The sequence below is a fragment of the Mirounga angustirostris genome, unplaced genomic scaffold, assembly GCF_029215605.1.
Source record: "Mirounga angustirostris isolate CCGP_5_RB_7025 unplaced genomic scaffold, mMirAng1.0.hap1 SCAF_4, whole genome shotgun sequence".
NCBI classification, from domain to species: domain Eukaryota; kingdom Metazoa; phylum Chordata; class Mammalia; order Carnivora; family Phocidae; genus Mirounga; species Mirounga angustirostris.
In genome coordinates this window covers 135416218-135555158 of record NW_026991712.1, presented here as the reverse complement: position 1 = coordinate 135555158, position 138941 = coordinate 135416218, and the positions used below count along the sequence as shown (strand labels likewise).

Here is a 138941-nt window from a genome sequence, read left to right as displayed (position 1 = left end):
CTCTTTTTCTTCTAAACAGTTGTCAACAATAAAAATTTATATTCAGATTAAATAGTTTAATTTTATTATAACAAATTGAGCAGTTAATCAAAAATTGAGATATTGCCTACTGTGTGTTTAGCACATGAACAAGCTATTTTGTTTTGTTTTGGCTTTTTTTTTTAATTAAAAAAAAAAACCCTAAAAGCAGTTGTGTTGTCATTAAGTGTCCCCATGAGGAAGATGACCATACTCCCTGGTTTATGCTGGTTTATGGTCTGTTGCCCCAGTGTTAATTATGACCAGTGCACCCTTTCACTCTTAGAAGCATCCCATCTGGAGGATAAATCATATGGTTGCTCTATCTATGAATACTTTAATGTCCAGCATATAAGCAATTTGTTATAATTCACTTTTTTTTGTATTGACAATCTTTCTTTTACTTTATATCATGTACTAAAGCCATTTGCTCCAAAATGGAACATTACTATTCACAATGTAAAAAACGTATCCCTTGCTATGAATTTCTATTCTATTTATCCTAAAATATGTGTATATTTGTTGTACTTTACATATTCTAAAAGGAGTATATTTTAAATCACTAATGAAATGCTAATATTAAGCATGACTTGTAAATGATCATATGCCTTTCCTTTATTCTTCTTCGAAGGGAGAATATAATGAAGCAAAAAGGCAGGTTGTACTTGGGATAGAAATAGGAAAAGACTGAGACAAATCTTTGATGTTTACCAACCTGATGAAGACATCAGTTAACATAGGAAGAATATTTTCATAGTGTATTTCAGCATAATTGTAATCTGCCACACATCAAAAAAGCTTTTGTCAAGCTTAAGGGACTGCAGCATTATTTGATCTACGTATGCTTCCACTGTAGTGAGCGCTTCCTTTAGAACTTATTATCCCCTGGAGTGAGAAGGAGGTTCCTTTCTCTTCCTACCGTGTCTCTTCCATACCCACATCACTTTAGCACAGAGAAGATACTTCTAGTTCCATCTCTGCCATTAGCCCTTGTTGGTCCCAATGGATTAAACACGGAGGCTATACCTATAATGGAGGCAACGTACCTGCCATTGCTCCAACTCAGGGAGAGTTTCAATTGTTTCATCACAATGCAACCTTGTCAGTAAGAAACGGTTTTCTTTCCGTGATTCTTTTATTCAACAACTATCCCCTGAAGTATTGAATGTGCAAGGCTCTTTGAGCAAAACAGATGTCAACAAAACCAGCCAAGTCCCTGCAGCCTTGAGGCTTATATTCTAGGGGCAAGAAACAGACAATATATGCCCTTCAAGGAGCTTACATTTTAGTCGGGAAGGGGATAAGGATAGGGCTGGAGAGAGGCAGAAAAAATAAAGAAGAAAAACTCCAGATAATAATAAATGTTGTGTAGAGAGGTAAAATGAGGTAAAATAGTGGAGAGTGATTTGATGGCCATTTTTTGCTGGGCAGTCAGGGAAGCTCTCTCCCAGGGAAGGACACTGACGTTGCCGTCTGAATCACAGGTAGGAGCCAGTGTGTGAGAATCAGCTTGCCACTTTAAATTCCTTCTATTGAAAAATTCTCCAGTGGCTAATATCTCTACTTCTTTGTCTCCTGTACAAGTTGGCCCTAATTCCACCCCCTTGCCACCTCTCCATTCTCAGCCAGAATCTTCTGTAGATTTGGGGGACAAATGTATATCTTTTTATCTTTCCATCTGGCTTATTATTAACTTTCTTTCTCTGAGTCTCACAATGTTTGTAAGTTGCCGCTTCCTAAATGGAGATGTCACGCTTATTGGTATGGGTTAAGGAGCAGGAGGAAGAAAGAAAGAGGCAGAAAAAGTCTCTCAACATACCACTGAAAGGGAAGGGGAGAGAAATACAAAAACAGAAAAGCAGATTAATTTTCAGTAATGCTGAAGGAAAATGGAACCCCAGTTCCAGACAATACTAAAGCTGATTAAGGGACATCCAATTTCCTCCTGTTCTAGAATCTTCCTCACACTTTACCTCCCTTTTCTTATATAGAAGCAATAGGGGGGAGGCACAAGTGAAGTATAGTTTGGGGTTGTTTTCTTGGTGTATGTGTGTGTGTGTTTTATCATTTTTTAAATTAGGAATGTGTTTTTACCAGAGTTAGATATACAATTGATGATATAAAAAGGCTTATGAGTTTTAGCATGTGGTTCTCATGTAATGTGGGTTACTGTTTGCCCTCCTGGTTCAATCAAAGCATTTTCCCAGCTTTTTTTCTTTTCTTATATTTCCAGTCATTCTCCCTTTGACATAGAGGCAGCAAGTGACCGTGGCATAGAGCAGAGGTTTTCAAAAATAAATTTTAGCAACTGATACCCTTTCTCCAAATGAAATCTGTTGCAGAAGCCCAAAATTTAAAATAGATGAAAGCAATTGCTGAAACAGATGTTGAAGGTCATGCCTGTCTCCAACAACCCTCTTCTGCATCAGCCTATGCCTGCAGGATGAAAATCCCAGGCTGGGGATTCTCTCTTCCAAACCTGCGTGACCTGGGTCCTGGCCCTCCTTGAAAAACCTATATTTGGGGATTGTACCAAACCCTCCATCTCCAGCCAGAAGACTGTCAGCCCAGGTGAAGGGGACCAGAACACCCTCAAACCTCCTTACTTCCTGAACAGCTGCATAAAAATGATCTCTCTCTCAAAGACTGCTCATAGAGGCAGTTCTATATGCAATAATTAACTTGTTTCTTTCCAATTTATCATAAATGTTTGGGTTTTGTTCAAGATTTTGCTCTTTTTGTGATCACTGAGAATAAAATATTGTGTAGTGAACATAATTAGATTTTATAAACCCAAAGATTGTCAAATTGTGTTGCGGTTTATCTTTTTACAAAGTAATTATACCAATTATAGGAGGTGATGTTTTAATGGGAAATGTTATCCACTAGGCAGACACTACTGATTTAAAATAAAAGAAGTGATTAAAAACAATTTATGAATTTCTCTTGGGTAAAAGCATGAAAAACCAATATAAAATAATTGGATTCTGATTCATAGAGTGGATTGTGTAACACATTCTTAGAAGCTACAGTTAAGGCAATATTTTTTTTTTTTTAAGATTTTATTTATTTATTTGACAGAGAGAGACACAGCGAGAGAGGGAACACAAGCAGGGGGAGTGGGAGAGGGAGAAGCAGGCTCCCCGCAGAGCTGGGAGCCCGATGCGGAACTCGATCCCAGGACCCTGGGATCATGACCTGAGCCGAAGGCAGTCGCTTAACCGACTGAGCCACCCAGGCGCCCCAGTTAAGGCAATATTACAAGGAACTCCAACAAAGGATTGATAGAATGTTATTATGTCTCTTTCCCACTGCTAAAATTATACCATTAAATCCCAATTAATGTTTCATGTTAAAACTCCTTTAGCCATTTTGCTAATTTCATTTTTCAACTTAATTTAGGATAAACACTCTGCATCTTTTATATCTAGTATTTCCATCAATTTTCTGAAGATGCATTTCCTTTATGCTTATATTCAGGAAAACAACTTATTGTCTAATTCTCATAATTAGCATTTAACGACAAATTAGGAACTTATTCTTAAATGGTCTCTTTTTATTTGGGATGGTAAGAGGATTCTGGCCTAGCTTTATGAAAAGGAAAAAAAAACAACAACACTATACTACACAAGTATTACAGAAACATAGTTCTTTCCTGAGATTATTGGTTCAAAAATTCAAGCAAAACAAAATACAGTTTCTAACCATAAAGGCATACCTAAAATTAGTGACTGTCAGAGCACAGGAAGGAAATCATAGTCAAACACAGAGCCCAAGTGTGAGATACGGAAGTCAATAAACCTGAGTGTTTTCTTTCTGTTCATATCCTCCTTGAGAATATTATTAGAAGTGAGAAAGAATACAACATTGACGTTTTTAAAGTTAATTTTTAAGCTACACACTAATTCATGAAAAAACACTTTAAAAAATCTAAGTAATACCAATGTAAATGGAGTGAAAAGTGACAGTACTCTTCACACCCCTGCTTCCTGTGCCTCACCCCCATCATCTAAAGTAGTGACTCTCAACAAGTTAATGTCTTTCTTTCCCATTTTTTTTAACCCAAATGGTTAACATATGGTATTGCTCTGTGACTTGCTATTTTCACCTAGCAATATGTGCTGGAAATCTTCATTTGTTGTTATATATAGCTTTATCTTATTCCTCTCAGCAGTTAAATAGTATTTCATAGAATAAATGTGTTTTAATATATTTTCCTATTCTGTTTACGGACATTTAGATTGTTTACAATTTTTCATTATTAAACCCATTCCTGTAATAATTCCTTTTGTATAGATGATCCTTACATACACATAAGAATGGTGGGGGTGGGGATAGATGCCTGAATGGACGCAGCAAGTATGGGAATATGAGGTACACGAGAGGAGAAAGAAGCCCGGAATGTTGGTAGGCGGTAGATGTATGGAGTAAAGAGGAGTGAGGAAAGAGCACTAGAGAACCTGCAAAGATGCACTGTTAGGTAGTGCAGGACCAGTCTTGTCCACCTAGTAAATAGCACTGACCCTCAATTCCCACCCTACTCTTGCTTGTGTTCAGGACTTCCTAGTAAACATGCAGAATTTGATATTCACTGGATACTAGATGATGTGATACTTATCCCAAACCTCTTCTTATCTGGATTTAAATGAAGTTCGGCCCTCATTTTACTTTGGTAGTCAATGTAGAAGATTTATTTTGTCTTAGTTGTTGAAATTGAAAATCACTTGTATTTCATTAAATGAGGAGATTAGGATTTTAAGAAGCTGCCAGCTTGCCACGTATTTGCAGGTTCATGTTTCCTTTTTTAGTATTCATTGCACATTCCCTTCAATGTGCTACTTTGGAGACTGCATTTGATTGAACACAGGCAGCCTATGCAGAACCCTGTGAGGGATGGGAGGGAGCGTGCTAAAGCCCAGAGCAATGCAGAAAAGCAATTGTAATGCAGAGGGGTGGGGGGGTGGGGGGGTGGAGACAAACCCAGAAGCGCTTTGGAAACCCAATACATGATAGATTCAACCTATCTTCAGCACGTCAATGAAATGTTCATTTTTAAAAACCTCTTTAAAATTCTTGTGTTTTTTTTAAATTTCCACTTTGTTTCTTTTGTTTTACTAAGCAATGGAAATCCTCATTTAGCAAAAAATTTGCAAAAACGCATGTAGAACTATAAATATACCTGCAGTTGGACTAAATCTTCTCCTTTTATTTTCCCTTTATTTTCTCCTTTTATTTTCCCTTGGATTAAGGTCAAACAGTCAGGGTTTTTGAATTTCAGATCTACCCCATGCCAACTCTGTGACTTTGGGCAATCACTGGAGTTTCAGGTGTTCTCTCCTTGTCTAATTTTCTGGGACAGGGATACTGACCTTGGTGTACCTTGCTAAAAAAGATGTGATTAGCTGACCCTCTCTGCTTCCTGCAATACTTTCTTCACTTCACTCCAAGGACACCACAAGCCCATGACCTCTTTCTCTGACTACTCATTCTCGGCCTCCTTTCTTGCCTTCCCCTAGTATCTCTGTCACATAAACATTGGAGACCCCACAGCTCAGGCCTTACTTTCTCCTTGGGTGACCTCATCAATTCCTGTGGCTTTAAGCACTATCTATCTACACATCATGACAACAGATTAGAACAGCCTCTATTCTGAATTCCAGACTCTTCAACTGTCTGTCTGACATATCCATTTGCACATCCTCGTGGCCTCACACCCATATGAGATGACCTTCCAAGCCTTCTGTTCTCACAGACATCCCCATCTCAGTAAATAGTATTGCCATTTTTCCAGTGCTCACAAATCTAGGTATTATCCTTGACTTTGTTCTCATTCTTCATGTCTATTCTGTCAGGAAATCCTATCCACCCTACCTTCAAAACATATCCAGAAATTAAATCACTTCTTACCACCTCAACTTGATCACCCTAGTTCAATCACTATTATCCCTTGCCTGGGTTATTGCAAAAGTCTTCTAAGGTCCATCTTCAATAGCACAACTGTAGGTACTTAGATGATCCTGCTGAAACAACACTTGTCTTTTTAAAACCTGCCAACAGCTTCCTATCCCATAAACAACAGCAGTCTAAGTCACTATAGTGACCTACGAGGCCCTACCTAGTTTACCTCTGTCTGTCCCACTGGCCACCTAGCAAGTACCTCAGGGCCTTTGCTCTTGCTATTCCTTCTTCCTGGAATGCTCTTCCCCAAGATTGTTGCATTGCTCATGAACACACTACCTTTAGGCATTCCCTGGTCACTTTTATCTAAAATTGCAACCCCCCACCCCCCCAGCCCATATTTCCTATTTTCCTTTGCTTTTCCTTCATCAAAGCACTCGCCACCACTTAAAATCAAGTACGCTGCACTTTTTAGACATTAATCTGTTCACTGTCACCTACAATATAAGATCCAAGAGGGCAGGAATTTTGTCTTTTTCTCCCCATAAATCTTTAATGCTTAGAACAGTGCCTGCCAAGCAGTGGGATGCTCAACAAATGTTTGTTAAAAGAATAAATAAATTAAGAATGGTCTAATCTATTAATTCCATCTGCTTCACATGAGAAGGAAATCAATATTACACAAAGGTGTCCAAGAACTTTCAGACCTCAATGTATTTTCTGAAGCTCTTCCATAACACTCTATTATTTTATCACCATCATTGTTGCTTCTCTCTAAACTGCCACTGTGTTAATTGATGAGAAAGCAATAATATGATGTAAACATAAGCATTTTTCCTTTCGACTGTGCAGTTTTCTTTTATTCCTTAGATCATTTCAACATGACAGTTTTTTCAACCACCTTTTTTACTTTTGACTGAAACTGTTATTTCAAAGAGATGTATATGGCAGAGTTAACAACACCTCAGTGAGCAAACAGTATCTTTCATTTCTTCAGGAGGAAAGGTTTCAGGCCACCACACTAATTAGACAGCTCTCTGGCTGATAATCGGGGCCAGATGAATTGCGTGATGTATTAAAGAAAATGAGCAAACAGGGGTTTCACCTTACAGAACATTAATTAAATAGCTTGCTCGTAAAAAACAACAGCTGAATTCCAAAAGACTGGGCATTCTCATAGTTGATAGGGACTTTGGCTTAAGGAAATGTCAGTAAATTCTACCTAAAATAGCCAAGTAGAGATAATGCATAGAATGTACCTATTCATTTATTTGTTGTTTCAAATGCCGTGTAATTGTGTTTCAATCTAGAAAATCTTCATTTTCTAAATGAAGCTGGGGTTGGCTTGGTGTGTGCAGGGGACAATTCTGACTTTCCTGACTCCTAGTCCAGATCTCTTTTACAACCTACAGGAAATTAGCTGTTTAGAAATGGACCAGTGGTCGGGCGCCTGGGTGGCTCAGTTGGTTGAGCGACTGCCTTCGGCTCAGGTCATGATCCTGGAGTCCCAGGATCGAGTCCCGCATCGGGCTCCCTGCTCAGCGGGGAGTCCGCTTCTCCCTCTGACCCTCCCCCATCTTGTGCTCTCTTTCATTCTCTCTCTCAAATAAATAAATAAAATCTTTAAAAAAAAAAAAAGAAATGGACCAGTGGTTCTCATTTACCTAAATATTAGAATCACCTGGAGAACTTAAAAAACAAAAATAACAACAACAACAAACTACCAAAGCGTGCTCACCATTCCATCCTCATTGATACTTTTTCATCAGGGGTATTTTATGTGCTGCCAGGGTTGAGAACCACCCACTTAATTGTTCCTTCTTATAAAAAGAACTTTTTGCATTTGTTCATTATTATTTAGCAGCGATTCTTCCATCACCTCTTCTTCTCAGACACAACAGATTGTGGATCAATCAGACACCTCACTATACACCAGCTACAAACTTGCTTTCACCCATCTTCTCTCCTTTGGTTCCATAAAACAAAAGAGGTACATAGTTCCCTGGTCAGGCTGATGTCTCCACCTAGCACTGGACTCTTCCCCTCATCTTGTGCCTCCTTAGGGACTGGCTATGGGTATAGATTTACATATCATACTCATCTTGTTCCCATTCAGCAGTATCTGTCTCATAGTAAATGTGGTAGAGACTTCGAAGTGTCTATTCAACATCCATTCTCACATTCTTACTAACAGAATTCCTCCAGTAATGAAGCAACAATGCACCCCCCTAAAAGATACATTTTCCAGCCTCCTTTGCCACTAGGTGTGGCCATGTGACTGAGTTCTGTTCAATGAAATATACATAGAAGCTGTTAGAAGGATTTCCAAGAAGGTTTTTTAAAGGGGGAGGGAGACAAATGGATAAATCTTTACCCCCCTTCTCCCTCCCCCTTTCTCCTTCCTGACTGGAAATTGGGCATAATAGCTAGAGCTCCTGCAGCCATCTGGGACCATAAGGTGACCTGGAGATAGAAGCCATGCACTGGGGATAGTGGAGCAGAAAGACGGAAGAAGGCCATGTCCCAGATGATTTTGAGGAGCTGTCCTGGAGCACTTATCTCTTACTTTTAGATCACACTAATATTTTTATTTGTTTGTTTGTTTACAGATTTATTTATTTAAGTAATCTCTACACTGACTATGGGGCTCAAACTCATGACCCCAAGGTCAAAAGTTACATGCTCCTCAGACTGAGCCAGCCAGGCACCCTGAGAATAATGTTTTTAAATAACTATTATTGTTGGTCTTGCTATCCATATCTGAATTAATCATAATGGATGCAATAGGCCATCAGAAACTATTTTTTCAAAGAATGGATGGAGTATACTCCTATGGTGATCATATATTGTCTCCCCAGTTCCTCTTTTCTGGAAACTACCCCTTTCTTTCTCCACGTGTTTCTTTGGTGTCACCCTGGTCAGCTGGCTGCAGTTGATTGGTATGAGGTATCCTCATTCAATGTGGATGAGTCCTGCCCCAGGACTTGCCTCTGGTCATAACAATTGGGCTAGAGGTGCACACTTGACCTAAGCTGGACCAATCAAAGGCTCTCCTCAGGAATTTTGGAAAAAAACAGAGAGTCTTTTAGATGCAAAGTTCAGAAGCTGTTGTCGGTCACGTTCTTCTCTGTGTGGCCAGAATAAAAGGAGGATGGTCTGCAGACAGAGCAAAAAGAATAAACCGATGAACAGAAAAGGGCAAAGAGAGATGGAATGGGAACCCTAAATGCACCTGAATCCCTGGTTTTAATTTTAATAAGGTTCAATCATCTTCATGACTTATAATATATGAGAAACATTTATCATACAGTCTTTTTGCTTAAGCTTCCTAGAGTTGTATTTCTGTTATTTATGATTGAGAGTCCTATTATAATCCCCTAGAATTCAAAAGAAAAGAGCATTGTATTTTGCTCCTAGAATCTATATCACTTTTTTTAGTGATGATTAGCAATGATGGCATTTGTTTTATCTTGAATCCTAATTTACCTGGTATTGAATAGGGACTATCACACAAAGATGTATTTGATGTTGTTTTCAGTAAATTGTTATTGGGGTTAAATCTCAAGCTATCCTGACTTCTCGCTACATCAATTTTTTTTGCAATTACAGACAGAGGAATTGGCAATAAATGCAATTCAGCTGAAAGAAAACACCATAAATTTTAAAAGCCTATGAAGGACCACTAGATTGCATTATCAATTCATTTTGCATCCTATTTGGAAGACTAAAATAGAAACCAAGTTCTAATGTTTTTGTTTTTATAAATGTATATAATTGTTATCTTTCCATCTCAATAATTATGTCTCGATAAAGATATTGCACGTTATCTGAGAAGAGGAAAATCCCTTTAAATTACATGACTAAGGGGCACCTGGGTAGCTCAGTTGGCTCAGGTCATGGTCCCTGGGTCCTGGGATTGAGCCCCATGTCGGGCTCCCTGCTCAGCTGAGAGCCTGCTTCTCCCTCTCCCTCTGCCTGCCTCTCCGCCTACTTGTGCTCTCTCTACCTCTTTTAAAGGTTTTAAAATCTTTAAAAAAAATAAAATAAATAAATAAATTACATGACTGAATTTCAGAATGTAAGTAAAGCATGGCTAACCAAAATGTTCAAGTGAAGTGATGCAAATTTCCTTTTCTATGCCGACATAAACAAAAATCTTTTGCACAGAACCAAGTTTTATGTGGTATAACATGTAAAAGAGAAAGCACTTTATCTGTGTTTGCACAGGAACCAGGTAACTTTATCATAAACTGGGGAAGAAATGACCTGTCACCTCTCACGTCTCCTAGTGTGAACAGACTTAAGGGCTACTAGTTGCCATAACACTAAATCTCAGTGCACAAACTGAAAAAAAGTATCTGCCATAAGTGAGTTCTACAAATTCATATCAGGTGCTTCCCATGCCTTATATAACTTCCCAACAAATTGTGAGGCATTATCATCACCATTTTACAGCTGAGGAGACTGAGTCAGAGAGATCCTGCATCTTGTATCTAGCTTCTGAACATAGGTCACCTCACTCCCACCATGTCCCTCTATAGCACTGTGTCCTAGTATGAATTCCTCAACATATGGGAGGTGCTGTTTAAATTGTTTCTTTAAATTAACATTTGCCATGCAAGGCTAGAATCTTCTTGGTAATAATAATGTGTACAGCACAAAGAATATAGCAGTTACACCAAGAATATATTAAAGTCAGCAGATATGTGTAGTGGAGGAATTACAAAAGGCACACCCATGAAATATTTTCAGATTCAGCAATAATAATCATTTAAAATCTAGGCTTGACCACTAAATGCATCAGATGATCCTGAATTGAATCCTATATCAAAGGCAAGTAAGAGGGGAGATTTGCTGTCAAGATTATTATTAGAACATTCAACAAAATCTTAATACAAACTGTAGATTATTTTTAAGATGCTGTATCAATGTTAAATTTCCTGCATTTGATACCTGTAATATGAATACTTAAAAATGTATCTTTATCTATATGAAAACACGCTGGAGTATAGCTAAAGGGACATAATATATGCAAACAACCTCTCTTAGATGGCTTAGGAAAGAAATTATAACAAACAGGCTTCCAGTTATGGAATGAATAAGTCATGGGAATAAAAGGCACAGCACAGGGAATATAGTCAGTGATGCTGTAATAGCGTGGTATGGTGACACATAGTAGCTACACTTGTGGTGAGCAAAGCATAGTGTACAGAGAAGGGGAATTACTATATTGTATACCTGAAACTAATGTAACATTCTGTGTCAACTATACTTGGATAACATTTTTTTTAAAAAGGGAGAAATTGCATCAAGAGAAAGAGGAGGGGACGGGGGGGAACAAAGTGACAAAATGTTAAAAATAATCCGGTAAAAGGTATATAGGAATTCTTTGTATGTATTGTTTTCATGATTTTTAAGTCCGAAATTATTTCAAAATATAAGATTAATTAAAAAAAAAAAAAAAGAGCACTAGGTTTCAACCCAGAGTCCTGGGTACAGGCTCAGGTTTCCCGTTACCCGCCTGAGTGGTACGTGTCATTTCACATAACCTCTCTGGACCATGTAAAACACAGAAGTTCTGTTTCAAATGTGGACTGGCATTCCATTATAGGAAATAGCTCATCCATTCCCCTACACTGAGTAGTTTTGACTTTTTCACGATTACTAACTGCCACAGTGAGCAGCTGTATACATGGTTCCTTGTGCTCATATACAAGCTTGTTCTAGAGTTAATCCACATGTATCAACAGGGATAAACTCAAGAATATAAGAATGAGTGGGGAAAGAAAGCACACTGCAAAAGGATCCATTAATATGATTCCATTTATAAAAATTTTCAGACATTAAAATACATCATAAAGGTATAAAAACAGACTGGGTTGATAGACACCAACTTTACCATACAGCTTACCTAGAGGGAAGGGCAGAGGGAGGGAATACTAGTGTGGGCTTTAGTTGTATCTATAACGTTTTATTTCTCAGAGACAGACAGACCGAGAGAGGGAGGGAGGAAGGAAGGGAGAGGGAAAAATAGAGGGAGAGGGAGGGAGGGAAAGAGGGAGAAAGGGAGAGACAGAGGGAGACGGAGGGAGAGACAGAGAGTGTAATAAAAGGGTTCAGCTAAAGAATCTCTCAGTCCCTTCCAGCTCTAATGATCTATATTCAAGTTAGATTTGTTACCTTAACAAACCTTATAAACTTTAGCCTGCTTATGAGGGTGTGTAGATTTAATTTAACAGAAATCAATAAGCACATATTGAGAAAATACTTTATGCAAGGCATTGAGCTACCTACCAGGTAGTCAGAGATAAATAAAATTTAGTTTGGAATACTTTGAAGGAAAAAAAGCTCTGATATTGTATTAAAGAAAAAATGTTGGTTAATCATTTCCTTGAGATAATAGAACTCAAGCTACAATTAAAGGTGAAAAAGAATAGGCGTGGGGGGAAGGGCAGGCATTGGAGAAAAGCTTTTAGCCATGTATTCCTGATGTAAAAACAGGAGCTTTTCATTCTCAGCATTGTTGGCTTAGCTAACTGCCCAAGGAAGTTACAGCCCAAAAGAAAACATGTTATTACACACTAAAATTGACTGGTCATTTATTAATAGCTACAATTGAAAGGCATGTTTTGAAACAGTAGGAAAACACAAGAAAAAGTATTTTTGATCCAGGACTGGTATCACTTAAAGTAAAATGAAGGGGAAATTTGGTAATTATCCACTGAATTTCTGCAACTTGATAACCAAAACTGGATGGTTCAAGCACAAAATGCACCTATTGGTGTACACACATGATTACAGCAAAACATATTTCTCTACCTCTGAGAGTCCCCTTAGGTAGAAATGAACAGGAGTTTATCCATCCTGTCTCTTTCGGTACTAAAGAGTAGAAAATCTGACTCAACTGAACTTAAAATGGAAATTTAATGGATCAAGTAACTCAAAAGTTCAGGGTAGATTTAACTTCAACTACACTTTGATCCAGGTGTTAAGGCAACAGCATCAAGACTCAGTTTCTCCCCATCTCTTAGATTGTCTTTCTATAATGTTGGTTTTATTTTCAGTCTTCGTGTGGTGGCCACAACAACTCCAGACTCAGGTCACTCTTACTGTTAGCAATCCCAGGGAAAAAGAGATGGTCTCAGCTGAGTAGTTCCTACATAAATTCCAATAGTGTGTTTGGCATAACATGCATCACATGCATATGTCTAGACGAATCAATCACTGTTGTCAGGAATGCAATGCTCTTGTTGGTCAGGCCAAGTCTCATGCCCACCAGAGGAGCTGGGGGGTTAGCTTCACTCTCAGCACATATGGGGGATGAGGTGTTCTCAATGAATACTTCTCATACTTTAATGTGCATTAAATTGCCAGGGTAACTTTTAAAATACAGATTCTAATTCAGCAGGTCTGTACTAGGCCCAGAGAATCTGCATCTACAACAATCCTGGCATATGAAACTCCCAAGGAGTGTGCTGAACAGCTGTTTAAGGATTGCAAGTGTAGTTAGTTGCAGGCTGGACCAGCTACATAAATTAAGGGGCCTGTACAAAATGAAAATGTGGCGCCCCTTATTCAAAAATTATTAAAAATTTCGAGAGCAGAAAATTAAACTAAGCACAGGTTTTCTCAGTGTGTGGCCTGTGCAACAGCCCAGGTCACACACCCACAAAGCTAGCCTTATTTGCAGACTTCTGTTTTGATGAGTTTGAGGCTAGAGTGAGATGGCTGTGAATAATAGGGGAGGGGTTGAAGTAGACCTTGTGATCTTCTCTGCTCTTCTTCCAAACAGATGTAGCCTCATCTCTGTACAAATGTTGAGCAGTTATTTGAAAACCATCTCCCTGAAGGAACATCAGTTGTTAGCCTGCTTGTGGAACCCACATATCTCAGTTCATCTCCATGTCCTTAATCGCCACTGAACTTACTCCCACATTAGGCTAGGTAGTCTTACTGTGTATCCCCAAAGCATCTTACACCTTCAAGATCACAGCACTTAGTACATATTATTTCTGTTAACTAGTTTAGTTATCTATCTTCCCTCTTGGACTATAAGTTCAAGGAACGTAAGGATAGTATCTGTCTTGTTTATCTTTGTGGCTCCTTTCTCTAACACAGTACCTGGGATAATGTTTTATAAATATCTATTAACTGGGTCAATAAATGTAGTAACACTTAACATTTGGCACTATCAGACATTTAAATTTTTAGCTATTCTGATGGGTGAGTGGTGATATCCCACCATGGTTTTAATTTGCTTTTCTCTGGTGACTAATGAGGTAGAACACCTTTTTGTGTATTTTTTGGCCTTATGAATACTTTCTATATTAGTTGGCTGGGGCCGTTATAAACAAAGTACTACAGACTGGGTGGCTTAAACAACAGAAATTTATTTTCTCATAATTCTAGAGGCTGGAAGTGCAAGATCAAGGTGTCAATAGAGTTGGTTTCTTCTGAGGCCTCTCTATGATTTGTAGATGTCTGGTTCTCCCTGTTTTTACATGGTCTTCCCTCTGTGTGTGTCTGTGTTCTGATCTCCTCTTCTTATAAGAACACCAGCATAATGGACCAGGGCCCATCCTAATGACCTCATTTGAACTTAATTACTTCTTTAAAGATCCTGTCTCCAAATACAGTCATATTCTGTGGTAATAGAGATTAAGAATTCAACATATCAATGGGAGGGCACAATTCAGCCCATAACACCCTTTTGTAGAAGTATCTTTCAAGTCTCTTCCCCATTTTTCTTTTGAGTTGTTTGCTGCTAGGAGCTCTTTATACATCCTGGATTCTGTCCTATTAGCCTCTTTTCTCTCTAGACTCTAGCTAGATGTATGTTAAAACTCTTTATTGTGTCTCATATGTCCTTTACATCTTTTATCTATCCCCACTTTGGTCTGGATATTTTATTCTGACCTACATTCCAATTTGCTTATTTTCTCTTTAGCTGTATCTAATCTACTATTAAATCATTCATTTAGTTCTTTGTATTTTTCAGTTCTAGAACTTCCATTTAATTTTTACTGTTTATAGCTCTCAGGCAAAATTCTCCATCTTGTCATTTAATTTCTTAAACATTCTCCTAGTTATTTTAAAATCATGTCTAAAAATGCCAATATTTAAAAAATTAAAATTAAAACTCCAATATTTGTGTCTCCTATGGCTCTATTTTCTTTCTGGTTTGGGTCGATTATTATTTCCATAGGCTTCATTATTCTTTATTGAGTTATAGACATTGTACATTAAGAATTACAAAGGCAGTTTGAAGCTCTGGTTGACCTTTACTTCTGGCAGGAAGTTTGGCCAGAGGGGACTCATCTTAATGTAATCTGGGATTAAGATAGTGCAAAGCTAGGCTGCAGTTTTTTGAAGCCCATCTCCCATTTACATTTACTCTTAGGATGAAGCCCTTCAGAATCTCAACTAAATGTCTGGAGTGTTTGCCAGGTAAATTTTTCTGAGCTTCATGTTTTTGTCCCTCCATTTTTTCATCCCACTTCTCATGGAGCTTCTCTGTCACCATTTTTGTCCCAAATCTCTAAAAAAGAAAGAGAGTCAAAATGCTGAACTCACATATCTAGGTTTTCTTTTTCTTCCTAGTCTTGGTCTTGCAAGTTCTCATTGTCTTCCTTGGCCTCTTGCCAGCTAGGTTTGGATGGGAAAAGAAGTAAACAGAATCACCTTTTTGGAAGCTGACTTTCTCAAAGGGTTCCACTGTCAGGACATACTGGTTGGTTGGCTGAGCTGGCTGTGCTCAGATTCTCACGGAACCACTGCTATTGCCTCAAGAACAAGGAGCCCCATCACCAATCTTGGCTTTCTCTAACAGACTGGAGTACACACACTTGGAGTCAATTAACCTTAAAAATATTTTGGGAGCAACCTGGGTGGCTCAGTCAGTTAAGTGTCTGACTTCAGGTCATGATCTCAGGGTCCTGGGATAGGCCAGCTTTGGGCTCCCTGCTCGGCAGGGAGCCTGCTTTTCCCTTTCCCTTTGCCCCTACCTCTGGTCGTGCTGGCACTTTCTCGGAAATAAATAAATAAAAACTTTAAAACAAAAAATGCATTCTCTAGAGAATTACTGCTTTAAAGACATTCATTTTCCACAACACCTCAGCCGAATCTGTATATATTTTAAATTAGATAATAAACTTCATCTTGAAGTTGGGCTTTGGATGTAGGCATAGCCAGCAGCATGAGCACTCTTTGTGAGCAGCCTGATGTGACAACTAGTTCTAATGGCAGTTTGGAGAGTGTACCATGTTGAATAATGTCCCCCAAATATTCATGTCTCCACAGAACCTCAGAATGTGACCTTATTGGGGAAAAGGGTCTTTACAGATATAACTAGTTAAAATAGAGTCATACTGGGTTAGGGTGGGCCCTAAATCTAACAACTGGTGTCCTCATAAGGAGGTCATGTGAAGACACAGGCAGAGATCAGATGCTGGCAGAGCTGAGGACTGCTGGGAGCCACCAAAAGCTGGGAAAGGGCAAAGAAGGATTCTTCCCAACAGGCTTCAGCCTTCAGAGGCCCACCTTGATTTCAGACTTCTAGCCTCCAGAACTGTGAGAGGATAAATTTCTGTTGTTTAAATCACTGAGTTTGTGGCAATTTGTTATAGCAGCCCTGAGGAACTAACACAATGACTAAGAAAATTAATCATAACTTCTCTTATTAGTATTAAGTCTGTGGCATTGTTTTGATTGTGTACTCAGGATTTCATTTATAGAAGCAATAGAGTGATGACATGGAGAGGTTAATGCCATTGAAAAAAAGCTTTATTACTCACAATTCCCAAGAGAAAGGGGCATATCACACTGGGCAGGACCACATAGGGAAGTTTCAGGATTGGCCAGGAGGCAGAAGGAACAAGGGGATAGCATGATCTAGAGACTTTTTTGTGGTGTGTGTGTGTGTGAAGAAATGGGCAAGGCAGGGTAGGCAAGTTTGAGCAAGTTTAGAATTGAGATAGTTGGAATAATTTCAGTGGGCTCTGGACTATAGGGGTAGTCTTTAGTTGTCTGGTACTGGGACATGGGATGGTTTAAGGCAGGGGAAATACTGACTTAATGTGTGGGAATTAGATAAAATTATATGTTTGGAGATATGGGCTTTGGATTAATTGGTGTTATGGACTGAATATTTTTTCCTTCCCCACTCCAAATGTGTATGTTGAAGCCCTAATCCCCAATGTGATGGTGTTTGGAGGTAGGGGCTTTGGCAAGTAATTAGATTAAGTCAGAAAGGTGGGGTCTTCATGATGGAATGAGTGCCCTCATAAGAAGAGGAAGAGAGAGAGATTTCTCTCCACACACACGCTCTGAGGAAAGCCATGTGAGCACACAGTGAGAATGTAGCCATAAACAAGCCAGGAAGAGCATTCCCACCCAGGACCGGAATCTGTTGGCACCTTGATCTTAAACTTCCAATCCTCCAGAACTCTGAGAAAGAGATGTCTGTTTTTTAAGCCATCCAGCCTGTGGTATTTTGTTATAGCAGCCTGAGCTGACAAAGATAGTTGGTTTGTACATGAAAGGAGTGTTTTTAGGCAAGTTGTTTACTATCTCAGAAATCAGTAAGTTCTGGGAGGGTCAGTCTCTCCCTGGATCCTCAGGCCCCCAAAATCAAAGCATTGTAAAATACAGAAAATGAAAAACATGATTAATACATACTGACAGAAGTTCGCAGAAGCTGAAGCAGTAGAGAGAAGTTGGGAGAGAAGGAGACAGAATCTCAAATTTCTTCTTTCTTTTCAGAACTAAATTTATTGAAAGAATAACTTACATTTCTTGATTATTCCTCATTTACTCCTCACCAACTACAATTTGACTTTTTCCCTTACCTAAAATCTAAAAAATTCCTCTTATGCAGATAACTGACTTCCTTGATGCCAAATCCAATTGAAACTTTCGTTTATGTCACCTTCTGCGTGAATCCTTTCCTTTCCCCCTGCCTTCCACAGGTAGAATTGGTTTTGCTTGCATTGGTGCTCTTTTTGTACCTTATGGAAATTTTGATCAAGCACCTTAAATACTTCATCACACATGTTTCCTTATGTATATACTCTCTCTTTTAGAATGTAAGCTGTCAAACTTTGAGTTTCTATTCTTAATGTAAACATAACAACTACTTCTATTCTTAATGTTTAGAACCTAACACAGACTAAGTTCCCAATTAATCTTTTACAAATGAATTTAATGACTAAAGGTATTCCTTTGAAATAGAACTTAGCAGTTTGGACTGTTTCTTCCCTTCTTAAGCTCACTCCTTCCTCAGTTTCCATGGCCTCATTCTCTGCCCCTACCTCTTACTGCTTCTTGTCTATATATTTTCACATCTTTCACTTTAAAAAAAAAATACATTTATTTATTTTAGAGAGAGAGAGAGAGCAGGGGGAGGGGCAGAGGAGAGGGAAAGAATCCTCAAGCAGACTCCGGACTGAGCAGAGCCCAATGCTGGGCTGGATCCCAGAACCCCGAAATCATGACCTGAGCTGAAATCGAGAGTCAGACAATTAACCAACTCAGCCACCCAGGTATCCCACATCTCCACATCCTTTAAAGGCTGGTGTTCCTAAGGGTCCCAAGAACTTTATAAAATCTTCCTGGATGATCTCATGTACTTTCATGTTTTCAATTACCACCTTCATGATGATGACTTTAATATCTTAAATCTTAGCTAGATCTCTCTTTAAAGTTTCAGACTTGTATAGCCAGCTGCCTACTAAACATCCCCCATCATATGCCCAAACTGTCTCAAACTCATCATGTACAAAGCTGAACTCATTATCCTCTTAGCCAGACCTGATGATCCTCAGGTTTCTTAATCTCCCAAGCCATCTTAGACTCATTCTTTTCTGACATTCCATGATCTCCTGTTCAAGTCTTAGAGTATATTCCTAAATGTCTCTTGTCCACTGGCAGAGTACTCATTCTCTCCTTCCTCCAAGTCATTCTCCTCTCTATTTATCTTTAGCTATCTCTATACTTCAGGATAATTATCCTTCCCTAAACATAACATACCCTTCCTTCATCCTCTCCCTGAAAGACCCTTCCCATCTTATCAGCCTGCCAGTCTCTTGTGCATGTAATCATTCAATTATCTTTGATGAGTGCTTTTCATGTGCAAAACACTGGGATCTGTCTCCCCCATTTCACAAGATGGCCACTTTCATAGAATTTATCAGAAGTTATTATGATTACTTATTTATTGGTCCTTTTTTTCCCTCAGTTTTACTGAGGTATAACTGAGAAATAAAATTATAAGATATTTAAAGTATACAACATGATGATTTGATATAAATATGCATTGTAAAAGGATCCCCCCCACCATCAAGTTAATTAATACATATATCATCTTACATATTTATCTTTGTGTGTATGTGTGGAAACATTTAAGTTTACTATCCAAGCAAATTTCAACATGTGTCTCTTATCTCTTTCCTGTGGGTTTATCATCTTCAACCTATACTAGGCATTTAACAAATTGTTACTAATGGAATGGATGGCTGAATCTTTCATGGGTCCTCATAAAGGACAAATGAGTATCTTCCCAATCGGACTCACCTTATATTTCAGCTCATTTACCACCACTCTACCCCATGAATCTTATTTCACAGAAATTACTCAAAACTTCCCAAGCTCAACCTGCACTTTAACTCCTTATTCTAACTGTACTAGTCCAGCTCTGTGGATTGTTGCTCCACACTCCATGGGCCTGCAAAATTCCTATTCATCCTTCCAGACCCACCTCAAGTATTACAACCTGTGCAACTCCATTTTTGATCCCTTCAGAATGAGTTAGATACTCTTCTGATTATTCCCATAGCAATGCATACATTCTAAAACTTACTCTTGCACATATGTTGTGGGGTCTTTTTAAAATATATCTTTATATCTGTTTTCTTCACCAAAATATGAAAAGACTGAGGACATGAAATGTCTACATATCTTGGTGTTCTCAGCCATTGGCACTGTAAACCAAAAGAATGGTTGCATGGCTAAACAAATGTTCAAATATAGGCTTTGGGAAGACTAAATTGGCAAAAGAGTAATTAGGAGTAAAATACAAAGACAATGGGGGCACTTTGGTGGCACAGTCATTTAAGCATCAGACTCTTGGTTTCAGCTCAGGCTGTGATCTCAGGGTTGTGAGATCAAGCCCCACATCGAGCTCTGCACTGAGCTCAGAGCCTTCTTAAGATTCTCTCTCCTTCTCCCTCTGCCCCTCCCACTCATTCTCTCTCTCAAGTAAATAAATAAATCTTTAAAAAAATACAAAGACAATGAAGACCTGAATTAGGATGCTGCTAGTATTGATAGAAATACTAAGAATATCAAGGTGGCAAGGTTAAAAGGATTTGACAATCAAGCAAAAGTTAAGGAGAAAGAACAAACAAAATTAATTGTAGGTCAATTTTATTCAGTTCGGCACCTCTGAAAATCTGAAGAAAGCTAAGGGCATTCATACCTTTAAAAAAATGCACATATGCTCATTCACAAACCTTTTTGCACATTAAATCAGGAGATTCTTTTCCTAAACATGCCCCACTCAAATTCACACACCACTACTTTAAAGTTGTGAGATTAGATGTTTTGGAGGATGGTGACACAATTAACCAACCTACAAAGAACTTGAAAAATAGCTGGTTTAGAGGAGTGGAGGGAAGTTGGGTTTTGAGAAAACAGAAGACCTTAGAGTGTGCATGGTTTTGACACCCTTGGGGAGACCCTTGGGGAGGGTGTAATTTCTAAGAATGCTGAAGCATATTGGAATCCTGAGGCACTGCTATATAACAGCAAGTCACTTAGAAGTTAGCCCAACAGAGCACCTTGCAAATAAAACTTGTTTATACACCTTCCCTAACGAAGTGAAAAAGATCAGCTTGTGGAATGGGTATATGCAAAAGAAAATCGTTACTTTAAAGGCTAATTTAAATTATGAATCCAAACAAGCATTTCTTTATGAGAGAATTAGCAGATGTTCCTTCATCTTGAATATCAAGGTTTACTGTGTTGAGTTTAAAATGCTAATGGGCTGCAGAGGCAGGGATGCTCATTAGATAGTTGAAATAATTATTAGAAAAGAAACTGAAATTGAGATACAGATTTGAGAGTCATTCCTGCTGAGGAATGAATTTCACATACCTACTTATGAGATTACCAAGTGTGATAGGCAGAATTCTACAATGGCCCCAAAGTTCCTGCTCCCTTGTATTCACACTTTTGTGTAATCCTCTCTCCTTGGCTGGAGCCTGTGACCTATTTCTAATCAATAAAACATGCTAGAGGGGATACGTTATCATTCCTATAGTTATGTTACCTTATATGGCAAGTGTGAAAATATTTTGCAGATGTAATTAAGGTCCCAAATCAGTTAACTTTGAGTTAACCAAAAGGGAGATTATTTTGGATAGACCTAACCTAAGTAGATAAGCCCTTTCAATGAGGGTCTGAAGCCCTTCCTGAGTTCAAAAAAATACTCTCCTGCTGGCCTTGAAGAAGCATGAGTTCTACAGCTGCATGGAAATGAATTCCACCAACAACTCTGTAAACTTGGAAGACTCAGATTATACCACAGCCCTGGTCAACCCTTTGGCTGCAGCCTGTGAACCCTTGAGCAGAGAACCCAGCTGAGCTGTACCTAGACTACTCATTCACCACAACTGTAAGGCAATAAATATCTATTGTTTTAAACTGTTACATCGGTGGCAATTTGTGATGCAACAGTAGAATACTAACACACCAAGGGAAGAAGAATATGGAGAGAACCAAAGAGGGTAAAAAAAAAAATTCTGTCAAATATACCTACATTTGAGTGACTGGGAAAAGAAACAGGTTAAAGTAATGGCTATTAAAATGGGGTGGTTGTCTTAATTTGGGCAGCTATAACAAGAATATCAAAGACTGGGTGGCTTAAACAACATTTATTTCTCACAATTTTAAGGCTAGAAGTTTGATATCAGGGTACCAGCCTAGTCAGATGCTAGTAAGAGTCTTTTTCTTGGTTTCATCACAGTGTGAGAGAGCTTGGTCTCTTCAACCCTTTAAAAGGACCAATCCCATCCTGGAAGCTCCACCACAACAGCCTCATCCAAACCTAATTACTTTTCAAAGGCCCCACCTCCAAATATGATCACATTGGGAATTAAAGCTTCCACATATGAATCTGGGGTGGGGAAACACAAACATTCCATTCACAGCAGGTGGAGACTTCCAGATAAGAATATAGCAGCTGACACAAGAAGCTGTCTCTAACTCCAAACACACAGAAATTCTAAATATATTTTTTAATTGTTTAAAATACAGAACTAGGGGCACCTGGGTGGCTCAGTCGTTAAGCGTCTGCCTTCAGCTCAGGTCATGATCCCAGGGTCCTCGGATCGAGCCCTGCATCGGGCTCCCTGCTCGGCGGAGAGCCTGCTTCTCCCTCTCCCACTCCCCCTGCTTGTGTTCCCTCCCTCTCTGTGTCTCTATCTGTCAAATAAATAAATAAAAATATTTTTAAATAAATAAATAAATAAATAAATAAATAAATAAATAAATAAATAAATAAAATACAGAACCAAGGGCACCTGGGTGGCTCAGTTGGTTAAATGCCTGGCTCTTGATTTCAGCTCAGGTCATGATCTCAGGGTTATGGGACTGAGCCCTGTGACAGGCTCCATGCTCAGCAGGGAGCCTGCTTAGGATGCTCTCTCTCCCTCTCTGTGCCATGCCCACTCCTGCCCCGACACCCCCACTCACCCACAAATGCCCTCTCTCTTTCTCTCTGAAGGAAAATAAAATAAAACAAAGTAAAATAAAATAAAATACAGAGCCAAGCCAAAAGCAGGAAAGCACAACCCCACTGGTGAGAAATGAAGTGAGGCCAAAAGTAAAAGCATCAAGTAAGGGCTAAAACTGAACAGCTCACAGGGTAAAGATACTTATAAGACCTTTGGGACTAGAGTTTTACTACCTCTGAGGAGAATAAGCAGACAGCCTCAGACCTGTGCTTGATGGAAAGCCTGAATAATCCTGTGAAAGACAGGCTGTCCTGTTAGTGAAAATGGGACAAGGAAAACTCTACCAAACCAACAAATTAAGACAATGAAAACAAATAAGTAGAAGAATTAGAAGTGAAGAGACAAAAGGTTTCATTATTTTTAGGTGATAAACTATAAAAAAAAAAAAACCAAGACAAATTATGATAGCTAATAAGATAAACTATGATAAAAGGTTATTATAATACTTTGTCAAAACAAGATCAGCACAAATAAATCACTAGTGTCCCTTGATCCCAGCAATATCCAATTGGAAAACATAGCCAAAAGATTTCATTTATAATAGCAAGAAACAATACAGTAATTTGGAATCAGTATAATAAGTAACACCAGGCCTTTATGTAGAAAATTTTAAGTAAAAATTATCTATAAAATAACCACAGGATACATATAGTTTGAAATTTTAAAATACAGAAAGAATGAAATATTATTTAAAAATTCCCTCCCACCCTTCCCTAGCCACTCAATTCCCTTCTCCAGGGGCAACCACTCTTAGTTTCTTATGCATTCTTTCAGAGATATCCTAGGCATACACAGGCAAATATATATTTTTCCTATTTTTTTTTGCAAAATGACAGCACAGTAGAATGCTTGGCACCCCACTTTTCTTCACTTATCAATATATTTGGAGATAATTTCATATCCAGACCTATGAAATTGCCTCATTCTTTTGAAGTGTACCATTGTATTCCATTTACACAATCCATTCCATATAAATGAAAATTGGCCCAAACAATGTTGTTGTGAAAATCTCTGTACCTGAATTATTTTCCACAATTTCATGTGTAAGAATATTTCAAGTTCAAATTGCTAGAAGAGGAATTGTTAAATCAAAGGGTATGTGCATTTAAAATTTTGATAAATAAGCTAAATAGTCCTCCACAGAAGTTGCACTAATTCACATTCCCACCAGTGCTTGTTTTCTCTCCATATATTCTCTACCTCGGTGTTTTTTAAAAAATTTTATCTTTGTCAATATGACAGGTGAAAATGGTCTCATGCAAATGGCAACCACAAAGAGATACCAACCACTTCATATACACTAGGATCTAGGCTATAATCAAACAGGCAGATAGTAAGTTCCGGCCAAGAACCATCATACACTGCTGATGGTAAAAATTTTAAATGATGCAGCCACCTTAGAAAACACTTTGGCAGTTTCTCAAAAATTTAAACATAGAGTTACTATTTGATCCAGCAATTTTATCCCTAGGAATATGCCCAAGAAAAGTGAAAACATATATCCACACAAAAATTTGTATATGAATGCTCATAGCAGCATCATTCCACCAAAAAACATAAACAACCAGAATGTCCATCAGCTGATGAATGGATAAACAAAATGTAGTATATCAATACAAGAAAATAGTATTATTCAACCATAAAAAGGAGTAAAGAAATACTACATGCTACAACACAGAGGAACTTTAAAAACATTATGCTAAGTAAAAGAGGCCAGCCACAAAAGACCACATTTGATTCCATTTACACGAAATGTCCAAAATAGGCAAATCCAGAGATATAGACAGTAGATAAGTGGTTACTAAGGGTCAGGAGGGATGGAGGGGTTGGAGGGGATAGCTAAAGGTTACAGTGTTTCTTTTGGGGGTGAACAGTTTAACATTGATTGTGGTGATGGTTGCACAACTCTGTAAATATACTAAAACCACTGAATTGTACACTTTAAATGACTAAGTTATATGGTACATGAACTATATCTGAATGTATCTCAAATTGTTACAAAAAATGGTCTCACATAGTTTTAATTTGCATTGCTATTATTAAGTGTGAAGTTGAGCATCTCTCCATATATTTATTTGCTTTTCAGTTATTCTGTAAATTGTTTACTTATATCCATTACTAGTTTTCTATTCATTTTTTTCCTTACCAATTTATAGTTCTTTGTACATCTTAGCTACATTGAGATGCTTTACAGACTGGCGAAAATTAGAAAGGTGCTGTGGTAGGCGGGAAAATGCCTTCCCTACACACACAAAATCTACATTCTAATCCTCAGAACCTGTGACTAGATTAGGTTAATGGCAAAAGAGAATTAAGGCTGCAGGTGGAATTAAAGTTGTTAATGAGTTGACCTTGAGAGGGGGAGATTATCCAGGCAGGCCCGATGTAATCACAGTGTCCTTAAATGTGAAAGAGGAAGACGTAAGAGGGAGCACCAGAGTGATACAATGTGAAAAACACTTGACCAGCCATTGCTTTCTTTAAAGATGGAACGGAGCCATGAGCCAAGGAAAGCAAGTAGACTGTAGAAGCTGGGAAAGGCAAGAAAATGGATTCCCCCTTAGAGTCTCCAGAAAAGAATGCAGCCCTGCCAACACATCGGTTTTAGCTCAGTAAGACCCATTTTGGACTTTTGACCTCCAGAGCTATAAAAATTTTTGTTGTTTTAAGCCACCAAACTTGTAGTAATTTGTTGCAAAGCAATAGGAAAGTAATCCAATTGAATAATATAAATCCTGAAAAGGATGAGAAGAAACAGATATCCTCAAGTATCACTCATGTGAATGGCAACTGCCACAGCCAATTCTGGAGAGCAGTATTGTAGGACTTAGTGCAATTGAAGTGTGTACATCACTTATGACCCAGCACTTCTACTTCTGGGTATACACCTCAGAGAAACATCCACATGCATGTACAAGAGGCATACACAAGGATGTTTATTCATCAGGGTATTAATTGGGGTAGCAAAGAGTTGGAGGCAAACTAGAAGCCCATTAGTATGAGTATGGATGGGGAAATGTGGGTTAAGCTTTTGATGGAATACCATGCAGCAAGCTGAAACAATGAACCAAAGCTACTTGTAACAACATGGATTGATCATAATTATATTTCTCTTTAAAACATGTTTAAAGAGGAATAAAATTCTCTTTAAAGATGTTTAAGGATAAAATTAAAAACAGTATAAATTTATAAAATAATACCATTCATTTAAATTTTAAAATATAAAAATGTTACATATTTATCACAGATTCATATGTATATAAATAAGCGTAGGAATATGGATTGCAAAGACATTATGTAAATAAGAACATCAATGGGTGGGAGAGAGAATAGGACTGGAGATGGAGGAGAAGAGAGGAAAAAGGACAACAAAATGGGGGCACCCGGGTGGCTCAGTCAGTTAAGCGTCTGCCTTCAACCCAGGTCATGATCCCAGAGTCCTGGGATTGAGCCCCACATCAGGCTCCATGCTCAGTGGGGAGTCTGCTTCTCTCTCTCCCTTGGCCCTTCCACCCACTCATGCTCTCTCTCTCTCAAATGAATAAATAAAATCTTTTAAAAAAAGACAAAACAAAAAATTAAAAGGGGATATGAACCAGTCTCATCAAAAAAAGAGGACGCAAACAAAATCAGAATGAAAGAGTAGATGTTACAGCTGATCACCAAGGAAATATCATGAGAAATCATGAGACTACTATGACCAATTATACGCCAAAAATTAGACAACTTTAAAAAAATGGATGAATTCCTAGAAACATTCAACCTCCCAATACTGAATCATGAACAAATAGAAAATCTGAACAGACTGATTACTTGTAAGGAGAGCGCATCAGTAATCAAAAACCTGCCAACAAAGTCCGGGACCAGCTGGCTTTGCTGGTGAATTTTAACAATATTTAAAGAACTAATGGCAGTCTTCAAAGTCTTCCAGAAAACAGAAGGGGAAGCAACACTGCCAAACTCATTCTATGAGGCTAGCATTACCCTGATACCAAAATCAGACAAGGCCACTATAAGAAAAGAAAATAACAAGCCCATATCCCTGATAAACATAAATGTAAAAATCCTCAAAATACTAGCAAACCAAATTCAACAATACATTAAAAGGATCATAGACATAATCAAGTTGGATTTATTCCAGGGATACAAGGATGGTTCAACATTTACAAATGTAATACACCACATTAACAAATGAAGGATAAAAATCATATCATATCTCAATAGATTCAGGGAAAACATTTGACAAAATTCAAGATCCATTCATGATAAAAAAAAAAAAAAAAAACAACCTCTCAACAAAATGAGTATAGAGGGAACATACCTCAACATAATAAAGGCAATATATGACAAGCCCACAACTATAATCATACTCAGTGGTGAAAAGCTAGAAGCTATGCTCTAAGATCAGGAACCCAACAGGAAGGCCCATCATCACCACTTTTATTCAGCATAGTATTGGGAGTCCGAGTCAGAGCAATTACGCAAGAAAAAGAAACAAAAAACATCCAGATTGGAAAGAAGTAAAACTGTCTGTACTTGCAGATATATTATATACATAAAACCCTAAAGACTCCACCACAAAACTGTTGGAAATAATTAATGAATTCAGTAAATTTGCAAGATACAAAATCAATATACAAAATTCAGTTAGGTTTCTATACACTAAGAGACTCTAAGAAAATGGTCCCATTTACAGGTGCATCAAAAAGAATAAAATACCTAGGAGTAAATTTAACCAAAGAAGTAAAAGACCTGTACATTGAAAATTATGACATTGATGAAAAAAATTAAAGAGGACATAAATAAGTGTAAAGATATTCTATGCACATAGATTGGAAGAATTAATATTGTTAAAATGTCCATACTAACCAAAGCAATCTACAGATTCAATGCAATCCCTAACAAAATTCCAGTGGCGGGCGCCTGGGTGGCTTAGTTGGTTAAGTGACTGCCTTCGGCTCGGGTCGTGATCCTGGAGTCCCGGGATCGAGTCCCGCATCGGGCTCCCTGCTCGGCGGGGAGTCTGCTTCTCCCTCTGACCCTCCCCCCTCTCATGTGCTCTCTGTCTCTCTCATTCTCTCTGTCTCAGATAAATAAATAAAATCTTAAAAAAAAAAAAAATTCCAGTGGCATTTTTCACAGTAATAGAACAAATAATCCTAAAATTCTTAAATTTGTATGGAACCACAAAAGACACCAAATAGGAAAGCAATCTTGAGAAAGAAGAACAAAGCTGAAGATATCACACTTCCTAATTTCAAACTATATTTACGAAGTTATAGTAATCAAACATAAATGGACAGCCACATGCAAAAAAAAAATGAAACAAGACTATTATCTTACTACATGCACAAAAATTAACTCAAAATGGATTAAAAACTTGGACATGAGACCTGAAATCATAAAATTCCTAGAAGAAAACATAAGTAGCAATTTCCTTGATATCAGTCTTGGCAATGATTTTTTGGATTTGACACCAAAAGCAAAGGCAACAAACGCAAAAATAAGTAAATGGGACCACATCAAACTAAAAGGCTTCTACAAAGGAAATCCTCAAAATAATGAAAAGGCAACATACTGAATGGGAGAAAATATTTGAAAGTCATATAGCTTATAATGGGTTAACGTCCATAATATATGAAGAACTTATATAACTCAATAGCAAAAAAACCCATAATCTGATTAAAAATTGGGAGAGGATCTGAATAGACAATTTTCCAAAGAAGATAGAGATAGCCAATAGGCACATGAAAAGGTGCTGAACATCACTAATCATCAGGTAAATGCAAGTCAAACCCATAATGAGATATCACCTCACACACCTATTAGAATGGCTATTACCAAAAAGACAAGAAATAACAAGTGTTGGTGAGAATTGGAGAAAAGGGAACCCTTGTGCACTGTTGGTAGGGATGTAAATTTCTATACTGTGGAAAATAGTATAGAGTTTCCTCAAAAAATTAAAAGTAGAACTAACACATGATCCAGCAATTTTACTTCTGGGTACTTACCTGAAGGAAACAAAGACACTAACTCAAAAAGATACCTGCACCCCCATGTTCACTGCAGCATTATTTATAATAGCCAAGATACAGAATAGCTAAGATACGGAAGCAAACTAAATGTCCATTGATGGATAAATGGATAAAGAAGTTGTGGTACACACATATATCCCAGAATATTATTAAGCCACTTGCAACAGCATGGATGGACCTTGAGGGCATTATGCTAAGTGAAATAAGTCAGACAGAAAGACAAATACTGTATGATCTCACTTATATGTGAAATCTAAAAAACAAACAAATACTGAACTCATAGCTACAGAGAACAGATTGATGGTTGCCAGAGGCAGGGAGTGGGTGGTGGGTGAAATGGGTGAAGGGGGTCAAAGGTACAAACTTCCAGTTATAAAATAAATATGTCCTGGGTATATAATGTACAGCATGTTGACTATAGCTAATAATACTGTATTGTATATTTGAATGTTGCTAAGATAGTGAATCTTAAAAGTTCTCATCACAATAAAAACAAATTTGTAACTATATGTGGTAATGGATATTAACTAGACGTACTATGGTGATCATTTTGCAATATTTGCATATATTTAAGCATTATCTTATACATCTAAAATGAATATAATGTTATATGTCAATTATATCTGAATAAAAAATTATAAACATGCACTTTCCTTGATGCTGAAATTCTATTTCCAAAATCCTATGAAATAGCCACACATGTTCATAAACATATATGTAAGCTATATAGTGTTTCTTGCAATATCATGTGTAATAATAGAAAACTACAAATAAAATGTCCATGAGAATGGAAATAGTTCATGAATTGTGGCTTATTTGTACTATAGATGTAATGAAATTGCTTAAGAAAAGTGTGAGGTAGACTTACATACCTTGACATGGTAAGAACTCCAAGATGAATAATGTTAATAAAGGAACAATACATAGTCTATGGTCCCAAATACACTCATACAAATAAAGGTGTATCTTTGATAATACAATGAATAGAAGATGGTGGAGAGATTAGAAACTGTTAACAGTAGACCCAGGTCAAAGTTGTGTTTGTTTAAAACTTCGCATAAATTGAAAAAACAGAAAGTGTCACTCTCAAAAATATGGTGTAGAAGGACTGATGGAGGTGATGAGAGAACTCAAATCTCCCTAAACCAAAGGTTGACAGTTGTTGAGTTTGTGATTGGGGTGGGGAACAAAGGGATTGTTCATATTGTCTTTCACTCTTTTGTATTCTTGAATCTTGACCAAAAAAAGGGGGGGGGCTGATGTATTAATTATCATAAAAGGGGAGAGTAGGACTTTAAAAGACAATTGCATGCTGTGTACTTCATATACTAACAATTATACTCAGTACAATTCTATACATCTAGGGCAGGGTCACCAAATGTTTTCTATAAAGGGCCAGATAGCAAATATTTCAGCCTTTGTAGATCACATAACTTTTACAATCTCTAGGTTTCGGTAAACTAAAATATTAAATGGGCAAAGAAGCACAATTAATGTGACTCATAAGTAGGAGAAAAATCAGACAATAGAAATAAACCAAGAAATAGCAGAAGTGATAGAAACAGAAGACAAGAACTTTACACAACTATTATAAATGTAATCAAGGATTTAAATAATAAGAGATTTGGAAGCTATAAAAAACAATCAAATAGAACTTGTAGAGCTGATAAATATTTTAATATCTTATGTGAAACTAATTGGATGCATTTAACAGATTTGAGGGGCGCCTGGGTGGCTCAGTTGGTTAAGCATTTAACAGATTTGACACTGAAGATAAAAGAGTAATAAACTTGAAGACAGCAATAGAAACTATCCAAACTAAAGAGAAGAGAGGGGAAAAAAGCTGGAAAAAAAAAAAAGAACAAATTTCAGTGTACACTATAAAGCACTCAAAAATTATGTAATTGGAATCTAGGAGCAGGGACAGAAGAAATATTTGAAGAAACAATGTCAGAAAAAATTTCTAAATCAATAAAAACTAAAAATACTAATGCAACAAACAACCCCCCCCCCCCCGATCTAACAAGCTCAACAAACACTAAGCAGAATAAACACCAAGGAAACCACACAGGGGCACATCAAAATATAATACTGAAAATCAGTGCTAAGAAGATCTCGAAGGGGTTGAGAGAAAGAAAGACATTACATACAACAGAACGAGATGAGAATTCCACTTACTTCTCATCAGAAACAATGCAAGCCAGAAGACTGTGGAATAATATCTTTAATGTGCTAGGGAGAAGAAACCTGTCATTTCATATACACTAAAAAATTTCTGGGGCGCCTGGGTGGCTCAGGCACTAAGTGTCTGCCTTCGCCTCAGGTCATGATCCCAGAGTCCTGGGATCTGGGATCGAGCACCGCATCGGGCTCCCTGCTCAGCGGAAAGCCTGTTTCTCCCTCTCCCACTCCCCCTGCTTGTGTTCCCTCGCTTGCTATATCTCTCTCTGCCAAATAAATAAATTTTAAAAATCTTAAAAAAAAATTTCTTCAGAAATGAAGGTGAAATAAAAACATTTTTAGACAAACAAAAACTGAGAAAATTCGTCACTAACATATCTGCACTATAGGAAATGTTAAAGGAATTTCTTTACAAGTGAAACATTACCTCATGGAAACTTTGATCTATACAAAGGAATGAAGGGTGCTGGTAATCTTAGATATGTGGGAAAAAAACTTTTGTTTTCTATTCTTAAATTTCTTTTTAAAAGATAAATAGTTAAAACAAAAGTAGTAACAATGTATTGTGGGTTTGTATTATATATGAAAGTAAAATGTACAGTGAAATAGCACAGAAAGTATGAAGATAGAAGTATATTGTAAAGTTATTAAATTATATGCTATTTGAAGATACACTGAGATAAATTGATAATACATATTTGTAAAAACTATCAGACATATAAAAAGATGTTTGTAGTTTAAAATGAGATACCATTTCTCATCTGTTAAATTGATAAAAATTACAGAAGATAGATATCATTCACTGTTAGTGATAATGTTGTATGCTAGTAGGAGTGTGAATTACTACAATTTGGATAAAAATCTGGCATAATCCATTAAAGTGAAAAAGCTCATACTCTTTGATTCAACAAAACATATGTGATTTCTATTACAAACAGAATTCTATTACAAACAGAATCTAGTCTATCACAAACATGTAAAAGTTCCATATACCTGTATATGTATAAAATATTTTTATTTCGGTGAATATATTATATTTTTGTTTGGGGGAAAAGTAAAACACAAACAAATCCTGAAGACCTATAAATAAGAGAATAGCTAAATTTTAGTACATACACAGCATGGAAAATTGTAGCTATTGAAAACAGAATTAGATCAATTATGTATGTTTTGGAATGAAGTTTATGCCATGTGGTAAAGAAAAACGAACAAAGATAGATGGATAGATAGATACATGAATAATAGCATGGCTCAATTTTTGTTTGAATGTAGGGGGAAAAAGCACATCATGCTTTTATACACCTATAAAGGCATGAAGAAAAATGTGGAAAGAGTCTCACAAAACTATTACTTTTAGAGAAGAGATTGGAGGGGAGAGGACAAATTATTAAAATTTGGTATTACTCTATTGTGTTTGACTTGCAGAAAAGGACGCTTGAGATTCTTCCTGTCTCAGTTTTAACAGAGATCCTATAGGCCAAAACCAAAAACCCTAACAGATCACCCAGCAGATCAGACCAGTGACTTCTGGCATCTCGCATGTTTCTTCTTTCCAAAGGGAAGCATTCTCTGTTCCTGTTCCAGCACTTTAAGTTGTGGGAGGCGTGTGGGGTATAGGTAAAATGTGTTTTTGGATTACAATCAGAGGAGTCATATCCCACTAGGCAGGCACGGCTGCTCACTTCCCACAGAGCTTGGCTCTGAGCTGGATGCAGCGACAGGACAGGATTTTGGTTGTCTCACTTAGGAAATCAGGGACTATTTCCTATGTATGGGAAGCATGCGCAAAGGCGTATTTGGAGCCTCAAGTAATGAAATACAGAATAGAATGTTAATGCTCACCAAGCATCCATGTTCCAGAGTGTTCTTTGTTAGGCTTTCATTGAGGAGTTATATAACTAACTAACTAGCTAAAGGAAAATATGTGTGGTTTTGTGTAGAAATATTTGTGAGAAATTTGTCCTTTATGTGAAACACTCTCATCTTTATAAGAATCTAGAAAACACGTTCTCTTGGACCACCGAAGTTCTGCCTCTGAGGACAGGGTTACAAGCCATTATATTATGGAATCTGTGAATCCTATAATTCCTGTGTCTCTTAGATTTAGCGATTGAGAATAGCAGAGCCAGACTGAATCAAGTTTATATTGTGTGGGACCCTGTGGTTGTCAGTGTTTTAAATTTGCCTCATGTTTCACTTTACTCCTTAACCTTTATTTTCATTTAATAAGGCCTATGGCAACCTTGAAACCTCTTGAATATACATTACTCTTATCCAAGACATGGCATTTTCCATGTGGTTTTTTCATCTGTAAACAACATCTGTGCTTGCTAAATGTCAGTTGTAGAAAAGTTACAGCTCTGCATTTTAAGACTCTTTGGAGATTACTAATAATCTAAGAATCTTGCACTACAGTATTTTATTTAAGCCTTTCAACATATGATACTACAAATATGTTTAGGAGCTATATTGGTGTCCTATAAGTGTAACATTTTAGACAGATGAGTAAGTGAAAACTTTTAGAAATGAAACTTTTGCAAAGTGAAGCAGCAAGGGTGAATAATTAATCTTAGATTCTGATCTCCTTATTAAACTAAAACGTTAAAATATATGTCAAAACTTTCTTATCAAGTTTAACTGATGCCAGCATTTGTCTGATGCCCTAAATCACTCTGCTCCAGCCATCTCTTAGTACTTATTTTGACAAATGACACACAATTGTCATAGCACTGTGTGAGTTAAGTAATTTTAGAACTTTTGGTATCAACAATGAAACAAAATAGACATGTAAAGGAATGGAAAAGTACCAGAAATGGAAACTGAACTAGTATTTCCTAGAAAAGTCTTTGTCATTGTCACTGTGGTTATTCACTTAATTGAGCTTCTGATTTGCAAGTACAATCATCTAGCTATAGCTTTACAGAAGGCCATTTCACACCCGTAGACTTACTAATCATATTAGGTGGATATTTTGGTTTGTATGTTAGGCTCTTGCTTCATTAGGTTTTCTCCACTACTTAGGCTTATTCTCAGAAACACAGAAGCAAGATTTTTTTTTCTAACTATACAAGTAGCCCCTCATAACAAACATGCATCTACTAGGGAAACTCCCAAATATTAAAAGAAAGGAGGAGGAAAAGGAAGAGAAAGGAAGAAAGAAAATATAAAGGTCTCTATAGTCTATCAAAGAACAGTTAAAAAAAAAAAAAGAATGGTTAGATTCTATATGGAAGGGTCACTGGCTTGCTAAGAAAAACTACCTATAATTTTCCAATTACTTTTCTTTTAACTTGAAAGTTTTGAAGATTCAACACCACCTATAAATTTGGTTGACCAAAGAGAGTGAGATCTCTCTGGAACAAGTCAATTCAGCTCAATAAACATTTGTTGAGTACCTGTCACGTGCCACTCATTGTGCGAGGTACTGAAGATAAAAGAACAAGCAAGACAGATGTGGTCCTTGTACTAATGGAGCTTACAACACAGGGAGGGAGCATGAAGGATGAGAGAACTGCTGTTATCAGAAACTATTAGCACATGTCTTCCCTCAGCATTTAATCCTAATTGGATGATATACTGATGGATTTAGATGATAACTTCTCTAATAATATTTATGTAAGACTCGTCATCTTGTTTATTTGCATCTAGGGAAAAGAAGAGAATAACGAAGGCCATCATTGTTGCCTGCATCTTATTGTATTCTTATAATTTGTTTTGTTTGCTTAACAATCAGATTCAAGTCCTTTTTCCAATACCTTTATCTATTCTCTTAAAGAAAATGGCTCAGGTGCATTTGGAACACCATCCTGTATCTGACTTAGCAATTTTATAACATGCTGCAATTAGAATGTTTTAGATTGTGCACTCCTTTAAAAAAAAAAATTATTTATTTATTTGACAGAGAGAGAGAGAAGAAAAACAGGGGGAGCGGCAGGCAGAGGAGAGGAAGAAGGCTTCCCACTGAGCAAGGAGCCCAACACAGGGCTCAATCCCAGGACCCCGGAATCATGACCTGAGCCAAAGGCAGAGGCTTAACAGACTGAACCACCCAGGCACCCCTAGATTGTGCACTCCTTAAGCAAAAAAGGGATTGAGAATATACTGCTAATATATGTTTAGCTGTTTTTTTTGCTTCCTTATAAATTTTATATATACATAAATATGTATTGCAAATATATGTTTACTATATGTAGTAAAATGTACACAAAATATAAACTTTAAAATGAGATAAAGAGTAAAATACATTTTGGAATAATTTATTAACTAAATAAAAGCCTTTCTTTTTACCAAAAAAAATTTTGAAAAAATAAGCCAATCCATGAATTGTACAAGCTTATTATTAACATTTGGTTACCATAATTTTATTATCTCTGCTATTGATTAGTTGTCCTTCAGAAGCTGCAGCATTTTCCTATTTTTTTAACAAATGGGTTTAAAATTTGCTGAACTACTCAACTGAAACATTGAAATAGGATAGCGAATTGTTTCCAGGGTTTTTTAAGCACTTATTTTTGTAGGTGACAAACATATAATTTTACCAACCCACCCCCTGGCACACCCAATAATGGTAACATTTTGAAGTATTTGTTTTCAAATGTTCTCTTCATAGTACCTTCTCACTCAGTGTTAAAATGTTATCTTTACCTTGAAGGAACTGATTTTTTTCAGAAATATCTATTCGGTAACATACTGCTCTGCCTCTCCCCTCTCATGCTCTCTCTATCACTATCTCAATAAATAAATAAAAATCTTAAAAAAAAAAAAAGAACATTTTAACCAATTTATTCTATTTCCTTTTATGAATGAACAAGAGTGTTAGATAATAAACATATATTTCTAAATAAGTCTAAAAGGGACCTTTCAATAACATTTTAATCGAAAGTATATTAAGTGATAAGAACCCACGTGTCATAGTTCATGTGACAGTTCTTACTTCTTACCGGTACACAAAAAAATGGTCTGTCGTATAGTTGATGAATTCCTGGCTTCAATAAATATTGTCATAATTGAAGGGCACTGTTGTCATCTCCTCTGCCTTCGGTGCAGCGTTCCCTCTTCCCTCAGAACCCCACTTACAACACCTGGAACGTGGGACCATTGAGCGTTGGTGTCATGCCATCTATGAAATGTTCACTTCTTCATTTTTTAGACAGCAGACCCAAATAAAAGCTCTAGCACTTCGGCACGGCCCACGGGGCAGAGCCGGGCACCAGTGTGTGGTGAGCGGGCAGCCCAGCGCGCGCGGGGAGGAACCTCCCCGAGGAAAGTTCTCACTCTAGTAAGCGTCTCCAGAGTGACTCCTCTGTGGGTGCAAGCCGAGGACATGGTTTTGTCGTGCTTGTCCCACCCTGCACATAATTCACCGCAGCAGTTCAGGCAGTCCTCGCTCAACCGTACGCGAAGGCTTTACCGTCCGCATTTCGCGTAGGGGGAGGAAGGTGCGGAGCGATGAGCACCTTGCTCAAGGCGACCGTGGGAGCCCACCGTGGCAGCCCCGGCCCCGGCCGCCCGGCAGCGCGGCGCGGAAACCGCAGCGCCCGCGGGGCCGGGCGTCCGGCAGCTGAACTTGCGGCCGCGTTGCCCGCGCGCCACCACCTCCGCCAGCCGCCGCGCCGCCGCGCCCACCCCCGGGGGCTACGAGCCGCGCGCCGCGGGCACCGCGTCCGGAGGGCGCGCGCTGCGGCGGGAAGCTCGTAGGGCCGGGGGCTGGCGCGACACGGGCGCCGGCGGCGCCGGCAGCGCCGGGTGGGCGCCGGCCTGAGCAGCCCCTCGCAGACCCACGACGCGCGGTGAGTGACCGGTGGCTCGAGTGGGGTGGGGCACCGGGACCCCGGGACGCGGACCTAGCGGGGGGTCTGAACGCTTGGGGCTTCTGTGCCTCGCTTTCCCCTGGAGGCTTGGCCCGGAGGGCGGCGGGAGGCTCTCCTCATCGAGGTGCTCGCTCTCTGGGTGCTGATGTGCACGTGAAGGTGCCAGGTTGGAGTGCGGCCGATTGGAGGCGAGAGGGCGCTCATACTGAGCCTCCCAGGTGCTCCCTGGGGCAGGACGCAGAATGGTGGGTGCGTGGGGCAGGGAGGGCTGGCGTCGGGGGAAGGGCTGGGGGCACCAGTCAGAGTCCAGTCTCGGCCCGGGCCCTCAGGCGTGACTCAGGCTAGAAAATAGGCCTCTGACTAGGTTACTGAGGAGTCTTAGCCTCTTACGGGGCGTGTACTGTCCCATTATGGGCAGCACTTTCCTGTGGCCTCTGTAGACAGACCGAGAGTCCCTACCTGGCCAGTTAGTTACTGGAGGAATGGTCTGGGGCAAGCCGACTGGCAAGCCACTGGCCAGACTCAGTTTTCTCATCTGTGAAATGTCTTTCGGAAGTCCCTTCTCGCTTGGTGAAGGGGCACTAAATATAAGCATTCTAAGAGATCAGTATCTGCATTAGATTAGATGGACATCTTAAGCATCTTAGTAACCCAGAAGCCTACAAAGAGATTTTCCCAGGTATGTCTAGAGAACAGGACAAAATTAGTCTTTATCCCTTAACTCTGGATAATTGTCATAATCCCTTACATGTATATCCTGTGTGAATAAAAGTCTTTGTTGAGCCCCTACGATGTACCTGGCCTTTGGGTATATATTGTTTACCCTATATAATTCTTTAAAAAGCCAGTGAAGTTGTTATTAGTATTCTCATTTTACAGATATGGAAACTTGCACACTTTCACAGAGATGGTAAGTTACGGGTTTCTGGCTCCAAACTCTGTGCTTCTTGCCTTTGCATCTCTGGCTCATAACATTATATCCACTTCCACTTGGACAAACAAACATTATATTCTCATTTCCCATTAACTAAAAATGGTACTATTTCTCTGTCCAACGAAAGGACTTTAGTGGCTAAGAGCTAACACTCTCTTCCCGCCGGTAATGTAAAATCCTCAATCATTACCAGCACTTTGTTAGGCATGAAAGGCACTGTAAGAGCCTGCAGTATTCCTTTTTGATGTGTCTTGTTTCTTGAATGTCATGATGATTACATGGGATGGTCAGTTCCCAAAATTTGGCAAGCTCTGAATCCTGTGTTAGAATGAGTTCTAGGGTGAAAAAATTCTAAAGCATATGTAAGATTTTTATGGGAGAAGAATCCTCTCAGTAGATGTTGCACATCATTTCTCCAGCATGGACTTATTTTTGTATTACTATGGTATAGTAATGCTTTGTTTTCTGGTTATCTGTCATCTTTGTAATAACACTCGAGTGTAATAACACTCAAGTTGAGGGCACTGCTCTCAACTTCTACATGTAAATTTGTGCAGACCAACCTAAAAAAGCAAGCCAAATCCCAAAGAAGGCTTGTCCAGTGCTCTTTGCTCTTGGAATCATGGTGCTCTTTGCTAATGGTAACAATGATTTTTTTTTTTAAATACAAATATGTATTGCATAGCTATTATGTTCAAGACATTGTACTGGTCACTGTAGTGAATATAAAGAAATGTAAGATGCAGTTCCTGTCCTCAAGATGTTAAAACTATTTGGGAAGACAATAATTATGAGAACACTTACTATGTCAAGGATGATAGGTGGCATAAATTCACCTATTATAAAGGAGGTATGGGATCTAGTTTTAATCAAATTAATCTTCAGTGATGAGCCAGAAAAATAGGCAAAGAGAGAGGTCAAAAAGCAAGGCTGTCCTTGAAAAGTAAGTGATATTATCCATTTTCTTATAATAATAATAGCAGATAATAATATTTATTGAGCTCTTGCTATGTACCAGGCACTGTAATAAGAGCTTCTTATTTAACCCTCACAATAATCCTGTGAGGGAGGTGCTATTTTTATTCTCATTTTACATGAGAGGAAACTCAAGTATGGAAGGTGGTTCTAATTTATCTAATTCTGAATTTGCTTCTGGTTTTTCTGTATTATCTTGGTCAATGTGCAGATTTCCCCACTTATAGAATTGAGATACCAGTAGTTACTTTGTGTAGCAGATGACCAAATATTAACAACTCAATTATATGCTCTGCATTGTGATAAATTGCTAAGTAAATGCCTGTAAAAGATGATTAAGCTTAGAATCTTAATTTACATCTCTTTACAGTGGTATGCAGAGGAAGAGGTAAACATTGAGTACAACATCAGACAGAGATGTTGAGACATGGGGTTTGTATAGAGACTTCAGCTGAATCCATTTATATAAGAAAACTTGAGGAAAATTGTGGGATGATGATCAATAGTCTTAGCTCACACCACACCCTGTTAGTATGCCTCCAATTATCTTCAGTTGTGAAATTCCTAGAAAATTCCCAAAAACAAAGTAATTGTAATGTGCTTTAATATTTTTGATGCCTCGTAGCACTTTATGAAACCACTAGGTGATTGATGTTACAAGGTGAAGCAAAACTTGCCAGGATTTCATAATACCCAAGATCCAAAAATAAACCTCACACCTCATGCCACTGTCCTCAAATAGAGACTTCAAGATGGAGGGAGACTCTTCCAGTTAACCAAGGAAGAAAATTTAAGTGAAAGAGATTTAATTTCCTCAATAAAGGTAAATTGCCATTTTTCAAACAAGGAAAAGTGGCTTTAAAGTGTGAAGTTACTTGTGATGGTGACACAGATAAAAGTGGAGGAACCAGGATGGCACCCAGTTCCTCAGGCCCTAGACACTGTGCTCTTTCCAGTACATCATCCTTCCCAAAAGTAAATGGCTTATTTTATTTATAGCTCTAGAAGAATGCAGAGAGTGAAAATAGAGAAGGTTGGATTGTTAGAACTTAATTGAACAAGTGCTATGAAAATTGTTGGCTTTTGGAGCTAATTCAAGAAAGAAAAAAGGAAACAAAACACCACCAGTTGATTTGAAAGTAACTAGTTTCTTCAACACTCCATCCATGTCTTGTTTCTCCTTTCTTTATTTCTTTTTTTGTAGTTCTCTTGTGGGAATGTTGTTCAGTTTACAAGATAGTTCACACTACAAATGATTTGAGGGTTGGGATGGGATATGATTCCCTAATGCATTTTAAATGTAATTTGTTTACATACAACATTTCAAGAGCCTGTCTGTTATGTTCAGGGTGATATATCTGAAATGGAAATAAAGGCAAATAAAATTGACAGAAGAACATTTCAGAAAAATATAAAAGAAGGGGTAAAAGTGTAAGGGAACTTTTCTTATGAAAAATGATAAAGTAGGGCACCTGGATGGCTCAGTTGGTTGACCGTCTGACTTTTGATCTTGGTTCCAGGTCTTGATTTCAGGGTCAAGAGTTCAAGCCCCATATTGGGCTCTGCACTGGGCATGGAGCCTACTTTAAAAAAAGAAAGAAAGAAAAAGAAAAATAAGGCACCTGGGTGGCTCAGTCGTTAAGCATCTGCCTTAGGCTCAGGTCATGATCCCAGGGTCCTGGGATCGAGCCCCGCATTGGACTTTGTGGAAAGCCTGCTTCTCCCTCTCCCACGCCCCCTGCTTGTGTTCCTGCTCTCACTCTCTCTCTCTCTGTCAAATAAATAAATAAAATCTTTAAGAAAAAGAAAGATAATGAAGAGGTTATTAAGAGGGAAAGGAGAAAACCCTCCAACAGAAATTTAAAAAAAAAGGACGAAAATTTCAGAAGTCTCATGATTTCAAGCAAGAAGAGAATGCTCCTATGCATAGGTAAATTTAGGACTACAAATGCTTACCAGTGAGATGAAAGAAAATTCAAGAGAGCCTCAGCAGGTGTGTATGAAAGAAAAACAGATGTCTGTCCTGTCCAGCTTCGCTCATGTAAAGGGTATTGGGATTATTGTGGAGAAAGAAGAAAAAGCAGAAAGGGTTGAAGTGATGTTACTTTCCTTGCCTGTCATACCACCTAACATGACATCATGAAGAGGCTGATTTGATGATCAGGGCCTGACAGGCCAGCATTTGTCCATGTTACGGCTTGTGACATTTTTCACCAAATGGTAGACTCAGAAGAAAAAAGGAAATAATGCTTCAGTCAGGAGACCGTTCTTTTTCATGACTTAGCTCATGAAAAGTCATGGAGAAGAAGGTTGGCTCCAACGGCTAAGTTGCAAGTTACCTACTTGGTGGATAGGATTATCCTTTTCCATCCTCATAGTGGAATAGATCATTAGAGGTGGTTACATACATCATATATACAGTTCTTGTGTTTGTTTCATCCTCTTTTGAGAGAGGGAGGAGGGTATCAGAAATAGTGATTCACACTGAACTCTACCTCTGAAACTAATAATACACTATATGTTAATTAATTGAATTTAAATTTAAAAAAGAATGAGTAGTTAAACTGATTATGAGTGGTATTTGTTGACTAATGGCTTCATCTTAGGGTAAATTTATAAGGAGCCACAAGTTTTAACATTGGAATTTTTTGGCAGAATAGGTTTTGAACAATTTACCAGGTTGCCCTTAATCATCAAAATGCCACTTTTTGGTAGAAGTGTTCTTTTCCATAACCATATTCTGTTATATATCCATGAAGCAAAGCTACGGTATATTCAGTAAGAATACAGTCTTTCTTTGACTCCAGTTTGATATTTTCTAAGTCTCTTACCTCTTATTTGAAGGTGGTTCTGTGCTCTATAATAAATCATATAATCTCAGCAAAAAGAAAAGAAAAGAAATAATGATTCAAGCTTCTGAAGATTAAAGTATCAGGCATCATAATTGCTTTACTAGTGGGTATCATAAAGATTGTACGTAAACTGCATTGTACCTGGAATATCGTAAGAGATCAACAAACTATAGCATTAGTATTAATGGTAGAGTTAGCATTAGCACTATTTTTAATGTTATGCTGCTATTGTTGCTACTGATCAGGAGCAGTCTCACATGCTAGAGGTAATGTTGGGTTAGAAATCAGGAAACCTATGTTCTGATCTGGATTCTGCTATTAATGACCTTTGGCAAGTCCCCTCTTTTCTCTAAGCCTCAGTTTATCTATCTGTAAAATGGGGAAGGTAAAAGAGATGGCCTCCAAAGTGTTGTCTTTATACTGAGCTGCCACCAGTAAGACATGTCTGTAACTAGCTTTGCCAGCAGAAGGGAAAGATTTTGTACTCTGCCTCATTGAGTGAACTGGGTAATTAAGGGCATTCATTTGTTTTTTTAAAAAAGATTTCATTTATTTATTTGACAGAGAGAGAGAGAGCAAGAGCAGGAATACAAGCAGGGGGAGTTGGAGAGGGAGAAGCAGGCTTTCCTCGGAGCAGGGAGCCCGATGGGGGCTCGATCTCAGGACCCTGGGATCATGACCTGAGCCGAAGGCAGACACTCAATGACTGAGCCACCCGGGCGCCCCAAGGGCATTCATTTGTAAGACAGCCAGCCTTGACGCACATCTAGAACAATCACTTGGTTGTTCTACAGTGGCCCAGACTCAAATGTCAGCGGTTGGGAGGGGAAGAAAGCAGCAGGACCATGGGAATTAATAGCTAACCTTTGAGGTTCCTTCCTCCTCTGACTTATTAAAGTATTTGATAGCTAGGGTTAAGAATAAAGATAGACTAACATACGATTTTTTTTTTACCTAGTTTAACAAAACATATAATTCCAGTACAGTGAAAGTCATAAGTGATTTAAAAAAAAAAAAATACAAAAGCAGGACCCAGAAGAGAAAATGGGAGCTAGCCTCAATGGAGTGCCTACTTCATTCTAGGTATTCTCATGGGTCCATGACACCAGCAGATTAATCTTCCCGATAACTTTGTCTAGGTCCATATTACTGTACCCACTGTAAGAAATGGCACTCTTACTGTTAAAAGCACACAGTGGGACTGAGATTCACTAGCCTTTTTCTTTTCCATAATACCGTGCTGTCCCTTGAACTTAACATGGTGCCACAGAAGAAAAGTAATGTGGAAGTAGAACGTGCTCCTGCCTACATGAAATTATCACCTGTGGTAAGGGTTTTTCCTGGCCTAGTAAAATATGATTTTGCAGTAGTTCATATTTTGTGCTTCTTCCTGGAGCAGTGGGGAAAGAGACTCACTGAGGGGGTAATAGATGCCCCTGCCTTCCTGCCAGTTGCTATATTTCTGGCTGGTCCTTGTCCCCCTCACTGAGACATTGTTTTCACTATCTGGAAACTGTCGCAATTTGAATGATGAGTCAATGACATAGCATACTCTTTGATTTTCTGATTCAAGATAGAGTTGTAGTTTTAATATCAACCGTACAGGCAGGCTGTCTGAAAGATGTTTACAGTTGGTAGGAGGTTTCATTTTATTGGAAGATACCTCATTTACTTGAAGGTCTTTGAGGTTCTGAGTTTCTTATAAAAGGAGAAAGTATTTTACTGGGTATTCAAAGAGAATGAGCAAGTTCATGTTTGGATAAATATACTATATAAACTGAACTTTATCCTCTCTTTTGCTTATTTCATATATAGGTGTGTAGGGGTGTGTTTCATATATATGCATATTTCATATATATTTCTTATATACATATTTCATATGCATTTTATATTTACATATTTCATATTTATACATTTAAAAATTCTTATAATAACTAATCAAATATTTTGATATTAAATATTTTACTTATTTGGAGACTATCATAGCTCCATAAATTGCAGTGCATATTGAAAGATACCCTGTAGATACCCCTTGTAGTCAGGAAGCAGAAACTTATTAATCCATGTGTTACTATTCCTTCATGATTCAGTTATCTTCTAGTTCAATTCATAATTTCCTTTATGCCAGATTATTCCAAATTTTAATGAAGCAACTAAGGTAGTGGTAATAAAGAAAAACTTATTATTAATTATGTCAACCACAATGTGGCAGAATCAGATTTAATGTAGTTGTAATGTCATTACATTAATAGATGAACACAAAAAATCCATTTAAGTTTTGTTCAGTTCAGCACATGCCCACTATGTGCCATATATTGTGCCCTCTGCTCATGAGTTTGTAAACAAACGGAAGAGCCAGATAACTAAATAAAGTAGTTCTACTTAATATGGCAGGTGCTAAGATATGAGGATGCCAGGATGCTATGTAGGAGGCGTCAGTCTGATCTAAAGACATAGGTAAGGCTTCCTAAGATTTGACAACTTCTTTCCCTCTCTACTACTGTAAGTGTGGTCCACATCATCATTTCTTACTGGGTACCTGCGATTGCTTCCTAACTGGTCTGCTTGCTTCCACTCTGGCCCCGTACATGAAGCCAAGACTAACTTTTTTGTTTGTTTTTTGCCTTTGCCTGTGTATATTTAATATAATTCATATCTTGTAACACCCTCAATTAAAACTCAGTTAAATAAATAAATAAAACCTTTAATTAAACATCAGTGATCTCCTATAGATTTGAGAGTAAAATCAGGCTCCTTTCCATGGCAAACAAGTCCATGGTAGATCTGGCTCCTGGATTCTTCTCCATTTCATGTCCTACCATTCTCTGATGACAGTCACCTCCCCTGCCACCCTGACCTTTTTTCTGTGCTTCACTCATAGCCAGCTCATTCCTCTGCCTCTAGGCTTCATCCTGAGTCTTCATTTGTCCCCTGCCAATCTCAGCTCAAGCTTCACTTCCTAGAAATGCCTTCATTGACCAACTTCTCTCCTCCCCAGGCTTCTTTCCCCTTAGCTTCTCTTATGTTTTTCTTTTATCATTGTCTGAATCTGTTTGTTATTTATTTCTTTGTTTTCTGTCTCCCTATTCTAGAATGTTGGTTCCATGAGTGCTGAAATCCTGTCTACTCTATCCCTAGCCCCTGACACATAGCAACTGCTTAATACATATTTGTTGAATGAATGGCTGAATAAAAGTTTTCTGAACTGGGTTGGGATGGATGAATATAGCCATTCTAAGAATAGTGGAAAAGTAAGAGAATAGAATCGGCAAAGATACAGAAGCATGCATTGGCATGAGATGTGCAGGGAAATAATGCAGCTCAGTGTTAGTAGACAGTAGAATGCCAGCAGGGAGTAGAGGTAGATGTGCTTGGTAATAAAGGCAGGAATTAGCCGACAGAGGCCATTGTATGCCATGACCTTGGACTGTGTGGTTTAGACGAAGGGAAACGGTCAGATTTCAATTTAGATCAGTGTTTCTCAAACATTTTTAACCAAGACCCATAAGAAATACATTTTAGGGGCACGTGGGTGGCTCAGTCAGTTAAGTGTCTGCCTTCGGCTTAGGTGATGATCTCAGGGTCCTGGGATCGAGCCCCATTTCGGGCTCTCTGCTCAGTGGGGAGCCTGCTTCTCCCTCTGCCTGCCCTCTCTCCCTGCTTGTGCTCTCTCTGTCAAATAAATAAATAAAATCTAAAAAAAAAAAAATACATTTTATATTTTCTGTAAACAGAGCCACCCTCAGATTTTAGAGGCCACCACATTCCTTAGCTCATGGCCCCTTTCTTCAATCTTCAAAGCCAGCAGTGGAAGATCTAGGCCTTCTCATATCACAGCTCTCTGACAGACCTTTTTTCCTCCCTCACCCACTTTTAAGGACTCCCTTAATTAGATTGGGCCCATTTGGATAATATAGAATCCTCCCCATTTCAGATCCTTAGCTATAATGGCATCTCCAAAGTCCCTTTGTCATGTAATGTAATATACTCACAGGTACTTAGGGCATGGACATCTTTGGTGGGCCATTATTCTGCCTACTACAGGGATGTTTACAGGGAGTTTTTTATAGCTCATCTTCCTTCCCCCTTCCTCACTTTTTTCTTTCTTTTAATAAACATTTATTAAGTACTCTTTCCTAGTGCTGACATACAGCAGTGAGCAAGACAGCCAATGTTCCTGCTCTCATGGTGACTTATTCTAGCACAAAGATAGATAGACAAGTAGTCAAGTAAATAAACACAGTAGTTACCAACTGTACCATGAAGGCAATAAATAAGGTGATGAGTAGAAAGTAGCTGGGCAAGACCACTTTGGCTAGGTGGTCAGGGAGGGGCTCTCTGAGGAAGTGACACATGATCTGAGATCTGAAGTATGTAAGTCAGCCAGCTGCGAAGAAACAGAGGAGGAGGATTCTAGCAGAGGAAATGGAAAATGCAGAGTCTCCGGGCAGCAAAAGACATGTCTTATTTAAGGAACAATCTGAAAGCCAGTGCAAATGGAGTGGAGTGAGCAAGGCTAAAAAAGTTGAGCAAATGATGGTGGCAAGACAGGAGAAGTGAGGCCATGCGGTGCCTGAAAGATCATGTGCGGTAAGGATTTTCGATTTTATTCTAACAGCAATGGACGTATTGAAGGGTTTTAAGTAGTGGTGGTATGTAACAGGTAATGTAATCTTATTTATTCTTCTAAAAGGTAGTCGCTATGTAAAAATGACTTAGAAAGGGGTAAGGATGGATTCGAGAGACACACTGAGGGCCTACTGAAGTCACCTTGGGGAGAGATGACAGTCTTTTGGACTAGAGTGAGGACAGTAGGAATGGAGAGAAGCAGATTGATCTGTGATATATTTTGGAGGTAAAATTGATGGGACTTAGTGATGGTTTGGTTGTAGGGGATGAGAAAGAGGGTGGAATCAAGGATGACTTCTAGGTTTTTGAGCAACTTCAGTTATTTACTGAAATCAAAAAGGCTAGGGAAAGAACCAATTTGTGGAAGGGAGACCAAGGATTCCAACTGATCATGTTAATATTGAGCACTTTATTAGAGGTCCAAGAGGTGATGCAAGGAGACAGATTGGAGCACTGAGAGATGTCTGAGTTGAAGATATGCACCTGAGAGTCATTAGCATACAAATAATTTCTAGAGCCAGGTGACCAGATGAGATCCCCTGGGAAGGGAGTAGAACTAGAGAAAAAATGTTTTGAATGAGCTGAGGTCCTCCCAGAGTTGAAATTCAGGAGGAGGAAGAGCAACCAGCAAAGACTACTGAAAAGGTGCTAAATTTTTTGGAGCTGTCCTGATTGATGGCGAGGCTAGAGGTAGAAAAGTCAAAGGAGCAAGTGAGCACATTTCTATATACCCATTAGAGCAGTACTGTTGTATCGCTAGCACTTAACGATGTGCCTGGCACATGAAAGGTGGCCTATTGAATGAATAAGTGAGTTTTTTTGAAAATGGCCAATATGTTCTGGCATATCTCTAGGTATGGGAGTAAGAGGTGAACATTTGCATTTGCTGGTTCCCAGTGGCCTAACATCACAGAACTTTCCAGCCTACTTTATGGATTTGGGGCCCACCTTTAATTTCCTAGTGAATAGTAGAACCATTCCTTAGGTTTAAATTGGGAAACAATCAGAAATCACCAGTTTGCATTTTCTGAAACATTCAAGATAGAAATACATAGTAAAATAAACAAGTAATGAATAAACAAGCAAACAAGTAAACTTGAACTTCTGTAGAAGACTCCAACAACTCCCTTTCTTATGACCAAAGAGATCAGTCTTTTACTAAGTTCCAGGAGAGGGGTATGAGCTACTTTTTAATTTCCTGTTACTTCTAAAAGAAGTTCAGAAATTCTCATCTGTCTTGAGATTTAACACCACTATGTTTGACTATGATAATGCAGCCCTATTTGGAAGAAAAAAAATTTTGTATGCGACTGAAGCTCAGAAGGTTAAGTAACTCGCCCACAGCCTCAAAGTTTTTTTTTATTTTTTTATTTTATTATTATTTGGGGGGGCAGAGGGAGAGGAAGAGAGAGAATCTTAAGTAGGCTTCACACCCAGCACAGAGCCCAATGTGGGGCTCAATCTCACAACCCTAAGACCATGACCTGAGCCAAAATCTAGAGTCAGATGCTTAACCTTAACTGACTGAGCCACCCAGGTGCCCCACAGTCTCAAAGTTCTTAAGCCCAGTTCTAAAGGACTCCAATGTCTCTTCTCCCATCCTTTGCCAACGCCAAGGAGCTTAAGTGAATGGGGGTTAGAGGTGGCTAAGATTTTTAATTTACTAGTTTTAAAAGTATACTGCTTAAAAAAATCTTAACAATATAGAGAAGTTAAAGGAGCATTCTAAGTCCTTCTGAATGATTTTGGTTCTGGTATTTTCTGAATGTATTTAACATGAATGAATTTGTCTTCTTTTGCAAGGAAAATTACAGAGGTGTATTCCAGAATTGACTGTTCATGGCACATACAGTTGGAGGGTGCTCACTGGCACTTATTTTTATCATTGTGTTGTTGTTGGTTAAAGCAAACATAGGTAAGATATTTCTATAATTGAATCTGTAGAAGGATTTGTGGTTTAAACTCTCAGTTACAGATGAAATATGTATTTGTGAGAATTGTTCTGGTATTTGGTCTTTTGTAGTCTGTCTTCTCTCATTTTAAATGGGTAAGTCTGGTTCCATATCTAGAACTAATATGCATTTTATTTAATTTATGCTGATTAATGTATTAGTCCAATCATATAATTTCTCTTTAAAAAGTGGTTAGGTAACCACAAAGCTGGCATTGTGAATTTTACTAAAATGAGAAATGATAGTGCATTTTAACAGAGGGTATGCATGGGTGAATTCAACTATGCTAAAAAAAAATAATAGCTGACATTTTCCTTCCCTTTTCTTTATTGGGAGCTTACTTTTTTACTTTCTAGCTCATTACAACCAATGGAAACCAAAGAAGCAGAGAACAGACATATAAGTAGGATGGGAGGGGAGAGAGAGAGAGAGACTTAGTTTTAGTTCTGAAAATAAAAAAGAATGTTTTATTTAAGTATTTCCTTTATTTGATTTAAGTAACTTTTTTACAAATTCCTGTTTAGGGTAATTAAAGCAATCTTACAATTACAAAAAAAAAAAGTACTTTCAGTGGAGGCTTTCCATCACATCTGAAAATTCAGGGCAAATCTATAATTCTGAGGTTCTTTCATTGGCGGGACCACCAAAAACTGTTCCATTTCTGAATAGTTGTCATATTTATTTACACAAAAACTTCTAGAGAGTAAGAATGACCTCTCTTTTAATGAGTTTAATATGGTATCTGGCAATAAATAAATAAATAAATACACTCTTTTAAAAAGAAGAATACATTCATGTAATGCCATATTAGCTGTACTGGGTTATGGTTCATTTAGCCCAGTGTCTTTCATCTTGAAGGAATACCAAAGTGTGGCATGGAGGACCTAGTTTTCATCCTTGATGCCAACCACAAACATACCAGAGCCACTGAATATTTTCTTTTGTTATAAAATAATGTTTTAGATTATATATATTTTATACCACTACAGCAAGAGAAAGTATTATTCCTGAATCTACCCCTTAAAGTTTGTAATAGCCTTTTAAATGGTCATTTTGTTTGTTTGTTTGTTTTGCTTTTTGCTCTGAGTATTGAAGTAAGCCTTATAAATCAGAAATGAGGATGGAAGCAAATGTGATTTACTGTGGGAAGTATTTTCCAGTAATCTGGTGGATAATTTGCATATAAGAGAGATTGGTTTTTCCTCGTCCTCTGTTCCAACCCTATTCTCTCAGCACTTTTAGTCTTACTGTTTTGAGAACAATGCATCTTTTAATTAAAATAAAGTTAGACTTTAATGTGGTTGCCTTCTGTTCTCATTGTGCATCAACAATACAGCCAGAGTAATGTGGGTTATTTCTATTTCCATGATTTGATGGGATTAATTTTACCCTGCTCTTGAGAATCACACAAACCCACCATTTTGAAATGGGTTTCTTATGTGCTGACTTGTGTCTTATTGCAGATGCATGCAGGAGAGGAGATGTGACTGTGGAGCCTTCCCATGTAATTTCACTTGGATCAGCTGTCAATATTTCATGCTCTTTGAAGCCCAAACAAGGCTGCTCACAATATCCTGGTTTTAATATGTTAATCCTCTACAAGTTTAACAGAAGAATCAATTTTCTGCATGGTCACTTCCTCAGTTCTCAAGTCACAGGTCTTCCTCTGGGTACAACAGTGTTTCTCTGTAAACTGGCCTGTAGCAAAAACAAGGAATTACGAATATGTGGGGCAGAGATCTCAGTTGGTGGTGAGCATTCCATTCTGAATTCTTAAAAACTAGTCATCTTTTGGTATTTGTCATGTGTTAGACAGAAATCCAAATATAGGGCAGTGTTCTTTCTTTTCCTGCCACATGGGTATATTTTATCTTGATAGCAATATGAGTACCTCAATATGAGAAATCCAGAAAGAAATAGAATTTGGACTTCATGTAGTAGTGTTCTCTCTCTCTCTCCCAACCCTCCCTCCCCACCAGTTATTTTGCCCATTAAGACTAAGGACCTGTTGTCCTTGGACTCCAGTGGCAGGAAAGAGAATCTCTGCAGCTGAATCTTCATGCCTTCTTGATTTATGAGAATTTGTTCAAAGCTACAACCTCCTAAAAAGAAGAAAGAGATACCGTTTTTGACTTATGAAGCCCAGGTTGAGTACCCAAAGCTGAGCAATTCTCCTTTCCCTAACTTAATAGTCCTTATATCCACATTCACTCCTGACAACTGGTTATCATACTTAGCAGAGGTTAAAGGAGAACTGTTGTCACACTCTTTTCTGTTTTTTTTTTTTTTTTAAAGATTTTGTTTATTAATTTGACAGAGAGAGACAGCGTGAGAGGGAACACAAGCGGGGGAGTGGGAGAGGGAGAAGCAGGCTTCCCGCTGAACAGGGAGCCCGATGCGGGGCTCGATCCCAGGACCCCGGGATCATGACCCGAGCCAAAGGCAGCCGCTTAACCGACTGAGCCACCCAGGTGCCCCGTTTTCTGGGTTTTCTAGAAATCTCCATGAGCCAGAACTGATAGGCTCATGCTTTGTCAGGAGAGTTGACTTATATAGTCTCAAAGAAGCAAGAGTGAGGGAATGAGCCAGGAAAGGACCAAAGCAAACACAAGGAGGTCAGATTACTGAGCTGGCCACAGCACCAACAGAAAATACAGCTGGTTGCTTGCTCACTAGGGACATTCCCAGAAAAAACATATGGGAGTACAATGACAGAGAAAGAGAAGAATTTAACTCTCATTGGTCAAAATTTACCCATAGGGTATCAACTCCCCTACATGCTGGCTTGCACTGCTGGTCCCTCCAGGAAGCTGCTGGGAGTAAGAACTAAGACCTCAGAGCTGGCATCTATAGCATGAGCCACAGTGCCCAGGTGAGCCCGCAGTATACCTGCCTAAAGCTTGTAGACTGCAGCCCGCACCCTTAGCCTCAAAGGCCCAGCCAGGCAAGCCAGTGAGTATGCATGGGCTCTGAGTCATCCCAGGAAACTGTGCCTCCGTGGTTCCAGAGAAGGTCAGGAGTGGACAGTAAGAGGGGTGGGGAGAGTAGGAGGACTGCAGGCTGACTGACCAAGATGCAAGGACAGAGCCCCTGACATGAAGACAGTGAAGCAAAGCTCAATGAAACTCTTTTCAGGAAAAATGGAAACCACTTTTCTGTAACCTATAAGGATATGGTTGGGGCCAAGCAATCTTGCTGGAGAGCCACCAGAAGCACCGAGCGGAACACCAAGCACACAGCCAAATGAATCACTGGAGGCTAAGGAGACATAAACCAGGTCCAGGCCTCTTCTTCCCATTTGTGGCCTCCTATTCACACCACTTACGGGTCATGTACTCTCAGCTCCGACCGCCTGTGGTGTCCTAAAAGGAGCATGGGCTCTGAAGCCCAGCCCTGTCACTAACAGTATACTGATAGGCAGTTTCAATTCTCTGAGCCCCAGTTTCTCTGTCTGTGTTATCAAGATATTAACACCTACTTCATGAGATGGTTGTAGTGATTAGATGACATCTGGTATGCAAAGTGTTTAATCTAGTACCAGGCGCAGAGAAGGCACTGAGGTGATAAGCTCTAGGGTGGAGGTTTCAGCTGGCTTGACTCTTCTTCCTGTGTGCCACATGGTAGATACGAGTCCATTCCCCTTAAAAGAAAGTACAAGAAAGTGATAGACAAATGAAAATTCCTCTAAAAAACACCATTGGTCCTCACCTCTTTTGTCCTCAGAACACCTGAATGTTTCACCCAGGTAACTCGCCGTCTTAGTAGACCAATATTACGTATTTGTATTAGATGTTCTCAGGCCTATGACGTCAGTTGCTGCTGTTTTTCTTCATATTTATTAGGCTAACAGTAGCCTTGGAGGTCAGTGTTCTTGCACATGTCCTTAGCCATCCAGTCCATTTCCTACTTTGCTCAGATGTGTTAGAGTGCTGCGACCCCTTTCCATTTTTAGAGTTTTCCACCCAGTGGTGTGCCTGGGTGGCTCACTCGGTTAAGTGTTGACTCTTGTTATCAGCTCAGGTCTTGAACTCAGGGTCGTGAGTTCAAGCCCCGCATTGGGCTCTGCACTGGGCATGGAGTCTACTTAATTTTTTTTTCATCCAGAGTATGCAGATGTATTTGTGACAGTTTGCAGCCTCAGAAGACCTAGGGAGATGGTTAAGAGGATCTGTCATAGTGCAGCTCAGTTAGGTGGTACTGCTGGAATGTTGCTTGTCCAGTGTGCTTAAATGGTAACCACACCATCAGTGGCTGCTCTTTGAGCAAGTTTAGCACCTTTGAGGTGAAGGACTGACTGGAAGCAACAGCTTTTTCTGAGTATGGCTAATCATTCCAAGAAAAGACGCAATGAATTTTGGTTTCACCTAGTATGGTAAGCTTAATCTTATCTAGTGAGGGAGTAAACAGCCTCTTTTCTTTTTTGTGGTAAGTGGTATCCTTTTTTGTAGGGCCATTGTATATCCTGAGAATGTGGTCATAAAGTTGGCTGGTTTTTCAGAACTGGGAATGGGTAATTTAACCTTTTTTTCCCAGCCTCTCCTTGGGCTTGGGTGGTTCTACTACCAAGAGTTCATTCAAGTTGTGTGGTTACTAAGCAGTCCGTGCTCTAGCTTAACCTCACAGGGTTGATCCACAAACTACTTAGAAAATCAAGGTAATAAATGAAAGACAATGGATCCTTGCTTGGTTGTTTTCAATATATGCTTGACTGGTGGTATTTCTGAAAGCTGTTTTTCTAAGCCATTTAGTTTCCCATAGTAAGTAGGGCTTTTAAATACAGTAACAACCGTGGGATGCCTGGGTTGAGTCATGATCTCGGGGTTGTGGGATTGAGCCCCACGTCGGGCTCCATGTGGAGCCTCCTTGGGAGTCTCTCTTTCCCTCTCCTTTTGCCCCTCACCCTGTTGCAATCTCTCCCTAAAAAAAACAAAAATGATAACAACCATAATACTCATAGAAATTTATTATATTGCAAGCTATTTTAATTTTCAGAGGCTTTGATTTCTGTCCTTTTTGGGGGGGTGTCAGCTATTATACACTTGTATTGAAGAGAATGAGATCTGGGTTCCCCTGGGACAGATAATCTCTGCCAAAACCAAGTCCTGGGCTGAAGTAGACACCTTGATTTCATGGTGTGGGGACCTCATGTTGGGAAAGTTGACTTGATTTTTCAGTAAAAGCTGTGCTCTTTAAAATGAGAGTCTCTGCAAACTTTTAGGAGTAAAGGTACGATTAGAATTGTTTCATTACTTAAAGGTGCCACATGCTTTATATCTCATTTGGTCACCATTACCTATGAAGGGTTAAGGTAATGATGGTGGTTTGAACACATATATTTACATTGATCCCCCCGAAATTAAGCCAAGATGCAGTAAAGAAAATTTTCTAGAGGCACAAATCCTAAAGGACAAAAGAGATGGGAGGGGAGACATATCAACAAACTTTTGGAAGCTGGAATACAGGTAGATCAGTGATAATTGGCTTAGCCAGCAGTGAGAAACATCTTGATGCAACATGAGTGAATGCAGAATCTCCCGCCCCAGAAAGACTCAGAAATTGGTGGTACCATGTCCTTCTGGGAGTGAGGGTAAGAATGGGACTAAAAATGAGAGGTTTGATTGAAAAATCTATTTGAAAAACAGATTCTCAGATCTCTTTCCCAATTCCATGTAGCTAGACATTCACTGCTCTCCTACTCTGGCATAAGACTGAAGGCTTGGCATTAAAGGGCTGCTAAACTTGCTCCAGCCAGTCCAGCTGAGATTGGTAGTACCATGCTGGAAAACAAAGGGGATTAAAGGAACATTTGCATACAGCTCTCTTGAGCCCTGTACCCTCCTCCACTCAAGTTAGAATATCCTTTTCTGGGAAATCTGGTAAGTCCGAGAGGAAATACCTAAAATTATTTACAACATAGGTTCCCAAGGAAACCTCGCCAGATCACCTTGGAGTGAAACTCAGAGTCAGCAAACACCCCTCAGCTGACACACATGCAGAGCTCCAATCTGTAATTAGTGCCTCACTCCTACACATGAGTAGAAATATAACGATCTGGGGAAAATGTCTACTATGAAAGATAGAAACCAGAACAAACGTATGGAACAAAGCATATAAGCAAAGTGGAAGAAATAGAGGGTATTCAGGGAGAAGAAATGTTAAAAAACAAAAACTATCCTTGATACCCTCAGAGAATTACAAGAAACTAGTGCATACAGAATAAAAATAGGATGCTGTGTGGAAAGGAAATACTCAGAGAAAACATTGCCCCCAAAGATAAACAAATGAAAAACTTAATAGGAGGGTGGATGTATACACTGAGGAGGCTTTTCCTTGATAGTAGAACAGAAAGACCAAGAGCTTAAAAATATAGAAGATAAGGTATAAAATTAGAGGAAAACTCAAACTTTAAAAACTAGGGATTTTTAGAAAGGAAAAAATAGGAGAATCGACGGAGAAATAATTCAAGACTATTACCCAAACTGAAAGATATAAGTTCCCAGAATGTATGAACTCTGAGAAACCAGAAGAGAATAGACCCTCCTTAAGCATATCTTTGTGAAAATTCAGAAAAGTGGGGACAAAGAAAAGATTCTACAATTTTCTGAAAATTAAAAACAGTGGTTCAAGAATCAAAATGGCTTCAGACATCTTTTTTTTTTTTTTAAGATTTTATTTATTTGTCAGAGAGAAAGAGAGCACAAGCTGGGAGAGCGGCAGGCAGAGCAGACAGAGGGAGAAGCAGGCTCCCCGCTGAGCAAGGAGCCCTTCCCAATGTGGGACTGAATCCCAGGATCCAGGACCTGAGCCGAAAGCAGACGCTCAACCGACTGAGCCACCCAGGCGTCCCTGGCTTCAGGCTTCTTAACAGCACCCTAGAATATAGAAGACAACAGAGCATTGCTTCCAAAATCCTGGATTTTGAAAATTCTTTTCAACTTAGAATTCAATACTCAGCCAAAGTATCAGTCGAGTGTGAGGGTAGAATAAAGACATTTTTAATCGTGCTCAAAATATTTCCTCCCTGTACCGTTTCCCAGGAATTACTGGAGGATGTACCCCACCATCACAAAAAATTAAATCAGGGGAGAAGAAAGAATTGGATTTAAGAAACAGGAGGTCAAACACTGGAAAATGAAGGAATTTCCATTATACTAAGGACTGGCAATATCAAAATAGCAGCTGTGTACCAGGCACAGAGGCAAACCTGTCTTGTTGGATAGTTCCCAGGGACCCTAGAAAGAGGTCTTCAGGCAAACGAAACAGCATTTGAATATGTTGAACAGTGGTTCAGATAATTGGCTTGAGAGTTTGGAATTATATTAAGAATAAGAAAACTAATGGAAGAACAGGACGATTTTTTACGGGCTCCAAGGTAAACAAAAAGTTGTACAGAAAATGAGAAGTTAATGTAGTAGTCTAAGTGGATCAAGTGGATCATAAGTAGTTATGTATACAGATATATACAGTGTATATATACATTTAACCATGCTCAAAATATTTCCTTCCCAGCACCCTTTGCCAGGGAACTATATATGGTATATACAGAGTGTGTGTGTGCGTGTGTGTATATATATATGTGTGTGTGTGTATAGTTCATATATATTCAGTATAAGATATACGTATTTCATATATATGTGAAAGAGTCTGTTCTTTCAGGAAAAGAAAGTTTATTATTCCATTAAACAAAACTATATGAGCTACATATTAACATACCCATTTTATAAATGAAGAAACTGAACTTCTGAGAAGTTAACCTGTCCACTATCACCCAGTGGATAATTATTGTGCCCAGGTCTGTGGTGTTTGCTAAGGACAAAAAAAAAAAAAAAAAAAAAAAGTCATTTATTCCATCAATTACAGGCTTTTTTTTTTTTTTTTTTTTGGTACAGACAATATCTAGGGCTTCAGTGGTATATTTGTTTTATCTCACCCAAAGGAAACATCTCTCACATGTGGGTCTCAGTATTAGAGTGGAATGAGATCAATGAGTAACAGAATTTTCTCTTACCTCCACTAAATCTGAGAAACTCCTAGCTTTGGGTTTACCTTTGACTATAAAATGGCTTAATTTACAAATACACACCTTTGATAGAAGTGACCTTGTCTGCCTTGTACACCTTTATATGTCTATAGCTAGCACAATGCCCAGCCCATAGAAGGTACTCAGTGTCCACATACATAAAGAATCAGTTTACAAATGTTTATAAAGTGTTCCAAGTGATGCTGCAGAAATTAGATTAGCTGGTACAGCCCAGAAGAACATGCCTAGGGCTAGTGGGTGGAAGTGTCATGGCAGCAAATACCAGGTCTATGGAGAGAAAGAGGCCTGTAATCTTTAGAGGCTTCTAATATTTGAATGGACTTCACCAGTGGTAATGGACGTAGCACTGAATGTTCACCTGTCAGGGAGAATGGGGGAATGTGGTGGTAAAAGGCTTGGACTCAAGTCCGCTACTCCTACTCTGCCACTTCGCAGTTTTGTAATTTGGGACAAGATAGTTAACCTCTAAGTCTTAGTTTCCTCTTCGATAAATTGAGGATGATAACAATAAATACTTGATAGAGCTACTGTGATGTCTAATTGAGAAAAACCTCATATAACGCATAGGACTTGGCATGTAGTGTTTGATCCATATTCACTATTGTTATTAGAAGATGTTCATGCCTTGGAAGCAAATTTGAACTTGGTGGAATCTAGACATAGGGAAAGTATTGTTATCTTATTGCCAAATAATAACAATGTGATAGAGATATCAACTGTGTGCTGTTTACAATATGAGGCTTTGCACTTTGTTTTTAAAGTTGTTCCGGAACAGCCTCAGAACGTATCTTGTATACAGAAGGGAGAACGTGGGACTGTGACCTGCACCTGGGACAGAGGACGTGACACCCATCTATATACTGCATATACTTTACAGTGAGTGAGAGACTGTATTTTTGCAACTGTTTTGTAGATGTTATCTTAGACTACATTTAGAAATATCTAATACTTTTATTTTTGCCAGAGAGAAGAAGCAATAGACACCTCTAGGTAATTAGGTACTTAAAAAAAAATGTCTAGGGTTCATCAATTAAAACTGGTTCATCTAAAGTGTGAGAACTAAGGTCTTGAATCTGAGATCTAACTCGGGAGTTCTCAGAGCATCCGAGGTCCACGTTATGGATGTTTCTCCCTGCTCTAATAGGGTTAAACTGGCTACATTATATCCCTTCCCTGTTTTGCCATTGTAGACTCTTGGGGTCATAATATATAAATAGACTCATCCTTGTGGTAGCTTTCTTTCCATTAGCTTTGGACGAGTTTCTTTTTAAAGCACCTTTGCCTGACCTGGAAGGAAGTCCACACAAAGGAGAGTCTGGGAGAGTCTGTTCCCTGGAGTTGATCCCATAATCCCATCCAAAGATCCAGCTGGTTTGCCCTATGCCTAAGTGAGCAGGAAATGGGGGAAAGGAAGTGGAGCCCAGGGTTCCAGTCTATACCAGAAGCTGGCACTTCTGTGCAGAAAATGCCTATGTGGCCATGGATCCTTTGTATAACAATTATATCTGCCCTGAGGAGCCAGGATGCCAGTCAGGGTTTTGGGAATTTAGGTGGTGTAGGTATGGTTACTTATCTACATGAACATCAAAAAGTCTCAGTCCTATCAAAAAAGGGGAGAGGAGAGGAAAATATGGTCCTATTTATGACCATAGAATATAAATATTCCCGTAATGTATCCCCTAGTAATAAGACTGACCTTAACAAAATGTCTAGAATTTTAAATACTTAAATATTCTATTCCTTTGTACTAGAGGGAGCCAGTAGCTCATAAAGTATCTTGCTAAACACGATTGTCTTTTATTTATAGGTTAAATGGACCAAAAAATTTAACTTGGCAGAAGCAATGTAATGGTCATTATTGTGACCATCTGGACCTTGGAGTCAACCTAACCCCTGAATTGCCTGAATCCAGCTACACAGCCAAGGTTACTGCTATCAATAGCCTTGGAACTGCTTCTTCATTTCCATCCACATTTACATTCTTGGACATAGGTACATTTTATTTCACTTTTTGTAGGTATCATTCATTGGTATATGAACATTATTTTAAAAATCACTCGGATGTTCTATATGTGATTGTTTCAAAAGGGACAGTGTCACAAAGGATAGATATTACTTTGATGCAAGTAAAAGGGTGCATGATCCTAGAACTTTATAGAGATGGTCGTACAAAATGGAATATTCAACATTATTCTCTCTGTTGGAGAAAAAAGAGACCAGTTGTATGGAGGCACTAGCTGCCAGTGATACCATTCGACTGAGGAGAGGGTCCTGCAAGGTTATTCATGAAGCTCAGAGTGGGCACTTCTCGGCAGAGGTGTCTTTTTACCCCATGGTTACTCCACTGTTCTGAGATAGGCTACCTGTGGGCCTGCTGGGCCAGAGCAGAGGTGCCTACTATCAATAAAATGTATCAAGTTACAAATGCATCTTACTCTGAGAATACCTACTTCCATTCCTCTCATCACCTTAGGAGCTGGAGTGAGCCAATCCCAGCACGTTTCTGAGCAAATATAATTAGCCCAGTTGAATCAGAGGCCAATCTCAAGCATCCTCAAATTCTGACCATCCCAAATAGGACTGGGCTTCTGGCCTCCCTTAAGTTCTGGCCTTACACTGGGCGTGTCTCTTCTCTCTTCCCACAGCACCTCTTTGCACGCATACTGCTATGAGCCTTGACATAGGCATTTACTATACATTTTCCTATCATACTTCTCCCCATCTTACCTTTCATTTCTTCCCATTGACTATTCCTCTGTAAGGCCCCTTCTTTCCCCTCTTACTCTATTCCTGTGTTCTCTGTTCCTCTGTCCCTTCCATATGACTACCAACATTTCTTCCCTTTCTGAGAGGTGATCACCACTAGCCACCTCTCCCTTCTCAGCCATTGGAACTCTCAGGTTTGGCACATTGGTTTTCTTGGTACGTTGGATTAAATGTAGTTGACACTATCACTAATGTTGGAGGTAGTTTATTTGGTAAAAATAAGGGTAGATTAAGGAGAATTATTTTAATGATTCCGTAGTGAATGAAACTTTTTCTTCTCTGAAAAGCCAGGGGTTTCTCTCTATCTATTTCACCAGCTTTGGTGGTCCTGTATCTTAGAAATGAGTTTTGTTCAGTTCTTTCTAACTCATGTCAAAACAAAGGTTATTTCCAATTGTAGAGCCCGAATCACACTTTTTTGTTTGTTCTGATTACCAGTGAGGCCTCTTCCTCCATGGGACATCAGAATCAAATGTGTAAACGCTTCTGTGAGCAGATGTATCCTTCAGTGGAACGATGAGGGGCTGGTGCTGCTTAATCGACTCAGATATCGGCCCAACAGCAGTGGGGCCTGGAAAATGGTAATGGTTTTAGAGTAAAGGGGAAAATCAGGGAAGGGCTTTTAATATCACTGCACAGATCTCTGTCTTTTCATGCCAGCAAAATACTGGGTTTAAGAATATTTAGCCCTAAAGTACACACTTGAGATAGATCAGATAGTCATATACACCTCTATTTGTTAAGAAATAAGATTTTATTTATTTATCTGAGAGAGACAGAGCGTGAACAGGCAGGCCGGGGTGGGGGGATGGGGGTAGAGGCAGAGGCAGAGGGAGAAGCAGGCTCCCCGCGGAGCAAGGAGCCTGAGGCGGGGCTCCATCCCAGGACCCTGGGGTAATGACCTGAGCCGAAGGCAGATGCCCAAACGACTGAGTCACCCAGGCGTCCTTGATTCTGAAATTTATTTAGCCACAGGCTTCTGTAAACCAATATTAATTTTCTGTGATTTATTTCTCATAAAGGACTCATTTCACCTTGTTATGCTACAACTCCCTCTGTATTACTTTTTAGTAATTTTTTTTAACATATTAGGAAATGTCCATAGAGACTTATATGGAATTGAATATTCCAAAGATAAAGACCCATACTTTGATCTAATATTAGACATTAATTTTTTTACAGTTAAATTTTAAGATTATAATTCCTCCTGGTATTTTTGTAAAATATAATGACTTATAAAAATAACAGAAGGTAAGTTCCACATATAGCTGAAACTCAGGAGAAACATAGTAATTAATTTTTTAATATAATTAAAGTTTTCTTTTTGAAGCCAGTTCTATGTCTGTGTTAAAACCTGGGTGGTTCAGTCGGTTAAGCATCTGCCTTCAGCTCAGGTCATGATCTCAGGGTCCTGGGATCTAGAGCTCTGATCTCTGCTCCGCAGGGAGTTGCCTGTCCCTCTCCCTCTGCTTCTATCCCTGCTCATGCTTGCTCTATCTTGCTCTCTCTTGCTCTCTCAAATAAATAAAATCTTTTTAAAAGAAACATTTATCACATTGTAATTGCGACCAAATAAAAAATAATCTCTAGAAAATTCTCCAAGACTTTTCTGAGAATTGGTATTTTTCAGCTTGTTTCAGGGTCCCCCTTGGGGCCTTATAGATGGGTTCTTAGACCCCAGAGTTTGTTTTTATTGAGAAGCTACTTTAGATTAACATCATTTGTATTCAATAACCCTGTCATTGTCTTCTCAATGAATGACAGATCTAAAAAAATAGAAAAGATTATCTACTCAAGTTTCTTACCTATGTGTGTCAAAATTCTTTCATTTAATTTTAATAGACCCCTTTAAAAAAATCTTGTCTGATTCAAGGTCAGTGCTACAAATACCAAAGGAAGACATGATTTGCTGGATCTGAAACCATTTACAGAGTATGAATTTCAGATTTCCGCTAAGCTACATCTATATAAAGGTAGTTGGAGTGACTGGAGTGAATCGTTGAGAACACAAACCCCAGAAGAAGGTATGTGTTTTAAACAGGGGAGTGGAAGGAGAGGGAGGAGAGACAGGAGGGGGAGAGGAAGATATAAGGATTTCCTTGGAATAGGATCTCTAAGTACTGGTACTAAACCAACAAGTTAATTTAATGCATTAATTAACAAGTAAATGAGTACATTAATTAACAACTTAATTTTGACATTAGCTTAAGTACTGTAACTATCCAGGGCTATATGTTTATATTGCTAGGAAATTTTTAACATTCGGTAAGTCCTACTCTTTCTTGCCACATGTTGTCATGTTGGTTACAAGCTGATGCTTCAGTAATGTTTGGTTATAACTCTATTTCTATTTCACTTCTTATCTCAGCAACTCTCTCATTCCACAAAACCATAACTGGTAATTTCATTCCTTTATAAAATTTAAAACTTGATACATTTTACCTTTTGGATTCTATGAAAATTAAAAGCTTGAAAGAAGGTAGACTCTGGAGACATAACATTTTTTTTTCATCATTAGTTTTTGATGTAGTGATCCATGATTCGTTGTTTGCGTATAACACCCAGTGCTCCATTCAATACGTGCCCTCCTTAATACCCATCATCAGCTAACCCATCCCCCCACCCCCTCCCCTCTAAAACCCTCAGTTTGTTTCAGAGTTCATAGTTTCTCATGGTTCGTGGAGACATAACATTTTAAATAAAGTTTAACATCCAGCAATCCTCTCTCCTCCAAATATTATGGCACTGCCCTTCATCATGCCTTTGATACTCACTGCTCAAATGAGGGCCACCAGACTGCCCATAGCTATGGAAAGGATATCAATATAATTCTCAGTCTGATGGAATTTTCTTTTTGGCAATTATAGGGAAGACAAATTACGAAGGTGTAATCAAACATTTTATTGGAGCAAAATTACCTGTATGAGCTTTATGTCAATATTAGCAAATCTTTGGATACACAGAAGTAGCCATCTGAATATTAGGTTTTTTTGTTTTTTTTTATTATGTTCAGTTAGCCACTGTATAGTACATCATCAGTTTTTGATGTAATGTTCAGCGATTCATCAGTTATGCATAACACCCAGTGCTCATCACAACACGTGCCCTCCTTAATACCCATCACCCTGTTACCTTACCCCCCAACCCCCTGCCCACTGAAATCCTCAGTTTGTTTCCCAGGGTCCATAGTCTCTCATGGTTCATCTCCCTCTCTGATTTCTCCCCCTACAGATTTCCCTCCCTTCCCCTATGGTCCTCTGTGCTATTGTTTATGTTCCACATATGAGTGAAACCATATGATAATTGTCTTTCTCTGCTTGACTTACTTCACTTAGCATAATCCCCTCCAGTTCCATCCATGTCGATGCAAATGGTGGGTATTCATCCTTTCTGATGGCTGAGTAATATTCCATTGTATAAATGTACCACATCTTCTTTATCCATTCATCTGTTGAAGGGCATCTCGGCTCCTTCCACAGTTTGGCTATTGTGGACATTGCTGCTGTGAACATTGGGGTGCATGTGCCCCTTCTTTTCACTACATCTGTATCTTTGGGGTAAATACCTAGCAGTGCAATTGCTGGGTCGTAGGGTAGCTCTATTTTTTTTTTTTAAAGATTTTATTTATTTATTTAACAGAGAGAGAGACAGAGAGAGAGCACAAGTAGGCAGAGTGACAGGCAGATGGAGAGGGAGAAACAGGCTCTCCGCTGAGCAGGGAGCCCGATGTTGGGCTCGATCCCAAGACCCCAGGATCATGACCTGAGCCGAAAGCAGCCGCTTAACGGATTGAGCCACCCAGGCGCCCCGGGTAGCTCTATTCTTAACATCTTGAGGAACCTCTATATTTTTTTTTCCAGAGTGGTTGTACCAGCTTGCATTCCCATCAACAGTGTAAGAGGGCTCCCCTTTCTCCGCATCCTTGCCAACACTTGTTGTTTCCTGTTTTGTTAATTTTTTCCATTCTAATTGGTGTAAGGTGGTATCTCGTTGTAGTTTTGATTTGTATTTCCCTGATGGCTAGTGATGTTGAGCATTTTTTCATGTGTCTGTTGGCCATTTGTATGTCTTCTTTGGATAAGTGTCTGTTCATGTCTTCTGCTCATTTTTTGACTGGGCTATTTGTTTTTTGAGTGTTGAGTTTGAGAAGTTCCTTATATAAGTTTTTAAAGGCTCTCATTTAGTGACATACTATATGACTTCTCTCAATCTATAAATCCGGTTCAGAAGAAAAATTATTATCATATAATTCATTACTTTATTATGTGGAGATTTTGAAGTATTAATTTGAGAAAGCCTAAGTGCTTATTTGTAAAATTTATGGATATGTGTGCCTGTAAGTTAGTCTCATGATACAAGTTACATTCATTTTCTGTGAGCTGCTAATGGCCTTTGAGAGTTGATGACACTTATCAGTGATAGCCCAGTGACTTTCAAGGACCCAAAGGGTCTACTGATAAGATAAAATACCTAATATATAAATTGTAGAATAATTGTGTATTCTTCCTTTCTTCTTATATTAATTGCATTTCTGTATTTTTTAAAAATATTTTAACATAAATCCACCCAACAAATTATAATTTATTCCTTCTCATTTTATGATACAAATCTCTTAATGTTGAGACACTTGCTCTCCATTTAAATGTTTGTCATTTTTATAATCCAGAGCTTACTCTTTTTATCCTTTTATTACACATAGTCAAAGTAATGTATTTTTTTAAATACCTCATGGATTAGACTTTGTTTATATGCCCTACAGATAAAATTTTTGAAAATGGGCCATATTTTATGTCCAAGGCCAAGGTAGTAAAAAGGCTGAGAAGCTTTTAAGTTCTATCACATTAGGCTTAACTATAAACCAGGGGAACTCTGGGCTTGTGAATTCTTGTCATTCTTACTGACATTTAATAATTACCTTTTTGGAGACGTGTGAAAAGGGTTTTTTTTGTTTTTTTTTTTTTGTTTTAAGTGTCTATCTATTGAATTAAAAACACTTCAAGGTAGGACAGTGAATTTCCCATATCCCCTAAAATAAACCACTATCATAACAATGAGTACAGCTGCTTGTTATGGTTCTGAACTCGTGGACAGTTATGAATTGAACCAAAGAACTGGCTTGTTCAGAGTAATCACAGGCATTTGTGAAGAAACCCATCCTCTGAGATACCATGTTTACCAAGCTCTGCTGGCTTTCTTTCAGTGTCTGCATTTCCCTTGTCTGTGTTTGATCTTTCTGTGGGTTGATGCAAGATCTCTTCCCTCTTACTCGGAGCCGCATGGTTTTCACCCCTTACCACTGTTTCTGTCATCAGTTTCTTTATGAAACACCAACTGATATCACCTAAAAGGTGTGAATTTTTTTTAGCACTTCTTCCTTTTCAACCTTTGACTGTGTACTCAAATGTAACTTGGCATTTAAAAAAATTACTAGTAAGCTTTTTAAAAATTTTTTTCTTCCTTTTTTTTTTTTTTATAGTTTTTAAAACTGTGAATGACCTTACAAGAGAGCTCTTTGCAGCCTTTGCTGCTCAAAACTGAGAGCAATGTTATCTTCTGATGGATTGGGCACAGTTATTTAGATCATGTAAGCAGACAATGAGGGCTTTATTTACTCCATTATGGCCCTTTCCTATGTCATTAAATTCAACTCCTGACATGGTCCTCCACGAAAAACACTTTTTTTTTTTTAAGGATTTATTTATTTATTTGACAGAGAGAGATAGCGAGAGCAGGAACACAAGCAGGGGGAGTGGGAGAGCGAGAAGCAGGCTTCCTGCCGAGCAGGGAGCCCGATGTGGGCTCGATCCCAGGACCCTGGGATCATGACCTGAGCCGAAGGCAGACGCTTAACAACTGAGCCACCCAGGCGCCCGAAAAACACTTTTTAAGTGGCCACTAAGTAAGGAGTAGGAGGAAAGAACTTGCTTTCCTCTGTTGAGGAAGACAGTCCCTCAGTCGGTATCTATCAAAAGCAGGCCTGATACTGGGAACTGAGCAATCATATTTCGACTGTAGTGAGTTTGGGCTGCACGGCCTCCAGACATGCCTGAGAATACACTCAGGTGTTGGGGGAAGGTGATTCCCTCACCACTCAGAACACCCAGGAGGAGACTCCAAGATAAAGATGAACAGGCCATTCCTTAGAGCTGTAGTATCAGTTAGGTGTTTCTGTCTGCTCATTCACCATTTTCTAAAGTCTTGTTTACATGTTTTATAATTTATAGTCTACTACGGACAATTAATAAAGGAAACGCTACATGCTCAAACTCATGCCAGAGCAGTAAGGGAGTAGCCCTCCCCCAGCATAGGTGATGGGATGGGTGATTGATGAGAGACCCCCACAGAGGAGAGAATGTAGGGTTACCAGTTGCAACCACCTCTTCTCAAGTTGAGACGCCAGGCAATTCGTTCATTTATTTGTAATTCTGAAATATTGCCAAGATGGGTTAATTTAAATGAAGAGAAGAGCCCTGACCCCTGGTAAGCATTTAGTAAATTTAGCTGTTGTTCTCTTCATTTAGAAAGGAGCTTGTTCAAGGTTCCAGAACTAATAAACAGAGAAGCCAGGTTTCAAACACTGGTCTGTTCATTGCATAACCCAAGCTCTTTGCTCTGCACCCCTCAGTTACCTAGCTCTGAGAAGGCCAATTAAATACTAGAGGTTATTTTATTATTTTGGTTAGCAAGCACTACATTAACAGTCTAGCTTAGGGGTCAGCAAACATTTTCTGTAAATGTCCAGACAGTAAATATTGTCTGCTTTGCAGACCATATCTCTGTCACAAGTACTAAAATTTGACATTACAGTGTGTAAGCAGCCATTGACAGTATATAAATATGTAGACAAAGCTATGTTCCAATATTTATGGACACTGAAATTTGAATTTTATATAATTATCATATGTCACAAAAAATTATTCTTCTATTTGTTTGCAACCATTTAAAAATGTAAAAACAAAACAAAACAAAACAAGTAAAAACCATTGTTAGTCCACAGGCTGTACCAAAACAGGGAGCAGATTTGGCCCACAGGCCATAATTTGCTGACTCCTGAACTAGCTAAACTTGAATATATCATATTTGTGTCTTTCTGCCTAAGGCTTGAGAAAATGAGAATGAAAGGTTCTTAGCTTTTGAAAGAGACTTACATGCAAACATTTTCATTAGAAGGAAAATGTTATGTTTTGGATCTAATGAGAGTCCCTGCCCTCCTTTCTTCTTTTGGTCCCTCTAAACCCAACACCTATCCTGGAAGAAATCAATGTCTGGGCTCAATTATTTGATAAGGTGGTGATTATCCCAAAGGAAGAAATGCTTTCCCTGTAGCCTTCCAAACAGAAACCAATGAAAAATATATGCTGCTCTGGATGATCTGTGACGATGTTTGTGTATCAGGAACTATGCCAGGTGCTGGGATACAGTGATAACTAGTCAGAGCCTCAGACTCAAGGGCATATAGTCTATTTTGGAATATTAGGGAAAGATTCCTGGAGGATATGACACCAAGAAGAAATGCAAGTTCCAAGGGAATCTTGTGGCCTTCCCTCACCTGAAACATATGGCTTCCAAGGTCATTGCAGTAGGAGAAGGGAGCTAGTTTCTCCTTGAAGTACTAGATTCTTTTGAATTCTGTGAAATCTCATTTTCCTGGATTTTATTCTGCTTTATTGACCAGTTATTCTTGGTCTCTTGCTGGTCATTTTTCTCTTCTCAGTATCAATCCCTATGGCTCCCTTCTTTTCCCAGGTGACTTTATCCAGTCCCATGGCTCTAAAACTAGACAGATGATAGATAGAAGATTAGATAGGTAGATAGATAGATAGATAGATAGATAGATAGATAGATAGATAGTTAGATAGTATATAGTTTTAGTCTTGGACTGCCTCCGAAACTTCAGATTTGTGCTCTAATAGCCTATTCCATATCTCACCTAGACATCAATAGACATTCTGAACCCTACATAGCCTAGACAAAACATTTTTCTTCAAAACAAAATGTTTCTAAAATACTTGCTTTAATATTTTCTCTTTGAGTAAACAACACCACCATCTTCCTAGTTCCTGAAGTCAAAAATCAAGAAATTATTCTTAAATTCTCCTTTTAAAAAAATTCTCCTTTGGGGCGCCTGGGTGGTTCAGTCGTTAAGCGTCTGCCTTCGGCTCCGGTCATGATCCCAGGGTCCTGGGATTGAGCCCCGCATCGGGCTCCCTGCTCGGCAGGAAGCCTGCTTCTCCCTCTCCCACTCCCCCTGCTTGTGTTCCTTCTCTCGCTGTCTCTCTCTGTCAAATAAATAAATAAAATCTTTAAAAAAAAAAAATTCTCCTTTATCAGCACTTGACTCTTGTAAACATTCAAAATCTGTTCATTCCTTCTGTTGCCACCATGATTATCCTAGTTTAATCTACTTTCTCCTTACAAAGGTTAACAACAAAATGAACAGTTATTAACCTACCATTCAACTTAAATACTATAAAATTACCAATATATTCTTACCCCTGTCATGCCTCCCCAGAGGTAACTCTTATCCTGTACATTTATCAGTACTTTTCTCATAGCCTTCAGAAATGTATCTCTAAACAATAATTAGTTTTGCTTGTTTCTGAGCTTAATCAAAATTATATAGTGTAATGCAACTTGCTTTGTTTCCCATCAGCAGTCTGGCACAATGCCTCCATTAGTTTAGTATGGATGAAACCTCCCTGCTTCTATCAAGAAACAAGCTCTTCACTTGTAATCCGGATGTTAAAAATGTTAAAAGAAGCTTGGGGTGCCTGGGTGGCTCAGTTAAGCATCCAATGCTTGATTTCAGCTCAGGTCATGATCTCATGGTCATGGTCTCAGGGTCATGAGATTGAGCCCTGCATCATGCTCCGCAGTCAGCGGAGAGTCCGCTTGGGACTCTCTACCTCTCTCTCTGTCCCTCCCCTGGCACACACTCTCTCTCTCAAATAAATAAATCTTTTAAAAAAATGTTGGAAGTTTATGTTTCTAAGGAAAAAAAAAAAGAAAGTGCCCAACTATGTCAAATGCTGCTGAGAAGTCCAATGACATAAGAACAAAGAAGTGACTATTAGATTTGGCAACACAGATTCACTGCCAACCAGAGGCAGTGTCAGTAGAATGATGAGGAGACAATCTCAGTTGCTGTAGGTTGAGAGTGTGAGGTGAGGGACTAAAGATGACAATTCACAGCTCTTCAGGAAGTTCTATAAAGGAGAGCAGAGATACAGGGCAGTAGCTGGAGCAGGATGAGGTATCAGGAAATGCTTTGCCTGGTTTTGTTTTTAGGATCAGAGAAAATATAGTGTATTTTCAAGGAAATGATAAGTTCCAGCAGAGAGGGAGAAATTAATGATACAAGAGAAGTGGGGGAGAGGTCCTTGATAAAGCAAGAGAGGATGGGATCCAGCACTCAGGTTAAGGGGTTGAACTTTGATGGAAGTAGGGGTGCTATGTCAGGGAATCGATGGTGAAGTTTGGAGGTTTCCATGGTGGAAAAATGAGGGAATCCCTGCCTGATTACTTCCTTTTGCTCAGTGAAGTATGAAACAAAAGCATCAGCTGGGAGAAACATATCATTAGAAGTGGGCAGGTGGAAGGGATGACGGCACCAGCTACTGGGAAGGAACAACCTGTGAATGGTGGCCCTTCACAACTAGTAAAAGAGGTGACAGGTGAAAAGAGAGAGTGAACCAAGTGTTAAACATCATTAATCAAGAAGGAAGAGGAATGGGGGAGCCTGTATAGGACTTCCCGTGCAGACATAGCAGGTGATAACATCTGAAAGTAAAACTTGTTTAATCAAGTGGATACTTGTAAGATCTGTTTGAATCTAATTGTTTAAAACTAGATCTTAGATAAATGTGTCATCCCCAAAAAGTGCACATCAAGGAACCAGGGCAGCGAATAACTTATCTCTGCCTTGCCCTGCCTGGAGCATGACTTGGACCAAAAACTTCTCATGTGCTGCATTTAGTCCACTACCTGAAACCTCCCAAGATAATGCCTTTTCCATATTCTCTTTGTGTTAAATTCTCCCAAGATAATGTCTTTTCCATATTCTCTTTGTGGTAAATTCTCCATTTTCACTGTTCTTGGAAATTTTTATACTCCTCCTCACTGTGTGAAAACCTCTGTCGAGGGATTGCTTTCCACCTGCAGTTCAGTTGCTCTTGTCCACGTTCCTGCACTTGCCTTAGCTTTAGATATGGATGCTCATCTCAGAAGCACAAGGATTGACTCTGATTTGTTTGCCACACATACTTTTTCGTAGAAACCCAGAATCTTGGGATTTTAGAGTTGAAAGCACCCTCAAGGTCATTTAGGCCAATCTCCTGCTTAATTTAGGATCTTTGCTTTTTTTTTCCATGCTGGTGACTCTATGCAACCCTGTAGTTTCCCCATTTATTATATAGGAGGTAGTTTCATCTCAGGAGAACTTTCATTTCTCAATATTTGTATTTTTAATAATTTGTGCCCATTTGTTTTGTAATCACTTGGACATTGGCCTTTGACTTTCCTTTTCTGGCCTGCCTATAATAGTTTTATCTGCCTTTGTTAGATAACACTGAGGTTAGAACTTCAAGTGATTTTGCGTCCGTTGAATGTCAGAGATTCTCTTTAATATCAACTCTTATTTGCTTTACGCAGCAGTGGTTTAACACCCCCGGTCATGAAATTTTACGCTTTGAAACTCACACAGATTCAACTAATGATTTCTCTCCCATAGAGGCTAACACAGCAGGTGGGCACCATTAAAATTTCAGTTTCACTTGCAATTTTTCCTTTGAAGAGAATGTGATTCTAGAATTCAATTCTTAGCCCCGTAGTAATCTGGTAGGTTGTAGACCTTTAATGAGGCAATGAGTGTTCATTTAAATATCTTACCAATATGTAATTAACTAGGGACATTAGCACTAACGAGTCAGCTGGCTTTGACATTGAGCACACCCAAGTTTCCAAATCCTGATTATGTAGTCAATGTCTGGATTACCTAGTTTGCTCACGTCTTTGCTCAATGTAGTGAACTGTAATGGAAGAGTAGCGTCCTTGGAAACAGTGAAACCTGGGCTCAGCTCCTGGCTTTGCCATTTACCAGCCCCAAGTGTTCTGTAGATCATTTAACCTTTGTAAGGCTCCTTGTCCTCGGCTCTAAAAGAGGTGTAGCTGCATGCACCCCCTGCATTGTGTGAGGATTAAATGAGATAATGTACAGTATATAAAGTGTCCAAGTATTTCCTGGAACATAGTAGGTGGTTGATAACTGTCAGGTCCCCTTTCCTTCTGTTGCCTGTGCTTTTTTCCTTTTTGCATCTGGACTAGTAGAAAAAAAGTCCTAGGCTTGATTTCTGGGTCTCTGTTCATAATCCTGAAGGATGGAGAGCATTTTCAGAATGTCTTAGGTAAGCATTTCTTATCTCTAGGTCCTCATTGCAAGGGTAGAAGTTACCACTAGTGGGAAGTGAGGGGAAGAAAATAAGTGAATATTTAGAAAAAAAACAGAAAGGGAAGAGGGTGAGAGAGTCAGGAAAAGGAAGTGACAAAGGAAGACAGTAAAACATGAAAGAGCACCTATTAGGGGTGGAAGTATTGAAGAGAAATTGTAAGCCTTCTCAGAGCCAGGTAACTGCAGGGTGCAGAGCAAAAAGCTTGGGCTATGTGATGAAACAGACCAGTGTCCAAAACCTGGCCTCACTTACTAGTTCTGGGACCTTGAACAAGCTCCTTTGGCTCTCAGCACTTCATTTTCCAAAACAGCAACAGCTAAATTTACTGAGTGCTTACCACAGGTCGGGATTCTTCTATTCATTTAATTCTCACAACAGCCCCATGTGACGTATAGAACTACGACACTCATTCAACAGATGAGGAAACTGGCTTAAGGACGTGGTTAACATTCATTCAAGATCGCAGAGCTGGGAATTGCGCATAGGTAGTCTAGCTCTGGAGCTCACACTTTAACCACTGTTCTAGAGCTGTGTACATCATGGGGGTGAGGAGGACATGGGAGGTAACTGTGAGTGGGGCCCCCACAGGACCTGCCCAGATTATGTGCAGGTGCATGTGCTCCCTACTTTCCCCTCTTTCTCTTCTCCTCTCCCTGGCTGCTTGTCCTCTGTTTTCCTGGTGGGACTTAATGTTCTGGAAACTTCCATCTGGTTAAATGGAACTTGCCACTCGAGAAGGAACCCCTGTGTAGCTTCATCTCAATACAGTCTAAGTGTCATTGCTAAACAAGTTAGACTGGTGCAGCTGACGACTGTTTTCTGGGGCTCCTTCTGTGGATTCCACCCCTGACTATAAATCAAGACAAATCTGATAATGGGAGAAATAAAACTATTTCACCCACTCACATGCGTGCACACACACTCTCTCTCTTATAGACACAGGAGTTTGTTATTCAGTTTCTTTTCTAATCTGTTTGATTGACTTTTTCAAATTAAATTAGGTCATATTTGACCATAATCTTATGGATTGGTGGTTATTCCTTCTATCAGTTCAGCCTGTGTTTTAGCATCAGGTAGCTAATATTGCCTGGATTGTCCATTTGCTCATTCATCACCTAAAAAAAAGAGTTATTGGGAGCATATTACATTCTAAGCATTGCATAGGTATGAGGGATATTAAGACGAATGAGATAGGCCTTCCTTTCAAGTAGATCATTGCCTAATAATCATAAAACCAAATAATTATGCCACAACATGGTAAGATCAGGAATGGAAGTGAACACAGTTTATCATTTGTATTTTACATTTTTACAGGATCAAAAAATATGTTCCTTATGATTTATGGTTTTATTTTTCTGCTTAGAATTCTTTTTGCATTCCAACAAAAAAGAAAGAACCACACATACTTTCTTTGAGTTATTTTATCAATACATATTTTAAGAGTAAATAGGAATCTAATTTCCTCACCACCATTTTTTAAAATTTGTTTTTAAGGTAACCTTGTGTTTTCTATGGCCAATGATATACATGTTCATTGTTTAACAAAAGGAAAGCAATACTGGGGCACAAAGAAAATTGAATGTCTTATAATCCTATTCTCCCCGAGTTATTTATTAAATAAGTAATTGCCTTTGAAAGATTTTATATTGTGTATCTGTGGATATGTGTATGTGTGTGTGTGTGTGTGTGTGTGTGTGTATATAAAATATGTTTTTTCCCCTTCAAAACAGAACCTACAGGGACATTGGATGTCTGGTACATGAAACAGCACATTGACTACAGTAGACAACAGATTTCTCTTTTCTGGAAGGTAAGTTTTCAGTGTCAATGTAAAATTCAAGAGAATTATATATTTAATTGTTTTTTGTCTTTGTTTTTGTTGAGATATAATTGTTACACAAAAAGAATTATATATTTGAACAATGTTTAAGGCCAAAAAATAAGTTTTATTTCTGTAATGGCTTTATACGAGGCTTCAGACTTAGTTGGAGCTCATTTTCTCAACAATATCATCAGGACCCTTGACTCAGTGTCATTAACTTTTGCCAGAGAAGGGTGAGAGCTCTGGCTGAGTTCTCTCCTCCACACACCGCATCGTTTCCTCATCTTCTTGAATCCCTTCCCATGCCCAGGCATGTCCATCCTCTGACTCTACTCCAGCATTTCTTCTGACTCTTGCCCCTCCCAGTCACCCTATCTCCCCTACAGACAACATCCCCAGCAGTGACCATGTCACCTTACTTATGCACTTTTTTGGGAAATTAAAGATGGGAAGTGTGTGGATATGGGTATTCAGGAATATATTTTCTTTTTTTTTTTTTTTTTAAAGATTTTATTTATTTATTTGAGAGAGAGAGAATGAGAGACAGAGAACATGAGAGGGAGGAGGGTCAGAGGGAGAAGCAGACTCCCTGCCGAGCAGGGAGCCCGATGCGGGACTCGATCCCGGGACTCCAGGATCATGACCTGAGCCGAAGGCAGTCGCTTAACCAACTGAGCCAACCAGGCGCCCCTGGGAATATATTTTCTATGGTCACCAAAAAGAGAGAGGGTGGAAAGAAGGCTGCTCTACCTCAAAAACTCAAGCAATAGTAGAAAATAGTGTGAACAGGAACGGAAAGCAGCTCTTCCTCAGGAATCATAGTAAAACAGTAGTGATTTGAACAACCTTCCTGAAAACAGGGAGGCCTAATGTTATTACAGGATGTGAGAGTTTCACAAAGTGCTGAAATCTAGGGCGGTTATTTCACGTAATCCTTCAAAAACCCTGTGAGGCAGGTACCAGGTATCCCCACTTAACAAATGGAAAAACTGAGAGAGAGAGGATGTTCTTCCTACAGTTACCCAGCTACTAAGTGCAGAATTGAGACCGAAACCCCATCCAGACCTCTTTCTGCTACATCATGACTCATCTTCATGAAAAGAAAATACTATTTGAGTTGAGCTCCTGATTGGATGCTCAAAAGAGGTTTTCAGGTGAGCTATACTCCTCTTTACTTCCCCAAGCCTGCATCCCTCTCACTACACCTCTTCCAGTTAAGGGTAAATCAACAGTTTTGGAATTATGAAGCTAATGAGCACGAAACCCCGAATAGTCAGAGAAATGAATATAAAGTCCTCTGATGGGGTTAGCATGATAGATTTTGATAATTGCAATCTTCTTCAGTTTTAAGAAATGAGCCAGGCAAGAAATGAGCTCTTTCTCCCTCTTTTCCTTTCTCTCTCACACGCACACAAAATGTCTGGTATGAGACTACTATAAATAGCTTGGTGAGTCATAATCAAGCTCTTCACTTTGAAACTAAAACTGCAGCTTAAAATTTATTTTAAAATAAAGCCATGTTTAAGAGCAAGACAATTCTCAATGCAAGACATTTAGAGCAGCCATAATTTGTGAATATTATAGAAGAAACTAGCTTAGTTCTTGGCTGTTGGTTTTCATTTTCACAAGTAAGCAACTGGTTAAAACAAAATTCCTCCTTCCATAAAGATTCCTTCTCCCTAAATGTCCTTAGCAGTGATCTGAAAAGATACACTGTTTTAGTTCCAGTAAACATACTTTAGCCACAGGTAAGGCTCAGCCAATGTGCATATGCAAATTCTTCTCTGCTTCTCATTTTAATCTTGTCCCTAATCCTTGAAAAGCCTAAATTCTAAAGTGAGGTCTTGGAATTCAAGAAGACTTCAATTCTCTTCTAGTCCACCCTTGCTGTCATAAACATTGCTCCCACTCCAGCCAGGACAGATAGATACCTCTGTTGGGACCATCTGGGACAGGTAGAATTCCACTTTCTAAGCAGTCCATGCTGTGGTGGGCATCTCTTATTGTTAGAAAATTTTCCCTTTTGGGGGTTCTGGGTGGCTCTGTTAAGCAGCTGACTCTTGATTTCAGCTCAGGTCCTGGGATCAAGCCCTGCGTTGGGCTCCATGCTCAGTGGGGAGTCTGCTTGAGGATTCTCTCTCTCCTTTACCTCTGCTCCTCCCTTAACTCATGTGCACATTCTCCCTCTCACTCTCTCTAAAATAAATAAATAAAACTTTAAAAAAATTTTCCCCTTTTGTGGAGCCAGAATTGTGGGTACTGGACTGGAACTGGCTTGAATAAGAAGCCAAAAATGTAAATACTAGAAATTTCTACAACTTGACACCTGATGGTGATCAAGACAGGGCACCTTCAAAACCTTCAGTGACTATCCAGTCTGAGAGGCTCCTTAAGGAATATTGGATCTAGTCCTCAGTTTTGCAGGACCATTACAGGATTAAGTCCTTTTCTGCAAAATCCTGGGCTTCTTCAGGGGCCCCAAGTAGGCCACTTACCTGGGAGTGGGAGTAAAAGACTGACCAGAGTTACTGAGATGAGCGGGCCTGCTTCGGACCACAGAACTACAGAGCCCGAAACCCAGAGGGAATGTAAGCAGTGTGCAGTCCCACCACTCATGTTACAAACACAGAAACAGGTCTAGGGAGATGAAGTGATTCCAAAGAGGTTTTCAGGTATTGTGGTGCTTGCTGCTGGGAGACTTTCCTGGGCAGAAATCACTGCCCCTTCTGTCTAAAACCCCTGCTGTCCCGCTCATCCAACTGTGGATTCCTTATGCTCCTCTTAGGCAGGCTTGGGAATTTGATGGGATGGTGCCATGACATAGGGACTTGTCTAAATGACAGACTAGAAGGAAACGCTGCAGCCAGATCAGGTGCCTTGTGGTGGGGCCCAAATCAGACCTCACTGGGGAAAGGAAGCAAAGACGTATGTGTGGTGGCTTTTTTTTTTTTTTTTTTTCACTTTGATCGGTACTGGGAAACCCAATGAGAGGGACACCCTGCCACTGCGGAGAGGGGGATTTCGGGTCTTAGCACCAAAGGAAGCCCCAGGTAAAACCCCATTAGTCTATGAACAAAGTAAGAACATGTTTCTCTTGCGACTGGGGAAATGTGAGATGACCTTTCATTTTTGTAGGATGTTTACATCAGAAGAGAGCTTGGTGCTGAATGAGTATAGCCCATGTGTGTGAGGGCGTGAAGTATGAATATAGGTGAGTGTGAGTATGTGTGAGTGTTCATCTAAGTGAGTGATATGTGTGTATGTGTGTTGTAGATGTATGTGAGTGCAAAGGGTAAGTGTGAATGTGTGTGTGTGAATGGGTGTGAGTTTTTTATATGTATGTGGGTTGTGAGTGTGGGTATGTATATATGAGTGTATGTGTCAGTGTGGATGCATGTAGGTGAGTGTCTTAGTCCATGTGGGTGTTATAACAAAATACCATAGACTAGGTGGCTTATAAACAACAGAAATCTATTCCTCATGATTATGAAGGCTGGAAGTCCAAGATCAGGTGTCATTATGGTCAGGTGAGGGGCCTCTTCTGGGTTGCAGACTTCTCATTGTATCCTCACATGGCAGAAAGGGCTAGTGAGGGGTGTCTGGGTGGCTCAGTGGGTTAAGCGTCTGCCTTCAGCTCAGGTCATGATCCCAGGGTCCTGGGATCGAGCCCCACATCAGGCTCCCTGCTCAGTGAGCAAGGAGTCTGCTTCTCCCTCTGCCCTTACCCCTGCTCATGCTTGTGCTCTCTCTCTCTGAAATAAATAAAATCTTAAAAAAAAAAAAAGAAGAAGAAGAAGAAGAAGAAGAAGAAGAAGAAGAAGAAGAAGAAGAAGAAGAAAAGAAGAAGAAGAAGAAGAAGAAGAAGAAGAAGAAGAAGAAGAAGAAAAGAAGAAGAAGAAGAAGAAGAAGAAGAAGAAGAAGAAGAAGAAGAAGAAGAAGAGGAAGAAGAAGAAGAAGAAGAAGAAGAAGAAGAAGAAGAAGAAGAGGCTAGTGAGCTCTGTGGGTTCTCTCTCTGTCTTTTTTTTTAATATTTATTTATTTGACAGAGAGAGACAGCGGGAGAGGGAACACAAGCAGAGGGAGTGGGAGAGGGAGAAGCAGGCTTCCCGCAAAACAGGGAGCCAGATGCGGGGCTTGATCCCAGGACCCTGGGACCATGACCTGAGCCGAGGGCAGACGCTTAACAACTGAGCCACCCAGGTGCCCCTGTGGGTTCTCTTTAATAAGGGCACTAATCCCATTCACGAAGCCTCCACCTTCATGACCTGATCACCTCCCAGAGGACTTACCTCCCAATACCATCACACTGGGCATTAGGGTTCCTACATATACGTGAACCTTGGGGACACACAAACATTCAGACTTACGGCAGTGAGTATGAGTGTGTGGAGGGAGTGTGTGGGGGTATGAGTGTGGATGTGTGTGTATATGAATGTGAGTGTGGGAGTGTGTTGAGGGTAAAGGAGACCTTTGCTTTGTTGTTCTGGTTCTTACCTATTTACTCTGGGTTTCTCCTAAAGGGTTTCTTCTGAATGTTCTATTTCCTCAAAATGATCTTATACTTTTTTTTTTTTTTGCCATAGCTATTTTTAAGGCAAGAATTTCTCCTGTATTGAAGCCAGAAAGTACAACTTAATCTATGAAATAAAACAAAAATACCTAGGTATTGGTAAAACAATAAATGCAAAAACAAGTAGAAAGTGTTACTCTGTCAGAAATAGCCCCAGTGTCATGTCAGAGTCCTTCACAGGACTCCTCTCCCTCAGATTCCCCAAGTTTTATATTGTTTCCTTTGCTTAAGCATTTCAATCCATGATTCCAATACACCTTTCTTCCAGTTAGCACAACATGTATTCTTTAAAAAGAAAATCACCTTGTAGATAGATAGACAGGTAGGTAGGTAGGTAGATAGATAGATAATACATGAAAAGATATGACAATGGGTTTAAACCACATTAACTTTTCCGGTTTCTTCTGTTAATTTCTTAATCATGGCAGGTCATAAACTTTCTGAAATTGTGGTTGAGGCCATGGATTTGGAAGAGAAAAATGTGGTTATAAATGAAGCCAACTTCACTTTATTTATCATCCACTCACTCACTCAAACAAACATATGAAAGCCTCTCTTTAGTACTGGACAATGTTGCATGCCAGTGATGTGGAAGTGAGTAAGACAAATGCCATCCTCAGGTGCTTGAGCTCACAGACCAGCAGAAGGCCAGAAATGGGGATGATGAGAGCACTCAGGTGTAAAGGAGGAGTTCAAGATTCAGCTGGGGGTAGGGACACCTTGGTGGCTCAGTCGGTTAAGCCTCTGCCTTCGGCTCAGGTCATGATCCCAGGGTCCTGGGATCGAGTCCCACATCGGGCTCCCTGCTCCACAGGGAGCCTGCTTCTCCCTCTGCCTCTGCATCTCTCTGTCTCTCATGAATGGATAAATAAAATCTTAAAAAAAAAAAAAAAGATTCAGCTGGGGGGATGATGATCAGGGTCAGCCAGTAGAGCAGGGGAATGGGTGAGGAGTCGCTGAAGACCTCTCGCAAGGTAATACTGGAACTGACCCCAGAAGAACACATTAGCTGGGATAAAGGTGGGAGGACATTTGGTAGGATGTAAAGGATGCCTCCTCTAATTATATAAAGGCCTCAGGCTCCCAACAACCAATCTCCCCTGTGGATTTATGACAGACCTTCATTCTACATCAATATAAATCAGATTACAAGTAATACTTTCCTACATTTACTGGATTTCTTTCATATGAGGGGCCAAAGAACACATCCCCTCCAGGCAATGTGATATGAATTGGAATATATGTAGCGAAGGACCATCCCATAGAAATATAACTGTAGCGAAGCACCATCCCACAGGATAACTGTAGCGAAGCACCATCCCATAGAAACATAAAGCAAGCTGCAAATGAGAGCCACATGTATCATTTAAAATTTTCTTGTAGCCACATTTAAAAAATTAAAAGGTGGAATTAATTTTATTTTTTTAAGATTTTATTTATTTATTTATTTGACAGAGACAGCGAGAGAGGGAACACAAGCAGGGGGAGTGGGAGAGGGAGAAGCAGGCTCCCCACCGAGCAAGGAGCCTGATGCGGGGCTCGATCCCCAGGACCCTAGGACCACGACCTGAGCCGAAGGCAGTTGCTCAACCAACTGAGCCACCCAGGCGCCCCAAGGTGGAATTAATTTTAACAATATATTTTACTTAGCCCAAGTACGTATGGAATATTATCACTTCAACATATTTAAAAATTATTGATTAGCTATTTTACATTCTCCTTATCCAACTAAGTCTTTGAAAACTGGCGTGCCTACTAAGTGCCCATGGGTGCAGTGGCTAAGAGCTCCCCCTCCAGAGAGCAGCATATCTCAGTCATGCTTCAAGAGCTCCGTGGCCGCGTGCGGCCAGCGGCTCCGTCCTGTAATGAACAGGGCCCTTCACAAGCAGTAGAGAAGAGAGTTAGGCAAACTCGGTTCCAAAAGTGGGGGAAAGATTTGGTGGGTTTTACTCACTTGCTAAATGAAGTAACTCATTTGGATAAACAGCTACCCTCAAACCACAGAAGGCGAGAAGAAAGAGAAAGTAACAAGCCCCATACCCCAGCTCACAGCGGAGCCTCAGAATCGCTGCTGTGGCCGGAGGCAGCCTCGTTGCTACATTTCCTTTGTCTCTTTCTCCCTGTATCTCTCTGTGTTGTATGAAGAATATTCCAATCCATATCACATTGCCTGGAGGCGATGTGTTCTTTGGCCTCCTCATATGAAAGAAATCCAGTAAATGTAGGAAAGTATTACTTGTAATCTGATTTATATTGATGTAGAATGAAAGTCTGTCATAAATCCACAGGGAAGATTGGTTGTCGGGAGCCTGAGGCCTTTATATAATTAGAGGAGGCATCCAATCTCAGAATCGATATTTAAATGCAAAAGCAGCAAATAGGAAGATTTTGATAGTTTTGTTGTAATATTCAACTCTGTCTCCTTCCCTTTCCCAGCAGGCTGGCACAGCATTTCTGAAGGTATTTTTGGAAAGAACAGGTTGTTTTGCCTTGCTTACTAGTCATACATATCATACTAGCAGCTGTTATGTAGGGAATTTCAGTTGGATGACAGAATGTGGTCAATGACGAAGATAAGAAACTGGGTACCAGAGAATTAACAGAAGATGGAAAACAGAGATGGAAGGGGAGTTCAGGTTTTGCTCTGACAAAGTTTCTATTATTTTGCTGTTTTTTTGCTGCAAAATAAGGTAGAAATCACTATGTCAGGGTAACTAGCATGAGGTATTAGTATCAATTTCATAAGTTCAAGGTAACGAAACACCTGGGGCTATCGTGCTAACATGACAGCAGTTAAGAGTTCATCCTCTAGGTAGAGCTGTGCTACCTGGGTTCAAGTGGAGGCTTCACCACTTACTGTCTGTGTGTTCTTCAGCAAGGTGCTTATCCTCTCTGTGTCTTCCTTTCCTTCAAGTCAAGTGCAGATAGTAGTAGTATATACCACATGAGGTGGTTGTGAAGATCAATGAGAGAATCATGAAAAGTGTTTGCTAAGTCACTAGAAGGCAAACATGGTGCAGGACGCCAAGGACGCAAAGATGGGCTCATAGGCTAGTGGGAAGACAGATCCACAGATAGATCACCTCAATACAGTGACTTTTTAAAACTTCCAGATCAGGTTGTCTTTTGAGTTGCTCCTTCAGTTTGGACTGGGGTTGCTGAAAGCAGTCATGAGTCCTGAGATCAAGGTACCCGGGCTTAAACCCACAAATTATATGTACTTTGTAATCAACTGTATGACATTGGTGAGACTTTCATAGAGAGCTGTGGTGGGAGCCAAGTCAAGATGGCCTGGCTTTCCATTGATTGGTGGAAGAGTCATATAACTACAATGGGAAAAGTGCCAATTATGATGATTTTTATATTAGAGTGAGAGCAGGGAACTCACCAGGTGGCTGACATCTGGGCCAAGCACTCTTTGAAACTGTTTGCCTCCCTCAACCCATTGCATCCTCCAGTAAGCTTAAGCTGTACATAGAATTATCCTTATTTTATAGATAAGTAAATTGAGCCTCAGAGAGGTAAAATAATTTGCTCAAGGTCACATGGCTGCTGTGTGGTGGAGCAGGGAAGTGAACAATCTGTCTTAATAAGAAAAACCAACCTCACCCCCCAAAAAGTCTTCATAGACAAAACTGATGTATTAGAATTCCCCAGATTTCTAAAAGGTCTTGATTACAGACTCCCTTCTTTGATGTAGGCTTAGCTCTGACAGATTTTTGTATTTGTTTGTTTGTTTGTTTGCATTAGGGGAATTTCAGAATAAAATATCACTTTATGACAAGTACAGTAATTTTTTTCTTCAAGTCCTAATAAGAAATGATTTATCAATTCACAGAAATACCCCTCCTCCCATATACTTAAAAACAAAACAGGGGTGCCAGCCTGGCTCAGTCAGTGGAGCATGCGATTCTTGATCTCAGGGTTGTGAGTTTGAGCCCCATGTTGGGTGTAGAGATTACTTAAAAACATTTAAAAACAAAACACAGAGGCCTTGCATTTTGACATGGACCAGATTTTGTCCTATCATGTCCTATATTCATCACGTTATTTTTGATGCTGAAAGCCTTTTCAGCCAACAGAACTCTCATAATAATTTTATAAGGGAGCTGCTCACTCTGCTTCTCAGACAAACCTAAGTCAGAAAAGCTGAGTTTACTAAGTTTAGATCATTTCTCACACACAGAGCAGAAAGAAAACTGAAGGAAGCCATAAGACAGCTTTTCCTGTTTAGCACACCGTTACCAGTAGGAGAGGATGACAGTGACAGGAACACTGGCTTGACACCCCTTTCAGCACTGCCCATAAAGGTACAAGAAGTACGAGGGACACCAGACACATTTGGGACATCTCTTTCCTCCCTCATGCCCACCAGGGGGCGCACTAAAATCTCACCTTTTCTGTGGCGACTGCTTTAGTCTTAACCTCAGGACAAGGAAATATGAGGACTAAATGTGACAGTAGATGTAAGGCTTCTGACTCATGGTATGGCCCAATAAATGATAGCTTCTCCCGATCACTCACCCAAATAGATTAACATTAGAGTAAAAGTAAGTTCATCTGGAAAGACCCAGCTGGCTCCTCAGGTGGCAGTTCTGGGTTCACAGCTAGTCTCCTTGTGACCTAAGGCCTGTTGACTCCAGGAAAAAAGAACTCTGGATCTCCACTTTCCCCAAAATTGCTGACCTGATGTCTGCTGTTGATGCTCCACATCAGAATGTACCACAACCTCCCAATTAGACAAGCTACTTTTCAACTTTGGGCCAGGAGGGTGACTGGGGATTCCAAATATGAAACATAGTGCTCTGTGGTGACAACGTAAGGAGCAGCACGTCAGAGTAGAGGGATCGCTAGCCTAAAAATCAGGAGCCCTGGGTTCCACTCTCAGCTCCTCCATCTGTTCCTTGAGTGGCCTTAAGCAAGTCATTTCATGTCCTGGACTTATTTCCCTATTGATAAAATGAAATGTTGAATTAATTGTTAAGCTATAGAATCCTTCCTGGTTCTGTAGTTCTGTGATGATGTTCCATTACATCAGGGCCAATATAATTCAGAGGTGATGGATTAACATGCATTATTTGCAAACTTTATGTTGCTATTTTTTTAAAACCAAATTAAACTGTTTTCAGTTGCTTCAGGAAACTACATCCAGCTGGATAAATACCTGCTTTCCTATTAGCTGATTGGGTTTTTTGTTCCATGGACCATATTGGACAAGTTAGGCCCATTTTCAAATTGGTGAAGGAGGCCAATTGCCTGAGAGATGTTAGCCTTTATCCCAAAACTTGAGCTTGACATTTTATACAAGCATAACTCATGGGATACCATATTTATTTCTCTAACTACCTTAATTCTACCTTTACCTTCTCAATGATATTTTCAAATCTAAAATATGAGATGTGGAGGAGAAAATGCGAGGGTTTGGGTCCAGGCCCTTCACTACCCTCTAGGAACCTTTACTCATCTTTCAGATCCACATCTCTTACTAGATCACTGTAGTGTGTGGTGTGTGGAAATCAGCTAGATTTCCACAGCTGTCACGAGGCAGGTTCATTGGATCCAAGATGACTTGACATTTCCCCTTCTTCCAATGCTCTGTCATAGGACTGATAGGGATTACTGAGGTGTCTATTAAGGAGAATGAGAGGAAAGTAATAAGGACTGATTTACAAGGTGTTTTTGTTTTTTGTTTTTTGTTTTTTAATTAGGGCTCTCGTTCCTCAGTTGTCAGAGTAAGACTGAAGCCCCTTGGGTTCCTGGCAAGAATGGGGAGCTTAGTGAGCTCAGTTAACTCTTGAGCAGTACCTTAAGGAGAGGGTGCATGGTGTGGGGGTGAAATAATAGTCCTATCTCTGGACCTACAGAGGAGACAGAAAAGGATGCATTGAGAAAGAGCTGAGGGAATGGTCTTCCCCGCCTGCTTTTGCTTTAATTTATTCTGTTTTTCTCCTGTGACAAAGGGCATTAATAACAGTTTAGGATACCACAATTTCAAAAGCAGACATTTACTTTAATCCACACAACAGGTCTGTAAGATTGACTGTGATGGACAATTAAAATGCTAACTTTCTTGGTTCCTGCCAGAACACAAAGATGTCTTCTAGGGAAAGGCTGAATGTGCACCCAAAAGAGCCCTCAGCAACATGGCATTCCCCTGGTGCATTGACCATGGTTTAAGATACAGTCCTGGACTTTGAGAATCCAGAAGGGCAGCTGGGATAGGACCTGCATTAATCAAGTTCCCAGAGACTGAAGTATAAAAAGCTAGATGTTCATGGATTAATTTACAGTGAGGAATGCAGCTGTTGGGCTACCCAGAAGGCTTGAGTCAGCAGATAGGAACATTCTCTCTCAGCATGCTAATTATTTCAGAAGCCAAATTATCATCAGAAGGCCAATTTATTCACTTAAAGTGAAAAATACAAATTTTAAGTGAACCAGATGTTCATGTTACCCCAGTCTCTCCTGACAGATAAATACACAGGAAACCAAATTATTAGAAGATTGTTTAAGGGGTAGGGAATCAGAGAAAGGGGCATTTGCCAGTCCAATGTGTGTCTTTCAGCACCCGAACCCATAGAAGGAATAGCCTTGCCAAGAAAACCATCACACTTGGGATGCCTGGGTGGCTCAGTTGGTTAAGTGTCTGCTTTCAGCTCAGGTCATGATCCCAGGGTCCCGGGATCGAGTCCCACATTGGTCTCTCTGCTCAGCGGAGAGCCCTGCTTCTCCCTCTCCCTCTGCTGCTCCCCCTGCTTGTGCTCTCTCTCTCTTTCTCTCTGATAAATAAATAAATAAAATATTTATTAAAAAAAAAAACATCATGCTTTAGTCTGGCGAGCTAATCTTCCTCTCCCCGCACTAGGCAAGGACAGGCACTGCCAGGGCTGCCCTTGGCCGCTCTCCATTTTCATTGCTTCTGTTTCCCATGGTTCTTATCCGAACAGGGTTACAATACAAATAATTAGTTTTCTGCTTACTTTCTGGGATTGCTCCCAAATGATCTCAATTGGAATTTTTGCAATTCCAAAACTCATTAGTCACACATTTATAAACAGTGTCTTACTTTTCTAGTGCAGATGGCTAATCCAGCTCACTAAGTGTGGATTTTACGAGTTTAGCTCTTGAAAATCTCATTTTTGACTTAATGAGCAGCATTACACTTTCATATGAAAAGTGTGTGTGTGTGTGTGTGTGTGTTTCACAGATTGAGAACTGGAGATTCAGAGCGGCTGAGTGCCTTGCTCTGGGTCACACAGCTAGTAGTGATTGGTAGCGATGGAACAGAAACCCAGATCATCTGAGTTCAGATTCCACTCTTGTTCCATTGGATATAATTGAGGTTTCTACTATTAGGAAGTTTCATTTTGAAGCAAGAAAGGAAAATCAATTGTGTTCTTAAGAATTAGCTTTGAAAAATGTCAACTGAATTTTTTTTCCCTAAATGGAGGGCTTGGGCGGAGGCATAAAAATATGCAGTGGAGGAGATGAGAAGGGGTAAATAAAAGGGTCACTCATATGTCTCCTCCTGCTTGGGGAGCCATCAGGTCCAGCCACAGAGCGTCCAGCGACCTTGTCTGGGAGTACACAAGTAAGTGGATGTGTTTCGTTGCAGAATATGAGTATATCTGAGACAAGAGGAAAAATCCTCCACTATCGCGTGACCTTGCAGGAGGTGGCAGGGGGGAAAGTCACACTACAGAACATCACAGAACACACCTCCTGGACCTGGGTCGTTCCCAGAACTGGGAACTGGGTTGTGACTGTGTCTGCAGCTAACTCAAAAGGCAGTTCCCTGCCCACTCGTATTAACATAACGGACCTGTGTGGGGCAGGTAAGTACCAACTTTCCTTTAATATCGCCTATGGGAAACTGTGTCTTACTTATGTCTTATCTCCCACAGGCTCAGCCCAGGGCCTGGCATGAGTAACACAGGAGTTTAGACTTTGGAGCCAACAGCCTTCAGAGGTTCTTTTGCACTTAGCCTATGAGTGGCATTGGACAAGTGAATTAACACCTCTGAGCTTCAATTTCCCCCTCTGTAAAGTAAGGATTATATTATCTGTCTTGCAGGTCATTGTGAGATTAAATACAAAAACTAATACATAGCAGGTGCTTAACAAATGTTAGTTAAGGAAATGTTAGTTACATTAAATTGAACACTAATATCTGGCTAATTTTTCTGGACACAAGAAGAGTATGTGTTGTCAAATTCTAGGAAAAAACATTCTACACTTATAGTCAAAACATATTTTAAAACCAATAGTATTAAAATGAAATCCTGGCTGTAATGAAACTGCAGTAAAGTTTTTCTATATTGCAGCTCTTTATTACACAAATTTAGATATTTATCCAATTATCTACATTGAAATCTCCCAACTATACACATTTTATAGTTGCATGCTCTGAAAACTCATTTCTTAAGATAAAAGCCTATGATTAGTCAATAAAGTGGATATGAGTGCTATTTCTCAATGTCAAGATCATTGGCCTAACTTTTCCAAAAATGCCTAATAAAACTATAATTAAATCCTTTCTTAAAATTCAGTTGAACAATTTTATCTACATATGAGTCTAACAATCATCGCTTGAAAGAAGCTTCTACCCAAACATTATTTTATATACACTGTTAAATCTTAGTTATATATCCTTTCAGTCATATATCCATAAACTTAGGGATGATAGAGTAGATAAAAATAACTAGAAGAAAATACAAGTAAATATTGATGTAACTTGAAGTTGGTATATGAGTTAGGAATTGCTTTTAGGAGTAAGGGTTGCTCGTACCAGAGGTCTGGTGACATCATTAAGATTCCAGGCTCCTTCCTTCTGTTTCCTCTGCCAAGTTGGCTTCCAACCTCAAGATGGAAAAGGACCAAGATGGCTGCCAGAGCGCTATCTACTTTCTTCTAGGAAAAGAAGGAAGAGAGGAGGGCCTACACCTCACCCTCAAGGAGCTTTGCTCCAGGTCACACAACACACTTGTAGTCATTGGCTCTAACTGGTCACCTGGTCACACCCAGCTGCAGAGGAGGCTTAGAAATATATTTCAGGCAGCAGTGTTCCCTTGCTAAAGAGGAGAGAATGTTTGGGAGGCAACTGGTAATCTGTGCCTATGTGGGTGGGTACCTAAGGCACAAACCTGAGAAGATGAATTAACTGTGGGGGAATAAAGCTCAAACTTTATGCACAGTAAAATAAAAATTTTAAAAACATCATAAACAAAGCTTTAAAAATGTAAATAACAGTTTAAGAAAAGCATATATCACATTTTTGGCAAAAAGAGATTGATTATCTACCTATCTATCTATCTATCTATCTATCTATCTATCTATCTATCTATCTATCTATCTATCTGTCTATCTATCTACTTTTTCAAATAAATAAGAGATTGGGGATATGAACAGGCAACTCAAAAAATAAATAGAAAAGTAGCAGTAAAGATACGAAAATATGTTCAGCCTAACCAGCAATCAATGAGGTGCAAATTTTGAGAAAACATGAGAAACCAAATCAGACTGAGAAAGAGTAAGTAGAATTAGTTTAACCCATGTGGGTGAGTGTCTGGGGAAAAGATATGCTGTACCCTGCTGGTGGGTATGTAAATTGGTACAACTTTCTGAAGACAGTTTGGCCATATATAACTTTAAATACTAATGTATCTTTGACCAAAAAATTTTACCATTAGAGATGTATCCTCAGAAAATGATAAGTGCTTAAAAGTGTAAGCACAAAGATGTTTGTTGAAAAATTTTTGAAATAGTGAAACACCACAAACAACCTAAATGTAAAATAATAGAGAAGGGGCTGGTTTAATATATCATGACTTTCACCTGCCTTAACCCCACACTAGGGTTAAAGTGACATTGTAGCTATGTTTTTATTGGCAAGGAAAGATGCACATAATTAGTAAAACGTTAGGCTTTCAATAGTATATATGGGATGATGCCATTTAAAATATGTGTTTACATGAGTACACATTTTTTGCATTGTAAAAAATCTAGTAGAATGTATGTGGAAATATTAATAGAGGTCACGACTGTATCATGGGACTACAGGTGATTTTCCTTCCCTTTTGCTTTTTATATTTTAAAATTTTTTCTTCTTTGGGTAAGTACTGCATATATAGTTTTTAAAGTGAATTCTGTAGGGGAAATTGAACTCACATCACTATTTAGTATCCTGCTATTGTTAAAATGTAGTATGTCAGAATACCTTACTTCTTCAAATGTCACTGCAGATGGGTCTTGAAGCTAAAAACTTCATGAATTTTCTGGGTTTGTTCCAGGTGCTTTATTTAGATTTGGTAACAACTTCTCAAAATGACACATTCATTATATTAGAGCTGGCCTCTGCTTCATTCATTCAACAGTCATTTCCTGAGCATATACTACATAAGGGAGCTAGAATCCAATAATAGGTTAAAAATACTGTTGAAGTCCTCCAGTTATATTCAGTCATGTGGGAGGGACAGACATAAACAAGGAAACTGTGGTGCAGTATAATAAGTGTGAGATTAGAGGGATGGCCAGGTAACTCTAGGAACAGAGGAAAGATGAAGCATGGGCTTGGAGAGGATGCCCGGGAAGGAAGAACATGTGACTGGAGTATGGAGAGACAAGTTGGTGGGAGCCAGGTGAGGAAGTGGAGGTATGTGGGCATGAGGGTTTGCTTTAAAGTGAGATCTGAGCAAATGTGGAAGTTGAGGAAGAGAATTGGGTTGGGAAGAGTTTGGAGATAAAGGGGAGAGAGGAGCTAATTAAAGGAATGAGGTTCATGGGGAGTGGGAAGATGATGGAAACCAGGTGTTGCATAAGGATGAGGCTCAATAAGGATGAACATGTAGAGGAGGTATGATAGGACAGTACTTGAACTGAGCTGTAACTAAGAGGATCCTGGTCCTGGAAATCTTGAATTCTCAAGGGTTTATTGTCTCTCCTAAGATCACATCTTAACCACCCAATAAAACCACCCAATACTCTGTGTATCTCAGAATGACGTGGAGGACACATTGGCAAATTACACCATCCCATCCTTGAGTGCTCTTGTCTCACACATATTCTGAATGATCTGTAGGAATGGCATACCATGATTTTGTCTCCCTCTCTTTCAGTATCTGTTCACACCACTCACATATATAACTTTCCTCTTAGGAAAGGAAAAATAATGTGCCCCCCACCCAGGCAGAATTATGTTGACTTTGAGAAAGTAGGGACAACTTTGTTGTAAAAAGCACCTGCCAGAGCATTGCCTATAAAGAATCATTAGACTGATTTTGTTGGTTTACAGTGAAGATTGAATGTGTGCTAAACCCTGCAGTCAACAAGTAAAAACGTATTTAATATTTCAGACCAGTCCCTGTGCTCAAGACTTCTTGAAACTACAGGAAGAGTCAGAAGCCAGTACAGTCATAAACAGAGACCCACACAGATGTCAGAGACTGAGGCCCCAAGAGGTGAAGGAACCTAGCCAAGACCATACATCCAGTTAGTGGCAGAGCTGGACTGAAAAACCAGGCCACCTGCCTTTTAGGTGGGCACGTATTCCAAATACCTTATGAATTGCATAATTCTGTTCAGAGGCTCTCAGGGAAAAAGGAGATGGGAAGTTGAATGATTGAGGCTAAAGAAAAAATTTTGAAAGGTGATAGAAAGAAGGTGAGTTGTTAGCAGAGTTCTGAAAGAGAGAATGTGCCCTGGGAAACATCATGGGAAGGAAATTCAGGCTGTGTTCCTGGTAAATATGATGACTCAGACAGGGCAATGCCAAGTTGCTTTGCTTAGCTCATTCCAAAGAAGCAGTGGTCAGAAGGGCTCTTTGGCTATTTTAGCCCATCACCTGCCAAAGGGTAACTGGAACCTATAGGTGCTCAATAAATACTTACTAAATGAATGCATTTCATTCTCAAAAAAAAAAAAAAAAATCTTGTGGCATAGCCAGGACATCCAATACCAAGGCAGATGAATATAAGGAACCCCTACTGGGGAATTCCAGTCCCTGGCAAAATAGCCAATGCCCAGGTTACAGGTTCTCACCACCAAGCACAGTTCTGAGGATGCTACACAAGGGACAGGATGGATGGCTGAATGCAGTGGGATAGTGATAAGGGGGAGCCCTGAGGTAAGCACTTTCTGGTTTTACTCCTTCTTCTTGCTCCTGTTACCCTGATATGATCATTGCTTGGACATTTCAGCTATGGAGCAGGGAAGTCCAGAGAGCAGAACAGAGTAACTTCAAGGAAGCCCTGATACCTAACTGTAGAGGGGGTCTGAGAGCAAAGAGTACCTGTGAGCTGGCTGGCTTTTGAGATTTCTCCTGCCATCCACCCCATGTGCCTGGCAATTACAAAAGAGAATAACAGCCTTGATTCCCCATGAAGAGCAGTGTCAGCCATAGAGGCATGGGTAGGTTCTGGAGGTACCAGGTATACCTCGGGGGAACCTGGGGACAGGTGGAGCTCAGGCTGCATCACTGTAGGCTCTCAGGCCTGGAGCTTTCCACCCTGAACAGCTCCTCCTCCCCACCTGAACTTGCCTGGGGAAGCACAAGCTAGGGGAAACCTTTCACTCTCCTCCCATAGAAAGATAAAGGCCAAGGCTGCTGAGCAGCCCAAGAAAAAAAACACAAGATCCCAAAGGAGAAAATCAGGAGAAATCTGAGGGGCACATGTTCTGGGAAAGGCGGCCTGTACCATAGGAAATCTCACTAATGCAACAGAAAGAACGAAAGTTTAGAATAAGCATAACAAGTATCCTTAGAAAGATTAGAGAGGATGCTAGAAACATGACTCAGTCAGAATTAGGTGGTTATAAAGAAGCCCCAAATAAAGAGATTCAGTATGGAAAGTTAGTTTTGAAATCAAGAACACAGCCAATGGGTTGGATAGCAGAAGGGACTCATCTGAAGACTGAATGAGTGAGCAGAAGATTGGGTGAGAGACTTTTGCTAAAGGCATCCAAAACGGGGAAAGAAGTCAAAACATGAGAAAACTTAAAATTAACATCGAGAGAATAGAAAGAGAAGTTATGAACTACTTAAAAGGATTTCCAGTAACAGGAAAAACTAAATGAAGGGGGAAAATACTTGAAAATGTTTATAAGAAAATCCTTTGGTGGCGTATAACATGCTGGTGTACGGCGCTGGGGCGGGCCTTTGGCAGCGGGGCAGAGGCTGTGTGCATGTGGGGGTGGGGGGGATACGGAAAACCTCAGCACCTTCCACTGATGCTGCTGCGAACTTAACACTCCTCTAAAACATAAACTCTGTTTTTGAAAAGTCTCTGCAAAAAAAAAAAGAAAAAATCAGCAGGGGGAGGGGGGTGGGGAGAGGAAAACAAATTAGTGCAGAATGAGCAACAGGATTGACCCCAAGAATACAAAGATGGATCAATATCAGAAAAATGTATTAATGTAATTCATCACAATAATAAAAAAAGAGAAAAGGGGTATGTTTCTAATGGATGTAGAGAAGTATTTGGTGAGAATTTTTTTTTTTTTAAGATTTTATTTATTTATTTGAGACAGAGAGAATGAGAGACAGAGAGCATGAGAGGGAGGAGGGTCAGAGGGAGAAGCAGACTCCCTGCCGAGCAGGGAGCCCGATGCGGGACTCGATCCCGGGACTCCAGGATCATGACCTGAGCTGAAGGCAGTCGCTTAACCAACTGAGCCACCCAGGCGCCCTGGTGAAAAAGAATTTTTTAGTAAAGAGGATTTTATAAAAATAAACCTATTTGAAAACTATGAAGAAAAAAGAAAACTTTTTAGTTTTTTAGAGACTTTCTACCAAAAACCTACAGCAAGTATCACGCTAATGAATATAGGTAGGCATATTCTCTTTAAAATTTGCAACAAGATAAAAACAAAAAAATAAGAGATTTAAAGATTGGAAGGAGAAGATATTTTACGTGTGCAGCTAATAAGATTACTACATGGAAAATTCAACAAGGGCAATAAATTATTAGAACAATTAGAAATTCTAGCAGGTTTGCCAGAAATAAGAATAACACACACAAATTAATGCTATAATAAATGGTAGAAAATAAGATGCCAGTTAAATAGCAAACTCAAAGTATAAAGTGTCTAGGAATTAGCCTGTAACAAAGAATGCATAAAAGCCTTACCTCCATTAAGGAGGAGCTGGGGCTTTTAAAGAGGAACTGAAAAATTTCAACGAAACAGCATATTTATGAATGGAACAATTTAACTTAATTCCAATAAAAAATACCAGCTGGAATTTCTGGGGACTCTGATAAACTGATTCTTAAAGCTATATGGAAGAATAAAGTGTCATGAATATCCAGGACCACTTTGAAAAATGATGGGCAAAATGAGGAAGGGACTTTACCAAGTAAATAATCAGATATCACAATGCCTAATAATGTGAACAGTGTGTTCTGGCAAAGAAGTTGACCCCAGACACAGACCCATGAATATATGGAACTTGGTGTATATGTTAGGGATGGTATCACATTTGGAAAAATTGACTCACAGTATGGAAAAATATAAAAAATTTATTCCCTTAAGAAAAAAGGTTTCTAGCTAGATTTGGATTAAAAACTTAAATGGAGAAGGTAAAACCAAAAGCCAATAGGAGAAAATGTAGTTGAGTATCTTTGTGCCCCCAGGATGAAGAATTTCATAAACAAGACTCAAAATGCACAAGCAAATAGATAAATTTACCTACATCAAAGTAAATATGTGCAACAAACACTTCATAAAGTTATCAGAGAGTTGAAAGACTGGAGTATATTTCTAGTGTTGAAAACTAACAAATGACTGATAGCCAGAATATAAAACCTATTTCTGTAAATCAGAGAAAAGACAGGAAACTCAAGAGAAAACATGAGTTAAGTATATGAGCAGGGAGTTTACCGAGGGAGAAGTCAGATTACTAGTAATATATAAAGAAGAGCTCAGCTTCATAAGAAATTGGAAAATGATTTATTAAAAAAAAATCAGAAAACCAAAATAAAACCACAGTTAAATTAGCCCCTTTACATGTACCAGATTGGCAAAAATTTGAAAGTCAGAGAATGCCAAGTGTTGGTGGGGAAATAAGAATCCTCATGCTTTTCTTGTTGGAGTGTCAACTGATTAGCTATTTTAGAGATCACTCTGGCTGTGTTTAATGAAATAATGTGTGGATTTGCTCTATAATTGAGCAGCTCTGTGAAGATATATCCAGAGACACTCTTGCACACATGAGGACATGCCAGAGAATGTTCACTGCATCCTTGTTTGTGTTAGCAAAGAGTTGGAAAGAACCTCCTGATTGTCACTTGGAGACTGGACAGAAAGAGGTTTGAGGTAGCAGTTGGAAGGAATGAGCTGGATTTACATATAGCAGCAGGGTGGACATATTCCAGAAATATAATATTGAGTGGGAAGGAAAAAGTAAGAAAAAGCATTAAATGTACTCCCAGCACGTTTCATGAAAATACAGAACACTAGCACAAAGCCACATTAACTTTCAAGGATACATAGATACCTAAATAAACATCTGAGAGGTAGATTAGAAGGATGCATATATCACTACAGCAGGTACCTTTGGGAACACAGAAGTGGAAGATGAAGGGGAAAATAATTCTACAAATATCCCTGCACAGGATCCTTGCACTAATAAGAACAAATCTGAAGTTCTTAACAAGAAATTGGTTCTTCCTAAAGCTTTGCTGGGATGAATTGTTTTTACATCTTTATCCATCTGTGATTTTGCTTTTGTGCTTCCCCCCTTTTCCCCAAAAAGAGTTGCTGGCTCCTCGCCAGGTCTCTGCCAACTCGAAGGGTGTGGACAACATTATGGTGACATGGGAGCCTCCCGGGAAAGCTGCACCTGCTGTCCAGGAGTATGTGGTGGAGTGGAAGGAGCTCCATCCCAGGGGTGGCACGCAGCCCCCTCTAAACTGGCTGCGGAGTACCCCCTCCAATGTGTCTGCTCTGATTTCAGGTATTTTATTGTTCACCTTCCTCTTCAAATGCTACTGAGTTTCACTTTTTATTTTTAAGAAATCACAGGTGAGAACCCAGAACCTTCCTCAATTACAGGCAGCTGAATAAGAGGGACAGTGATGACCTAGAGTCCTTCAAGACAGCACCTCAGAATACAGCACTACAGTCATAGAAGACCAACTGATTGACCAAAAACTCTAGTATTTATGGAAAATTCGTGTGCCTGGCACAGAGCCATATAAAACAAATGCATCATTGAACCACACAAGCATGGCTGATAGCTAAGTAGTAACCAGTCAGTGTGATGGGCACCTTTCACTTGGGAGTTTATGTAATTCTCAGAACAATCATGTGCAGCAAGTGTTTAATTATATCCGTTGTACAGATGAGGAAACCAGGAGATCTTTCATTCCCAATTCTCCTGAATATTATTTGTGTGATAATAAATCCAGAATTATCTATATGATAATCAGCATCTCAGTCCTCAAGTCCAAATCTGTCAGTGGTTTCTATCAAGTGATAGCATCTGAAAAGATGTTAAAACGATCGGACAGAACTTCGTTAATGTCACTTTTAGGAATAAGCTCAGCATAGTAAAAAGTGCAGGTTCTACAGCCAGACTATCTGGGGTTAAGCCCTGGCCCTCTCACTTACTAGGTTGTGTGACCTACAGCAAATTACTTAACTTCTCTCTGCCTCAGTTTCCTTATCTGTCAAATGAGGAAAATAATAATACCTACCTCATTGGGAATTAATGTAGAGAAAACATTGTGAACAGAGCCTCACGCATTTTAAGTACTTGGTAATTTAGCTGTCACTGTTATTATTATACATGACAGGGCTAAGATTCTCATAGTTTTTCAAACTCTAAATTCTATAGTATTTTTATTACGCCATGCCATCATTACACCTGCCCAAGAGGATATGCACACCCTGCCTATGGAGACAAGACAAATGAAATAAGCAGAGCACACCACCAAACAATACGTGAGCTAGTCCTTAACTGTGGGCCTCTTTTACAGTTTAGCTGTTAGACTTCTAGTGGATTGTGTTCAGTTATAATCACTACACCTAAAGATGGTGTTGTCTAGATAACCCAGTGAACATCAGAGGAAGACGAACAAGTCATTGGGGGTCTGGAACTTTTAATGTGAGAACCATTTAAGGGCACCTGGGTGGCTCAGTTGATTAAGCATCTGACTCTTGATCTCAGCTCAGGTCTTGCTCTCAGGGTTGTGAGTTCAAGCCCCGCACTGGGCTCCATTCTGGGTGTGGAGTCTACTTTAAAATAATAATAATAATAATAATAATAATAATAATAATAATAATAATAATAATAGTAATAATGTGGGAACCATTTAGCCCATAGAAGAGAATTCTAGATGTGTGTGGGCGATTTGATGGCTGTTGCTGGCTTTGATGTATATGTGAGAAAGAGTATGTGTCCTTTGTTGCTCTGGAGAACAAAACTAAGTCCTCTACATGGAAATTATAAGGCGGATATCAGCTCAATTTTGAGACAGAAATTGCCTTACATGTGATAGTCTCTAATAGGACAATTGAGTAGCCCTCGGGGCAATGCATTCCCTGTCCCTAGAATTGTTGCTGTAGAACCAACTTCCCTTTAGGGCTGTTATGCCCATCAGATCAAATGAAATAGTGGATAGAAAAGGCATTTACTGAACGCCAAACTGCTACAAAATTGTAAATGCTTATTATAAACTATACTAGGATTGACCTCTGTGGGATAGTTTGGACCCTGTGGTCCTTATAGTTTCTTCCTTTTAGAAAATCTGTAATACTACCCAAATACCAGAAAAGAGATGACAAGAGAGAATGTTTTGCCTATTTAGGGAACTAAAATATTTTTAAGCATTTTAGAAATACTCATTTGAATGAAATCAGTATAATACTGGGTAAAATAACTTTATGAATTAAAGTTGTTCCCCTGCTTGAAAACACTTGGTTAGCTATTAGTGTTGAAGCTACATTCTGGAAATAAACACTTAGAAAATTAAGTAATTCGTACTTATGAATTCAGTATGGCACTCTCCAGACAGTAAGGTGACTCCTTGCCACCGGATCCTTATCAGCCTTTTTCCAGCATCTGGCTGGGGCAGCATTGGGTGTTTTGGAGTATATTCTGGAGGCCAGAATATAATCCAGCTCTTGGGTGATGGGTTTATGGGGCCTAGGCTGGGAGACCATCAGTACTGTCTTTTGTGGGTAAAAATGGTTCTGACCATATAGAACCACTCCTTTTACAAATATGTAGAAATCTGTAGGTGTCTAGAAATGCCTTCCCCAATGCCTAGGCTATTTGTGTCCCTCTTCTGCATGCTCCCATTGTATTTCCTCTGTGATCACTCCTCATTACTGATCATTTAATGTTTGTCTTCTCCCATACTTAATAGGTGAAAGTAGCTTTCTGCAAAAAATCCACCAAAGAGGTAGTTTATATACATGGCGTCAGAGGCTTTGCCCAAGGATGCCAGGTATATATGTATGCGCAGGAGTAGTGGGAAATGAGCTGGAAGTTGGGGCCAGGTTGTAGAAAGAAATAAAAATCTTAGGAATGTGGATGTTGCGCACTGGACAGCAAAGCTAAGGAAGTTTTGAGGTGAATTTTTGAAAGCTAATGATGAGGGCGTGTTTGTGTAAGAATTAGCCAATAAAACAAGAGTCCCTAAGGTCTGAACCAGGGAACAAGCTTGTGAGGGTTCTCTTCTTCATGCAAAAGGAAATGTCAGCTAAGTTATAGAGCCAGACTTTCTTCCCTCCTCCATTAAGGGTAGGCTGTTCACAAGAAGCCCACAGCTTCTTATGCAGCAGTCCCAAGGCCTTTGCCCTGAACTCATGTTTTGCATGGCAAAATGCAATGATACTATTTGCTTAATGAGCTCATCTGGAATTCCCACACCTGCTCATGGCACAGTGGTTGGTTGGCTGCTTCCAGGACTAGAGACGGCAGCCAGGCCCAACCCTCTCCCAAATGAAATATGATTCCATATTCCGTGTTGCCCTTTCGGCTTCTGGGTCTGCATGCCCCTGAGAAGAATCTTTGGATGACTGGACTAAGCTGACTGTGTCTTTTTATCCATATCACTTGGTTCATGAATACAACTCACCATGGCATGAGTTTGGATCTCCTCGTGGTCTCTTCTGACAGTACTGGTTGCACATCTGAGCTTTTTGTAGGGTACTTGCTGGAATATTTAAGGGACAATGGATTTTCATATAAAACACACATCATTTAGTAAATTATTCTGTGATGTAAAATTCCTCTTCCTCAAAAATAAAATGTTAAACCCTAATCAGTTGTCAGTGGAGGGGACCAGATCTGCCCATGGCAGGGCATTAAACACTATGGGAGAGAGTCCTTACTCTGACCATGTGACCCTGTCATTGCCTGGTAGGGATTCTCTCTCATTTCCCTTTAAATTTCCTTGGGAATTGAAAGTTCCGCCATGGGCAGTATCTATGAAAAGGGCCTTTTCTTTACAGGAAGTAGAATCTGAAATTCATGGAAATAAGGAATTTTGACAGGAAAGAGCAGCTTGCCAGCCAACTTCATGACTGACAGAAAATTGCCAAGTGTGGCATTTTAAAAGCTAGGAAGTAGCCTTCACAGTCCCAGGTATCCTCCTAATCTCCAGGCTGTGAAGCAGGTGAAATCTGACTGGAGCACAGGGGGGAGCGAGGGGGAGGAGGTTAGCAGGAGAGGTTGGATTGCCCTGAGCCGCCCCAGTTAGTCCCAGCTGCGTGGGGCAGATCCCGATAAACATCTCCGGAGTTAGAAGGGCTGTCCAGGTTCTGTAGCTGCAAAACACCAGCCACACTTCTCTGTAAATAGCAAATGATTTGTTTGTAGAAGTCCATGGGCTTTTTTTTTCCTTGAAAGTGAGTTCTGTTTCAAATGCAGTCTGTGTGGTTATATTTAAGTCTTTGCTGAAAGTGGAATAGCTTTTGTCTCCTTGATCGTGTGACCCTGCGAAGACACTGAGGTGAACTTGGGAGGTGGGAGCCGGGGCTTCCAGAAGCCATCGACGTGGCAAACAGGATGCCGAGATTTCGTGACTTAGGTCATCCCTTCACCCTCAGTCCAGACTGTACTTGAACTATCTTTGAAGTAAGGAGAGCAAAGAAGCGCCTTGAATGCATCCATATCAGACACTTAAATGTCTCCCTTTAGTGACTCACATGTGATGCCAAACCTGTTATAAGAACTCCCTTTTCCCTTCAGAGAACATAAAACCCTACAGCTGTTATGAAATCAGTGTGTATGCGCTGTCGGGGCACCAGAGAGGATGCAGCTCCATCTGGGGTGACTCTCAGCACAAAGGTGAGTCTTGGGACCTTTTGCCAAATTTTGCTTTAGTTCAACAGTTTGGATTTGGAGGGTGACAAAAGCTTCCTGTGTTCTACTTTGCAGCACCACGGAGTGGCCCCCACATTAATGCCATCTCAGAGGAAAAAGGGAGCGTGTTAATTTCATGGACCGAAATTCCAGCCCAGGAGAAAATGGGCTGCCTCCTCCATTACAGGATATACTGGAAGGAACGGGACTCCAATACGCAGCCTCAACTTTATGGTATGTGTGAGAAACAAACGCAGTGGGACCTTTCTTATTTAGGTGTCAGGGACATATAACTATGTGCACGTGCATAAGTGGCACATAGTAGGTGCTCAGTAAATACTTGTGAAATTAATTGAAGAAAAATAAAAGATCTAAACACACACATGCACGCAGAGTTCCTGAATATGTTATGCGCCAAGCAAATTGAAGAAGCAAAGGTAATGGACTAGGCTCTCAGGAACTGCTCAGACAGGGAGACAGCATTTCAAAAAGCAGTAACAGCACTTACATAGACCCCTGAGGTTTGCGAGGGAGGAGTTGGAAGAAATTTTGAATCCCCACATTTGCAAACACTATCATAGAGTATTATTTTCTCCTTAAAATGGGTAAAATACAATACAGTTTAAGTCACTTCTTATCACCCATAATTATTCTATAACTTTAAAACGAAAGCAATTAAATTCTGGCTGGGACATTATCTCAAGTGATTTCATCTCTCATTTATGTAGCAGCTCCAAGTCACTTGCCAGATTTGATGTTCAAATCTTTGATTTATTCAGAGTCGTGTTTGTTTGTTTGTTTTTTTTCCTGGCTTGACCTTCTTTTTATTTCACAAGCATCTGGCTTTCTTTCAGGAGCATTTATCATAAAGAAGCAATATTTTTATTCCTTCATGAGAGCTGTTAGGTCCAGGAAGAATGCAGCAAAGCCACCCTGAGTTGTGGGTGCCAGCAGAGAGCTGCCTGCAAGAGTGACTTTTACCTGGGAAATTATACAGGATGGTCCTTTCTCTTGACCTTAGAAGGTCTTCAGTATTGATTTTCTGAAAGTTATGACTCTTAATGCTAGTTAATTTTTATTATGTAAATAACACTTGCACATGGTAAAAAACATTCAAATAGTTCAGAAAGCTATACAATGGAAATTATCTCTTTCTCCATTCTTAAGTTATAGCAGTTCTTCACATGGTGTTCCAGAAAAAAACTTAATGCAGATAAAAGCATATATTTGGGATCATCATCTGTATTCTGATCTACATCTTGATTTTACCTCTCAATAATATATCAGTCCACATCAGTCCGTATGGATTTGCATCACTTTTTTTTTTTTTTTGAGTTTTAGAATGAGTTTATTCAAGGATGTTCTTAGGAAGGTAACAGTGTTTGTTATTAAAAAAAACTTCTGTTTCTTCATGCTGAAAAGGTAATGTAAGAGGCTAGAGTTATAAGCTTCTTTCTATTGGAATTCTGATAGTATATATAGCTCAGTGTAGTCATTTCTGCGATGCCAGAATAAATAAAAAAAAGTCTCTTCTATGCTTCTCTTCAAAAAAGCGATGAATAATAACAGAAGATGGCATTAAAAAAGCCATTTTTTTTCTATTCATTCTGTAGTATTGGAGCCAGTATTTTTACCATCACAGGCTACAATTTTCACTTTATCCACTTGAATAAGTTCTTTCACCTCTCTGAATTCAACATCATTCAGTACAAAAGTCCACACATTATCGCAGAATCTGTATGTATTTAGAGAGCCCCTGAAATTGACTCTGTTCCTGACCCTCTGCTCCAATGCTGAATTTATAGCTTTATCAAACTGAAGTAGAACTTGAAGGGCAAGTTGGGGGGTGATCTGTTGAGACTGTATGAGCCCATCAAGGCTCTCCTGGAGACTGTTTCCCAAAGTGGTATTTCTGTATAACTGATATGCCGTGGCTTAGGAGGAAGAAATTGTTTTTCTTATTGAGGCTTGCATTGATGTCCTGGCTAAAAATACCGTGCTGGGCTGAGGACCTCCCCAGTACCGTTCGGCTGGCGCCCTGTGGACCACAAACCTCCCGCCCTGCATCATTCTTTTTTAACAGTTCTGTAGAATTCTATTGTAAGGCCTTGCAAGCAGTCACTTAACTAATCCACCATTGCTAAGTAGAATCTATCATTGTACAGAGCTGCTTCCTACTGGGCCTGTCAGGGTAAGTCAGTTCAGAAATGCACCCCAGAACCTGATGACTTCATTGACCTCTTTGTGGGCCATTTGGAATTCTCCATGTGAAATGTGCTCCTTCCTCCCACCCCCAATTGTCATTTTAGCAGAATTTAAACCATGATGGCTATTAACAATCAACACGGTCAGTTGGTTCTTAAAGCTACTCTTGTACATGTTGAAGAAAATTTCTACCTTATTTTACCACAAATCTGATGAATCTGAAATCTATGTAAGAGCATTTTAAGTTTTATTTATTTATTTATTTATTTAGTAATCTCTATACCCAACTCAAGACCTGGAGATCAAGAGTTGCACACTCCACGGACTGAGCCAGCCCGGCGCCCCCTCTGTGAGGGCATTTTAAAAGAAGTTGAGGGGCACCTGGGTGGCTCAGTCGTTAAGCATCTGCCTTCAGCTCAGATCATGATCCCAGGGTCCTGGGATCGAGCCCTGCATCGGGCTCCCTGCTCTGCAGGAAGCCTGCTTCTCCCTCTCCCACGCCCCCTGCTTGTGTTCCCTCTCTCGCTGTGTCTCTCTCTGTCAAGTAAATAAATAAAACCTTAAAAAAAAAAAAAAAAAAGCTGAAAGGAGGTGCAGATTCAAAGTCCTATTTCACACCAGTTTAAATTAAGTTTTCCTTTTGTTTAGTAAGCACTCAGTGATGAATTAGACCTGTCCCCTATCTTCAGAGAGCTCGCAGTCTACCGAGGGAGATGGAAAAGTCCACAGAAGTGATATAACTGCTGTGATCAAGGACTGACAATTCCCTATGGTATTTGGCAACCAGAAATCATTGGCAAATCCACAAGTACAGTTTCTAGAGAGTAATAGAGGGCAGTAGGTTAAGGACGAGGGAAAAAGACGCCCAAGAGAGCGGCATCACAAACGGAGAGCCAAGGAAGAAGGGGCCCTGTCCTCTTCTTCCCTGGGGGGCAGCAGCGTGAAGGGCACATGGGGAGTGCAGTTGTCCTGCCTGAGCAGAAGGGAGGCGTGCAGCTGGGGTGGGGCATCTGCGTTACAGGGGATTCTCTGGAAACGTGCCCGTACCGCTGTGTGCACCGAGAGTGCATGTCTCCACGGGCGCGTACATTGTGCTTTGTTACTCCTGGGCTGCTTGTGTCCACAGACTCTTTCACATCCTGAAAGAGGAAGCTGTGGCAATTTGCTCACCGTTGTCTCCCCGGACCTACAATACAGCTAGGCATACAGGAGGTGCTTTGTAAAAACAGTATTTGTTGACGGACACATGAGTGAATATTGCCCCACACTTTGTTAAACCAATGTAGATTGTTAGGTTAGAGCTAGTTTGCAGTAACAGCAGCTGTTTTGTCTGGTAGCACTTGACCTTCCTGCCTGCAGCCTTTCAAATGATTGGCAACTACCCCATCTTCCTAAACTGGTGCCTCCTCAGTTCACCACCCACCATGGGAGCCTAAAGTTTCAGACCCCCCCCATTGAATGCCCCCCTTTCTCTCTGCTGGAGATCGCAGTCCAGACCAGGCAGCAGAACCAGTATTTCTGGCATGACTTCCTTGTCCCATTACTCAACACAACCTCTTCTGCTAGCCAAACTGCTGGTGCCATCACCCGCCTCACTGCTCCCTCCACGCAGTTACTGTTTTTGTTCTTCAAATATACGTGTGTGTGTGTGTGTGTGTGTGTGTGTTTGCATGCAAACCTCTTTGGCCCAGCAAACCGTTCAAATCCCTGCCCCTCTGTTTTGAGCTCTCATTTCACTCTCAGAGCTGAAAATGCCTCCACACAGTCGGGATAGTTGACTCTGATGCTCACTGATGCTTTGCTGCAGCAAAAGTCTCTCCAAAATTAATTTTTTCATCCCCTGCCTTAGGAATAAGGAAAAAGATTTTTGAGTTTAATCATACTGCTTAAGTCTGTGCAAGCAATTTCACCAGGTTAGAGTTGGCTTGCAGTTTTCCACGTGGTACTTTTTTCTCAACAGGATGTTGAATATAGAAATTGCTCTGATAGTCATAGCTGTCAAGTGATCTGCTCAGGCCTCAGCCCTGTTGGGTGGAGTGGCCCTGATATTAAAGGACTCCTTCTTGCTGGTTGCCCATAGTAAGCAGGGGTGTGGGAGTATAAGAGGTCTGTTTTCCCCACTAGATGGTGAACTCTTCGAGGCGGATTCTGTGCCTTTGAATACTTGGTGACTTGTCCAGAGCACAAGCTCAATAAATATTTGTGACTGTTGAAATAAATTTAGCAAACAGGAGCATTGTCTGACCTGCCCGGGGGTTTGTGAGCTGGTAACTGATGTTGCGGCTCAAAGTGCTGAGTTCTAGTTTCCACTTTGATCACCAGCACAGGCGCATCTGCTGAATGAGCCAGCAGGCTACTCCTGCCAAGGTTCTGCCCTTGATCTTGTAGTCCCCCTGCCCCTGCATCCCCAGCTTTTCAGAAGTCACTCCAAAACTCACACCCGGCAGATCTCTGGAGAAGATTGCCTATGTACTACAGGAGGAGAAAAACAACATCAGTGCATTGCCCAAAAAACCCAACATCTTCCCTGCTGAGACTCTGCAGGAGTGTTGAGAGCAAAAGGGACTGATAATCTAGGCTTAAACTGCCAAGTAAATCTAATCTAAGTACCATTGCTCCCACGTTTAGATTTTATGTCAAAGCGGATCATCGTATTAAACCCATTAAGACCAGTATCCAGAACCTACCCCAAAAAAAGCAGAAAATCAAAATTAATGTTGTCTATTTCATTAACTGCTAAACTTAGCTTGCTTAAAAATTCCATTGAAAACATTTTGTGTATTTAATTTCCTCCCCAAAAGTTCTCAAAGAGATCTAAAAATGTTGGAAACATTATAGTCATAGGAAATAAAAGGAGTTACTACAGCTAAATAATTTCAGAAGCAAAATGATAGGGGCACCTGGGTGGCTTAGTTGGTTAAGCGTCTGCCTTTGGCTCAGGTCATGATCCCCTGGGATGGAGCCCCACCTGGGTCTTCCTGCTCAGCGGGGAGCCTGCTTCCCCCTGCTTGTGCTCCTGCATGCACACTGTCTCTCAAATAAATAAAATCTTAAAAAAAAAAATCAGAATGATAGAAGTTCTTTCAGAGGATTTTACCACAGAAAATATATTTCGTTATTTCGGTATGCTGTGAAGTAGGACCTCCATAAATGACAGTATCTAGGGCCTATTAAAATATTAAGTACTAATGAATTAGGACTGTTTTAAAACAACAATGTGCTTTTCTCTTTCAAATTAAACAGAGCATTAACAACAACAAAAATAAGTAAAAGCTCACATTCAAATACTTCCTTTAATATGTGCCTTTCTTGTTTTATCTTTATCCTCCTTTCAGAAATTCCCTATAGGGTATCCCCAAATTCACATTCAGTAGACAACCTGCAGCCCAGTGTGACATATGTCCTGTGGATGACAGCTCTGACAGCTGCTGGTGAAAGCCCCCCAGGAAACGAGAGGGAATTTTGTCTGCAAGGTAAGAAACAACTTTAAATATGGTGTGTCCACCCTGGATTCCTACATGGGCATACAGTCCCATTATGTCTGGCATAGAGATGATCAGAGTTTCTCTAATTCATTAATTACGTTCTTGCTGCTACACCTTTGCACTTGCTGTTTCCTTTAACTGGAGTACGCTACCACTTCATGGTCTGCTTGGAGATAGTACCTACTTATTTTTCAAAACTCAGCCTAAATGTTTCCTCCTCCAGGAAGCCTTCCCAGATGCACCTCCATAATTCCTTCATAATGCATTACATTTGACCCCTATTCAAAACTCTGAATCCAATAGGCAGGAACTGATATCTGCTTATCTTCAAGGTCTAGTACGGTGCCCAGCACATGGTACTTGTTCACTAAATATCTGTTCCAATGACCAATGAGAATAATCTCAATAATAATAATAGCAGCCATTGCATATCAGATAGTTACTATGCACCGGTCATTGTGTTAAGAGCTTTGCATACTGTATTTGTTTGCTGGGGCTCTTCTAACAAAGTGCCACAAACTGAGTAGCTTAAACAATAGAAATTTATTTTCTCACACTTGGGGAAGGTGGAAGTCTTGAGTTCAAGGTGTCAGCAGAGTTGTTTCTTCTGAGGACTATGAGAGAATCAGCTCCCTGCTTCTCCCCTCAAGTTGAGTGGCAGTCTTTGGTGTTCCTTGGCTTATAGATCTCTGCCTTCATCTTCACATAGAATTCTCCTTGGGTGGTCTTTGTTCAAATTTCCTCTTTTTATAAGGACACCGATCATACTGGATTGGGGCCACCCTCCTCCAGTCTGACCTTATCTTAACTAATTACCTCTGCAATGATCCCATTTCCAAATACGGTTACTTTCTGAGGTACTGGAGGTTTAGAACTTCAACATATGGATTTTTGGGGTGAGAGGACACAATTCAACCTGCATAACACATACTTTTACTTATTTAATCCTGACCATAGCCATGTAAAGTGTCTGCTTTACACGAGTGTACCTGGCCACAGTACCAAGAGGCACTCAATTGAAAATGAATAAAGGAATAGGGATGAGGATGCCTTTTTATAAGGCCCAGAAGGTACAGAAAGATTACCCAAAGTCATAGAAGTGGCAAGTGGCCGAACTACAATTCAAACTCCGATTTTAGTGACTTCAGTTAAATTGGAGTATATAAAGAAGTGACCTAGCTAACATGGGCCTCCCTCCGCAGGCTAAATTGTGCTGTTCTCTTTGGTAGCACCTGTCTGCATCTGGTCCAAGCATGAAACAAGCTGTTTTGCTTTGCAACATGGGGTATCAAGTTAATCATTCAGGACTTTGTTGTTCTATGCCAGGTACTTCTCCACTGGGAAAGCTGAAACCCCATCTCCTAGTACTCCCATGAAAGCTAACTTTTGAGCAATTAATTGGATTAACGACTCAGCATCTTTCTACTTGTGATACTCCAGACTTGTCCCATCTGCCCAGGAAGGACAGTAGATGCTAAAGAAATGTCAGATCATGCAGATTCTGGGTGGGTGGGTCGGTGGGGAGTAGCAAAGCTGCTTGTGTCAACTCCCTCTTTCAGCCCTGGTGACACACCTCTCTCAGGGCTGGCAGGTCTGTGGCCTCTAGTCCCTCCCTGCTCACCCTCCCTCCCTCCACCCCAACCCCCGCCCCCACCTCCCCCTCTCCTGCACTCCATCAGAAGAATCTTTCTGCAAGACACCCTGCTCCATGCTGATATTCCACCTCCTGTGGCACCCATCAGTAGTTCCCCAAGGGCCTTCAAGCCGGAATTCAAACTGGTCCATTCCCAAGCCCTGCATGATCTGCTGCTCCTGTTCACCCGTCTAGCTTCATCCTCTGCCACATGCTCATCATTTATACTTGAAAGCAAGACCAGACTACCTGTGGTTGCCCGAAAGTGCCGCACTGTTTGCTCTTCCCATGCCTTTGCCTGGTTCTGTCTAGTCTGCTTCCCTAACTTGTCTGCTTTGCTCGCTCCATCCTTCAAATCTGTCACTTTTCACATCGTGCCTTTGGGAGAACAACCTGAGCTGCCCTTGATGTCATTTCCCATGCTGATCCCTGCTACACTGTCTTGTACATGCCTTTTTTTTTTTTTTTTGTATACCCCATGGCATCATGGTTTGTTTACATGTTTACACATCTGTCTCCTGGACTAGATTCATGACTTAAGGCAGCAGAGCCCATGTCCTAGTGATCTCAGCATCCTAGCACCTAAGAGGGCCTGATGCATTAATACTCAATAACTGGATGATGTAATGAAGAATGCTGACACACAGCAAAATACATATTCATAGCAAGGAATCAAAACAATTTCAAAGACCCTAGTTAGACAGAAGGCTTTTCCAATAGCTTAGTAAAATCAGTAATACCATTTCTCAAGGGCTGCTTATGTTCAGAAAAAGCACCATGTGCTTTATATGCACCATCTCTAATCTTCACAGCAACCTGCAAGGTAGACATCATCATTCACCTTTTATAGATCAAGAATATAGATCAGTCTACTGATCACATAGCAGTCAGTGGCAAAGCCAGGACTAGAATTCAGGGCTCCCAGTTCACAGCCAGTGCTTTGTGTACCATATCCCCTTCTCCTTCTGCCCCTGTTAGAGGAAGGAGCCCTTGTAGGGCTGGAGTCCCTTCCTTAGAACCACAGAGCTGACCCCCTTAGGGCCCCTTCTCCCTAACTGAAGGGACAAAAACAAGTTGGCCTTGTTCCTGAGCCCAGCTTCCCAGTAGCTGTGGGTAGGTGCCAGAGGGTTCACGAAACAGTATTTTTAGATGTTCATTGCAGGTAACTCAGTCACAAGGTTTGCTAACTTTTCAGGTAAAGCCAATTGGAGTGTGTTTGTGGCACCAAGCATTTGCGTTGCTGTCGTCATAGTGGGCATTTTCTCAGTGCGTTACTTCCGGCAAAAGTGAGTTGGTTACATTTTCCAATTTCAGTAAATTTATTTTTTTTTTAATGATAATAGCTGTTGCCACTATGTGTCAAAGAAATGGGCTTTCTCAAACATTGCTGGTAGCAGACTAAATTTATCCAACTTTCTTGGACAACAGTATATGTTAAATATTTTGAAAAAAATTAAAACTTATCTATGACCTAGCAATTCCTAAGTAGAGATTTACTCTAATTATATCATAAGTATCTGCAGATATTTAGTGGCAGATATGTTCACTGAATTATTGTTCATTAAAGGAGAACAATTTGAAACAACCTAAATGCTCAATGATGTGGGATTGGTTTCTACGTCATACTATATCTCATGCTGTATGGCATATTATATCCGTTAAAGAGGTATAAGAAAATTAAATGGTATATTTGCAATATTACATGTTAAAAAGGTTGCAAAGAATTACATACTTTTTTTTTTTTTTTTTAATTTATTTGACAGAGAGACACAGCGAGAGAGGGAACACAAGCAGGGGGAGTGGGAGAGGGAGAAGCAGGCCTCCCGCCGAGCAGGGAGCCCAATGCGGGGCTCGATCCCAGGACCCTGGGATCATGACCTGAGCCGAAGGCAGACGCTTAACGACTGAGCCACCCAGGCGCCCCCATACTTTCACTTTTTAAAAAGTACATACACACACACATACCCATATGCAAGATATATCAGCTAGCATTAAATTTGGTTCTATATAACATAAAAAGCCAATTATAGGACTTAAACTAGGTGACAGTTTCTCACCCAAGTTAAGGAAGTATACTTAGGTCAAGGACTGGTGTAGTAGCTCTGTAGTCATCAGGGATCTAGACTCCTTCTTTTTGTGCCACTATCCTCTGTGGGCTTCCATCCTCAAGCTCACTTCATGGTCCGATGACCGCAGGAACTACACCCGTCATGCTTGCATTCTACAACTTACAGGCAGAAGGAAGGAAGGTGCCCACACCTCCCTATGCAGGAGCCTTTACATGAGTAAGTCAGGACACTTTTGGTTACACCTCATTGGCCAGAACTTGGTGGGGCAAGGGAGACTTAAAATTGTGGTCTGACATCTGGGCTCATTGTCATCCCAGTAAATCAAGGTCCTCTTCCTAAGGAAGAGGGTAAAGGAGTATTGAGTAGTGATTAACACACTTTACCCCAAAGATATGCACCAAAATATTAATGGTGGCTATATCAGGGGGTAGAATAACAGGTGATTATAGTTCTGTTTAACTATTTTCTACAGTTTCTTTAAACAAGTATTTTGTAAAGAGAATTTTTTAATGAGTTATTCAACACAGTTTTCTTCAAATGTGTAAAGTTAAGAGAAGAGGTCAGAATAAAACTAGCTCAAAGTCATTCTGCTAGCCATTGAACTTGTCTGAAAGGCTTTACATTTATTGAAGCTCCCATGTGTGACAGATACTTCAAAGCAGGGCTCTCTTTAGGCAGACTTTGAAAAGGTTTAATTCAAATAGAGTCAAGCAGGATCACAATTCATCTTCAGGGAAATATTATCAGGGTGAAGGCTTTTTTGTTAAAAAAAAAAAAAAAGTCCCCAGATATGTGGCTTTAATAAAATAGTTTATTTCTCTCCCATAGAACAGTCCTGAGGTGAGTCATCCAGGTCGGTTGGCAGCTGTGCTCCACACAGTCATTAGGGACCCAGTTTTCTTCCACTTGATTGGCCCACCATCCCTTGGGCACTGTCCTCATCTGCATGATCTACTCACACTTGTTTGGAGAAAAACCAGTCACATGGGCACATCTCTTGCTTCAAAGGGCTAAACATCCTGGAAGCTTTCCATTCTTATTAAACATCAAAGCTGATTTATTAAAGCCAATTCTTCAAAAATGTTTCATATTACTTTCGAATTTTTAAAAAATAAAACATTTAAGTCACATGCATTTATAAGAAACATTTTTAGGACTTTTTTCTTTCCATGTCACAAAAGTAATATAAACACATTTTAAAATACTTTCAAAAACCCAGAAATGATAGAAAAAAAAAGACCCATATTTCTTCTGATTATCAAATACAACTACTGTTGGGGCGCCTGGGTGGCTCAGTCGGTTAAGTGGCTGCCTTCGGCTCAGTTCATGATCCCAGGATCCTGGGATCGAGCCCCCCGCATTGGGCTCCCTGCTCGGCAGAGAGCCTGCTTCTCCCTTTCCCTCTGCCTGCCGCTCTGCCTACTTGTGCTATCTGTCAAATAAATAAATAAAAAATGTCCTTAAAAAAAAAAAAAGAATCCAACTACTGTTAACAGTTTGGGTTATTTCTCTATTTTTTTTCTAGGTATTTTTTTTTAAACATGGTTATGTTCAAGCTACTTATGCCCTTTGTATCCTGTTTTGTTCTTTAAGGTTTTTTTTTTTTTACTTTATCCGTAATAGTTTACCTGTTATTACACTAATATTAAACTAAATATTAAGTTCTCCACAGATAAGAACCATTCTTCTTGCTTGCTATTCCATGCCCAGTATGTGGCATGTGCTCATCACACATTAGGGGTTTAGTCAGTGTTTGTGGAATAGAATGTATGGCTGGATAGGACAGCTAAACATTACATTGAGTAAAAGTTTCACAGTTTATTTAGTAAACCCCAAATGGCTGCATCATGACTCTATCATCTGTCCAGACTTCTCAGAAAACGAGTCTAGCCTTGCATGATGCATCTTCTTTCTCCTTCAGGGTTTTTATTGTATTCACTTGCATATCCCTATCCTGAACCACCTCTACAGTGAAATCAGTGCACGAAGAATCAATGCTTCCATGCCACCATGAGCACATTTAACCAGACGTCATTGTTTTATCTATAGGGCATTTGTTCTCCTTTTGGCCCTCAGACCGCAGTGGTGTAGTAAAGAAATTCCAGACCCAGCGAACAGCACCTGGGCCAAGAAATACCCCATCGTGGAGGTAAGGTTATAAAGCCTTACTGGTGAGTTGATTGGATTCCAGTGATGTAAGTTTCCCACTCTAGTTACAAGGTGCTTAGTTCCTATGGACAGGTGGAGCCCCCTGTGCTAGGTTACTGAGTCATCACTCCCATGCACAGGAATTTTCTGAAGCTTATGACCAAAAGACTAAAAGACCCATTGCTTTTCACTCTTCTCTCTGCCTTATATTCCTGTCCTCACCTCAACAACTTCAAAAGAAATAAAAAAGCAAGTATTTTTGCCATTTGCTGAGCACTAGCCTGACTCATCCAAATTCAAGAGAATTGGAGCTTTACCGTGACATTTCCTGTCCTGAGCATGGAACAGATAAATAGAGCTCAGACTATTTTGGTGTTGGCAGGAAGCCAGTAAGTCATTCCATTGTGTAAGGAAAAGGTTTCAAAGAAGGAGAGGCTGCTCGGCTGGCAGATGGGAGAGACTAAAGGATGAGAAGGGCACTGCCGCACAGCCCGAGGAGGTGAGAATAGCTCACGGTGGATCTCAGGTGGGGGTTCTGGGAGTTGGAGGCATCTGAATATGGAGCAAGACTGTGCATTTCAGGGGAGCAAAGAGGAGGAAGGCGGTATGCCGATAGTCTTCCCATTGCCCAGGACCCTGGCAGCCCCACACTTTTCCTCACACCTCGTAGCCATTCTCCTCCAAGATTCTTCTCCTCAGTTACATAGCACATTCTCTCATCCACACCCTTTCTCAGGCCAGAAGCCAGTGGTACCAGCTCCTGCTCAGGAAGAGAGGTTTCAGCCATGTCTGGCTCAGTGGGAACTGAAGTCACTGCTGTCAGGGCCTTTGAAATAAAGTTTGGGTGCAAACCCCACCTCTGCCACTTACTATGGTGCATGGCCCTTGGGCAATTTGCCTCATGATCTGAGCCCTAGTTTCACCCTGTGTAAAACAGGAATTGACAGTATCTTCCATGTAAACCAGTGTGAGGATTAAGATGCCATGTAAGGCACGTGGGTCATACAAGGCAAAGGTGGTTCACTTTCTTCCCAGGAATACTCACACTTGACATATTTCACTATTGAGGGATTTTGGCCCTGTTAAGTTACAATAGCAAGAACAATAATAGCAACAGTAGCTTTTATATATGTAGACATATATTTAATTATATGTATTATATGTCATATACATGATAATTATACATAATAGTATATAATTGTATTATTAAATAATATATTCATATGTTTATATATACATATATACAGGCATACCTCAGATTTATTGGTTTGGTTTTAAACCACTGCAATAAAGCAAATATTGTAATAAAGTCAAAAGAATTTTTAGGTTTCCCATAAAAGTTATGTTTATACTATACTACAGTCTATTAAGTGTGCAGTGCATTGTCTAAAAACACAATATACATACCTTAATTTAAAAATACTTTATTACTAAAAAATGCTAATCCTCATTTGTGCTTTCTGCGAGTCATAATCACTGATCATAAATCACCATAACAAATATAATAATGAAAGAGTTTGAAATGTTGCAAGAATTACCAAAATGTAACACAGGGACACAAAGTGAACAAGTGCTGTTGGAAACATGATGCCAGCAGACTTGTTTGAAGCAGGGCTGCCAGAAACCTTCACTTTGTAAAAAAACACAGTATCTGCAAAGTGCAATAAAGCCAAGCATGATAAAATGAAGTATATCTATAGCCATATATAGATAGATAGGTAGATAGACAGATAAATAGATATAGAGGTAGATCTACAGCTATATAGCTTTTCTGTGCCAGGCACTTTAAAAAAACCTCTTTGATGCATTAAAATCTAATCCATACAACAGCTTTATGAGGTTATACTATTGTTATCCTCATTTCTCAGATGAGAAAACTGAGGCACAGAGGAACTAAATAACTTGCCCAACACTAGTTGGCTAGTAAATGGTGGATCCTGGATTCACATACAAGTAGGATGTGCTATCTGCCATTATATTCTCTAAAAGATCTTTAAGCATAGGGTGAGGGCAATGTTTCTAGCAGTCAACACCTCTGAGCTGAACAGGCTAACTGAAAAGGTATTCCCACGCTGGGCTCTCACTTGGGCATGCACTCGATAAGGATGCTACTGCTGGTGTCAGGGAGGATTCAAGTACCAGAAGCTGCATCAGCTGAGCTTCAAGATCTCTTCCAATGCTGAGATTCCACAGTCCCATGTCCTAAGAGCCTGAAATAGCATGGTGGGAAGCATCTCTGGGTCAGTCCTGGACACCTGGCTTCCAAACCTGTAGCTTTGGCGTCATGGTCTCTGTTTGCCTCTGCTTGGGCATGAGGAGAAACAGAGGTATGCAGGGCTTATGAAGGCTGTAAAAACCTAGAAGAAATGCTAAGACACACACACAAGGGTTAGGACAGTAACACAGGGAAAAGATAACAGAAATTGCCATCCATTTGTCCAGAGTTGTATAGTGTATGTTCATTGTAGCATTATAAATAGAAGCCAAAAAATTGGGCATAATATAGCCTTCCACCAGGGGAGCAGATTAAACGTGGGTACATCCATATTAAGCAACTACTAAAAAAAGAGAGAGATCTACATGTCTAGAAATCCCTAAGATATTTGAAGGTGAAAAAAAACAGTTTGTAACAGTTGTCTGAAATGGGTTCTCATTTGTATAAAAAGGAGATTTTATATACACACACACAACTGCAGCCTGTGTACAGGATATTTCTGGAAGCCTACATATGAAACTGATAATGTTGGTTGCCTTTGGGTAGCAGGTTGGAGGTAAGAGGGTCACTTAATTTTCATTACAAAGTCTATTTAAACTTTTAAATTTTTTTACAAAACTATGTGCATACATATCTTTTGCAAAAATAACCAGTAAGTTAGAAAATAAAATTTAGCTTAAATATGGCATCTCTGATGATGGCCTTGAGGTAGCCTCAGAACACCATGTCACTTGACCCCTGACGTGGGTGGACTGTTTTGTTAAAGACCCAAACTGCTCTCCTGGTCATAGGCTGAGGCAAACACAGTGTTCTTTCACCTCCAACAAAATTCTCAGAATTCTTTTGAGTTTCCAGGCCTTAGATCCCCCTTTACTTTTTAAGATGTGGCTAAAATATAACAGGTCTTCAAGCTCTAGAGAAAAGGCCAAATCATAAAGGGGATCACTGGGACATTCTCCATTTTGAGCTTGTAGAAACTAAACCATGTCCACGAGGTACCTGAACGAATAGTGGTTCCAGGTCTTGTTAGCCAGAGGGCCTACTTTGTACAACTCTGAGGAGCAGGCTCTATCAATACTGTCAAAGCCTTCAAGAAGGCATAGCAAATGCCTCACCTTAAGAAAAAAACAAACCATTTCTGCATCCTATATAGTCTCTCTAACAGTGCTTTGTCAGCTCTGCTTCCCAGAGCTGAAGGCCATCTACCAAGCCAGACCATTGTGCCACTGCCAGTTTTGGGTAATGATCAGAAAGGAGCACACTCCCAAGAAGGAAACACACACTTACCCTCTAGCTTGTCAGTGGCCTTTGCGGAAGTCTGTCCTGAGACAGCACCATCATTCACTTGTTGGATGCATGCCATGCTCAAGGAAAGAAGGGGACATGAGAGGCCGATCCAGGCCTAAGCACTCTTAACACAACTTGGCATCTGACAGATGAGGGAACCAAAGGCCGGAGAGGTTGATGGAATTTGCCCAAGCTGTAGAGTGTCAGAGTTGGGACTAGTCCTCACGGTTTCCCCTGTCCCAAGGCTATTTTTTGTCCTCCTCCTCCACTCTTAAGGCATGAATGATCCCTGTTTTTAGATGGTTTATGGGCATGTTAAAAAAGAAGAAAAAGTGACAGTATAAAACATCATGTGCCAAGAACCTGACGGTGATTTCTTTGCTGTTGTAGGAGTCCAGTGCAGGAAACAATCAGGAGGGGCTTCATGAGAGAGGAAGGGCATCAAGCAGGAAATGGTGCAGCAAACAAAAGCAGGGTAGCAGCTGGCAGTGGAAGCACCAGCGTGGGGGTGGCACTGAGAAAAATGGTTTTAAAAAGACCAGGATGGTGTGCCTGACGTAGTTTCTGAATGGACAAAGGGGGAGGTAGAAGAAGGTGCAGGAACCTGACTACCCCACTAAGGGCTAGAAGCTTCACTGCAGATACTAAGTCTGAGTTGATGAAGGCTTTGGAACTCTGCTTTAGAAAGATCAAGCAGTCAGTGTGAAAGATAGTTTTGAGGGGTAGGTAGAGCCCAATAAAACCTAGAAAGAAAAATAACAAAGTGCTTGGACTTGGGACTCAGGAATTCATAATTTGGGAAAGGAAGAATTAGGACATTGAAGAGCTAGTAACTGATGTGATATTGACAAAGAGAAGGCAGAGAAGTAACAGACAAAATTAGCCATAGGGGAAAAAAGAAATGAACATTTTTCCAAGTTACTCCAGTTTCCAGTTTACCCTGCACCTTTAATCAAAGCCCAAACTCATTAGCATCCCTTAAAAACCTCTTCATCATATGGCCTCAGATTTCTGAAACCTCAGTTCACCTGGCAAAAGAAAGAACTAGCAGGTTCCAGAACAGACCAGTCCTCCTGGCCCATTACCTCCTTACTTGGAAAGCATCTCTTTCAAGATTCAGCTCCAGTGTGACATTTTGAGTCTTCCCTGCCTCTTCCCCCAGACAGGAGCAAGCCCAGCCTTCCCTTTGAACCTACTGTGCCCTCTATCCTAGAGAAATAGCTAGTGCAGTTGGACCCATCAGAAACAGTCTGGTTGAAGGTTGGGCTGGGTAGTGAGTCACTCACTGGCTAGGGGGTTCAGGAGTCCTTGGCTCCTGTCTTCTTCCCTGACGATGTTAACTGCTTCACTCCTGTCACAAAGTCAAGGGCCCACAGTGTCCCACCTTGAGCCAACTGGGCAGCGTAGGCTGCGAGGCCTTTCATAACCCCAGAGAAGTCCGTTGTCAAGGGCTACTTACGTAACATAGCTGTATGAGCCTCTTCCTCCCCTTTCTCAGGAGAAGACGCAGCTGGCCTCGGACAGGCTCCTGACAGACTGGCCCAATCCTGAAGAACCTGAGACCCTGGTCATCACCGAAGTCCTTCATCAAGTGACCCCAGCCTTCAGACATCCCTATCACCCCAACTGGCCAGACAAGGGACAAGGAGTCCAAGGTCACTATACCTCTGAGGAAGACACAGGGTACAGTGCCTCAAGCCTACCACCTTCAAAAGCTCTTATAGCAGAGACAGGACAACTAGTGGATCTGTACAAGATGCTGGGGAGCAGGGGCCCTGACTCAAAGCCAGGACACCTAGCCAACCCCTTGACAGTCCTTCCAGTGGACTACCTTCCCACCCATGAGGGATACTTACCCTCCAACATACAGTATCTCCCTTCACATGAGGTTCCTGTAACTGACCCTCTGGAAGAACTAGAGACTCAGCACATCTCTCTTTCTGTTTTCCCTTCAAGTTCCCTTCACCCGCTCACCTTCTCCTGTGATAAGAAGCTGACTCTGGATCGGTTAAAGATGGGGTGCAGCTCCCTCATGCTGTAAGTGGTAAAGCTTGGAAAGTCAATGTGTCCCCAGTCCCCAATGTGTCCCACCTCCCCAGCCTCCTGCTCCAGTGGTCAATACTTCTGGGTGCTGCCATCAGGTTTGCTACTAGAGGGCAGACAAGCAGTTCAGGGTCAATCTTGGGAACTGAGAATTGGCCTTAACCCAGATACCTCGTCTTGCCTTCTCCAGAGCCTTAGGATTATGGTTAACCCTTGAACAGTGTGAGGGTTAGCGGCACAGGCTTAAATCAGTATATATATATATTTTTTTTACTCTCCAGAAAGTTAACTGTTGGCCTGGTGACCACTCTTATTGATAACATATTTTGTGTATTATATACTATATTCTTACAATAAAGCTAGAGAAAATGTTAAGAAAATCATATGGAAAATGTATTTATAGTACTGTATTCACTGAAGAAAATCCACCTAAATAGACCCACACAGTTCAAATTCATGTTGTCCAATGGTCACCTGTACACCATGTGTACCTAGACTGCAATCTGGGTTCCTGCAACTTTCTTGGCTCTGTTGGCCAGTAAAGCAAAAGGGTAGAGTAGAAACCAAAGCTCTTACTAGCAATCACTAATAGTCCAGGGGACTATTCGTGCAGGTCATACACCTAGGTCAGTAGCATTCAATAGGCCTAAGGTAGAAATGTTTATATATCTTCACTGTTCAGTGCAGTAGATATGAACCACATTGGCTACTGACCACTTTGGAATGTGTGTAGTAGGACTGAGGGAGTAAATGGATTTTAATTGTAATTAGTCACACATGGCTAGTAGCTACTGTATTGGAGGGCACAGATCTAAATGACGGATACACTAGTAAGCATTATAGAGTTTTCAAAACAGATCAACCCAGTTTTACAGAGAAGACATAGAAGACCCTGGTGAACACCAATATAAAAGCCCCCCGCCCTCCTCGATGGTCATGACTGTCCTTGTGAAAGCCTACACAAATGTACCTTTTTCCTATTGTTTTATTTTATCTTCACCCTCTTTCAGTGAATCAAGAGCAGCTTGATGGTGGAAAGTTACCATAAACCTGCCATTAAGACCCTGGGCCAAGCTTCCCCTCTCTGCAATCCAGTATCTTGGAAAGTAGTGGGCCAAAGGCTGACACCTTGTTTCTTCTTCCTTCTGCTGCAGCAGCTGTTGCCTTCAGGATCAGGGATGTCTCAGGGTCTAAGACCCAAATCATTAAGGTTACACTTGTGTCATCCCCTTCTCCCCAGGGCATCCTGTTTTTCCTTCCTCAGGAAGACTCTGAGCTGGTCCTCAGACAGCTCAAGTTGAGCCTAAAAGATACTTCTCTTTTCCTCAGCATGAGAACTTGGAACATGATACATGTTTTACTCATTTAAAGCTGTGGCCCCTGGCTTATCACCTTCCCCTACCCCATCACTGCCTCTATCCCTTCACTATAGGCCCTTCTGCAAAGCTGGTAGGGAAGTCTTCAAAATGCGTAGTGCCCTTCCCAAATAACAGGATGAAAGGTCCAAGAACCTTCTTCTTAAATCCCTGTCAAGCCCCAGGCCTACCCCCTACCCTGACCCCAACCCAAACACTGGCACCAAGACAGTGTTTGTTTACCAGATGTCCCTCAGAGCTCTAGAAATTGAAATCATGAACATTTGCTCCGCTTATTCATGTTTAATTCTTTATCTATGCTCCCTGTTCTTCGAACATACTTAGTTTCTTCAGGCTTTCTTTGAAAAGCTTAAGTTCCTTCCTTACATCTCTATTCTACTCTATTTAGGTGCTAAGCAGCACCCTCGCACATGGTTTCTTGCATCTCAGCAGATTCAGTGTTAGCTTGTCTATACCCAGGATGTGGTGTCCCATGTTTGACTGTTTACAATGGGTCGTAAAAGACAAGGCCACCTCCTCAGAAGCTGGCTAACTTATCGCCTCTTGACAATGGGAGCCAACTTCTCTTCTTGAAATACCTGCATTGCCTATCTCTGATTTTCTTTTGATTGCCTGATATCCATCTTAAGTCATTCATCCCCTCCCCACTTGGACCCAACACCCAGCTCCAATCTCCTTATTACCCCCTAGACCCTTTCCTGTCTCCAGGTGATAACTGCATTTGTTTTCCTAAAAAGTAAAAAAAAATTAAGAGAGACTTCCTTGACCTCTAAAGGCTCCTTCTAAGACCACAGAGGTCTCACCCTCTCAATGCTTCCCTAAGCATGATGCCCATACCACTTACTTCCTCTACTGGACTGTAAATAACATGAAAGCAGGAACGATGGTAATCTGCTTCCTCAGCACCATGCCTCGTTCATAGTAGGCTATCAATAAAAAGTAAGAACGATCACCTGCCACTGCTTTCACTTGTTCCTTCTGTTCCAGAAGCCAGTCTAGTTGTGCCTGCTTCCTCTTTATTGGGACAACTGAGTATTTGTTTTTCATTCCCAACTCCTACCCTACTGTCACTAACAACATTGCTATATAATACATGTAGCAGTAGCTCTTATTTTAAAGACCTCTTTGGGCATTAGTTACTCCACTCTGCCACATAAAATATCCTCTTTTCATGAAGAACAGAGGACGGGTAACCTTGTTCTGCCCTTGCCAAGTAGTTTTCACAATCCCCTCATCCTGCAGATGCAGTCAAAATACCGAATCAGGTTGCCTCCTTTAACCAGGACTAGATGAGGCTCATGAATATTCATATGCCCAGTTTTTATTACTCAGGATACTTAGCTATGATTTTAATCCTCACTCCTTCTGTACATCCCAAAGTCAACCCAGAAATTTCTGTTCTATTGAAACACATCAAATTCCTTATTCTCTGAGACCTAGATACTACAAATAGAGTCCAAGTTCACTCTTAGTGGATTCATGGGACTCTCCACCACTAACTCTTGTGTAGAGATCCGTATCTTAAATTGCCTCTTGAAAGGGTCCCCTTTCTCAGAAGCCAGAGATTTTATTTCCTGGGCCTCTGTCTTCTTTTTTGGCAATAAAGTCTAACTAGTGTTATCTAGTTCTTTCCCTTTACTGACTTTTCCCTTCCATTCTGTCCTAATTTCTCAGCTTCCATTAATAGCCCACAGCTGCAACTCACCAAGGCCGAGGCCAGTGAAAGACATGCCAAGCTAGGCACATTCTATTCTAGTCAATCCCTTATGTTTGATTCTTGGTTTTTCTCCATTAGCCTCTTTTTCCTTCATCTGATACAGTTGTGATCTGTTCCAATATTGCAGCTCAAACCCTCCAAAAGAACCCCATTTTTCTCTTCCCAATGTGAAGGACTCCTGGACATTCATATTATCCACCCTATGAAAGGCTAAGTGAACTCTGAAGTCACTTCTCTAGCATAACTAGAGATCAGAAAGATCTCCTTTCCACTAATAAAAGATACACAATCAATTGGCTGTCAACGGAAAAGAGATCTTTACATCACAGCCTAAATGAGAATAAATCTCCAATAATAAACTTTGCAAAACACATACACTAAGTTAGATAAAAATATTTGCAATATATGCCCAAAATAACTAACTTAGGTGCCCTTAAGAGATCAGTATGATAAAAGCCAACACTAAAGAAAAATGGACTGGACCAACTCACAATACATGTAACTGCCCAAGAAACATGAAAGAAACAATCACCTGTAATCAAAGAAATGAAAGTTAAATACCATTTTTCACTTACCAAATTAGCAAAATCAAGGGAAAAATTAGCCAGTATTAATCAGAGAAACTGGTGCTCACAACCAGGAATGTTAGCTGGCTCCTTTCTGGAGGCAGTTGGATAAGTAACTCCACTGGATAAAGGACTGATCACAGCATAGATTAAAATGGAGAGGGGGCCTAAATGCCCTTCAGTAGAGACCTGGTTATAGCATAATCCATATAATGAAACACTCAAGTTTCATGGAATCTGATTCCACCAGTTTTAGGACACACCATTACTTTATGTTCTGAGCAGGAAAATTAAACTGTAATATTCCATCAATTTCTATGATGAACGTCCCCCCCCACCACCACCATTTTAACATGCCTGAAATTGGAATGGATTTTAGAATTGCTGAAAAGCATACTATACAGTCTTTATAAAAGTATAACAATATTTGACATGGAAATGGTCAGTTACAAAAGGCTGAATAGAATCATCTCACTTTTATAAAATCAATGCAAAAACAAAAACAAAAAACAATCCTGGAAGAATATACACCAAACTGCTAATGGTTATCTCCAGCCATAGGTTTTTAAATTACATTTTTGCATCCTTTTCACCAAATACTCATTACTTTTATAATTGGATAAAGTCAATAAAATATGAAGTATTACCAATTTCTTTCCGAAGACTTGAAACAGTGGATCTAGAGACAGACCCTACTGAGCTGAGCACTTTCTTTAAGCCCATGCCGCTTTCATCCTCCACCGTGTCTGGCACTTTCACTGACCAATAGTACTCCTGTCAGAGGGTATAGCAGAAAAGTAAAAAAGGCAAAGTATATGACACACTTGGTGAGGGTGGGGGTTGCAGATTTTAGGGTAATAACTTAAACGATGGATCTTGAAAATACAAAGTTTGTATCACAAGCCTATTTTTCCCAAATCCCCCATTTTAACAGGAATAATGATCAATAACACATAATACAGTCCTTAGTACATGCAGTTTTGAAGGGTGTAATGCAGTGCTGACTACAGAGGTGGGGAAACAGATACAAACTAAGTCACGTAACTAGTACGTAATACTGGGCAGTCTTGTTTCAGAGCATAAACTTTAATTCCTTCCTATGCAAGACTGCTCTACTAATTTACATCAACTGGGGTTCTGACTGTAGTTGACTGTTAATTCCATAAAAATCTTCGATGCCTATTTTTACTAGGTAACCAAAAAATGGCATTTCTATACTTTTGAAGTTCTAGATTATTGGTTCTTGAGAAATCTACCTAAAACCATGGTAAAGCTTTAATGACCAGAAAAAATCTGGCACTCCTGAATTTGCAAATCTACCCACCCAGCTAATCTAAATCCTATAATAGAAGGCACAGGTAGGCCACAGAAAGTAACACTCCCAGTAAAGTCCATTATTTTAAAGAATTGATAAATTGAGTATTTAAAGCTGTAAGAACATTATGCCTTCTAAATAGAAAAACAACCAGAGCAATGTGTTTTCTCTTTAATTAAAAAACAGCTATTACCCCACCCAACTTATCTATTTTTTTTTCCATATATGAAGGCTTTCTTGGGGTTGCATTTGACTTAATTTTGTTGTGAATGTGAATTATTGAAACATAAATGCCCTTCCTCCATTCTGTGGTAATTGGTTCCACATTTTGCTACTGATCATTTATTTATAGCAGCAAAACTAGTGTTAATTGGATCTGCTGAGATTTCAATCACATTTGTAAGAGACATACAAACTTATGTGCTGTCATGGGTTCCCTTTAAGTCAATTCATGCCTTTTTTTAATTTCCACAAATTTAAATAATTCTTCCGTAAGAGACCCTGGCCTTGCCCTAGGCAAAAGAATGTGAGGTGAGGCTCAAAATACCCTTCCTTGTCAATTTGACTACCTATAAGTTAATAATAGGACCCCAAAGAAATACTCTAACAACTATTAGGGAGTTCCTCAGAGAATAAACTGTTCTCAAAAGCCCTGAATTGTCACTGAAAAGGCCTGAACGCCCCATAGCAGAATACTTTTACTAGTTCAAAAAACTGCAAAAACATTCTTTCAAAATCAGATGAAAACCAGAAACATAAGACACTTATTCTTTATGAAAGAAAATCTCAATTCACCTGCTAAAATGGCAATCATAGCAGACAATGTGGCCTATGTTAGGCTGAGGGCACATTTCTTGTGCCACCTAAGCCAAGGAGCCTGGAGACCCCCATCCCCAATCTTCCCCAAACAAAAACTCTCAAGGTTGAAAATAGGGTGTTGCAAGATTTCATTTAGAAACAGAAATCTTCCATTATTCCATCACAGAGAGTAAAATGATCACTTGCCATCTTTCCACAACACTGCGTAAAATACTTTTAAATAAAAGGCTTTCTCCTACTTGTACTACAACGTCATTATGACTAGATTACTTTGCATTCCTATACACCCCCTTTACTTTACCCCTCCTGGTCTATGGCAGGGTAGATTTCAAAGCAGCTGCAAAGAGAGTTTTTAGAAAACACCTTTGACCTGCTTGCAACAGACTAAAATAACTTGCAAGGATAATTAAGTCAGTAAGTCGTTTCTCCAGCTACAGATGCAATCTTCAAATCAATTCAGATTTCTTTCCTCTAAAAATCTGCAGTTATTTTTAAAGTCTAATAACTCTTAAGTAACAAGACTGATGATCCTGGAAAAAAGGGGAACATCCATGCCCTCCTTAACTGGAGGTGCTTGTTATTACAGTTATTCCAACAATATACTGGCAATTTTCTCTTGATAAATCCTGCCCATTTTCTCCCGAAGGGAACGTCTTCTCAGATTAATTCACTTAGCTTTACACAGCATCCAAAGCCCTTCTCTACTTAAGTCAACATGACTTCCAGAGTTCTACCATGACCCAAGTGTCTGTGTGTAGGCCTCCGGAGGGGTCAGTCTAATTGTTAAAAACTTCGATTTACTGGGTTTTCTTAATACAGTGACTAAATGCCACTCAATCTTGAAGGAATACCATTATGAATAAAATATACCTGCTAAATTATGCTGATTTCCTTCCTAGTGACCAGTTAACAGGTCTTAAAAGTACCTTTATCCAATCCATTCTTCTCATGCACTCTTCAGCTCTTTAGATGTTAGCACTTAGGTAAAACCTTGGTAACTATGTACATAAAATCATGCTGAAACAAAATTATCTGTCATTTTGGAAAAGTTCTTCCTTTACTGGGGGGAAAAAAAAAAGTGTGGAACCCTCACTGGAAACTCAGAATTTCTAGATAAAAGACAAACTCTCTCTAGACAGCAAAGTTTTAGTTCGATTCACCAATGAAAGCCTAAACATTTTCAGCCATGAAACTGGAAGTTGGCGGGGGGTGGTGACAACTACCATCTTCTTTGCTCTGTTTTACCCAACTACTTCTGGCAGTCTGAGCACTCTGAGTGTGGCTGCCAAACAAAGCAACATTTCACTATGGATTATTACACCCAAGGTGTTAAAGAATTCAATTAAGTTCCCAAAAAGTTTTTGACGTTATTCATCAGCTAATAAATTTTAGGCTCAAGGTAACAAAACTCTATGCAGTCAAACGTCAAGAACCACGTTCAGGTGGACCACTTTTTAAATAATCTTCACGCTAGGCAGATGAAAACCAGGGCCATTTCTTCAAACTAAGACAACTCTTTAAGTCCTAAAATCTTTAAGAGATAAATGATCAGCTACAACTGCAATTGAAGGTACATAGGGTAATCGATACTGTCCATTTTCAGTACTCATTTCACCAAATATCAAAACTCTGAATATTAACTAGCCCTCTGCTCTCCACATTTCCATACCAGTGATACTTTATGCAGCTCTTTAAGAAATAAAGCCAGGATCAGGTAAGAGCAACTCTCTCAACACCTGGTATCCAAAGTAGGCTTAAGAAATCCATAATTAATCAGAATTATCAGATACTAGTTATCACCAGTTATTTTATAGATCTTCCAAGCACAAAGCTTAACATACATATAAGCACAGTAGGAACTATTATACCCTGCCAAATAGGCAGCAAAAGGGACGTTAACTAATTTAAAACACTCAAGTACCTACATAATTGACACCTCAAACAAAAACATAATTTGGTAATTTCCTAACCTGTATGGGTCATTTTTCATCTTTTCTTTCCATTTAGAAATGCACAATCGACTATTTATGAGGTAATCAATGGCACAAAATCTAAATTCTGCCCAAATGAGTGTTTTCCTGAGTAAGCTCTGAGAAAGGCAGTCATCAAGAAGCCAGTGATTCACACCCCAGCTCAACCTATGGAGTTAATTAAAAGACGTTTGTTTTCTCACCTATACAAAATGTTCACAACTCTCACCTCATGGGAAAAATCAATTAGAACAGTTTAGCACTGACAAAAACTAGCACTAAACATAAAACTGTAATCATGGCATTAAGCTTACTCTTACAGTAAATTTATACTCTCCTAAAGTTTTCAGGAGATATATTTAAGTTACAAGTTATATGATCTTTTTTAAAACATGACCATCTTTACTAGAGGCTACCAGGTAAGATATCTTGCCTTTTGATTGTAGAAGAGGTAACTTGCTTTAATATACTTCTAACTTCACAATTTCTCATGGGGTAGGATGATTTAATTTGTACCTAGAACTAAACCTTCACTTAAAAGAACTCATTATATGTTGACCTGGGAATGATAGATCAGGAGTCAGCAAATATTTTCTACAAAGGGACAGATTTTTAAGATTTGTGGGCTACACAAATAGCTTTTAACCCTTTAAAAATGTGTAAGTATTCTTAACTCATAAAGTGTACAAAAGCAGGCCAAAGGCTGAAGTTTGGGGACTTCTAGCTTAGATATAGAACTTATTTAAACAATATTCATTTCCAATATTATTCTTCCTGAGGCCAAAATCTTGATAGCTTCAATAATGTATCTCTATATCCTAATCATTTTCTGAAATTAAGCCTCTCATCCTTTAGTTATAATTGTTTAGATTCTTCGATTTAGTGAATTCCTCTCAGACTGAAACAAGCTTTTAGTCCTCGTACATCTCTATTTATCTAACCTAAAAATCAAGTGGGATTTTTCAATAAGAACACTTCCAAGGTAAACCTTGGCTGAGCAAAAAGAAACCACCCAAATTTCTTAAAGCTGCCAGTCAATATAATCTTAATGCTAAAACTTTGACAATTTTGCCAATCACATCAATAATTAGTTCACTATTTACTAGGTCTGAAAATCTGGTTAAGAGATCATTTTACAACTTGTCACTAAATATTCTGTAAAGTGTACCACTAATCACACTCTGGGCTTTCTCCCGTTAATGTGATGTGGCAGCTTTAGACTTGCTAAACACAGGTTAACTTCAAAATTACAAATGTATGGGTTAAAATCTAAGTACTAATCTACTTTCTTTAGAAAGTACAACTTAAATGTACCTGACAGCCCTAGAATTTGCATACGTTACTTCAAAGTTGGGACAGATGGCCATTAATATACCTGATATAATCTTACCTTGAAGTCAGTATCATTCAGGATCCAGCAGCTTCACACTTCTGTTTTAACCTTTTAATACTTGTTGGTTCCTTCCACATAATACTAGTGCTCTTAAAGATGTGTTTTAAATATCCAATACATAATATTTAGAATTTGTATGCAACTCCCTAATGGCACAATAAAATTTTTCTATTTTAGTGCAGTGACCTCTAGCATTTAGAAAAATAATAAAAGCAGAATGAGTACTTAATATTCTCCCTCCAAACCCATATCTAGAAATAAGCCCCAAATATATTTACAACCCTGGAAATGATGTGTCTTGTTTCCATGTTTTAAATAAAACTGAGTAAATTAACTAGATATATAATACCTACTGCACATTTTAAAATCTTTCCTAATTCCACATAGGTCTCCAAAAACTATTTCACTAAAAAAGAAACTAGATTCCCATTATTTCAATGCAAGCTGAAAATGCCATCAACTCTGGCATTACTCCCTTGTAAAAGCATCAAGATAAATGTTCACTAAAACATTAAATCAGCCACCACTATTATTTAGAGATCTGTATTAAGGGATTTTTTTAGTATTATATCATTGGTTTAAAAAAAGAGTGGCATTCAGTATGATTAACCTTCAGGCTCAAAATGTGATTGGCTAAGAGAAATGCCAATTGCCATGTCAGTCCTTAAAATTCATTTTATAAGTTAAAAATTCAACTTTCTAATTGTAGTAGGTTTCATCCCTTCCAAATGTGATCCAACGTCCTGATTTAACAAAAAACCCACATACACAAAATCTAAATCTAAGGGGGAAAAATGAAATATGAACATTATCTTCGGGGTGCACACACAGGTCAGAAAACACGTGACGATAAATGGGCTCCTATTTGATTGTTTTCATTACTTTTAAGAAGTGAGCATGAAAATAAAATCTTTATTTTCAGTTATTACCCACCAATAAGAGAAAGTTAGGTTCACAGTTTTAGCTCTTGACACAAAAGTGAACTAGGAGGCAAATTTACATCCATCAGATACAACTAATGGACCAACTTTTTAAAGTTCAGGCTATCTTGAAAGCTTGCAACATACCAGATATTGCTGTATTCTCTAGTGACAGAATGCCAGCAATGGCTGACACTAAGTAGAACTTGTGTTTTTTAATAGGAGGTGTTTTCTCTATGTTGCTAAAAATCAAGGTTTATAAACATGTTACATGTCCAGAAACAAGTTATGATACTTGAAAGTCTAACCACAATGATTTCGGAGCATGTATGTTGCAATCTCAAGAGGGGTCAATAGTCCATATGGACTAAATTAATACTTGCCTCTGGGTAGCAGGTATGTTCGTAAATATAAAATTGTATTAGACATTAGCACCAGTGCAGAACATGCTCAGCATCATAAGATCCAAAACACCAGCACAAAAGTTTATCCATCATTAAAAACCAATTACCTCCTTACTAAGATGTCAAACTAGCAGGTAACTAGATTAATAAATCTAACCCAAATGAATAACTCTTGTACTGTACAATTTCTCTTTTAGAAGTATATGGGAGAATGATTCAGCTAAATAGAAGACATTTTATGATTTAAGATCTTCAATATTTCAAAACTGGACATTACCATACACAGGTAGAAAATACTGAGTGAAAAAAGATCTTTGAAACTATACATGAAAATTCCTTTCCTATTTACTAATAAATGTGGCCTAAGATTTAAAAAAAAAAAAAAATCCTAGAAAATCTGTGTTGACAATTCTCTCCATGTATGTTTTAGTAAGTGGTGATGCTCCCATTCAAGGAATCCATTAACCTAATTTTCTAATGGAGGAAGAAGTAAAAGATACTTATCACTTTCTGTGGAACAGTCATCGATCAAAATTAACAGCAATATAGGAAATTCGGAAACAGTAAGATTTTTTGGTTTATATTTCATGGACGGTGCTGCTGTTCCAACCTTATAAAGTAAAGCTGTCTGCTTTCCAAATTCCAAAAATTAACATACTCCCCCATCTTACCATACAAACCAGTGCCCTTTGGTTTCTTTAGAAAAAGGAAGGATTAAAGGGTTGTTGATTACGGAAGAACAATTTTGATTTGGGACCTTCCATACACACAAATCATACTGAGTGGCCAGACGCTTATTTTACACAACTAATATTCCGCAGTAGCCAAATCAACTTGTTCCACCCACCCTTTGGGGGGGAAAAACCCAACACCCATAAAACTACTTCACTTGTTATGATGTTATCAACAATAAAGTAGCTTAAACTTCCACCAGTAAGGTGTCTAGTCTGGTTTTTAAAATGGGAAAGTCACACATTTTAAAAGTAAATATACTTGAAATTGTGAGTCAATTATAAATTTGAACCTAATGAACCATGCAGGAGCAAGGGTTAATAAACCAATGTGCTTTGAATTTGTTCAAGTACTGATATTTCTGTATATAAAGATTTAGCATATATAACAGCTATCATGAGAAGTGAAAAAAGGTTTTCCCCAGAAATGAAAATATTAAAACTAAGTTAAAATACATATAGTATTAGTATTCCACACAGCATAAAATTTGACAAATCAAAGTTTACATGACCCAGTTGACCATGTGTGAAAATGCAAAGCAGGTATTAAAACTGATATCATGTCCAATATTTAAAACCAGTTTGTAATTGGGAGAACATCTAAATCCTTAATTAAAAAACACAAATGAAGTGAAAGCTTTAAACTGGTACACACTGTTCACACCTATATTTCAAGTTTGGAAATGCATATTTGCAAGCAGCAATACAAAAGTATTCATGAAGAATGCATAATCTCTGAAAATTATGAAAACATCCCTGCTACCAATACATTTCTAAATACAAAACTGACTACCATATTGTTACTTCTGTGTAGCGAGAGAAGTTCATTTTCAAAACAGATAAAATTCAGTCTTTAGGTGTGAATGGTATGAATGACAGTCTTTTTTTTTTTTTTTTTTTAAATTCTTAAGTCGTTTGGGATCCTTAAGCATGCAAAACCTCAGATGGGAGGGTCCACAAAGGAACCAGGGTTGTCTTAGGGCATCCAGTTAAGCCAGAGCTGGGAATGCCTCAGGGTCATCTACATCAGGAGCAGAAGCACTTGACTGAAAAAGAAACAAATCGAAATTAACAATTCTCAAATCTTGGACTGCCAGTGTCTGCATTTACACACATAACTCTAAGATACTAAGTAAAAACGTGTCAAAGCTTTACTGTTATGGATCAGAACAGGACTATAATTATTTGCAATGAGGCTTGTCCTGAGTGTCTATCAAGACCTATTCCTTAATAACATCATGGGTTTAGTTTTCTAATAAATCACATAAATAGATGCACATGGGATATGTATGTGGATTCTTTGTTTACTATTATTCTCCTCACTTGCAAATAAAAATGGCATCAATTTGAGAGCCGGCTAAGAAACCTATTACGTGATTCATTCATCAATGCTAGAAAGGGACCCAACTGCTATTTACACTCAAAGAATAACAACAAAAACATATTGAAAGATCCATATACACAACATTGACCTTTTAAAAAACCTGATGTTCAGAGGAAGAAAAAGAAATCATCACCCCATTATTATCAACTATAAAAATCTATATTAAGCTACCACTAAAATCAAACATTGACAGACTCAATCAAGCAGGTAGGTCCCCAATTTGCATATCAGGTGTTGAGAATTCAGGAGGACATCATTGTTCCCTAGCCAGACCACAAGAGACAATGAACTAACCTAACCCAAAGGTTACTGCTAATACTTAAATAATATCTAGTCATTAACAGCATATACTTGGGCATCAAAAAGATCATAGTGCAAATTTATCAATTACCAGGGCTGCTATAAAAATATTTAAGAACCGGTTTTGTGTCATACACATTGTACAAGGCATTAAATTATAAAAGTAGGACAAAAATGAACTCAGCTCTCACTATGTAGTAAAAAAGAAAAAAAAGTCAAGAATAAAAAAGTGCCAATCATCATCCAGTTAGTGGCACACAATTATGGACACAAATGCTATACTGAGACCTACAAAAGTAGCAAAGAGTCAAAGCAAAGGAAGTAGACCTCAGCCAAAGCCAAGAGTTAACTTGGTTCCCTGTACCTAAATTTCCTCCCCTATAAAATGGGGATGTCAATGTAGTAACAAGGAATAAATGTCATAGTACATAAAATACTTAGCACAGCACTATGACCAGCACCTGTAAGTACTCAATAAACAGTGATAACTTTACTAGCACTGCTATTCAGTTAAGTGCTTTAAACAAAAATACAGCCTAAAATGTAATTCAAGTTCTTGAAAGTATACCTACTTTTTTTCCCTTCTAATCCTACCCCCAAAAGGACCTAGGATATTGATTTACCAAAAGAGGTCCTCAAATTACTTGAAAAAGTAAAAGAATTCTTAAAATTACCTTGTCAGTTCTGCTGCCACGGTTTGGACGTCCACCACGCCCACGGCCACCTCGTCCTCCCCTGCCACCACGTCCTGGGCGGCCAAGGTCTCCAAAATTGATCTCCAGCTGAGACGTTATATCATTTGCTGGCTTCCGGAAATGATGATCCATAACCGAATCTTCAGCATGAGCCTAAAAATTTAAGAGCAGGCCATGGGGTGATTAATAGGAAAGCAACACTGCAAATTTCTAAATATTGAACTTTCTCTTAAAAAGACCAAAAATCTAATCTGCACTTCATGTGAACAAATATATCAATAATAAAAACTGCCAATCTAATACATAAGGCTTGTGATCAGCTATAGTGATCTTAGATGAAGAACCCCTTTCACTTTTCTCTTAACTTTATTAACTACAGTTGATACTGGCAAGTCTTAATTAAAGGTATATAATCAAACAACTCAAGTGGCTGGGCCCCATTTGAAATCTACCAAATCATAATCTTTAGGAATGAAGTCTGGTAAGTATATTTTAAATATGTCCTTCAGATTAGATTCCAATATGAACCCCTGATGAAGACTTTTGGATAGGTGGCATGTGAGGTCTCTATTGGTGATAAATAATGAATCACTTTTTAAGTTATAAAGAACACCCTGGCTCTGTACTCTTATAACAAGTATTACTTGGGAAAATAAATCATGTGTAGGGGCACTTGGATAGCTCAGTCGTTAAGCATTTGCCTTCCACTCAGGTCATGAACCCTAGGGTCCTGGTATCAGGCCCCGCGTCAGGCTCCCTGCTCCGCGGGAAGCCTGCTTCTCCCTCTCCCACTCTCCCTGCTTGTGTTCCCTCTCTTGCTGTGTCTCTGTCAAATAAATAAATCTTTAAAAAATAAAAAAAAATCATGTATTAACTTCTCATAATGCTTTTCTGTTCATATGCAACTATTCTGTGTTCTTCCCTATATACTGGAGAAGTACAGATTCAAATGAAACAAAACTTTACATCAGGGAACCTTGAAAAGCCAAACACAAATAAATCCAAGCCTTAATTATAGACCAGTAACCTTAAAGTTAACATGTTTGTGAAATCCAGATCCTCCTTTGTATTTATATATAAGGTACACCACCCCACTCTGAACAAAACAAAACCCAGTTTTATACTGCTTAATTCCTAATTTCTTCCTGTATGTTTGCGACGAATAAATTTTAAAATCTTCTAGTTGATAACTTTTCTTATACTAAAGTATGTTTTAGTTTTTCTAAATACAGGTATAATCCTTTTCTGAAGGAATAAAGATTTTGTTCTTTCTAAATCTTGTAACGCTACATACTGTTAATGACTATCCCTGAAAGTACCAATAAATTTTGTACTTATGTACTTATGTTTTCACCCTTTAATCATCTAATACCCAAACTGTCATTCCTCAGTGCTAGGCCAACCTAACTTAAAGGCAGAAGGTTCTTCTTAAAATAGCAATTTTAAATTAATGTTTAAATGTAAATCCACAAAACCACTAGCAAATTAAAATCAATTACATATACTAATTGTTTAATTTTTAAACGTTTGCTATTGCAAGGCAACAATACCAATTCATTAATTAGAAGCGTTTTCTAAGTTTCTAGAGCACAGAAGCAAAAAAACCTAATCGATATACTACTGAAACACCTCAAAGGTTTTACTACAGTAATATAGAGGAAGTCTGGATGTTCAGGGAACATCCCTTTAAAGGCAGCAAATAAATCTGCAAAGTTTTTTTTTTCTTTTTTCCTAGAGCAGTGAAATGATCATCAGGAAATAAGAGCTCTGGCTTCAGCCCTGTCATTTAACACCTTAATTTGGTTTTCCGTTTCTAAAGTTTCTTATTTCCGCTAACTACTACTTACTTGTTTTGAGGATTAGGATACATAAAAAGAAAGAGCGCTTAAATATACAACAAACTTGAAGACCTATACATATTCAAAGACAAGACCATATATGCCAATAAGATCAGATCTAAACAGGTGGCCACATCACAAAAGCAACATGAATCCAAACAAATAAAAGTGGCTTGGTAACAAAAATATCATGGTTTCAAAATTATTCATAACCAATTTCACACTTTAATTTTCAAAAAACTTCTAATCATATATCTTATATAATAATTATTTCTGAAAAGCTCATTGTAAGATTGTATCTAACCTGATGTCTACAAAATGCATAAAGAGACTTCAAGTAACTAATAAATTATGTGAAATACATCAGTATTTTGTGAATGTGTCTTGTTCTGGAGAAAAGTTCTGTCAAGACCCCAAAAGAGTTACAGGTAATTGTGTCAAAGGTGCCTAAATAAATCTTTTTCATATTAACCTAAGCAATTTAATCATTAGTACAAATTAACAATCTCTCCAAGATGAATTTTCATGGTTTCTTTAATCAGGAATACTTTAACCCAGATACACAACTTTATCTGAATGAATTACCAAAAAAATAAGCAGAAGCATTCAAATGAAGCAAAATATTTTTTTCCCACAGGACTTGGCACTTAAGACAATGTCCCCATTTATATTTTATGGAGTGAATGTTGTTTAAAAAAACAATCTATAAACCTAGAATGATATTTAAGTCTCTTCAACCTTGATTTTATTTCAAAATGTCCCAAGTTTGTGTCACAACTATTTAAGAAAATTAACATGCAATAGCTCATTGAATCTTTTTATTACAGGTTGCCTTAATAACATTTGAATTTAACTTTATGACTAAAATCTCATACTTGCACAAGCCCTAAATGATGTAGCAGTGAGCCATTCCTCTAACGACCTGCCCCAGGGACTGTTACCAAATCAAAACCACCAATGTATCTTTTTCAAATATTTTCATTAGTAAATTAATTTGCTGGTTCTTATAAGACATCAGTCCTCAGAAAGGACAGCATCATTTATTGAAGAGTCTTGATCATTACAAATGACAAAGGCAGAGAGTTTGAAAAATTGAATACTGATGAAGCCACTCTTTTAGCTTAAACCACATGAAAATGCAAATCTTTCAACTGATTCACTGTTAGGCACGATTTTTAAAAAATATTACCACAACTTTGAAAAGACCTACCTTAAATACTAGTAAATGTATTATATACAACTGACTGCTTTCTAGAAAAAACAACAAAACCACATTAAATATATTGTGGATTGACTGACGGACTACCTTTCTTGAAATATATGGTAATGCAGTTTATTTTCCTTTCTGAACAGTTTATCTACCCCAAATGATCTTATGTAAGTAAAGCTTTCATTTTTTATGAACTATCCATGTGATATTTTAAAACAGGAAGTATAAATATAATTCAATACACATCTGAACATTTTCAAACACCCCAAAACTTAATTTTACCTCTTCACTCTTTGACTTATGAAGAACAAATCCCTTCTTCCACTGCCCATCAGCACCTTCATTTGGTTTTCGGATATTAAATTCTACTTTTGCCCGGTCCTTATTTTGAATAGCTTTCCACTCATCCAAAGTCATTTCTTTTGGACCCTCTTCCTTTACTTCTTCAACTTCGTTCTCCCTGTGAAAATATATTTGTTTTATAGCTGGTAAGGGGTTGATAAAATCATAACTTATGATTATAAGAAGTTAATATTGGCTTATTAGTAATCTTTAAGAGATTATCCAAGGACAAGAGGATCCCAGTCTTCTGTCACCTAATGGTTAACACATAACTAGGTGGAGGCTAGGAATTCAGTGCTTATTCAATTAGTGAAAGCATGGATAACTGAAATATATACAATTCAACTTCATAAACTATGAAATCAACTATCGGTAATAACAACCTTGAACGGTCTTTACCCAAAATACGTATTTCTTAAAACTATACTGCTTTAAAATCATACCCTTATGTGATTAAAATATTTAACCTAGCTTCTCCTAAAACACACTTTTAATTTCCCACAATGTAGGACTTATAACAAAAATAAAGGCAGTCATCTAGGATGCCTGTGAACAGCCAAAATTCATATTCTAGAATATGAAAGAACTATTCCTCTTTTATCAACACTCAATGGCAAAACAATTTTAAAAGCCAAGTTGCCACAAATCCAAAATCCTGTGTACTCCAAATTTTCAAAGCAGCCTGTATATGGATAGGAAACTGCGGTTCCACTAGTATTGGAACCCTCCACAAAACACACAGCTTCAATACTTAATATGAAATTAGTTATTTCCAAATACAATTCTCAGGATGTAACGGTTATATAAATCCTTTTCCCTTTTTATAAAAACAAAGCATGGACCTAAGAATCCATTATTTTGGTCTAATCTCAACTTGCAATTGTCACCAAACAAGTTGTTTGCTATTTTGGGAGACCTGCTTCCTTCCAAAGATAGCAGGTGATTCAATTAGCCTTAGAGCTCAAATATCTCCCTTCCATGCTACTCCTGTTTGACAAATCCTTATCTTAAAACTGCCTATACCAAGTTTACATTTAATTAATGAGATCTTGGCTATCAAGTCCAACTCTGTCACTTTACAAATGAGAAAATGGAGGATCAAGAAAAGATCCTAGTTATTCCCAAGTCATGACATAGCCAAGAATAGAACTTGGCATACCTTTACCATGTCATGAAACCCCAACACCTACCTTCAAAGGTTGTTTTGAGGATCAAATGGAACAAAATAAAAGTTCTGGGAACTATGTATTAAGGGAGTTAATCAAAGTTCAGCCTGTGCTTCTTAAATTTGTATTTCCACATGCAAGATTTAATGCTATATTCAGATTCCCCCTACTCTGGAGTAAGACTAGAGACTGCTCTCATGTCATCATCTTGATCTTCTTTAGCCCAAATATCCCCAATTTCATTCCTGGGTCCCGAGAGAAGGATTTGTTTGCAATATGTTGTCAATACATCATTTCTTCTGATAAACAGTTATAATCTTTGCAAATTACTCTTAAGGTGATTTAAACATGGGCTCTTATTAAAGGAACAGCTGTGTTGGGCGTTGTGAAATACTTCTGTTACTTTAAGGTTCATTTCAGTCGCCCATCATAATTTCATTGTTTACCACTCAAAATTCTAACTTCATATTACCCCAAGTTCAACATATCACTTAATACCATGTATTTTTATCTAACAGTAAATCAATTGTTACTCCTTCTTCCAACAAACCTATGGAGTATGTTATTACCAATAGTGGTTCACTGGAGGAGCAATTCTTGGAGAAAAAGCAGAAAAGCATCCCCTCCCTGATTTAAATAAGCTCTGATTAAGAATTACAAACCCTAAATAATTGGTAATTTAAGACCTTAAACCACAATACTGTAAGCAATGGCCGGCATATAACTTCTGCTTGGGTTGATGGAAACTAATAAAGGAAGGCATTAAATTATTTCTACCAGCGTTAACTTGTATATTTATAATTCCTCCATCCTTGAATGAAAACTTCAAAACCAAATCTTATACCTAAAAACTCAGAAAATGAAAAGGATTAAGAAAGCCAATGAATTAATAACATATTCTGGCCCTTGCTCTCCTCATACATTTTAAAATAAGCCAATAAGGCTATGTTCCAATTCTATGTTGATGGAAAAAGAAAAAAACTTCAGAGAAATTAATTTTAAAATGGTCACATTTTCTACTTTTAAACTGTCTCGGAATAAAATTTATATAGTTAAGAGTCCAAAGTACTTTGAACTATGTGTTCTAAATTCTCTCTCTTCTGATAACCATTTGGTCAAATTTTTAGAAACCCCCAACTTTAGCTTCCAGTTCCTACCTATTCAATGTCTCTGGACAACTATCATCACCAGGATTATTCATTACAACTTCTCTACCAAATAAGATATAGCTAAGTAAAATAATGCAGGACATCTTATTCCTCTTCTCCATTCTCAAGTTAAATAGTTAATTTTTGTTCTTAAGGTAAACAGGTATTGGTAAAATAATGTATTTTCCTTATCTTTTCAAAGATGACAATGATAATTTCAAATAAAAATAACCATTTCTATTTTTTAAACCATTATAGCCTAATATATGAATGTGTAAAACACTCTTCTAAATAGAAACTATTTGAGGAATTGGGGTACAAGTCTCCTATCAAAAACCATCACATAATAGCATTAAACCTATATGTTATTTTCTCGGTAGAAACCCAGATTCCTTCCAATGCTGTGGCATCACCACCGTACATAAAACCACTTACTTATTTTCAGTGTCTGCAACTGGATGTTCTTCACCTTCAGGTGTTTCCTCAGTCACATTTGATTGATCCAAGTCACTGCAATTATAAGATATTTGTTTCTGAATGTATTTTGGGGACTCTCTAAGGAAAAAAGAAAAAGAAAAGCATCTAGGTCCATTTACATGTAGCTTAAGGATTCTTTATACAGTTTTAAAATCTTCACATTCTAAGAGTCTTCTCTTACTAAATTTACTTCCTAGTAGATGTCCTAGAGAAAATAATTCAAAAATGCATACTGATCCAAGTTATATTTCAAGTACTTTATTCCAAAAGTAGCAGGACAGAGTAGCTTGCTTTAAGACAAAGCTTCACCAGCCTATCAAATTTTTGTAATGACCACAAGGATCAAGAGCTACAACAGGAACTATTAAAGACACACAGAAAATCAGAATACCCAAATAACTTAAATGTACGGTTTCAGGAAAAGTTACATAACCATATGAAAAGAAAAACTAACATCACATTTATTTAAATATAGAAAAATTGGTCATGTGACATACTGTACTCAAACATATCCAACAAGATACTGTAAAGAAGTAGCTCTGAGATGAGAGCCTCTGTTCTTGTCCTAGGGACAAGTAAAATTTAATATTGTGGATAAAACTCTAATAAAGCATAAAATCTTATTTAAATATTATTTATTTTTAAAAAACAGAATACCAACGTTAATTCATCTTTGACAGTTCCCCAGTTGTGAGATCCGCTACCTCCACGTTTGTCCTCATGCTTCAGGCCACTGTAATGTGAAAAAGAACTAACAAAACTGAGTTAACATAATACTCTTTAATTCTAGAAATTCAAATTTTGTTTTATTAAAGAAGTAGATTCACATGTAAAAAATACAATAAAAACCAATATAAGACTTACGATCTATCACTTCCACTATGCCTATCAAATTCACGTTTGCCACGAGAATCAAATCCGTCTCCTCGGCCCATTCCACGTCCACGGCCTCCTCGACCTCTTCCAAGACCACCACGGCCTCGGATAGGCCGGTCAATAATCGGTCTACAACAAATAAAAAATATTATATACTTCCAAGGTTTCCAGGAAAAAAAAAGGGGGGGGAAGGCATCCAAAGGCTCAAATGTAAAAACATATTTACTGGCTAATAATTCAATGGCTAAGTAAACACACGTTTTAGAAAATTCAGAAACAGTCTACTTCTAAACACGTAAAAGAAATCCGAACCAGGAAGCTCCCCCCAAAACAAGAAAATTATTTTTGCTTTCTCTAAAACTTTACCACTAGTGCCTATACTTTTTTTCATGATTATTCATATTATAATCCAGTAAAACCACTACACCTTACCAATACACTTCTAAATTAAACATATCTAACATGCATAATGAGTAAATAAACGCATATAACATGCATAATATGAATAATCTGTTTTGCTATAAACAATTACCTAACACAACTTTCCTGCTAACATCTAGGGATGCCAAGGAAAAGAAACTGTCCATCGATTCAACTGAAGTGTTTCATTACCAGAAATCCAAGACTGAACACTAAAAATTGTTACCAAAATGTTCATAGTAGACCATGAATACACTCGTATTTCTGATAAATGTAACCAGCCACACTGCTACCTGGCAAATTATGCCCAATTTATAGCCTTGTATTAAGATATGACTCTTAAACTGACAAAACATTAGGAGATTTAAAAAAAACCTTGCCTATCAACTGAAAATTCTCCTCCTTCACCCTTTTCTTCAAGTGGCTTTTCAAATCGTCGTTCACGAGGTGGTCGCCTTTCTGGTCTCCTATCAATTATTTTCCCTTCACCCTGCAGCTGTTGATCGGGTCTTCTTCCAACACGTCTTATTCCTGAAATGATAAATAACCTGCATAAGCAAATTATTTTTTGCAACACAAAAAAATTGGCAGAATACTGAAAGACCAAAAAAAAAAAGCTGCTATTCTTTCAATCCAGTAACTAGCACTTGCTGCTGAAGGGGGCAAAAACTGGGCATCTCTATAAAGTGTAACAAAGTACCTGAGAAATTCCTATTTAAAGAACCATAAAGGTTTCAAACTTCTATTTAGTTTGCCAAATTATGCCTCCCCCAAGAAGCAGTCTCTGTAACTGACTTGAAAGTCATCTGGGTAGCCATCATTCCTCTTTTCAAAATGCCACAGTCTCTTAATTTAAAATTCTAACTTTTAAGAAATTTTAGGCATGCTACATTTTGGCTTTAAAGATACCAAAAAGATTAACACCAGTAGCCATTCATTAATAACACCCAAGCAAATCAACACACTCACCAGATAAGGGCCCTCAAAAAAATAGTGAAGACCACACTATTTTACATGATCTGGAGAAAATAAAACTACAGTAGAGTAAAAAGAGTGATAGTTTTATAAATCACAAAACTGAAAGGAAAAGAGCATTGAGGATTACATCTCCATAGTTTCAAACAACTAATTAACCAGAAAAAAGTATTTTCCTCAATTAGTTTTTGTATATGTAGTCACATATGTATCCATCCATATCCATACACACACAGACTAAAAAAAAAAAAAACCATACTGCTATGCAACCACTAGGAAATAGTCCAGTTGTTTTATTATAAATGGATAGGGGGTTTTTTTTGCCTTAACACATATCTTTGTTTCCAAAGAATCTTTAAAAACCACACACACACCCCTTTAAAAACTGTATTTAAGAAATAGAAACTTGTGGCACTAAGTGATGGCTGAAGCATTTACTGATTTCCCCCTGGATTACTTTTTTCCTGCTAGTGTCTGAGGCCCACAAAGGCAACCAGTATGCATTACTGGCCTTAAGGATAAGTAGATAAATTCATGACTGGAAAATTTCAGGTATGCTCTAACTCCCAAACCATAATTTCTGACAAAGTTAAAAAAAAAAAAAGCTGAGGAATTGGGTTTTATAACAAGATCTTAAACTGATTCAATGATTCTAACAAAGTGACCCACCACCAGGATGCACCCCATCATTCAGTTGCTTGTAACTAAAGTCAAATAGTAAATACCAAACTCATAAATGAAATTTTAAGGTCCATGCCACATAAACTCTCAGAATAGACCACAAATGTTAGATCTTAAGGCATCTTAAACAAATGTTGTCACAGGTATAGTATACTGGGGCGGAGCTATGGAACCAGTCCTTGTAATAATGATATCCAAGCCAAACACACCCAAATGTGAACAATGGCTTCCTTCCCCACCCAATATTCATTATGCTTACAGAGCCTAAAAAATTTGCTAAATAAATTCACCCAATGACTGACATTTAAAAATTCAAGCTTCTCTTAATCTAGTTACCTGTACTTGCAAACTCACTTGATTTTCAGTAGATTCCAGGCTTTGAATAAAAAAATTTTAAAAACACCTTGGTCTACAGTTAGTGAAGTTCTGCGGTGTCAGTTCTCAAATTCTTCAAATGAACAAAAGACAAGCTACAAAACTCCTTTAATATTAAATACATGTATCTAAGGTATGTCTAGTATTTGCCAGCACCTACATCCAAAGGCAAAGAACACATAATCAGGTAGCAATTCTTCCCACTACAAGAGGTAGGGAGACTTTCCACGTCTCTCTGTCTCCAGTGCCCAGAACATCAACCGACAGGTAGTAGAATCTAAAAACGAAATCTTTCTCATTCAACATTTTTCCATATTTATTAGCTTATGTTTTATGCAATTTAAGGTTAAGAGTGCTATGTATTGCTGATCTAAAGATGGTGACAGCTAATATGGAAGTTCTCCCAAGTAAAGAGTACTGAATGTTGAACTCTGTCCTGGTTATAAATTTATGAAATAATTCCCCACCTGTACAACTTAAAATACTAGGTTCCAAGTTAAAAGCTTACCTCCTCAAATATGGGCTTTATGATCAAAACAACTGAGGGGTTTAAACCAGGCTTCATGCTTTGAGCATTAAAAATGGGTGAAACACATCTACCTGGTACACTTTAGATTTATACTTTAGATTCAATTTTTTCATGCACTTTTTTGGATTAGTGAGATCAAGGAGGTAAAATTGAACAGAAATAATAACACAGGCCCGTGTTCCTTAATGCAGAAATTAAATAATTATTCAACTGTGCTACAGGTTGCTTTAAAACTTAAGATGACTGAATAGATATTTGGTCTAAACGATGTATACAGGGCTTTCCAACTCTCCTACCTTGTCCTTCTCCCCAACCTGTAATTTTAATACAAGAATTCTTTTGTTTTATTCACCACATAGGTTCTTCATTCCAAGCATCACAGAAGTTCTCTATTAAAAAAAAAAATCCTAAACCAAAACCTAGCACCATTGCTGTGATTTTTAAAATTAGCTGAATGCTACGGAATTCAACGAAAACTAATGAGAAACACTTCTTTCAGGAGCACGTGGCTGTATAGGCTAATTTCAACTTTCAACATAAAAAGGCAACTTCATAAAGATCCACTCTTCGGGTCCCACACCTACTTGCTACTGATCACGTACACTTTTCATCCTCAACTGTTCAGCTTTTTCGTCCACCACAAAAGACAAAACAGTAGTAAGAAAATGCAAAAAATCAACCTCAAGACAATCCTGTGAAGTTTACAGTGACCTCTGGAAGCAACTATTCCCCGCCAATGAATCCCGACCACGCTTCACGCACATGTGGAGAAAAAGCTACACTCAAAAGAGCTCTGCTGTGGCAAAAGTTGTGACAGCCTCTGCACTCAATTCACCACGAGGCCCAAGCCGAGCCACCACTTGAAATACTGAGTGCGGGGTGGGGGGGGGGGGGTGTCGGGAGACAGAACGACCCTCAGGATTTCCCGCAATAACTAGTCTTCGTTCAGAACTCCCGCTTCTGCTTACTACTGTGTAACCAAATTTCTCTTCTCAAAAGCTTAACTCACTCCAGCAAGTTAGTAGTCTTTAATATCTGAAGTGACGAGGGGGGACAATAAGGCACCCGAAACGGTAGCTCACTCCACAGAACCTCGAACTAGCTCAGGTGCAGTCTCCGACCCCCAGCTTTCCAGTGGGGGGACTCCGCGCCATCGTGGGACAAGATGGCAGAAGAGAAGCCAACCGCACCTCCAAGCAGC

The 138941-nt window shown here is 39.2% G+C and overlaps 3 protein-coding genes across 6 annotated transcripts in view; 1 reads left to right on the top strand and 2 right to left on the bottom strand.

Annotated features, from left to right (window-relative positions):
• Positions 1-36575: 36575 nt before the first annotated feature.
• On the top strand, positions 36576-114473 carry IL12RB2 (interleukin 12 receptor subunit beta 2). Its single transcript, XM_045897442.3, has 16 exons — positions 36576-36711; positions 47926-48037; positions 49538-49825; positions 56877-56991; positions 57923-58107; positions 59320-59462; positions 60755-60905; positions 72059-72138; positions 84336-84555; positions 92469-92669; positions 96915-97013; positions 97104-97262; positions 102569-102706; positions 105547-105637; positions 108470-108569; positions 113569-114473. The coding sequence occupies exons 2-16, from the start codon at positions 47962-47964 to the stop codon at positions 114109-114111; spliced, it is 2589 nt and encodes an 862-aa protein (XP_045753398.1). The 5' UTR covers positions 36576-36711; positions 47926-47961; the 3' UTR covers positions 114112-114473.
• On the bottom strand, positions 98177-98963 carry LOC123858519 (transcription initiation factor IIA subunit 2-like; the record flags this gene model as incomplete). The annotated part of the gene is made up of 1 exon (XM_045895547.3): positions 98177-98963. A coding segment is annotated over one exon (333 nt), but the record flags the coding sequence as incomplete, so codon positions are not given.
• A 9688-nt stretch (positions 114474-124161) lies between the features above and the next one.
• SERBP1 (SERPINE1 mRNA binding protein 1) overlaps positions 124162-138941 on the bottom strand; it is a 15636-nt gene continuing 856 nt past the window's right edge. The window contains exons 2-8 of one of the 4 annotated variants that reach the window (XM_045897443.2): positions 135561-135711; positions 134749-134889; positions 134546-134635; positions 133843-133962; positions 131034-131211; positions 127683-127856; positions 124162-126370 (exon numbers count right to left, since the gene is read on the bottom strand). In XM_045897443.2, coding sequence (XP_045753399.1) covers positions 126314-126370; positions 127683-127856; positions 131034-131211; positions 133843-133962; positions 134546-134635; positions 134749-134889; positions 135561-135711 — 911 coding nt within the window. In that variant the 3' untranslated portion in view covers positions 124162-126313. The remainder of the gene's footprint in view (positions 126371-127682; positions 127857-131033; positions 131212-133842; positions 133963-134545; positions 134636-134748; positions 134890-135560; positions 135712-138941) is intronic. The other 3 variants (XM_045897445.2, XM_045897444.2, XM_045897446.2) reach the window with 3 other exon arrangements.

Coding starts and splice junctions, on each gene's coding strand:
- IL12RB2 (XM_045897442.3), top strand. CDS start 47,962: ATGGCACATACAGTTGGAGGGTGCTCACTGGCACTTATTTTTATCATT. Junction 49,826..56,876: donor GGCAGAGATCTCAGTTGGTG/GTGAGCATTCCA, acceptor TTGTTTTTAAAG/TTGTTCCGGAACAGCCTCAG. Junction 72,139..84,335: donor AGATTTCTCTTTTCTGGAAG/GTAAGTTTTCAG, acceptor GTTTCGTTGCAG/AATATGAGTATATCTGAGAC.